Source organism: Cavia porcellus, unplaced genomic scaffold (genome assembly GCF_034190915.1).
Source record: "Cavia porcellus strain 051 isolate PalLab524CR breed Dunkin Hartley unplaced genomic scaffold, mCavPor4.1 scaffold_17, whole genome shotgun sequence".
Classification (NCBI taxonomy): Eukaryota; Metazoa; Chordata; class Mammalia; order Rodentia; family Caviidae; genus Cavia; species Cavia porcellus.
The window spans coordinates 45,148,029-45,278,978 of record NW_026947500.1 but is presented as its reverse complement, the minus strand read 5'-3'; the positions used below and the strand labels follow the sequence as shown (position 1 = coordinate 45,278,978).

The 130,950-nt window shown below is 58.5% G+C and overlaps 11 protein-coding genes, 3 long non-coding RNA genes and 1 pseudogene across 34 annotated transcripts in view; 7 read left to right on the top strand and 8 right to left on the bottom strand.

The window, feature by feature from the left end:
• The window catches only part of Crlf1 (cytokine receptor like factor 1), a 17,903-nt gene extending 5,245 nt beyond the window's left edge, over window positions 1-12,658 (top strand). The window contains exons 1-10 of one of the 5 annotated variants that reach the window (XM_023563055.2): window positions 1-49; window positions 4,112-4,393; window positions 4,597-4,726; window positions 4,855-5,024; window positions 5,939-6,096; window positions 6,213-6,381; window positions 7,821-7,933; window positions 8,293-8,480; window positions 8,584-8,631; window positions 8,944-12,658. The exon at window positions 1-49 is cut by the window's left edge and continues 205 nt beyond it. In XM_023563055.2, the coding sequence (XP_023418823.2) occupies window positions 1-49; window positions 4,112-4,393; window positions 4,597-4,726; window positions 4,855-5,024; window positions 5,939-6,096; window positions 6,213-6,381; window positions 7,821-7,933; window positions 8,293-8,480; window positions 8,584-8,631; window positions 8,944-9,370 (1,734 nt within the window). In that variant the 3' untranslated portion in view covers window positions 9,371-12,658. The remainder of the gene's footprint in view (window positions 50-4,111; window positions 4,394-4,596; window positions 4,727-4,854; window positions 5,025-5,938; window positions 6,097-6,212; window positions 6,382-7,820; window positions 7,934-8,292; window positions 8,481-8,583; window positions 8,632-8,943) is intronic. The other 4 variants (XM_063228007.1, XM_005001613.4, XM_013147519.3 and 1 more) reach the window with 4 other exon arrangements.
• Window positions 3,509-8,264, bottom strand: LOC106026561 (uncharacterized). Its single transcript, XR_001200211.3, has 3 exons — window positions 8,073-8,264; window positions 3,915-4,013; window positions 3,509-3,689 (listed from the first exon to the last, which is right to left on the bottom strand). It is a non-coding gene; the product is annotated as an uncharacterized LOC106026561 (long non-coding RNA).
• Window positions 9,612-11,480, bottom strand: Rex1bd (required for excision 1-B domain containing). Its single transcript, XM_063229063.1, is given in 3 exon segments — window positions 9,612-9,803; window positions 11,156-11,423; window positions 11,425-11,480. Coding segments are annotated over 3 exon segments (516 nt in total).
• Uba52 (ubiquitin A-52 residue ribosomal protein fusion product 1) lies at window positions 12,488-15,304 on the bottom strand. Its single transcript, XM_003465196.5, has 5 exons — window positions 15,137-15,304; window positions 13,924-14,037; window positions 13,586-13,672; window positions 12,747-12,849; window positions 12,488-12,664 (listed from the first exon to the last, which is right to left on the bottom strand). The coding sequence occupies exons 2-5, from the start codon at window positions 14,024-14,026 to the stop codon at window positions 12,571-12,573; spliced, it is 387 nt and encodes a 128-aa protein (XP_003465244.2). The 5' UTR covers window positions 14,027-14,037; window positions 15,137-15,304; the 3' UTR covers window positions 12,488-12,570.
• Window positions 15,305-15,641: 337 nt separating this feature from the next.
• Window positions 15,642-15,733, top strand: LOC111755516 (small nucleolar RNA U13; annotated as a pseudogene).
• A 228-nt stretch (window positions 15,734-15,961) lies between these two features.
• On the bottom strand, window positions 15,962-22,615 carry Kxd1 (KxDL motif containing 1). 3 transcript variants are annotated; one of them, XM_003465098.4, is made up of 5 exons: window positions 22,488-22,615; window positions 19,725-19,849; window positions 18,247-18,399; window positions 17,706-17,752; window positions 15,962-17,191 (listed from the first exon to the last, which is right to left on the bottom strand). In XM_003465098.4, the coding sequence occupies exons 1-5, from the start codon at window positions 22,545-22,547 to the stop codon at window positions 16,962-16,964; spliced, it is 615 nt and encodes a 204-aa protein (XP_003465146.2). In that variant the 5' UTR covers window positions 22,548-22,615; the 3' UTR covers window positions 15,962-16,961. The 3 variants fall into 3 exon arrangements, with proteins under 3 accessions (XP_003465146.2, XP_005001667.1, XP_013002976.1); XM_005001610.4 differs by lacking the exon at window positions 22,488-22,615 and adding an exon at window positions 22,243-22,467; XM_013147522.3 differs by lacking the exon at window positions 22,488-22,615 and adding an exon at window positions 22,036-22,178.
• A 15,134-nt stretch (window positions 22,616-37,749) lies between these two features.
• On the top strand, window positions 37,750-44,813 carry Fkbp8 (FKBP prolyl isomerase 8). Of its 5 annotated transcripts, none has more exons than XM_005001609.4 (9): window positions 37,750-37,862; window positions 38,986-39,298; window positions 42,036-42,205; window positions 42,297-42,385; window positions 42,572-42,789; window positions 42,932-43,104; window positions 43,830-43,907; window positions 44,043-44,174; window positions 44,353-44,813. In XM_005001609.4, the coding sequence occupies exons 2-9, from the start codon at window positions 39,010-39,012 to the stop codon at window positions 44,437-44,439; spliced, it is 1,236 nt and encodes a 411-aa protein (XP_005001666.2). In that variant the 5' UTR covers window positions 37,750-37,862; window positions 38,986-39,009; the 3' UTR covers window positions 44,440-44,813. The 5 variants fall into 5 exon arrangements, with proteins under 5 accessions (XP_005001666.2, XP_013002970.1, XP_063084079.1 ...); XM_013147516.3 differs by having other exon boundaries at window positions 42,569-42,789; XM_013147518.3 differs by lacking the exon at window positions 37,750-37,862 and adding an exon at window positions 37,997-38,116 and having other exon boundaries at window positions 42,569-42,789.
• Window positions 44,357-48,459, bottom strand: LOC134470959 (uncharacterized). Its single transcript, XR_010040248.1, has 2 exons — window positions 48,356-48,459; window positions 44,357-44,922 (listed from the first exon to the last, which is right to left on the bottom strand). It is a non-coding gene; the product is annotated as an uncharacterized LOC134470959 (long non-coding RNA).
• A 250-nt stretch (window positions 48,460-48,709) lies between these two features.
• Ell (elongation factor for RNA polymerase II) lies at window positions 48,710-77,837 on the top strand. Of its 3 annotated transcripts, XM_003465192.5 has the most exons (12): window positions 48,710-48,903; window positions 66,358-66,405; window positions 68,786-68,907; window positions 68,988-69,151; window positions 70,123-70,394; window positions 71,704-71,828; window positions 73,265-73,337; window positions 73,555-74,002; window positions 75,571-75,634; window positions 75,731-75,902; window positions 76,627-76,671; window positions 76,772-76,971. In XM_003465192.5, exons 1-12 carry the CDS (start codon window positions 48,769-48,771, stop codon window positions 76,886-76,888), a joined length of 1,785 nt encoding a protein of 594 aa, XP_003465240.1. In that variant the 5' UTR covers window positions 48,710-48,768; the 3' UTR covers window positions 76,889-76,971. The 3 variants fall into 3 exon arrangements, with proteins under 3 accessions (XP_003465240.1, XP_063084069.1, XP_063084070.1); XM_063227999.1 differs by lacking the exon at window positions 75,571-75,634 and having other exon boundaries at window positions 76,772-77,837; XM_063228000.1 differs by lacking the exons at window positions 75,571-75,634; window positions 75,731-75,902; window positions 76,627-76,671; window positions 76,772-76,971 and adding an exon at window positions 75,124-75,564.
• A 3,160-nt stretch (window positions 77,838-80,997) lies between these two features.
• Isyna1 (inositol-3-phosphate synthase 1) lies at window positions 80,998-84,079 on the top strand. The gene is made up of 11 exons (XM_003465191.5): window positions 80,998-81,147; window positions 81,270-81,398; window positions 81,497-81,658; window positions 81,920-82,052; window positions 82,150-82,343; window positions 82,525-82,674; window positions 82,760-82,975; window positions 83,065-83,229; window positions 83,301-83,414; window positions 83,489-83,706; window positions 83,789-84,079. The coding sequence occupies exons 2-11, from the start codon at window positions 81,279-81,281 to the stop codon at window positions 83,994-83,996; spliced, it is 1,680 nt and encodes a 559-aa protein (XP_003465239.1). The 5' UTR covers window positions 80,998-81,147; window positions 81,270-81,278; the 3' UTR covers window positions 83,997-84,079.
• Window positions 84,080-84,171: 92 nt separating this feature from the next.
• Ssbp4 (single stranded DNA binding protein 4) lies at window positions 84,172-91,428 on the bottom strand. Of its 3 annotated transcripts, none has more exons than XM_003465096.5 (17): window positions 91,204-91,428; window positions 88,073-88,145; window positions 87,939-88,000; window positions 87,772-87,856; window positions 86,637-86,726; window positions 86,174-86,233; window positions 86,028-86,097; window positions 85,872-85,942; window positions 85,716-85,783; window positions 85,429-85,474; window positions 85,280-85,315; window positions 85,147-85,201; window positions 84,991-85,061; window positions 84,832-84,910; window positions 84,718-84,746; window positions 84,533-84,640; window positions 84,172-84,405 (listed from the first exon to the last, which is right to left on the bottom strand). In XM_003465096.5, exons 1-17 carry the CDS (start codon window positions 91,260-91,262, stop codon window positions 84,376-84,378), a joined length of 1,092 nt encoding a protein of 363 aa, XP_003465144.1. In that variant the 5' UTR covers window positions 91,263-91,428; the 3' UTR covers window positions 84,172-84,375. The 3 variants fall into 3 exon arrangements, with proteins under 3 accessions (XP_003465144.1, XP_063084071.1, XP_005001664.1); XM_063228001.1 differs by lacking the exon at window positions 91,204-91,428 and adding an exon at window positions 88,825-90,579 and having other exon boundaries at window positions 84,172-84,430; window positions 84,471-84,640; XM_005001607.4 differs by lacking the exon at window positions 91,204-91,428 and adding an exon at window positions 88,825-90,574.
• A 1,222-nt stretch (window positions 91,429-92,650) lies between these two features.
• On the top strand, window positions 92,651-102,981 carry Lrrc25 (leucine rich repeat containing 25). 4 transcript variants are annotated; one of them, XM_063228002.1, is made up of 5 exons: window positions 93,112-94,270; window positions 95,470-95,771; window positions 98,236-98,323; window positions 98,855-99,666; window positions 101,374-102,981. In XM_063228002.1, exons 2-5 carry the CDS (start codon window positions 95,719-95,721, stop codon window positions 101,498-101,500), a joined length of 1,080 nt encoding a protein of 359 aa, XP_063084072.1. In that variant the 5' UTR covers window positions 93,112-94,270; window positions 95,470-95,718; the 3' UTR covers window positions 101,501-102,981. The 4 variants fall into 4 exon arrangements, with proteins under 4 accessions (XP_063084073.1, XP_063084074.1, XP_063084072.1 ...); XM_063228003.1 differs by lacking the exons at window positions 93,112-94,270; window positions 95,470-95,771 and adding an exon at window positions 92,651-92,789 and having other exon boundaries at window positions 98,236-98,312; XM_063228004.1 differs by lacking the exons at window positions 93,112-94,270; window positions 95,470-95,771 and adding an exon at window positions 92,651-92,789.
• On the bottom strand, window positions 102,921-105,262 carry Gdf15 (growth differentiation factor 15). Its single transcript, XM_003465190.3, has 2 exons — window positions 104,939-105,262; window positions 102,921-103,882 (listed from the first exon to the last, which is right to left on the bottom strand). The coding sequence occupies exons 1-2, from the start codon at window positions 105,204-105,206 to the stop codon at window positions 103,245-103,247; spliced, it is 906 nt and encodes a 301-aa protein (XP_003465238.1). The 5' UTR covers window positions 105,207-105,262; the 3' UTR covers window positions 102,921-103,244.
• Window positions 105,263-105,869: 607 nt separating this feature from the next.
• LOC134470958 (uncharacterized) lies at window positions 105,870-113,596 on the top strand. Its single transcript, XR_010040247.1, has 2 exons — window positions 105,870-107,341; window positions 111,881-113,596. It is a non-coding gene; the product is annotated as an uncharacterized LOC134470958 (long non-coding RNA).
• Window positions 113,297-125,360, bottom strand: Pgpep1 (pyroglutamyl-peptidase I). 4 transcript variants are annotated; one of them, XM_003465186.5, is made up of 5 exons: window positions 125,232-125,360; window positions 123,108-123,160; window positions 118,203-118,319; window positions 116,899-117,131; window positions 113,297-115,746 (listed from the first exon to the last, which is right to left on the bottom strand). In XM_003465186.5, the coding sequence occupies exons 1-5, from the start codon at window positions 125,263-125,265 to the stop codon at window positions 115,554-115,556; spliced, it is 630 nt and encodes a 209-aa protein (XP_003465234.1). In that variant the 5' UTR covers window positions 125,266-125,360; the 3' UTR covers window positions 113,297-115,553. The 4 variants fall into 4 exon arrangements, with proteins under 4 accessions (XP_003465234.1, XP_005001663.1, XP_063084075.1 ...); XM_005001606.4 differs by lacking the exon at window positions 118,203-118,319; XM_063228005.1 differs by lacking the exon at window positions 123,108-123,160 and having other exon boundaries at window positions 125,232-125,342.
• Between the last annotated feature and the right edge of the window lie 5,590 nt (window positions 125,361-130,950).

The window sequence follows — 130,950 nt, the reverse complement described above, 5'->3', positions numbered from 1 at the left end:
CTGCTATTGCTTTGCGTCCTCGGAGCACTGCGAGCCGGATCGGGAGCCCGTGAGTACCCCGCGTCCTGCTCCTCATCCCTCCGCCGCCCAGGGCCGGCGCCTGGGGGTAGCCGGGGGGAGGGGGCGCGGGCGCCACCTGGAAGGTCCGGGAACAAAGGAAGGCGCCCCCGGCGGGGTCTTCGGGGCGCCCTCACCTGCGGGGCGCACATGGCTGTGACCTCTGGCCCAAGCCACTTTCTCGCCAAGGCCTCCTCACCTGGGCCGCCCGAGCCGGGGCACTCAGCCAAGCCCCCAGGAGTGGGGGCGGTGGTCCGGGACCCTTTGCGCGCCTTGGGGTGCCACGGGCGCTGTGAGCGTCCGTGACCACGGATCACCGCTCCTGGGCAGGCTGGGGCGCACGCAGTGGCACGCTGGGTGCGGGCGGGGAGCGTCCCCCTGGGCAAGGGATGAGCCCCAAGGGGAGGGAGGGCGAGAGGGGGCCCCCGGCTCTGGCCGCCTGGCGCGCAGCCCAGGGTCCCTGGGGATGTGCCTCTCGGCGGCCTGCCGCCGCCCTCCCTCCCTGTATGCGCAGGACTCAGCGCACGGGGATCCGCGAAGTCCCCGTCACCACTGGCGTTCAGAGTTGTCCTCATCCAGGCTGCACGGGCTGCGAGCCTCTGGCGTTGAGTCTTTGTGAGTGGGTGGGTGAGAGTGAGAGGCAGCAAGGGCCCAAGCCCGGGCATTGCGGGCCCGGGCTTTCGGTGAGGCCCCCTGGGAACCCGAAGGCTCAAGGCCCCTCCCCGCGGGGCGCCCCTGGCCTCCCGCATTCCGGCTCCCCCAATGCACACCCCCGCCAGGATACGGTCTCCGCATCCAGACCAGCTTAAAGACACACCCAGAGACACACAAAGACACACACTGGCTCAGGTCCCGTCACCCTCGCCCGCAGCCGCTCACACACACTGCATCCCAGATGCGCGTTCGCACACCATCGCGGCGCGTACACATTCCACCCCGGCGCACACACTCGTGGTCTTCCTCGAATTCCACGGGGAGCCAGCAGAGGGGCTCGCGCAGGCTCCGCGGCAGGGGACGTTTGCGGTGAGCTTGAATTGCATTCGGGCAGTGTATGTTCTGGGGTGTCATTCTGGAAAGGGCAGGGCCAGGGCACCCCTGGGGCACAAGTTGCCCTGAGCTGCCTGCACAGGTGAGAGGCTCCCCAGGGCTTCCTGGGGTCCCTACTGACTCTGCCAGGCGTTGGGTGGCTTGGAGCTTTGTTTCCAAGCCACAGAGGAATAGGCCAAAGTAGTGGGTGGGGGCGGGGGTCGTGCATGTGTTTTTTTCCTTTATGGGAGAAGAAATTAAATAAAAAATTCTCACACCTCAACAATATGTTTCTACTTATGGTGTGTCTCAGCACCTGACCGGCCAGCAGGGTCGTAAAGTGTCTGCAGGTACCTGTGGAAAGTGAGGTGGGAACCCCCAGGGGACCCTGGAATTGAGGCTGCCCTCCTGCTAGGCTTCCAGAGAATCTCACACTTTTCCCTTTTAAAACACATGGTGTTCCTTTTTAATAACAGCAGTGGCTCCAGATTGGGAAAGGGAAAGGAAAAAAAAAAAACTTGTAAAGGCCCCAGCTCTCTGGGAGAGGAGGGGCGGTAGGCCGCAGAGGGGAGCAAAGCCCAGCCTAGGGATTCACTTTGGGGTGAATTCTAGGAGCCCCTCCAAACAGGCCAGGCTCCCCTCTGGGCTCAGTGGCTTGTTCCCAGCTGTTGGTCTCCTGCCTGGCTGGGGATGTGTGTGACCCAGTCCCTAGCGCCCGGTCCATGGCTGGCAAGAACCTGGAAAGAGTGGGGAGGGGGCAGGCCTCAGACCGGTGGCCCCGGAATGCTGCAGGGTGTGGGGTCTCCACACAGTGTGCTCCTCTTGCCAACCCTCTGGCAGGCAGCATGCAGTCCTCCCTCCTTGCAGATGCGAAAACCTGGAGTTCAGACTGAAGAGCCGGTGGCCATACCAAAGGTCAGGCCTTTGTCCCCAGAGGAGAAAGAGTCCCTCTGACCTTTCCTGCTAAGCAGAGGGACTGGGGACTGGCCTATCTAGGCCTGCTCGGCCTTGTCCCCTCCAGCTCCCTTGTCCCCATCCAAACCCTGGATGGCAGCTGCAGCTGCTGGCAAACTGGCCAGACTAGGCCAGGCCAGGGGGATGTGGCAGGGGGGCAGTGCCCCCAGCCAAGACTCCCCAGAGAGCTCTTTCTGGCCAGATCTGGCTGGAGGTGGGGGGCAGGAGGGGCATGACCCGCCCTGGGAGGGCTGAGACTGGGCCTGGGGTCCAGCCCAGCCGTGCCTCCCACCCTGCTGGGGGGACCCAGACAGGAAGCGGTGGGTGGGCCGTGGCAGAGGCGCTGGCACGCCCGAGTTCAAGCTAGAGGAATTCCGAATTAGAATTAGCAGGCGGCTGGCTGCCTGGGACCTCTGGGGCGGCCCCCTGGCCCCACACGCACCCCCCCCCCTCGGCTGGCCCACACCACCGGCTCCTTTGCACGGATGCTGAGACCTCCAGTGAGCCTTGGGCCAAGCCCCAAAACGCAACTGCGATCCCAGCCACGCTCAGCCAAGTTTGCCCCGGAGAACCGTCAGGGTTGGCCTGGGACTGAGCCCTTCCTACCTTGGCCATCTGGGGCAATGAGGAGCAGTGCAGGGTGGCTCCTAACATTTAAACTTCGGGGGGCTGGACCCCCATCCTGCTCCTTGTCCCTGTAGTCTCTTCTCACAGCTGCCTGGGCTATTCTTTGTAAACTAAACAGGACCTTCCCCCCTGCTCAGGACCCCTGAAAAACTCCTCTGCAGGCTGGGGGCCCTGCTGTCCGCCCCAAACCTCATTTCCTATATGCCTTTCCACGTACAGTTCTTGCTACCTGAACTGCTGTCTCTCGGATCTTTTCATAGCTCTGTCTCTTGCTTAATTCAGGTCTCAGCTCATTTCCCAGTCTAGCTGAGCTGTCTTTGGCCTCTGCTCAACTCTGCTCCTTTTCTCTATTCTGTTTTCCTTCTGTGCCCTTTGCACGCCTTGGTAATCTGTGAATGGATGAATGGGTGAATGAATGGGCGAATGGTCCTCACAGCCTTTCTTTGGTGAAGGGAAAAGTGCTTCCCGGAGGCTCAGAGGGAAAAGTCACCAAGTCAGGCTTCCTCAGCAAGCTGGGGCATTCGGATTCCAACCAGCTGAATGTACATGTATGTGGACTCTGACGGGGTCCCTAGACAATCCAGTGGCTGATACCAGGGTGCTCGCTTCCCCAACAGCCAAACAGACAGTGATGTCACTGGCCCAGAGAGTGCCCGCCTCCCCATCCTCTGGGGCTCAGTTTCCCCCAGGGTAAAACAGCCGTTTTAGGTCCTAGTCTCCTTGATAGCTGGCAGGAGAGGAGAGCTGCACACTCCCGAGACTCCTGGGCCCTGCACACAAATCCAATTCACAAAGTCCCTTCCAGAGACTGTCACAGTTGCCCCAACAAAAGACAGAGAGGCCCTTCTTTCTTTTTTGCTTTTTGATTATTTTTATTTATTTATTTTTTTTAGATGAGGTCTTGCTATGTAGTTCAGGCTGGCCTCGCCTCGAACTCCCTGTGTAGCCCAGGCTGGTCTCAACTTTCCACAGTGGTCCTCCTGCCTCAGCCTCCAGAGTGCTGGGATGACAGGCGTGCACCACACCTGGCCAGAGAGATAAAATGTTACCAAGAAAACAGCTGAGGGACTTAACGAACACCAAGTCCCTTTGGAGGGGACTGGGGGGCCTATAGCTGGCACAGCCGCCTCTGGGCTGGGTGGCCGTGTAGGGTAGATTATTAGGAGCAGGAACATCTGGGCTTTCCAAGGGTCAGCTTTTCCCCCCCACGGGATAGGCAGGATTTGGCAAGGAGATGCAGGCAGCCTTACCCTGTATTTAGGACTGCAGGGGTAGACTGTGGTGCCCTGTGTCCTCTGTCCAGCAGACCCTGCACTCTTCTCCCATCGAAGCACCCCTGGTGCGAGACCCTGGAGTAGCAAAACAAATGTGTGGAGGTGCTGGGCATGGCAGAGGCTCAGGGGGATCCCACCCGAGGTGTAACGGGGGCTGTCTTCTTTGATCCCAGACTTGGCCGTGATCACACCCCAGGACCCCACACTCCTCATTGGTTCCTCCCTGCAAGCCATGTGCTCAGTGCATGGGGACCTGTCTGGGGCCACCGCCGAAGGTCTCTATTGGACTCTCAACGGCCGTCGGCTGCCTGCCGAGCTCTCACGTGTGCTGAACGCCTCCACCCTGGCCCTGGTCCTGGTCAACCTCAATGGATCCAGGCAGCAGTCCGGGGACAACCTTGTGTGTCATGCCCGCGATGGGAGCATCCTGGCTGGCTCCTGCCTCTACATCGGCTGTAAGTGGCCCAAGGACACGCAGAGCTGAACAGGTCCCGGAGAGCAGCATCCGCCTGGGGTGTGGCTTGACTCGGGGGTGGGTCACTGCTTACTGTCATTAGAATGCTTCCTGCCTTGCACCCTGAGGGCCCCAAGCAGCTTGGCCACATGGGTCAGGGTTGAGACCGTCCAAGTCATGCTCCACCGCCCTCTTTTCCCTCAGTGCCCCCCGAGAAGCCCTTCAACATCAGCTGCTGGTCCAAGAATATGAAGGACCTCACATGCCGCTGGACGCCAGGCGCCCATGGCGAGACCTTCCTGCACACCAACTACTCCCTCAAGTACAAGCTCAGGTGGGCGCTGTCCCCTCCAAGGCCCAGCCTGGGCCTTCTCAGAACTGTACCCCCTAGGCCACCACAGTGAGGTCTGAGGACCAGGAGGGACCTCCCCTTCTATGTCTGGATCCCCTGCCGCCCCACAGGTGGTATGGGCAGGACAACACCTGTGAGGAGTACCACACTGTAGGGCCACACTCCTGCCGCATCCCCAAGGACCTGGCTCTCTTCACACCCTATGAGATCTGGGTGGAGGCCTCCAACCGCCTGGGCTCAGCCCGCTCCGACGTGCTCACGCTGGACATCCTGGATGTGGGTGAGCCCCAGCCCACTGCCCTGTCCTCTCTGTATTCCACCCCCAGCTGTGGCTCCGACTCTAGTTCTGTCCCTTTTGTGGGACAGGGGACAGCTGGGCACCCATATCCCCATCCCAAGCCCCAAAACAGCCAGGATAGCCTGGCTCTGTAGAGAACACCTGGCCTGGCACCTCCCCTGCAGCAGCCAGGTGTGCAGGAGCCGGGCCCAGGGGAGCAGGAGGGGGCGCCCAGGTCAGCAGGCGCCCCAGGAAGCCGAGGCCCAGAGCTGAGAGGTGAGGGCGGGAGGCAGGAAGTGGATGATCCCTGCGCAGAATTGCGCCTAATCTAATTAGGGTGTTTCTCAGCCCCAGGCAGGCCTGTGCCTTAACCCTTTCGGCCCCTTGGCAAGGCCTGTGGGAGAGGCGGGCCCTCCCCAAGGCCCAAGGTGTGTGTAGGGTTCCCCTCTTATGGCATCCTGAGGCTGCATTGTGAAAGTAGTTGAGCCCCTGTCGTGTCTGAGTCCAGGGCAAGTTTTGGTGCAGCGGGAAGGAACAGAGGTGAGGGGTGCAGCAGCTCTGGATGAAAACTGTCACAAGCCAAGCGGAGTTCACTCCATTTTTGTAGAGCTGGGTCTGACCCCAGCCCTCAGCTTCCACTTTCTGCAGCCCCTGGGAAACAGAATTATGTTTCTCCCATCACAGATAATACAGGCGATAACAGCTAACGTTAATTGAGTGCCGCTAGTGGCTGAGTGTTTCTGGAGTACTGTATCATGTAATGCACTGGGCAGGCAGAGAGCTGGAAGAGGACAGGAGGGAGGAGGGGGAGGGGAAACGGAGGTAGGGCCACTTCAGCTACGCGCCTGCACAATCCTAGACTATCATTGACCACCCAAGAGGGGTCCCAAGTGAACAGGCTCTGCTCCACCCCACAGTGACCACGGACCCTCCGCCCGACGTCCACGTGAGCCGTGTTGGGGACCTAGAGGACCAGCTGAGCGTGCGCTGGGTGTCGCCACCAGCTCTCAAGGATTTCCTCTTTCAAGCCAAGTACCAGATCCGCTATCGCGTGGAGGACAGTGTGGACTGGAAGGTGCTCGCCCAGCCCTACTGGTCACTATCTGGCCTTGTCCCACCTACCCATACCCCTCTATCTGGCCCCACCCTCCACTTGCCACGCCCCCACCTGGCCCCGCCCTCGCTGTCCAGGTGGTGGATGATGTTAGCAACCAGACCTCCTGCCGCCTGGCTGGCTTGAAGCCTGGCACAGTCTACTTCGTCCAAGTGCGTTGCAACCCGTTTGGCATCTATGGCTCCAAGAAGGCTGGGATCTGGAGTGAGTGGAGCCACCCTACTGCCGCTTCCACACCACGCAGCGGTGAGCATCTCAATAGGGCCGGGATGGGGCGTCCGGCCACCCAGCTCCACATCCCTGCTTGTTTCTCCCAGAAAGCAGAGGTCTCCAACAGGTGACCTCCGGGGCCATGTGCGACCCCCAGGTTGACTTGGGCTCTTTTTGGGAGGTGGGAGGAGTATGACCTATAGGCAGAGATTCAAAAACATGAAGTGCATGGCATGATGGCACATGCCTGTTATCCCAGCACTGGGGAGGCTGAGGCAGGAGGACCGCTGAGAGTTCAAAGGTCAGCCTAAATTACATAGGAAGACCCTGTCTCAAAAAACAAACAAAAATAGGAGGTTTGTACACAAAAACCCTAGATTTCCTCAAAAAAACGAGTTCTGCAAAAAATGGGACCAAACAGCCCACACTGCTGTTGGCCCCACAGTGGTGGCTGTCCCTCGTGGGACGCTGCCTCACCATCTGCCCCACTGCCACCTGGTCCACTCATCCACTCTACCCACACTCAGCCCCAGAGACCAAGAGAGTTGAGTCTCTGAGGTTGGGCCTCTGCATCCCTTTCTTTCTAGGGATGGGAGGAAGTAGGGGCTGGGTCTGACTGTTAGCCTCTGGGGCCTCCCCACACCTTTGGATTCTCTGTGTTCTCCCCTGTGAAATGGTATGAAACCCATTACTTGGAGTGTGTGGCCTCAGTTTCCCTACCTAGAAAGTGGGGGTGAGAGTCGCACCTGGCCTGGGCTGTTGTGAGGCTTAGGGACAGAATCCCTTCTGCAGATGTTAGGTAAAGATGTCCCCAGCCCCCCTCATGACATCACCCTAGGGCGGTCCCCTTTTCCTTGGCTCTAGGAGGTCACTCTTGGACCCAGACTAAGTTCAGTGACAGTCCAGCCCACCCTGGCGGGTGGGGAAACTGAGGCCCAGAAAGAGTTCCAGAGCCAGGAAAGGGCAGAAGCAGGCTGCAGCCAGCTCCCCAGCCCCCATCGGGGCCCCTGCAGGTTCTGGGGTGGGCGGGAGCAAGCGCCGGGAGGGGCCTGCGCCTTGGCCCCTACTCGTGCCCAGCACCTGCGATTCTTGCACGGGAGCCAGAAGGCGGTCGAGGCCGCTGGGGAGGCTGGGGGAGGCCGGGGGAGGCCGGTGGGGGCGGCGGAGGCCGGGGCCGTGCCAGGGCCTGTCAGCGGGTCCCCGGCTTTATTTATGACGTGAGGCCGATGTCCTTATCCGCCGGCCTGCTTGGAGCTGGCCGTCGCCTGCGCTGGACAGACAGACGGGCGGCCGCCCACCTGGCCTCAGCCACTCCCGGCCGCTGGCGCTGGCCCGCGCGCGTCCTGGGGACTGTCCCGGGGGACGCCTCACACGCTGCCCCCCCCCCCCGCACTCCTCCCTCGTCTCCTACTCCCTCTCCCTCCTTCCTCTTTCTCTTCATTTCCTTCTCTTTCTCTTCTTCCTTCCTCTTCCAGAACTGTGGAGAGAACCCAGGACCCCAAGCATCCCCTCTCCTGCTTGCTTTGCCGGTCCCTGTGTCTCCAGGGCCTCTGGTCCCTCCCGAACACCCTGGGCCGCCTGTTCCCAGGTCTCCGGCCTCCCGCCGCCCCCCAGCCTCCGTGTCGCCTGCATTTCTCCCTTTTTCGTTCTCCGGCCGCCCGCCCTGTCTGTCTCTGTCCCTCTGGCCCTGCTCCCCACCCCACCCCACCCCCCGCTTGCATTCACACCTGGCTCTGGCAGCGGGAATCCGGTTCCTGCAGGGGCCTTGGGGGAGGGGCCGCTCCACCCCGCACCTCCTCCCCGGGGTGCAGCTGGCCTGAGGCAGATGCGGTCCCCGGACGCGGGAGGCGGCGCCGGGCCGAGGGGCGCGGGTCCCGACGCGCCGCCTCCGCGCCTGCCCGCGCGCGCCCCCTGCCGGCCGCGCCCGACACTGCGCTCCGCCCTTAGAGCGCCCGGGCCCGGGTGGCGGGGCGTGCGAGCCGCGGGGCGGTGAGCCGAGCTCGGGCCCGGTGCGGCGCGAGCTCAAGCAGTTCCTGGGCTGGCTTAAGAAGCACGCGTACTGCTCGAACCTCAGCTTCCGCCTCTACGACCAGTGGCGGGCCTGGATGCAGAAGTCGCACAAGACCCGCAACCAGGTAGGGAGGGGGGGACCCGAAGGTGCCGGAAGGGGAGGTGGGGGTGGGAGGATGGAGTTACGCAAGTCTGCAGCCCCCACAACGCTGCTGCCTTCTTTCCAAGCACAGGACGAGGGGATCCTGCCCTCGGGCAGACGGGGTGCGGCGAGAGGTAAGGGGGTCGCGGTAGCAGGTCGAGTTTGGGTGGCAGGAAGAGACACAGATTTCTAGGCGTCTCGACTCTGTGACCTCATTCTCTTTAGTAAACATGGGAACAGCTGCATTCTGGCCCCGGGATAGGGATAAGGGCTTTCCCTGCAGGGGTCGCACAGAAATGACCACCAGAAAGCCTCTCTTCTTAGAAGAGGTAATCAAGGCCCAGAGAGGGGCAGTGTCCACACTAAGGCCACACAGCTGAAAGCAGCCAAGGACAGCCCTATGCCGCCTCTCAGCTCCTGCCTCAGCCTGGCTTCTGTGCCCACAGGTCCTGCCAGATAAGCTGTAGTGACCCGGGCTTCGTGGAGACACAGAGACCAAGTGGGAATGTACCCTCACTTCATGGCATCCAGCACCATCAGCAGGAGACAGGCAGCTCTGAAGTCTTCGACAGCCCCACCCCCGGGAGCACCCCAGCATGGGGGCGGGGATTGGCTGAGCTGCCTGGACCCCCTGCCAGGACTCAGGGTCAAAGGGCCCATTGCTCGCCCAGGTTGGGGTCCCTCAAGACATTTGAAATAAATGAGCTATTTAGGTGCTCTGATGGTGGAGGTGTGGGAAGCCCTGCTGGGGCTGTGGGGCTTGGGGGAGATGGGGAGCATTGGAGAGCACCTTTGGGACTGGAACTCCCCTCCCAAAATTTCAGGTTTCCCTGCAAGTCCTGCAGTGTGGACAGAACTGTGAGTCAGAACTGAGTGTTTCAGGCAAAGTACGGGCCTCCTCAGTTCCCCCTCCCCCCTGACCCCCTCTCCTGAGGCACAGGCCCCCAGGACAGAGGCCATGAGTGCAGACACAGGCTTCTTTATTGTGGGCGGTGCTGGTGGTGCCATGGTGGAGGGGTCCTGGCCCCAGGGGCCACAACATCAGCCAGCTGGCGGTCAGTGCATTTGGTCAGGTCATTTCCCAGCTCCCTTGAGTGTCCCCGGGGAAGCACCATCACTCTGCAGATTCTGCATCAAACCTAAGGTCCTGGAGAACCTCGACAATGGCCTCCATGGTTTTAATTACCCTGGGAGAGCGGATGAGAACTATAAATAAAACCCAGATGGGGTGAATTAGCCACCGCTTCGAGGTTAGCACAGAGGGGTGGTGGGAGCCCTGGGCCCTTCTGTCTGTCTGCTGCCATGGCTGCAGGCAGCATGGGGAAGGTGCAGGGCGCTGTGGCTTGGGGCTTGAGCATCCCGGTGCAGGGTGTGCCAGGTGTGCCAGGTCCCAAGTCCAGCAGAGTAGCTTCGTCCCACCAGCCCACCAAGTTTTTGCACTCAAGTTGTGGAAAAGTGTGTATAGGGATGCCAGGTGAGGACACCCCAAAAACCCAACTAGGCCAGCTTGATGGGCAGCAGCGCTCATTTGAGCTTCAGCTGGTGCATCCGCACAGCATCCTCCTGCATGGCCAGCTCCGTGGGCTGGCCTCCCTCACTGTTACAGAGTCTTGAATCCAGAAAGTGCAGGAAGAGCCATGTGGGACAGGGCTCTGCAGGGCAGGGGCAGGACATGGGGCAGGGCCCACAAGAAGCGTGCCAGTCTGGCCTCCTGTGTGTGTGGACTGGGAAAACCCTGAACTAACAACCAGAGATGGGCAGCAGTTATGGCGTAGGAAGGGTCTGTATGGTCCCAAACTCATCGTGGGACAAGAATTAGGCCCGGGAATCCTAAAGCAAAGTGCACTGTAGGTGTGCTTCAAGTGGAGGTCCCACCCCTGGGCCAAGATTAGCTGAAAGTCAGAGTAGGCTTCAGTTAGGAAGTGACCCATCTAGAGACTGTAGGGGGCATGGCCTGAGAATCCGCTTGAGGCTGACTGGTTCAGGCTGGCCTTGAACTCACTTTGTAGCCCAAGCTGGCCTTGAAGTCGAAGCAGTTCTGGCTCAGCCTCCCAAGGGCTGGGATGATAGGGATGCAACACTATGCCTGCTTTATTGGCAGATTATGAACCAAGCCAAGGCTATAGCTCAGCAGCACAGCACCTACATGGCAAGTGCAAGGTCCTGAGATCGACTCCCGGTCCAAAAAGTGGCAACACTTGAGGAGTGGATCCTCCGGAAGGTGAATTCAGGCTTCTGGGAATATCGTTCAGCGGGGCAGGGATGAAGTGAGGGTTTCCACGGAGCGAGGAACAAGAGTTTGTGATAAAATTGGGGAAGAAGCTGAGGGTACACCCCTGTAATCCTAGCACTGTGGGAGGCTAAGTCAGGAGGATCACAGGTTCAACCTAAACTTGAACAATTTAGTGAGAGCCTATTCCAAGAATTAAAAATGCTGGGGATTGAGCTCAGCGGCATAAGCACCTGCCTTGCAAGCAGGCAGTCGTGAGTTCGATCCCCGGTACCAATTAAAAAAAAAAAGTGCTGGGGATGTACTCAGTGTGATGGCTCTGGGTTCAAAGCCCTGTGATGACCAAAAAAGAAACCATGGGGAAGGTTGTTTTTTTGGTACTGGGGATCGAACTCATGACTTTGCGCTCACGAAGCTGGTGCTTATGCTGTTTCTAAATCCCTGGCCCTTATGGGGAAGGTTTTAAGGAGCAAGGTCAGAGAATGCCCAGGGGCAGGCCGATATACTGGAGGGTGCACCAGGTGTGTCTGCTTCAGCTGTTGTGGGCTGCAGACATGGCTGACAAGCAGCGGCTAGGCACGCGGCCCAGCCAGTTCAGCCTCCAGTGCCAGCACCTCAAGTGAGCCCGTGGCAAAGGCCTGGGTCACCTCATGCACGGAGCTCTAGTAGCGGGCAAAGTCGTGGTGTGGGCCACTGCAAGTACTGGTGGTGCACGCTGCGGCAGGCGAAGGTCCTGAAGCCTTTGCCCCGCATCCAGGGCCCTCACAGATGGGTGGTGATCCCAGGACCCAGGCGGGCCCTGCTAGCTGCTTGCCCTTCCACACTCATGCCTCCAACTGGCAGAAGGCCCCCACGTGCTCAGCCTGCAGCTGCTCGATGGAGGTCCTGCTCAACCAGGGCCATCTGTAGTGCTGTGCACTGCAGTAAAGGCATAGTCCTCTGCGACTCCGGCCCCTGTGGTGATCGTCTGCGCAGCCCGGCCATGCGTAGCTCGCAGCACTGGCTGCGCCCAGCGCCCCCTGCCGGCCGGGAGGTCCCTGTGCCTGGGAAATACAGTAACCCAGGTTTGTCTCCAGGATATATGGTCTGACTCTCCTTTCTGTGCTCCATTCACCCAGGAATAAGGGGTATGGTTTGGAACCAGCGAACATCTTGTAGCTCTGCAGCCCCAGCCAGGTCCCACTTGCCCTATACAGGACCTACTGTGCTTGGTGGTGGCAGGCAGTGACAACTAACCTGCGGACCAGCCTAAGGTGGGGGTAACCAGACTGCAGGCTGGGATGGTATCCTGGGAGGGGAGGCTGCCACCCTGTGGGGTGCATTTCCAGCCCAGCATGACTGGCACACCTGTGATCCTGGTGGGCAGAGAGCTAACCCTGACCCCCCCAAAACCCTGAAGAGGTAAGGGTGCAGCTTGGGCACACTGCCTGCCAAGCAGCAGAATCTCAAGCCTCTGGTTTCACAACCACCTCACCGTCAAAGCCAAGTGTGGCCTCCTCAGCAGGTGACCCACACCAGGACCCTCAGTGCCCAGGCCCAGGGCCCCGTGGGTGAGCCTCAGCCCAGCCAGGCTTTCAGCTCCTGGTTCGGGACAGGCCCTAGGCTGGAATTGGGCCTCCAAGTGACTCATGCTTGGCTGGGGGAAAAATGTTCAGGGCCCAGGGCCAACACCACCTCATAGAGAACCCAAAAAGGTGACAAAGAAAGAGGGCCACTCTGTAGCAGTGCCTGGAATAGAATGGCACACGGACAACAGCTGCTGCTCTAGTCAAGTGAGGGAGACTTTATTCAGGCGCTGAGGCCACGGTGCCTAGCACCTGTTGGAGGAGAGGCCGGCAAGGATCTACTTGACCTTCTTCTTGGGGCGCAAGTTGTTGGTGTGGCCACACTTCTTCTTGCGGCAGTTGACGGCACGGGGATGCAGGCGGGCATAGCACCTAGCAGGGAGAGGGCAGCTGGTGAGTGTACCCTGTGCCTCTTGCCTCTGCCCCTGCTCCCTGCCCCAGCATCCCCACATACTTGCGGCAGATCATCTTGTCACAGTTGTACTTTTGCGCCAGCTGGCGCAGAGACGGCTCGATGATCCCACCTCGCAGGCGCAGCACCAGGTGCAGGGTAGACTCTGGAGGAACAAGTGAGGGGTGGCAGCTCAGACTCAGGGCACAGCCCCCAGTGAGCTCGGGACCCCAAGGTGATGCTCTGGGCAGGCCCAGGCTGCTCACACCTGGCAAAGAACTGATTCTTCTAAATCATGGGATTTTCTTTTTCTTTTTTTTTTTTCCTTTTTATCGGTACTGGGGATCGATCTCACAACTGCCTGCTTGCAAGGCAGGCGCTTATGCCGCTGAGCTAAATCCCCAGCCCCGATCATGGAATTTTTTTTTTTTTTGGTCTTTTTCCTTTTTATCGGTAACGGGGATCAAACTCACGACTGCCTGCTTGCAAGGCAGGCGCTTATGCCACTGAGCTAAATCTCCAGCCCGATCATGGGATTTTCTTCCCTGGAGCTGGGGATGGGGATGGAACTGCCCCTCCGACTGAGCTACACCTCCAAAGCCCATCATCCGTTCTAAACAAAACACCACAACACCTATATTCTCGCCAGTCATTTAAAAACAAAACAGAAGACAAAAAAAAAAAAAAAGTTGTAAAACAAAACAGAAGAGTAACCAATGCCATCTTGGAACAGGGACCAGATGTCTTCCAGTAACAGACGAGCACCTGACAAAGCAGAATTCCTGCCCTGATGCTCATCCTTTTTGTTCTGGGTGCTGTCCAGAGAACCCAGGGCCAACACCCCAGCCTTATCCTCACAGGAACGACCTCTTGGGTACCCCAAGGAGCCCCCAGACCGGTACCTTTCTGAATGTTGTAGTCCGAGAGAGTCCGACCGTCCTCCAGCTGTTTGCCGGCAAATATCAGGCGCTGCTGGTCAGGTGGGATGCCTGCAGGGGGACAAGACAAAGAGCTGAGGGCTGTGGGATTACTGCCAACTGCTCCACAGCTCCTTCCTGCAGGGGGACCAGGACCTCCACTCTCAAGGGCGCCACCAGATTCTCAGCCCTCCTCCAAAGCCACACATGGACGAAGAAGCAAGGCAGGGCTCTAACACTACCCCTGCCTCACATTGCACAGGTTCCCCTGCACCCAGTGGCAGATCAAGGTGGGGACAGAGCGCCGACCTAACCCAACTCACCTTCCTTGTCTTGGATTTTGGCTTTGACATTCTCGATGGTGTCGCTGGGCTCAACCTCAAGGGTGATGGTCTTGCCTGTCAGGGTCTTCACGAATATCTGCATTTCTGCGTTTGCTGGGGGGGGGGGGGGGTTAGCCCTGAGTGGGACACATCTGCCTCCTGCGGCTGATGCCATCCCGACCTCAGGCAGCTCCGAGCTGTCCTTTCCTTCTATCCCTCGGTGCCTCTCACACCCTGTATAACCTAAGTGCTGGCTTCCTCCACCCACTCCCTCTCCCCCGCCCCGTTCTGGATACTGTTGTTTACACGTGCTGGATATGGAAGCCAGGGCCTGTAAGCAAGTGGCTCTGCCCCTGAAGGACACCCAATTCTTTGCAGGTGGAAGCTGGGACAGGTAGATTCTCAAGTCGGAGGTCATGGGGGCAACTTAGCAAAACCCTGTCTCAAAATTTTAAAAACAGAGATAAAGGCCTACAGGTTTATCTCAGGGAGAGATCCCTTAGAATCCCCAGGCTGGCATGCGTCTCTGGTGACCTCATCTGCACAGCCTCCCACGGTCCTGCTTTGGCGGCCACGGGCCCTTAGTATCTGCCTGCATGGGGACCCCGCCTCTTCAAGACACACACCACTCCCTTTTCCACCTCCGCGCTGGAACACCCAACGCTCTGGGTGCCCCTCGCTACGCGCCAACTCCCCAGACCTTGCTTCCTGCCTTCCCCGAAACTAATAAGCAAGGGCGAGGACTAAGGGAGAAGCACATAACAGACCATGGGTTCCATATCCAGCACGCTCAGGACCACGCGGCCTGGAACTTGTTTACACACGGCTCACAAAAATGTGGACGGTGAAGGGAAAGTGACGCCACCCACCCGCACTTGGAAGGCTGGGACAGAATTGAGAGTTAAAAGCCGACGTGGCTACTCAGAAACTCAATACCAGCCTGAGTTACGTACCCAAATTGTTTCACAAACCCGATAGAGGCCCAACTTAAGCAGTGAGGATCTGATGGCCCAAGCCTCGTGGGTCGCGCGGCTCGGAACTGGCGGGCCGCCCCTTCCCCCAGAGGCCGCGCTCCGCACCGCCGACCCAAGGCTGGCTCCGAGACCCCGCTACCCTTCCTGGTGGGCTCAGGTCCGCCTTCTCCGCCTCCCGGGACAATAAATCCTCAGCAACCCCCAACCCGACGCGAAGCAGCGCAACCTCCGACACCTACCCGCTTGGCCGCCTCGTTGAAGAGAAAGAGGGCGGCGGAACCGGAAACCGTCAGTTCACTGCCGAGAGCGCTTGCGCACCCAGCACGCCGCGCGCTGCGTCACAATCCGCGCCGCGAAGCTGGTCCCGCCCCAGGCCCCGCCCCCGACGCCGTCAAGTAGGATACTGGCAAAAGAATCGCCGGGCGTGTAGGCGAGCAAGCAAAACCGCTTCCGGACCCAGGCACCGCCCTCCGAGCCACGTGATGAGGCTGCGCCTCTCCAGGTACTTGGAGCCACGGTCGCCTTGGCGACGGCTGGGTACGCGAACGCTGTAGGGGAATGTTTTCTGCTCAGCAGAGGAATGGTGCAGACGGTGGAGATGCAGGGTTGGATCGGCATAGCCAGGGGCTCGGGGTGTTAGAGACCGATCCATGGGCAACGCAGCTGGGTTGTCTATAAGCCTGGCCGTGCGTCGCCTTCTGCACTCCCCTACGCTGGTACGCGAGGCAAAAGCTTGTGCCTCAGATCCTCAGGTTCATAAGCGTGATGATTGGGTGTTCATGCTCCATGTATGACATGTGCCTCCTTTGAACCTTAGGCACATTACCTATCTGACGGGGGAAAAAAAACAAACAAAAAAAAGCATGTACCTCTTCCACTCCGGGAAGATGCCTTCAGGTTTTCTTTTGTTTGAGACAAGGTCTTGCATGTAGTCCAGGCTGGTCACGAACTCAAGAGATCCTCCTGCCTTGCCTCTTAACCATTGTGACACCTGTCATCCCACCATGCTCAGCGTTTGTGCATGTGTTTCTGACAGTGTACTATTAGGGCCAGTCTCAAACTCCTGGGTTTAAGTGATTTTTTTATTTTCCTTTTTGGTCTTTTTGAGACAGGGTCTCGCTATGCAGTTCAGAGCTGGCCTTGAGCTAACTTTGTAGCCCAGGCAGGTCTCGAACTTGCAAATGATTCTCCTGCCTGTTTCACAAGTGCTGAGATCACAGCCACTGTGCCCAGCCAAGTGATCCTTCATCAGTCTCCCTAGTACAGTGGCAGGGCTACTGACTCGTACCACTCTGCTGGCCAGACACCTTTAACAACATTAATTTTTGACTGCTCCAGGGTATTCATTGGAAGCTGAGAAATCAGGGAACAGAAAGTGGGAGGATTCACGTGGAGGCAAGAGCTGGGTTCCTAAGGCTGTCACCCAGGATCTGTCAAGAGCAGCCCAAACTCGTCCGCACTGCCCAGCAGAGCCTTGCCCACACACACCACCACTGCCCAAGGCTGGGCCTGAGGATGGAAGGCAGCTGAAGCTGCCGTTTGTCCCTTCTTAATGAGAGTCTTTTATTTATAACTTCCCAACAGCATCTGTAAACATCGGGTACAAAAATATTCCATGAAACTTTTCCTCGGTGGCTGAGGAAAGGCCCTGGGTGACACCTGCTGGGCTGCAGGGTCCTCACTTCCGAGCAGGCCAGGTCCAGGGCTGAGGGCGGGTCTGTGTCCAGCCCTGCACCTAGCTCCAAGCTGACAGCTGGAGAGGTGTAGGTAAGCCAGAATTAGCGGCAGGGCACAGGGGTGCCTAGGCAAACTCGGAAGTGACACTGCAGGTCCATTTCTGGGATGTCCTGACCAGGACAGGGGAACCTGGGGACATGTTAAGTACTGTTCAGAGAAGATCTGGGGCCCAGCTCTGAGCCTGTTCCTGCAGCCACCCCGAGATACCGACAAGCCTGGGTATGGCTGGGCCAGGCTCCCTTGAGGTGCTGGGGTCCGAGGGGCACCTTGGGAATTAGACCCCCCTGGACCCAGGACCACACCTGGGGCCGGAGTACACAGAGTGGGCTACTCTCCTGGCATTTCCTTGGGGTCTGTTGGGCTGTGGCCATTGACAGCAGGGGAGCTGGGCTGGACATGGGACAGATCATCAAAGCCAGAGCTGAGGGAGGGCGACATGGTGTCTGGGCTGGTGTCACATGAGCCCGTGCTCTGCTCTGAGGTGGCGATGGTGGTGGTGACACTGGGTGGGATGGGGTCTTCATCTTCATCCTCCAGGAAAAGTGACTCGGGGACATCTGTGGAGGGGACCGGCGGGTAGGGTAGGGCCTTGTTCAGATGCAGGGGACCCTAGCAGTCCCTCCACTGCACCAGGACATGGCCCAGCCTGCTGTACAGAGGACACTGAGGTGCGGGCAGGACAGGACTCCCAGATCAGGCCAGCATGGCCTTGGCTGTCACCAGTCCTGGAACAGAGAGCCATTGGCTGACTTTGCACAAGTGGTAAACAAAGGCTCAGCATGGCGGGGATCCACTGGGCGAGCCAGACAGAAAGGGTTCCGGCTTCCTCTGGCAACATCACTTCCTCTTTGGGTGTCAGGTTCCTCCTCTATGAACGGAGACCCTTGAGGTCCCTGGTAGCCAGATGACTGGGTGACAGCCTCAACCTTTAAGGGCTCTTAGGCACATGCTGGGGCAGGGACAGTCAATGTCCTCCACCATATCTGTGGCTCCCAGGGCAGGCACCCTGGGACCAGGGCTCAGCACCAGCTCAAGGGCACCCCCGGGGCCCAGCAGCGCTGTGACACTTACGGCTGAAGGCCTCTGGGTGCTGCCTGGCCAGTTTCCCTTTCAGCGTCCTGTGGAGACAGAAGGGACACAAGCTACCCTTCAGGGCAGGGGTTGGCAGGGGCCCAGGGCAGCCAGGCAGTAGGAGAGCGCCTGCACCCATGGAGCTGGGCCTTCTCTGTCCCTGTCTCTGTCAGGAGCCCAGTGCCTTTCACCCTGAGTGGCACCAACCACCTTGCTGTCCCACCATGCTCTCCCTATGACGCCCTTGGGTGCCACCTCCTCTACCTTTGGGCACTTGTTTCTCTCCCCACCCTCATACTGGGGCCTGAGCCCTGGGCCTCTGCACTGAGCTGCATTCCTGACCCTCTTTTTTCACTTTGAGACGGGGTCTCGCTGGGCTCCAACTCAAGACCCTCCTGCCTCAGCCTCCTGCGTGCTGGGATCACAGGTGTATACCACCATGCCGGGCTTGATTTTCTGAGACTTCCTGCCCTCTTCTCCCTATCCTTTCTTTGGTGACTTTATTAGTGAAGCACAGACCCGCCGGGGCTGGTAGGTGCACCTGATCCTGCGGAAGATGCTGTCCAGGTCGCGCTTCATCTCCACTAGCGTTCTTGTGTGGTGCGCAAAGCGCTCACTCATCTGCTGCAGGCGGGCGCTGGACAGGTTATTGAAATTCAGCAGCATCTCATTGGTCTTCTCGAAGCGATCCAGCCTGAGGGCCGAGAGACATGAGTAGCCCTGCCCGGCTTCCAGGGTGCTACCGCCCGATCACGTGGGGCCCTGGCCCTCTTGGAGGCTGCTCCCTTACTTTATGCATGTTTACAACAGCCAGGAAACTCCTATTCAAACCTTAAAACCCAACTGAGAAAAAAATACAAAGAAATGCTACTAGAAAGCAGGCCAGGGCCACATGGCTGTAGTCCCAGGGCTCTGGCAAGCTGAAGAAAGAAGGGTGTGAGTTCAAGCCTTGTGTGGGCAATTTGGCTCTCTCTCAAAAGAGATAGGGATGCACCTCTAGGCAAAGACCTGGATTCAACCCCAAGTACTGTAGGGGAAAGAAGTGGGGATTTAGTTCAGTGGCATAAGTGCCTTCGTGGCAAGCGCAAGATTGCGAGTTCAATCCCTGGTACCAAAAAAGAGAAGTGTACTCTTTGTTACGATCTCACTCTTTTACTTTTGAACTCACACCCTTTTACTTTTGAGACAGGGTCTCACCATATAGCACAGGCTGTCCTTGAACTTGCAGCAATTCTCCTGCCTCAGCCTCCCCAGGCTGAGAAGACAGGCAAATACCACTGTGCCTGGCTCACTCTTTCCTATTTTAAATTATTGTTTGGAGTATTTTGTCAGTCACAGAAAAACAATCTTCGCACCTTCCCCTGGGCGCTTCTCCCCATTCCCTGATCTGATCTGCTTCCTTAGACGTGACCAGTCCCAAGGCGCTCCCCCTGGTTAGGTCCTGACCCTTCAGGCCAGGTGGGCTGGGTCTGCTCCTGTCCCCGCCCAGTCTGGGAGGTCCCCGGGGCCAGGTCTGAATCTGCCCTAAAGAGCACAGGGCTGGGGGCATGGCTCAGCGCAGAGCAGCTGTGTGGCATGTACAATGCTGGTTTCCAGCCCAGGTCCCCTAAATAAATGAAGAGTTGCTAGGACTGGGCATAATGGTACAAGCCTGTGATTCCGGCACTTAGGATGCTGAGGCAGGAGGATCTCTGTGAGGCCTGCCTGGGCTACAAAGTAAGCTCAAAGCCAGCCTGAACCGCATGGCGAGACCCTGTCTCCAAAAGACAAACAAATAAATTAATTAATAAAAATACAGAGCCCCTAGGAAGATGCAGCTGCCCCTACAATGCAGTGGGGGCTTGGGCTGCATCCGCCCCAGCCCTTCCCATAATCCTCCCACCCATCCTGCACAGGCAGTGGCTCCCACAATGTGGCTCCGCCCACCGGACCCCGTAGCTTGGCCCACTGTGGCTCCGCCTCTGGACCTAGCAGCTCTGCCACCATCGCTCCACCCACCCTGAACCCCACAAAACTCACATGTTCTTCTGGGCCAGGATAATGGCATTCACGTCGTCGGCATTCACCATGCTCAAGATCCGGCTGCAGAAGAGCCTCGAGGCCGAGTCTGGGGTGTCCATCGCTCTCTCCTCCTCCGCTGCTGCCTGAAATGACAGCGTCCACTCAGCACCAAGGATGATGGAGGACCCCTTCCCAACTCCCCCCCCCACACACACACACACAGTGAGGACGCAATGAGCCATGCCATGAGTCTGAGGCCACCTGGGCTACACCTGAGACCCTGTCTCAGAAAAAAAAAAAATGGGGAGCGGGGAGTGGGGAAAGGCCACAGTCTATTTAATTTATGTCCCCACCCCCCTATCTGTGGAACACCTACCATAGCCAGGACCAAGTTTAAACCTCACACATTGAAACTGTCCTCATGAGATGAAAAACCTGAGGCTCAGAGAAACCTAGGGCCCCAGTTTCAGCCAGCTGTGGTTGTAAACAGGAGCTTGACATTCACCTGGAGCGGGACAGCTGCATGTCACAGCTGTGTTTCACATTCTGCCCTGTCTAAAGGGAAAAAAGATGCTAATATGCATTCATTTCCTCTGTGAAACTGCCTGCTTTGCAAAATGTAGCAACAAACTTTTCCCCAAATAGAAAGCCCAAGAATATTAAATCTGTTTTGTTTTTGTCTATGTAGCCCAGGCTGGCCTTGAACTCAAGGTGATCCTCCCTGCCTCAGCCTCCCCAGTGCTGGGATCACAGTCATATGCATCATGTCCCGCTAAGAATATCTATTTGTGCCCTCAATCTCTTCTAGAAGTGAACTGCACCAGATGTCATGGTGCATGACTGTGATCCAAGCACTGGGGAGTCTGAGGCAGGAGGATCACCTAGAGTTCAAGGCCAGCGTGAACTGCTAGTGAAACCCTATTTTAAAAAGACAAAAATAAATAAGTAAAACAGAGGTGGGCTGCACAAGGAAGTGGAACCCTCCTCCAGCTTTAACCATTTTTACTGAGTGCCTCCTATATGCTGGGCATGGTCACCCCAAATCACATTTCCCTTTTTTTTTTTTTTTTTGGTACCAGGGATCAAACTCATGACCTTGTGCTTATGGCAATGAGCTAAATCGCTGGCCCCCAAATTGCATTTCTAAGAAGCACAATTGTATGTACAGAGGAGACTTAGACCTGGCCACCATGGCCTGCACCCTAGCTATTCAGGAGGCTGAGACAGAGGGATCAAAACTTTTAAGTCTATCTTGGTCACTTAATGAGATCCTGTCTCAAAATTTTAAAGAACAGGGCTGAGCTATAGAGCATGTGACTAGACATCTGCAGGCTGTGGGTTTCATCTCCAACACCATGAAAAAGAAAAAAAAAATTATGAGAGGCCCACAGCTAGGGCCTGGGGAGGTATACAGTTTGAACCTCCTGGGAATCAATTCTGCTTCAAAGAAGGGCTCCTTCCGTCTCTGGCTCCCAGATGTGTTGGCTATGGGGTTTATGGTGACCTCCTTCCCAGACTAATAGTGGCCCACCACACACATGATGGCACTGATCCAGCAGGGGCTCTGGTCTGTGCTCTGAATCCGTGCATGGGAGAAAACCTCAGAGAGGAAGGTTTTGTGACCTTGGGAAGAGTCCCTTCATGACCCTATTGTCTCATTTTAGGAAATGGTGGTAAGAGCTCACCAGACATGGTGGCATACACCTCTAATCCCAGCATCCAGGAGGCTGAGACAGGAGGATTACACTGCCAGGTTGGAATTCAACCTAGGCTATATAATTGAGACCCTGTCTGAACAAAACTAAATGAAACAACTAAACAAACAAAAGACAAAATCAGAAGGACTGAAATCAAATGTGATAAAAAGCAAAGTTCTGGCCACCTTGAGGCCACTTCAAAGGCTGTGGCCAAAGGATCACTACAGAGATCCCGCTTCTTGAAAATAGAAAATTTTAAAAAGCAGCACTTCGAGTAAACTATTTCTCCAACAAGAATGTAAAGTCCCAGGACTGCCAGGCTTGGTGGCACTCGACTGTAATCCCAGCAGTTGGGGGGCTGTGGTGGGGTAGGTGTGAGGCAGGAAGATCTCCGGAGTTCAAGACCAGCCTGGGTCACAAAGTGAGTTTTTAGGGCCAGCCTGAATTGCATAGTGAAACCGTCTCAAAAAGACCAAAAATTAAAATAAAGCCCCAGGACCGCCAAAATATCAGCATTTTAGACAAAAGCCTCACGGTGCCTCCAAGAATATGAGGCAAACACTTGCATTCGATTTTCACTTGATTAAATACTTCATTTAATTCTCAATCACTACGAGGCAGCCACCACCAACCTCCGAGAGAAACTAAAGGCTCACAAGGATGGGTTCAGTTGCCTAAAGTCCAAACTAGGCAAAGACGCCACGGTTAATTTAACTCAAAACGCCCGACGGGGTGGGCCCGAATATACACGTCCCGCCCCCACCGAGCCGAGAAACTGAGGCAAAAGCAGTGAACCGCTCGACTCCAGGTGACAAGGCACAATCAGTACACAGGCGAACCCAACACCGGAGTCCTAGGTCCGAATTCGGATCCAGATCCGGCCGGCGGCATCACCCGTGCATCCACTGCGCAGCCGGGGAAACTGAGGCCTGTGCACAGCAGGAGTGCCCAGATGTGACCAGCGGCGCGCCCCTATATCATGGCGGCCCCGGTGCCGCGCCCGACCCGGTCCGGCTCCCTGGCGGCCCCGGTGCCCCCAACCCCATCCCAAACACGGTCCCGGATTCGGCGGCGGCGGCGGCACCTGCACATCTGGCAGCCCTGCTCGCGCTTCCGGGATGGCGCCCGCGCGCCCTGACGCCATCACGCACCGTGAGGGCGACGGTGCGTGGCGACCACGTACACTCGTGCCTGGCTCGCGTACTCGGAGGCGTGGCCGGAAAGGGTGGGGTCAACATCGCTATCGTTCTCGTGTACGTCATAAGGGATAGCCAATCACAGGGTCCTGTCTACGCCTGCTCAATAGCCCAAATCTGCCCACCAAAGAAACACGGAAGTTGACTAAAAGACCTATAGTAGATGGGAAAACTGAGACCTGGACCCATACCCGCTGCCTCAAGGTTCAGGACATTTAAGTGGTGTGCAGCCGAGCCCGACTGATCAGATTCAGTCAGGCTCATAATCTCTACTCCGTACAGTTAAATTCTTTGTAATTAGTTTGTTTTTTGATACCAAGAATCAGACTCACGACCTTGCGCTCCCCAGGCAGACGCTTATGCCTCTGAGCTAAATTTCCGGCCTTTGTAGATAGTTTGTGTATGTGTTGCTGGGGATCGAACTCAGAGCAAGGCAAGAGCTCTTCCACTGAACTACATCCCGAGCTCTGTAAAGGGTTTTATATTGTGTTGTTTAGGGAATCATGAAGAGGAAAATGTGTGTACATATTTAAGACAGATGTAAAAAGATTTAAAAAAAAAAAAAAACCTGTTTCGCTATGTTGTACGGTTGCCTTGAACGCCAAGGCAGCCTCAAATGTGTGATCCTCTTGCTTCAGCCTCCTGAGTGCTGGAATTAATAGCGTGCAACACCATGCTCAGTTTAGATGTAACTGTGTGTTTTTACTTTTTTTCTTCTTCACATCTTTTATTAGTGCGCATTAGTTATATAAACTATTACATTTTCCCAGATTTGTACTTGCACATATTTATATTTTTTGAGACCTTGCCTCAAAGAAATTTTGTCACTCGCATAGACTCGTAGGGATATCCAGTGAGCCTCTCTCGGTGCCTGGCATATACACTGTTTACTCCTTTACAGCTTCAAGTGGAAGGAGCGATACCTGTCTCTTTAAATTATGCAGATAGCACGTATGGGCGGGTATACAGCAGGATAAACGGTACCCTTTAGATCAGCCAATCAGCACTGTTGGATACTGGAGCGCCCGCCACGAAAGGGTCAATAGTAGGCCGAGCGGATGCTGGGCCGGCCTCTGCGTTCAGGCACCCAAGTGGGGCGAGGATTATTTTGGCCACGCCCAGCCGGAGCCAGTCTTGTCCCTCTGCAGCTGCAGAAGGCTGGAAGGCTGCTCGCGTGTCTGGGTGGCTGCAGGTCTGGGGCGCGGAACGGCTAGTGAGTACTGCCCGGGCCACATGCCCCTGCCTCACACGCTGGCGGCTGAATCGAGCAGAAGCTCGGCGGACGAGGGATGGACGCAGTGGGGGCGCCCGGCTTCTCCTGGCCAATATGGGTCCACACCGCGGCGGCGGGGCCCCCTCCAAAGCTCTGGCTCCCTGCGGGAGCGAGCTGATTGCTCCGTCGCGAGACCCCGCCCCCACTGTCTTTATTCTAAGCCCGGTGCTGGTCTAGTCCGGGCTGCAGAGGGCTCCCGTCGCCCCTTGCCGCCTGCACCCCGGGAGGCGAGGGGGCCCTCGAGTTCTCTCCTCCGGCTCTGCCCTGCAGCCCCCAGAGACTGAGAACTGCTTCTCTTCTCCATGTGAACCCCCTTCAGGCCTGCAGCTGACGCATCTAGGGCTCCCCTGTCCCCCCACTCCATCCCCGGCACCCCCTCCCCCTTTGAGGACGGGCGGGGATCTTCCAGGCAGCCGCTGTAGCAATCCCGTGGTTGGAACCGTGGAAGGAGCTGGCCGTGGAGTCCCCTGCCTAGCAGGGACAGGCCAGGCTTGGAAGGCCGGCAACCTGCACCCTGGATCCCTCTTAGTGCGGGGGCAGCCAGCATCTGCTCCTGGCGGGGAAGATCAGTGGTGGTCCATCAGGGTCTGGCTGGAGGCGCTGGCGGCAGGGCCTAGTGGGCAGCCCGGATATGTGTTTCGCTGCCCAGCGCCTCTTGCCCCCGTACCCTGGGCTCCGGGAGGCAGCACCTTGTTCCCTGGTTACCTGGGCCGCACCAGCGCCCTAAAGCCTCGTGACGGACTGAGGCGGGGGGGGGGTCTTCAGATCCTGCCCCCGCTCAGATCCGCAATGCCCTGGGCCGCCCCAGCCTGCCCCTAGCTCTTTAGCCTCAAATGCTGAGGCGCCAGAGAGGGGCGGTCTAGGACGCAGTAATCAGGAGACTCCTCCATGGGCCCCACTGGCCTCTGGGCCTCAGTGTGCTGCACTGGGAAGTAGGTTGATGGTCACATCCAGCTGTGGTGGAGAGATTGAGAGCAGCCAGGGGACCGTCCTGTCCTGCCCTGTGCTGCCCGACCGTAAAGCTCCCCCCCCCCCCCCGCGCTCGGTCCATTGTCAGCACGAGTTTGGCCACCCCGTCACACGGGTGGCACTGTCCCGGGCACACCCTGACCCACATACCCTCACCCACGCCGGGCTAGCCAGTCCCTGGTCCGCGCGGAGAGTCGGAAGCCAGGGTGCGCAGGAATGTGGCACCCCCAGGTGTGAGGCCACCTTCCCCTGTGTGGGGTTGCCCTTCTGCCTTGTTTTACCCCTCTGTGAAGTGGGCCGAACCCCTGGGGGAGCTCAGAAGGGACTGAGAGGAGGCTGGTCTATAAGGCAGATGTGATGGTTCTAATTATAGCCAGGCATGGTGGTTTACCTGTGTAATCCCAGCACTGTAGGAAGCTGAGACAAAAGGATCACAAATTCAAGCCCAGACTGGCAAGTTGGGCAATTTTGTGAGATCATCTCTAAAAATAGAGGACTGAGGAAGTAGCTCAATATGAGGCTACATATAAAATATAATTTTATATTTCTTCTTCATGAAGAAAGAGACTTGTAAATGTCAAAGTGCTTTATTTTGGTGGGGGCTCTGGACAGGGACTTTTATGGAGAAGGGGAACTGTCCTGTGCACAGATCCTTGGGCAGTTAGAGGTACTGCAGGGCTTAGAATTTCAAGTGGGAAGATCCACAGCTCAGCCCTCACAGGCTTAGTACCTTGGGTGAGCGATTTGCAGCTTAACTACAGGGAAACTGAGGCCCAGCACAGGACTTCAGGACCTGAAAATGCTCAGTGATGAGGCACAGAGTCAGGACTCACACCTGGGGGCAGGCTGAACTGCTAGCCCTGGAGGCAGCCCAGTGGAACCATCTGTGCGTCCCAGTCCTGCAGAGTCTGGGTCCTCCCTGGACCCCACAACTCTGCCAAGTCTCAGCTGATCCTGGCCTTGGGGACCCCAGGAAGGAGCCAGGCCCCAGAGCTGTGCCTGCGGCCAGAGAGCGGGCTGTGCTTCTTCTCGGGTTGATGGGGCACAGGGCGAAGCCCAGCAAATGCCCACAGGTGTGAAACAGGGGCCGAGTGGGGAAACCAGGGCTCCTGCTCTGGGGCCAGACTAGTGGGAGCTGGGGAGGACCAGGGGGTTGGAGAGCCTCCAAAATCTGGGAGGACTGGACAGAGAATCCTCTCCTCACTTTTGAGGCCCTGAGGGAGCCTAGCCTGTTGCTAGGTAACCGGTTGCCCAGGCTACAAACCCACTGCCTTCCTGCCCACACCCTTTTTAAAGGGAGGGAACCTGCCCTGACCCTACCCTTCCTCTGCAGGTCTGCTCCCCAGATGGGCTCTGAGTGGCTGTGTGACTGCACTGAGGGGCTGTCCCTCTCTGGGCCCCAGTGGCACATGTGCAAGGCCCTGACCACTGCAGATCAAAAGTCGCTCATGTGGCACTGCCTGCGCGCCCATGTACATTCTTGCTGCCTTCTGGTACCCAGCGCACCTCCTTTTTTCCAAGTTCTGTGTAACGGCATGTGGTGCCGCTCCCTGTGGGAAACATCAATGGGCAAAGAGAAACAGAAACCTCGACCTCCACATCCCCTTAAGGCGGCCTGGGCCCAGGGACAGTGCCTCTGCCTCTCTGAGCTTCGGTTTCCCCATTGGGAAGTGGGAAAGAAATTGCCATCTAACCAGACCCAGGGAAGCCCGCAACTGTTTGTGCCCATGGGAGGCTGTCCTGGCTCCCGGGGCCAGGAAGTGGGCCAGTGGTTGGCCGAGAGTCAGCACCACAAGCCTTGTTTGACCCACATCCTGGGGAGCTGGTGCCTTCTTCCTCCTCATCGTTCAGGGAACAGAACTGAGGTCTGAAGAGGTGATGTCCCTAACCCAGCGTGGCCTGGACAGAAGGGGCCACAGGCCTTGGCCCAGGCTGCACTCTTCGAGGCAGGAGAGACTCAGACCCAGACCCTGCCTGGCTCTCATGTAGGACAGAAAACATGACAGTGATCTGAACAGCAGGGCTAAACTGGTGCGCAGCAGTGAAGAGCCCAGGGCAAGTGGCCTTCAGGTTTGGTTTGATCCAGCAGCACCACTAAACCCATGGCCGTTCTGAATGTTACAGGATTGAATGCAGCAGGATTCCGAAGCTATGGTCTCCACTTTGTTTCTCACATCTCCTGTCACTACAGTTTCTCACTATGGAAAGACAGAAAATGGAGACAAACTGATGGAGACAGAGGCAGAGAGGTGAGATACAAGGACAGAAAGGGTCTTCTCCCCTCAGTGAGACAAATTTCTCAAGTTTTCTCTGACTGGACCGGTTCAAGGTTCATTTGTCAATCCCTGAGGCCAAAGGGAAATGCAGCAAACGGATTGGCTCACACCTGAGCCAATCCCTAGAGCCACAGAAAAAAAAATTTTTAGTTGATTCTTGTGTGAAGATCCACAATAAAGTGCTTGGCCTTGCTGACAGCCATGGCAACATATAGCTCAATATCAGGAAAGGAAATGTCCTCCTGCCAGGTACGATAGTGAACGCCTGTCGCTCCAGTCCTCAGAGGCTGAAGCAAGAGGATTGCTGTGACTTCAGGCCAGGCTGTAAGACTGTCTCAAAAACCCAATAAATAACTAAACACGCTTTCCTAAGGCTGGGACCTGGTTTAAATTAAGAACTTTTTTTTGAGACAGTGTCTCACTGTGTAGTTCAGGCTGGCCTTGAACTCACAGAGATCCTCCTGCCTCACCCTCCTGAGTAATGGGATCACAGGTGTGCACAACCAAGCCTGGCTAAATTCAGAATTTATCTTTCCTAAGTCTCTTACATGATTTCTTTTTCCTGAGGAAACACTGACCATCTGAAGAGGACAGGTATGTAATTTCTAAGATGTCAATAAGTGTCATGATACCCCAATTCCCTGCACCCTGGAGTAACTTTGCATAAAAAAATATCCAAAGTTGAACTCAGGACACTGCCCACCTTTTCACTTAGAGATGAAACTATATTTGCTTTACAATAAACTCTACCCCAAATTCTGTAGGCTATGTGTTTTGATTTGTTTTGCTTTATGTTAGTTTTTTTACACAGAGTTTTGATATGTAGCCCAAACTGGCCTTGAACACACAGTGATTCTCCTGCCTCAGCCTCCTGAGGGCTGGGATTACAGCCCTGTGCCACTGTGCCTGACTTGAATTTTTTCATTAAGAGCACAAAGAACCAGGCACCAAGGGGTGAGGAGCAGGTGCCACATTGCACCAGGATTGTCCTCACTGGTGACGGTCAGGGTCATGGGGACAGAGCCCAGAGCCAGAGCCCAGAGCTACCCATAACCTGTTTTGTGCTTATTTGGATATAGCATCTCAGTAAATCCCCCAAATTGACCTCCCAACTGAAAACCCTCCTGCCTCAGTCTTCTGGGTACTAGGATCACAGGTGTGCATCACCAAGTCCAGCTGAATCTGCATATTTTAAGCCTTGTGAAATTTTAGATCTGGAACCCAGGGCCTCCTCCCACATACTCAGCAGGCACTCAGCCTCTGAGCTGTACCCCCAGCCCCCTAAATGCTTTAAAATAAATAAAATGCTCAGTAAATGGCCATTTGGCCCTGGAAAGCACAGAGCGCACACCGCACACACCGCAAGGTCACCCTGGCTCCGTATGCACGGCCCCACAGCCCTCTCTGCCTGCAGTGCAAGGAGAAGGAAGGCAACTCCGGTGACCTCCTTGTGTGACCCCTGCCACCCCAAGCCTCTGCCCACCCAAGTGACCCGCCCCGGCCCACCCCGTGCCTCCCAGGCGGAAACCAAAGCCAAGAAGGCGGCCGAGAGCGTGTCCGGCCCAGGCTGCAGGGAGCCCCTGAAATCCAGAGCCGCAAATCCCACCCAGCTCCTTCGGGCCACAGCTGCCAGCCCGCTGCTGCTGCTGTTGCTGCTGCTGCTATGTCAGATGTTAACTCGCGCTGTGCCTCAGTTTCCCCCTCTGTAAAATGCAGTCAGTGGGAACACCTGCTTGTGAAAATTAGATGAGCACCGCTTGTCAGCCTATTGGCTACGGTGGAGTGTGAATGAGTCACACCGTGTGGTTTTCGGCTCAGTACCAGGTGCCGGGAAGCCCTCCACGCGCTGCTTTAATTCTACTATTCTTGAGATTTTTGAACAAGGCAGGACTGGGCTTAGACGCCAGGGGTCTCCTGATGTTCTCGGCCGCCGAGGGGCCTGGATTCCCATCCAGCCTCCATCCCTCACCAGTGAGGTGACCTTGTCCTTGAACATCTGTGCATCCATGTGTGCAAAATCAGAATCTCCAGATTAAGAATCATAGTTTTCTTTTCTTTTCTTTTTTTTTTTTTTTTTTTGTCTTTTTCCTTTTTATCAGAACCGGGGATCGAACTCAGGACTGCCTGCTTGCAAGCCAGGCGCTTATGCCGCTGAGCTAAATCCCCAGCCCCCAGTTTTCTTAAAGTTGCAAGTGACAGAAATCTTTTATTTAGCAGAGTGTAGTGGCACATGCCTGTCTTGCCAGCACTTGGGAGGCTGAGATAGGAGGATTACTGTGAGTTCTAGGATAGCCTGGGCTACACAGTGAACTCAAGGCTTCATGGCTGGCCTGAACCACAAACAGAAACAGAAAAAAAAAAAAAAAGGAAAAAAGAAACCTTTATTTAAATTGACAGATTTATAGGCTTAGTGAACCAAGGAGTATTTAGGGGCCAAGGGAGGTTTCAGGCACAGCTGGATCCAGGTGCTCAACTGGTGTTGGCAGGAAGTTGTGTGTCTCTGCTTGTCTAGTCTGTTTTACTTCCTGAAGACCTTCACTCCTACTTGACCTAAGATGTGTGTGTGCCCATGCATGTGTGTGTGTGTGTGTGTGTGTGTGTGTGTGTTAGCATAGCAGGAGAGTGATCACCACCAGCTTACCTTTCTATCCCAATGACCTCTAGCCTTTGGAGTCAAAGCATCTCTTAGGGGCCAGAGATACAGCTCAGCGGCACAAGTGCCTGCCTGGAAAGTGCAAGGTCCTGAATCTGATTTCTGGTCCAAAAACCAAAAACCCCAGTGTCTCTTTTCCCATAATTCCTCAAAAGTCTTAGGGCAGAATCTCATTGACTGTTCCCAAAATCAGTTACTGCAGCTAGGAATTTGAAATGTTCTGATTGGTCAAACTGGGTCTTATAACCCTCCTGCCTAGCCAGTGCTTCGGTGGGTCCCTGCCCATTTTGTGGAGGACACGTGTGTGCAGATTGGGCAGCTGAGGCCACCCAAGGGACTGGTCACTGGGACCGGATGCGCAGGGAGTTGAGTGAAAGCAGGGGCAGGGCCTCCCTGGGCTTGCTGGCTGTGGAGAGTGGGCTGAGTGGTGCCTGATGTGATGGCATGCAGCTGTCAGGGCCATGCTCGGGAGACTGAAGGGGGGGGTCACTACAAGATCTAGGCCAGCTTGGGCCACATAGCAGGACCCCATCTGGAAGAACCGAGAAAGAAGGAAGGAAAAAAGAAAGAAAGAAAGAAAGAAAGAAAGAAAGAAAGAAAGAAAGAAAAAAAGAAAGAAAAAAGGGGGGGGGGCTGGGGATTTAGCTCAGGGGCATAAGCGCCTGCCTTGCAAGCAGGCAGTTGTGAGTTCGATCCCTGGTACCGATAAAAAGGAAAAAGACCAAAAAAAAAAAAAAAAAAAAGAAGGCTGATGACAATTTCAACAATTTTGCCTCTCCAGACCCATGGGAGAGGATTTGATCTGCATCTTAAGAGAGCCTGGACCCCACTCCACCCCACTCTGCACCCCCTAAGTTCCCTCCCCAGCGTGAGTCCTCAGCATGAGGCCCAGGACACCGGGGCCTGGAGACAGCCCCCCTACCCAAGCTGAAAAGAGGCGGGGTCACAGCTCTCCTGTATTTTCGGCCTCCCTTCACCCGACCCTGGCTGTGGGCCCCTCCTTCCAGCCCACAGTGGCGGTGGGAAGGACAGGCCCAGAGGACAGGGGTGGACCGGGCTGGGTGCATCTTGGAAAGCTCTGAGGGGGTGGGGAGTGGGAAGGCCCACGGGCTGCAGCCCCATTCCTCATTTGGAAGGTCAAAGACTTATCGGGGAAGCGCCCCAGCCCTTAATCTTATTTCTTTAAATTTGAGACATAGTCTCGCTCTTACTGAGACTGGTCTTGAGTCAGTGAGACTCCTGCCTCAGCCTCCAGAGCGCCGAGTTTCCAGGAGGGCACCACATGCCCCGCCCAAGCCCTCCTGTTAATCTCCGTCTAGATGCAGGGAGGGGTCTCCTGGCTCCTCCCTTCCCCACCCCATTCTCTTCAGCTTCAGAGCGGGTGTTCCTGGGATACACCGAGGTCCCGACAGCCCCGCCCCACCCAAGTCTTACATGCCAGGCCTGCAGACCCCTGCCTTGGCGCTGCTTCCTGTGCCCAGTGGGGCCCGCACCCCTGAGGCCCGGCTACCAAGTTCGCCCGGTCTCCACTGCAATTGTCCAACCCGGGCCCCCAGTAAGCCAGTCCAGTCCACACAGACGTATGGTCCTCGCTGTGTCCATCCCCTGCAGCCTCCACCATCAGCTGCGTCCATGCGACCTCCCGACAGCGGCCACCAGGACCCTCAGAGAGGCGAACCCCGCGTGCACCCCTTTTACGCGCCGGGTCACGCCGGAGAAATTCAGCCCAAGTCATCCAAGCGGGTCCCGCTTAGGAGCCCAGCCGCGTCCCCACCCCGCCCCCACGCTGGGGCGCAGCAGCCAGACGGGGCGGTTCCGGTTCAGCACCGGGGCGCGGACAGCTCCAGGCGTGGGGGTTCCGGGCCCACAGCTGCCTCCGGGCGCCGTCCCCCCCCCCCCCCGTCCCCACTCCAGTTCTGCCGCCAGTATCTGGGTGGCTCTGCCCCGTGCCTTCCCCTGAGCTCTCGTCCTGCCCGGGTCCTGGCCGCACCCCCCGTTCACGCCTCCAGCCCATGCACCCCTTCGTTCTCCTGTGTCACCGGAAAGCGGCCCGCGCCCCCTCTCCCAGGATCCCAGGATGCGTTCGGGCTGAGTCCCAACTTCCGCGCTTCGGACTCCTTTGGACACCTTCCTCCCGACTGGTCCTGACCCCAACGCAGCCTGCCCACCTGTCCCCAGCTCTCGGGCTGAGCGCACAGGGTCCCCTCCCTGCCCCGTGCACGAAGGTGGCTCCTGGATGCACCATGCATGTATAGCTGGGAACCAGGGAAGCTGGGGTTCAAAACCTGGCACCCACACGCATGTACAGACGCACCCATGCAATTCCCCTTCTGCCTCCATGCACCAGCAAGACCCTGCAACTCACCTGAACGTTCTGTGCCTCAGTCTCCCCAGCTACAGAAGAGGAACATTAAGGGGACCCACTCCACAAGATCGCAGAAGCTATGACCCCTCAGTAGCATGCTGCTTAATCCTAACCATTGTGATGGCTCTCGCCATTTTTTAGCTTTTTAATCCATTAACTAGTTTGTAAAATTTATTATGTGGAATCAGAGCTTGAGCCCAGGGTTTTTGCTCTGACCTACATCTCCAGGCCCTTTGTCTTTTTGAGACAGGGTCTCACTATGCAGTTCAGGCTGGTCTTCAGCTCACTTTGTAGCCCAGGCTGGCCTCGAACTTGCAATGATCCTCCTGCCTCAGCCTCCCCAGTGCTGGGATGACAGGTGAGAGCCCCTATGTCTGGCTCCTTCTTTCAATATTTTTGGTTGTTTTTGGTACCGGGAATTGAACTCAGGACCTCATACTTGCCAGACAGGTGCTATGCTGCTGAGCTATATTCTAGGCTTTCTTTTTCAATTAAAAATATGTGTATTTTACTTTTTTTACTTTTGGTTTCTTGGGACAGGGTCTCACTATGGAGTTCAGGTTGGCCTCAAACGCACTCTGTAGTCCAGGCTGGCCTCAAACTTGCAGTGATCCTCCTGCCTCAGCCTCCTGAGTGCTGGAATGCTGGCGTGCGCCACAGCGCCTGGCTCTGGTACTACGTTTCCTATGCCTGGCACGGTCCCTGTGGACACCGCACAGCAATACCCACACAGCATGCACACTTTGGCAGGTGCTGCGCGCGGCCGACTGTGCGCTCAGCGCAGGGATGTCGCTGGCCTGGTGTCCTGCCTGCGCCCTTGCTGAAGAACTACGTGCGGTCCTAGGTTCTCCCCCGCTGCGTCCGTCTCTCTTGCAGCGGAGGTACGGCCTAACGCCCAAGCACCTGCGGCTTCTCTCCCCGAGGTCCCAGCAGTTACGGCCGTCACCGCCAGAGGGCGCGGGCTTGGCGCGGGGTCTTCATGGTGAGGTCGGGGCTTGTGGGCTGCAAGGTGGGCCACCCCGAGCTATCCGCCTCTGCGACCCTTTACTCTCTTTACTTCCCTCCAGGGAATGGGTCCACCGTCGCCCTGAGCCTTCGCTGTCCAGCGCCCTCTCCTGGTCCCCTCCTTGTCCCACACCGTTTCCTGCATGCTGGGCTGTGGTCACAGGAGTCCCCTGAGCAGGGCTTGGTGGACGCCCCCAGCAGGGGTACACTCACGCACCACTGTGTTCAGGCAGGCAGGGGACAGCTCTGGCCCGCTGCGGTGTTGTCCTGGGCCACATCTCGTGACGGTCATAAAGGACCCGAAGGTGGCGCTTTGTAGAGAAAAGAGATCATTTGTTCCAAATCCTATAGTCAGGCAGGGCACCGCACTGGATCAGTGGGGACTTGGGCTTGATGGGTTCTACTGGCAGAGACTGGGGAGAGTTGCACGTAGAGAGCGGAAATGGCTTCCCACAGCCGCTTCCGGGTGTCCAAGCCCTTCCTCGGGGACCTGACAGCTGAGGTGGCCAGGACCCTCCTGTTGTCAATTTCCCACGGTGCCGGTGACCACCAGGACACACACACTGTGCGTGCCTTCTTGAAGGACAGGCCTATCTCGAACCGCATGACCAGTCCTTTCTGCTCTGGTCAACCCCTCTTCTCCTCTCCTGTCACTTTTGACCCTGGAACCAGGGCTTAGCATCGGCTTTCCAGTTGGGGTGCCCAGTGAAGAGGCCCTTGAGGCTTGGGGACCTCGGAGAGCCTTGGTCAGGGGGACCTGAGCTGGCCCAGCTCGGACAGGGAGCTGAGGTTCAGTTGCCCAGGACAAGGGTGAGGGCCAGGCCAGGAGGACAGAAGGACAGGACTGTTGACATCTCTGGCTGAGCTCAGGGTGTCACCCACCATCGGCCACTCGGCATGGACAGTGCTGGGTGTCCCTGGCCACAGCATCCAGTGGAAGGAACAGCAGGGCGTGGCTCTGGCACTGAGCTCCCTCCCAGCCCTTTTAATTTTGTTGGGGAGGGAGATTTTTCAATTAGATTTTACTGGTATATTTTATTTTATTTTGTCTTTTTGAGACAGGGTCTTGAGCTCACTTTGTAGCCCAGGCTGGTCTTGAACTCACAAAGATCCTTCTGCCTCAGCTTCCTGAGTACTAGGATGACAGGTGTGTGCTACCACATCCCCTCAGACTCTTGATCCTGCTGTATCTGTTCTCTACACTTGGAGCTGGTGACAGCCACACCCATCTTTCCTGTGTGTCAATTCCCCAGGCCCCTGCTCAGAGTCTGACACTACCACAGGCTGTAGGTGCTTAGGAATCTTGTGTCCTAGCTTGGTGGTGCTGCTGGGGACCTTGGGACCTTGAGGGGTTTCTTAACCCCTCAATGCGTCCCCTCTTCCTTTAGACTCAGAAATAAGAAAGCTGGGCTGGGAGTGGTGGTGCAAGCCAGTCATCCCAGCACTTAGGCTGAGGTAGAGGGATGGCCATGAGTTCAAGGCCAGCCTGGGCCACATAATGAGACCCTGTTTCTTTTCTTTTCTTTTTTTTTTTTTTTTTTTTGTCTTTTTCATTTTTATCGGTACCAGGGATCGAACTCACAACCGCCTGCTTGCAAGGCAGGTGCTTATGTCGCTGAGCTAAATCCCCAGCCCGAGACCCTGTTTCAAAACCAAAAAATAGGGCTGGGGATTTAGCTCAGTGACATAAGCACTTTCCTGGCAAGTGCAAGGTCGTCAGTTTGATTCTGGGTACAAAAAAAATAAAAAGAGCTGGAAGTATACTTTAGTGATGGCATCTGAGTTACATCACCAGGACTGAAAAAGACAGGTGAGGGGAGCTTCAGACCATGGGTACTTGGCAGACAGGGGAAGGAAATCAAGGCCGGAGGAACCCACAGAATGCCTTTGTGACAGGGTTCATGTTGTGGGTAATGAAGACTGCAAGGAACCAGTATATCCGAGTAGGGTTTTGCGTAGGATTAGGACTTTGTTAGGTGGATTCAATCTCTCAGGGCTGGGAGAAAGCCAGGAGTGCAGGAACGATGATGAAAGCACTCAGTGTGGCCTTGACTATGGCAGGAATGGGGAGCGAGGGCTGGGGTGGAGGCTGCCGTGTGGGGCTCGGGGACTCTCCGATCACCCTGGCTCCTTGCACACTGCTGGAGGCAGAAATCCAGGCCTGGAATGGGGCGCAGAAGGACCCGGCTGCCATGAATGCTTTGTGCCCAGCAGGCTGCGGAGAATGGGATTTTTCTTCGTGTTCAGGGCAGAAGGCAGAAAGGCACAGGAACAGGAGGTCTTTCCTGGGCCGGGGATCTCAGGCCCTACGGGTGGCCTTACCTGCCCTCGCTGCGTGGGCCTCAGCACGGATCAGTACCTCAACCTTTTCTAGTTGTTATTTAGAGACAAGGTCTCCCCAAGTTGTCTAAGCTGAGTTCAAATTCTGAACCCTCTAGCCTCAGCCTCCCAGAGTGCAGCTCTGCACATGTCCGGCTTCCTGCCCCTTTTGGATTGGTTCTTTCGGGGCTGGATCCACTCTGGGGTCAGTGCTTATTTGCCTCACTGTAGGTTCAAACTCCATCTCCCTAGCTGGAGGAGAAGCTCCGTGGCAGAGGGACCATCTTTGCCTTCAACACTGTGAGCTTGAACCATTTCATCTCTCTGCAATTCCATGTTCTTAGCGCTTGATAGTGGCAGCTTGTAGTTCAGGCGCTCCAGAGGCTGAGGCAGGAGGATCCCTTGGAGGCCTGCCTAGGGTGCTTATGGCCTGGGTTGTGCCCGAGCAACCCCTCACAAATGCACAGATTTAAACTTTATCACCCTGATCCAAAAGAAAGCAAGAAGAAAGCCAGGCCCAGTCATGTACACCTGTAATCCCAGCACATGCGGAAGCTGAGGCAGGAGGATGTGAATCCAGTCTGGGCAATTCAGAGACTTAGAAAGACCCTGTCTCAACATAAAAATAGAACAAATACCACAGTCAAAAGGCAAAGACAGAGGCTGGGGATTTAGCTCAGCAGCATAAGCACCTGCCTTGCAAGTATGCAGTTGTGAGTTCAATTCCTGGTACTGATAAAAAAACGAAAAAGACAAAAAAAAAAAAAAAAAAAAGGTAAAGAGAGCAGAATACAGCAAACATTCTATATAGTTTCTGAAAGACAAATGTGTACAAAAATACAGAAAGATGGAAGATAAAACTGTGAAGAATGGAAAACTTAAAAAATTAAGAGGGGCTGGGGATTTAGCTCAGCGGCATAAGCACCTGCCTTGCAAGTGGGTGGTCCTCAGTTCGATCCTGGTACCAGTTTAAAAAAAAAAAAAATTAAGTCCATGTGAAAAGGCCAGAGAAAGACAGGCACGTCCTAAGGGCACAGCTCATCTCAGAAGGCTGCATGTGGCCAGTGCTGTGGCCCCCAAATGGCAGAGGATTTGTCTCCCGAGGGAGGCCAACCATCCCTACATGTTGACCTGCTTATTTGTGAGTTCATGAAGGTCTGACACTAGAGTATACATTTTTTCTTTAGTATTTTTTTGAGACAGAGTTTCAACTATATGGTTCAGGCTGGCCTTGAGCTTGTGATTCTCTTGCTTCAGCCTCCCCAGTGTTGGGATGACAGACAGGTGCCACCACACCCGGCCGGCCTTTTTTATTTTGAGACAGGGTGACAGGGTGGTCTGGAACTCAGTGATCGTCCCCCCCTCCCCCGCCTGGCTGCCACTGATGTTATTTTATTTACTCTTTTTATCAAATGCAGGATGGAACCAGATCTTCCATAGGACAGTGGAGGCTCTGTAATCCAGGTGCACCCCAGCCTTCATTCTAGGCAGAGATGTTTATATTTGGTATTGTAGTTTGCTGTTTACTATCCATTAGTTGTTTACTGCCATCCCTCAGGCCACCCTGAAACAAGTGCAGGCGCATGGACAAGGGAGCTCAGGGAGCTCGGAGCAGATAGGCTGAGCGATGTAAGCACCTCCTTGGCAAATGCGAGGTCCTGAGTTAAATCCCCGGTACAAAAAAATAAATAAGTAAAGTAAAACTCGGAGGCGGGGTACGGGAGCAGGAGGGCTGGGAAGAAAGGACCCTGCGCAGGTGAGAAGCGAATACATTGTTTCAAAAGGTGCCCTAGACAGGCCCGGCTGTCGCCTCTTGGCCTGGCACCTTATCATGCTGCGGCCCTGGCAGCTGTTATTGAGCGCCTGCTGTATGCACCAGATAACATTCCCGGAACAGAGAAAGTGGGAGGGAAAAGCTGCCTCGGGCCACATCTTTGGGAAGTTCATAGTGGGTCAAAGGTCGTACAGGAACGGCCAGGTCCCCTATCTGCAGCACGGTCCTCCCATGGGACCCCCAGTGACGAGTGCACTCTGAACAGTACATACCCCCATTTCTCTGATGAACATGATGAGGCGCACCCCGCAGCGGCAGGGACTCTAACTGGCGGTGCAGCGAACTTCGCTTTCCTAACCCAGCTCAGCACCCGCCATCCTCTGGCTTCTAGTGTTCTTTAAGCTTCAGTCCCTTTAAGAAAACCCCGCACAGCGAAGCAGGAAGGGGGAGGTGCCCGCGCACAAGACGGACGTTCGTGAGACCCAATGGGTGTGACCGTCACAGCGATCACGGCCAATAGGCGCGGCGGGGGCGGGGCCTCGCGGCCGAAGCTGGTTCCCGAGACGCGGCGGCCGCGGCTGGGGGCGGGGAGGGGGCGCAGGACCCCAGGCGGGGGTCCCGGAGCCAAGGCACGTGTACCGGGGCGCCGGCGGGGCGCGCGGCCGGGGCGCCCCAGACCTGGGTGGCTCTGGGCTGGCGTGGTGGGGGCGGGGGCGTTGGGCGGGGCGGAGGGCCCGGGGCGCTGCGGCGGGCAGAGGAGCGCAGGCGTTGACCCGGCGGGGGTCGTTAGCCGGGCGGCGCGGGGCCGGGTGCGCCCCCGAGTGCGGGGTCCGGGCCTGTGTTGGTGGCGTCAGACGCGTGCCGGGCGCCGCCGTGGGCCAGGGTGGGGGTCGCCGGGCCCAGGCGGGGGCGGCGGGGTGACGGGATGTGCGGGGCGGCGGCGGGAAAGAGGGTGATCGCGGGGCGCTAGCGGGGTCGGTGGCGACGGCCCGAGTGGGGGCGCGGGGCTGTGGAGCGCGGCGCAGGGGATTGTGGGGGTGGGATCCCGGAAGGAGTCCGAAGGTGAGGCTGGCACAGGAGGAGCGCTGCGGGACCGGGATGCAGGCCGTGGCCCCCTTGAGTTCTGGGTCTGGTTTGTGGAGGAAAGCCGCGGACTGCAGGCCTGGGGCAAGAAAGAGGCCCTGAGCATGGAAGGTTGTGGGCTTAGGTTACCTGGGTGCCTGGGGCTCCTGGGAGGAGATCGCTTTGGGAGGCCAGACACGGAAGGGCCCGTGAGACCCAGCACCCCAGGTAGCCCAGATGCTGTGAAAATGGCTTCCCGGGGCCTCAGGGGCTGCCCCCCCCTCGCAGCCTTTTTTTGTTTTTTTAAGCAGATGAACCGTCAAGATCTGGAACCCGGTTTCAAATCTGCCCCTTTTTTATTTTTTTAATTTATTTTTCTGGCGTGCTCTGTGACCTTGGGCAAATGGTGCTGCCTCTCTGAGTCTGGATTTTCTTTTTTCCATATGGGAAAGGTTCCTCCCCCCCCCAATGTCTGAATGATTAAATAATAATTAGCTCTAATAATAGCTAATGTCAGCTGAGCTTGATGCTTGGGGGTTAATTTCTTTCAACACCCAGGCTCATGGTGAGGCCCATTGTACAGATAAGGAAACCAAGGCCCACTGTTCCAGATTACATCAGCAACACAGGGGATGCCTGCAGAGGGGACTTGAGGGCCACAGGGGATGCTCACCCCCGTCTGTCCCCCAGGGCCAGTTCCCATCCCCCAGCAGCATGGCATCCTGTGCAGAGGAGCCCTCCGAGCCCCCTGCCTTGTCACCTGCTGGGGTTCCCCCGCTTGAGGACTTTGAGGTGCTGGATGGGGTTGAGGATGCGGATGCTGAGGAGGAGGAGGAGGAAGAGGACGATGATGACCTGAGTGAGCTGCCACCACTTGAAGACATGGGGCAGACCCCCACAGAGAAGACTGAGCAGCCAGGGGCACTGGCCCGAGAGTTCCTGGTGTCCTCAGAGCCCGAGCCCGCACAGGACCTGGCCCCAGAAGAGTGGCTGGACATTCTGGGTAAGCTGTGGTGAGGAGAAAGGGGTCCCTGGGGGGTGCTGCAGAGCTGGATGCCCCGGTCCAGGGGTGACCTTGGCCAGACCCTCTGTTCCTTGGATGTGTTTCCCATCTGGGCTGTTTGGATTGAAGTCAGTTACCATCTTGACCACTGACCGGACATCCAGCTCCATTCACATGCACACATGCTCACCCAGAGAGGCTGAGTCACCCACCAGACACAACATAGCCAGCCTGAGATCCCATGCTGTGTCTCCCTTTGGCTGGTTCCCTGCACTTGACTGTTCTGGAGTAGCTGTTTAAGTATAAACTGTCATCAGTGATCACTGTTAGTTTCAGGGATTGAGGCAGTGCTGGGGGACAGACCTAATGCTGTGCTAGGTGAGCCCTCTGCCTCTGAGCTGCACCCCAGCCCCTGGTGTTCTAAATGTGCAGAGAAGAGACTGGGGATTTAGCTCAGTGGCTCAAGCGCTTGCCTGGTAAGCACAAGGTTGTGAGTTCGATCCCGGTACCCCCCCCCCAAAAAAAAAAAAAAAAAAAAAAAAAAGAGAGAGAGAAGGTAAAACTCTCAGGATGTGATGCAGACCTGTGATCCCAGTTCCTGGGGAGGATGAAGCAGGAGGATGAAAAGTGGAAGGTCAGACTGGGCAATCAGCCAAACCCTGCTTAGAAAAGTTAGAAAAAATAAAGTAAAAAAGTTGGAGTAGGGACTGGGGATTTAAGGCACCTGCCTTGCAAGTGTGCAGTCCTGAGTTTGATCCCTAGTACCAAAAAGAAAAAAAAAAAAGTTGTAGTTGTAGCTCAGGGTGAAAGCTCTGAGTTTAACCTCATTATCATACAAAAAGGTACTAACAATGAAAAATGTTGCTCTTAAAATAGCACCAGGTGGGGGCTGGGGATTTAGCTCAGCGGCATAAGCACCTGCCTTTCAAGTATGTGGTTGAGAGTTCGATCCCTGGTATCGATGAAAACGAAAACAGAAAAAAAAAAAAGCACCAGGTGAGCCGGGTGTAGTGGCTCATGCCTGTAATCCCAGCACTTGAGAGGCTGAGGCAGGAGAGGCTGAGGCAGGATGATCCTTGGGAGTTCCAGACCAGTCTGGACTGCAAAGTGAGTTCAAGGCCAGGCTGAACTGCATAGAGAGACCTTGTCTCAAAAAGACAAAAAAATAAATAAATAAAAGCACCAGGTTACGTTTCTAAAGCGCTAATTCTGCACTAGGTTTATGCAGTATCTTGTTTTATTTTTCTAATAACCACAAGGCAGTGCCTACCTTGTGGTACAAAGCACCACAGACTCAGAGAGGCCTGGTACCTGCCCAAGGCCACACAGCCCCCCTGGCTGGTGGGAGACTTAGCAGCTGTTTTCGTGGGCCACATGTGGGCTATGAGGCCATTGTTAGTGTCCAGGGACTTAAGGCCCAAGGACCTGCTGGCTCCCTGGTGGTTCTCAGACTGGATGCTGGCCTTGTCCAAGGTGGGGAACAGTATAAAATGTGGAATATTCCAGAGTCTCCTAGAATGTGCTAGAATGTTCTAGAATAAGGTTGGCTGCCTCCATGGGTGTCTAAGCTTTAAATCAGGGTCAGCTCATTCTTGTGAAACATTTCAGACCAGTGGAATGTGACAGAGCAGGGACATGTTGGGACGTTGGTGACGACAGGCCCTGTCACTCCGTTGAGCTCCCAAGCTCTGTCCTGCTGCAGCCTAGGGAGACCCTTGAGGACGGTGTGGGCTGTCTGCCCTGAGGCCAGTCACCTGCCTGCTCTGTGCATGGTTTCTGTGCATGGTTTCTGGGCAGTCACGTTAGCCCCTGAGGCCATTGTGGGGCCATAACCAGTCCTTCTTGTCCGGTACAGAGGGCACCCGTTTAGTGGCTGTGTGAGGATGGTGTCATCCCTTGTAGATTGCAAGTTGCTGGGACAGCCTGGCTCAGAGCCGTGCTCAGTTCCCAGTAAAATTCAAGGTATCATGCTCTGTGAATCCAGCAAAGGCTGCGTATGCCACGGGTAGGCCATGTGATTACCATATTTCATGCCTGGGTAAACTGAGGCCCAGGGTTGACAGCTGATCTGGAAGAAGTTTTGCTATGTATTTTTTGTGATGTTGGGAACTGAAACCAGAGCTTTCACACAAAGCTACATTCCTGGCCTGTGTTTGTTTTATTTATTTTATCTATTTTTTTGGTACCAGGAATTGAACTCATAACCTCGCACTTGTCAGGCAAGCACTTGCGCTGTTAAGCTAAATCCCTGACCCCATCCCAGCCTATTTTTAATTTTCCTTTTTTTCTTTTCTTTCTTTTTTTTTTTTTTTTTAAAACTCTCTAGGCTGAGCTGGAACTTGTGATGCTCCTGCCTCGGCGTTCCAGAGCATAGGGATCGCAGGTGTGACTACCACACCTGTATTTTAGTTTTCATAAGATAACACCCAGAGTAGCCATGGTTCAGTGCCAGTGTCATCGCCCCAAATCTGCCCCATCTGGCTGGTTGCGGCTCTGTAGTGAATGCTTGCCAAGCGTGCACAAGCCCTGGGTTCATCCCAAGCTCTGCACATGCATGCACATACGTGTGTAGACGAGCCCACACCCAGATGAACATACACAAATCTGCACGAGTCTCCTGTACCATCTGCAGCTGGCATCTGCTGGAAGCTCAGCTTGGGTCCCAAGCCAGGGAGTACCCTGTCCCCCTTTCCCAGCCACCTACTGACTTCGCTGTCCCCACCCTGGACTCTGGCAGGAAATGGTCTGTTGAGGAAGAAGACGCTGGTCCCAGGTCCCCCTGGCTCAAGCCGCCCGACCAAGGGCCAGGTGGTGACAGTGCAGCTGCAGATGTCACTGGAGAATGGCACGCGGGTGCAGGAGGAGCCGGAGCTGACCTTCACCCTGGGCGACTGCGATGTTATCCAGGTGGGGCACAGGGTAGGGGGATGGGCAGTGGTGGGTGGGGTGGTCTCTGAGGACTTGGCACGCCTGACCCTCCCTGCTGGCCCTGGCCCAGGCTTTGGACCTCAGCGTGCCCCTCATGGATGTGGGTGAGACGGCCATGGTCACTGCTGACTCCAAGTACTGCTATGGCCCCCAAGGCAGGTGAGCGCCACATGGGCTCCCGTCCTCTCCCCGAGGTCCCTTCCTCATCCTCTCTGTGCTCCCATGCACAGGAGAGTAAACTGAGGCCTAGGGAAGGAAGCTGCTTGCTGAATCTTGCAGCCCAGGGCACCGGCTGTGGGTCTAGGACCCCTGGCCCTAAGTGGCCCCCCCCCACCCCCCCAGCAGGAGCCCCTACATCCCCCCACACGCAGCGCTGTGTTTGGAGGTAACCCTGAAGACCGCGGTGGATGGGCCTGACCTGGAACTACTCACGGGCCAGGAGCGTGTGGCGCTGGCCAACCGGAAGCGCGAATGTGGCAATGCCCACTACCAGCGTGCGGACTTCGTGCTGGCTGCCAACTCCTACGACCTGGCCATCAAGGCCATCACCTCCAGCGCCAAAGGTGACTGGCGGGCGCCCTGGCCTCCCTTGGGCCTGTAGCTGAGCCAGCATCTCCCAGGCCAGTGGGGAAGGCGGGAGGGTCCTGGGTGGGGTAGGGCAGGCAAGGTGGCATTGGTGACCCTGCTGACCGCTGTGTCCTGCAGTGGACATGACGTTCGAGGAGGAGGAGCAGCTGCTGCAGCTGAAGGTCAAGTGTTTGAACAACCTGGCAGCCTCACAGCTCAAACTGGACCACTACCGTGCCGCCCTGCGCTCCTGCAGCCTGGTGCTGGAGCACCAGCCGGACAACATCAAGGCGCTCTTCCGCAAGGGCAAGGTGGGGTGGCTGCTGCCCCATCTCTTACTAGCCGCGAGACCTTCCCCAGCTGCTTGCCACTTTACGTCCCAGCTAGCCCCGTCCTGTTTGCTTCTGAGCCAGCTCCTGCCCCAGGGCCTTTACATGGCCACACCTCTGTCCAGTTGTGCACTCCTGGATGCCTGGTCCAGTTCCGGGCTTCTGTCTTGTCTCCTTTCTGGGGCTACAGCCCATGGCCTCAAAGACACTGGGAAAGTGCTCACCCTGAGCAGCACCTGCAGTTCTCACAGGCCTTTAATCCTAGCCAAAGACACTGAGGCACAGATACTGTGAGAGGCCCAAGAGGGGCTCCCTCAGCCTCCCCGTATCAGGTGCCTGTGTGTGCAGAGAATCACAGGATTCCAGGGATTGATGAGTCTGGTAGCTGTAGGAGCCGTGGGACACCTGCTGGTTGAATGTGACAGAAACAAACAGGTGGCAGTGGAAAGGAGCGGTCGTTGGTCTGTGCAGCCGCCAGTCTATGGACACCTGGCTGGAGTGACTGGATCTGGGCGCAGTGTTCTGGGAATGTCTTGTGTGCTCAGGCTCCCTCTCGGGCCCTCTGCTCTTGGGGTGACCGAGCCGCTTGTTCCCCACTGCCAGGCCCCCAGGAAGAAGCTGCGGGCTCTTACCTTCCCACCCTGGGCGCCCCACCTCCGGTGGGCCAGGCCCACAGGGTTCCACAGCCACGCACCCTCCCTGCACAGGTGCTGGCGCAGCAAGGCGAGTACAGTGAGGCCATCCCCATCCTGCGGGCAGCACTGAAGCTGGAGCCCTCCAACAAGGTGAGCGTCTGCTCTGCGCCTGCGTGGGCATCACGGCCCTGCCCTGTTGGTGGCTCCTGGGGGCGGGGCACGGTGGGACCCTGGGTGTCCTGCCACCCCAGCTGGGGCTGCATCACTGCCTCAGTTCCCCCACAGACCATCCACGCTGAGCTCTCGAAGCTGGTGAAGAAGCATGCGGCTCAGCGGAGTACAGAGACCGCCTTGTACCGGAAGATGCTGGGCAACCCCAGCCGGCTGCCCACCAAGTGTCCCAGCAAGGGTGCCTGGGTGAGCTGGGGATGTGGGGAGACGTTTGGATAAGGTTTTGATGTACATGTAGGAGTTTGGTAGATGGAAAAAGATGGCCAGGCAATGCTGGTTTGGATTTCATTGGGAAGAGAGTTCTCAGAAACTTGTCTGCATCCTCTCGAGCCTTCTGAGCGTCCCTCTGTCCCTCTGTCCACAGTCTATCCCATGGAAGTGGCTGTTTGGGGCAACTGCTGTTGCTCTGGGGGGTGTGGCACTCTCTGTGGTCATCGCTGCCAGGAACTGATCACCCAGGTGTCCACTACCACCTCAGCATACCATGAACCCCACCCTGTCCTGCATCCCCTAGGCTCCCTGCCTGCTGCCTGCCCTGGCCCAGCTCCTCCTCCAGGCCAGGGCAGCAAGGATGGGATCTCGAGGCCTGGCGAGTGGGATGAGGTCCTGGGAGGGTGGTGAGGTGCGGCCCGGAAGGAGGGAGCCAGTGGGGGGCTCCCCTGCTCCTTTAGACCAGCTCCCTGCCCCCACCCTGTTCACAGGGTCAGCCCTCAGTTTCTCCTCTGCAACTGGGGGGCGGTCCCCCAGTTCCCCCAGCACCTTGCCCTTTCACCCGCCTGTTTCCCCATCCAGCCCCCCACAATGAAATAAAGCCTCCCACCTGCACTGCTGAGCTTCCTTCTTGTTGCCTGGGTCGGCTGGGTTACTCAGCACTGGCACATGGGTTCTGCCTCCCACGTGGCCGAGTGAGCCCTGTACATGGTTTTAACTCCACCTGCAAGAGGGAAGAGAGCCGGGACATTGGGAGGACTGTGAACCTTTAGGTAGGCTTATAGGACATGGCCAGGGGCCAGGGAAGGCCCCCAGGCGTGCCATGTTTTTGAGACCTTGGTGACCATGAGCTGCCTGAGCACTGATGACAGTGCAGGAGCCCTGGGCCTCAGCCACATGGTGGTCCAAGGTGGACCTGGGGTCCCTGAGACCTTTAAGGGAGTTGGGGTATCTCCCTGTCACTACCAGATGGCTGGAGCCAGTCCCCGAGCCTTCCCCGAGACCTTGGGTACAGGGGTACCTCATCCCAGCCGCCTCACCACTCAGGGCTGTGCAACCAGCCTATCTCCAGGCTGGAAGAGAAAGGGTCTTCCTGGTCACCGGGACCCCCCGCCTCCTCTGGTGTGACAGTCCCCAGGCTGTGCAGGGTAGTGCTATCAGCCAGGCCCATTTCTGCCCAGTGCACATCTAGCTTGGTGGCATCTGAGGCAGGCTGTGGCCCCGTTGTCCAGGCTGGCCTTCCCCTCCCTGTCCTGCTTCAGCCCCTGAGGGTGGGCATACTTATATGGGCAAGGTGACCACACCTGCCATCCCAGCAGCCATTCGAGCCTGAGGTGGGAGGACTGAAACTGTGAGCCTAGCATGGGCAACTAACTTAGCGACTTGGCGAGTCCTGGCCTCAAAAAATTAAAAGGGGCTGTGTACGTAGTGCTAAGTGAAGCCTTGGGCTTTGTTCCCCAGCCCCACAAAACCAGAAACAGTGGAGTGACTGGGTGTGTTTAAGATGCACTCACTGTAGTGCAGACTGGCCTCAAACTCACAGCGATCCCCCTGCCTCAGCCTCCCAGGTGCTGGGATGAGGCGTGTGATACTGTACCAGGCAAGGTGGCATGTTACTGCCACTTGAGGTGGAGTCTGCTGGGTTGCCTAGGCTGGCATCAAACTCCTGTTGCCTTGGCCTCTTAAACAGCATCCCCAGCTTGGCACAGGGGTGGTGCTGGTCTGCTGTTTACTTGGCTCAGCTGGTTGGGTGGTGAGAGGTCAGAGCATGGGCTGTGGGCCAGCATCCTAGCCAAGGTCTAGTGCCCCCACCTGGGCAGTGACAGTGGGGGTTATTACCTGCACAGCAGATCAGTAGGATTCGGCTCTGGGCCCAGGAGGCAGTACCAAATGGCCAGTTCCCTTTATGCACTCAGCATACTCTTAAGATGCTAAACTGCTGGAGCTGACCTTAAACTTGTGATCCTCCTGCCTCAGCCTTCCAGAGTGCCAAGATTACAGTGTGCTCTACCACATCTATATATTTTTTTAATTTTATTGTGGGGGAGGACAAGATGGTATGTTTCCCAGGTTGGTTTCAGCCTCCTGAACCCACGGGATCTTCCTGCCTCAGCCTCCTGAATCCAAGGGATCCTCCTACCTCAGCCTCCCAACTAACCGCACTGTAGTTGTGCACCACCATGTGGGCCTGTTTGCTGCTGGGGATGGAATCCAGGGTCTGGGGGTGCTAAGCAGTATCCTGCCACTGAGCAGCAGCCTCACCCTATGCCAAGGCCTTGCTGTTGTCTAATGGTGTGTAACAGCTAATGTTGGACGAGCATGGGTTTCTCTGTTAGGGAAAAATGTTCCTGGTTAGGGCTAGAGCCATGGTGCTTTGCTCAACACTTCAGCCTGTGGCCGGTGGAGTGCCAAACCTGGAACCCAGGGGCCCAAGGGCAGGGCAGAGTACAGGAGGAGTGCACTGGGTCGGGGAGGTCCGAGTTGCAGCCTCACTGCCCCAACCCTGTCTTCCCCAATGTGCATCTCGGTTACCCTGAGAGGATGCCGGGCCCCGAGCTGCATCAGGGCAGCAGCCATACTGACGGCTGCCCTGGTCTAGGTTACACAGATGGGGAGGAGGACCCAGGTTTCCAGCAGCTGGGATGGCAGGGTCCCAGAAGTCCCTGCTCAGTGGCACGGGGAGGCTCAGGCTGACCCCAGCTCTGACTTCCTATGGGCTAGTGACAGAGATATGGGTAAAACCAGGTGGTCCTGTGGGATGTAGTCTAGCCACCTCCCTGATGGTCAGCCTGGTCTGTGACTCTGCAGTTCTGTGCCCGGATTTAGAACCCAAAGGAGAAAAATCTGTTCCCGTGCGCTGGGGTGTGGCCCAGAGGGAGAGAGTTTACTAAACATGCACCAGGCCCTGGCCTCTGTCAACAGCACTGTAAACCACAGAATGCCATGTGCATGAATATTCCCAGGTGCCACTAAGGAGGGTGAGAAAGCAGAGGCAACTCAGATGTCTCTTAATAGGTGAGTGAATAAACAAAATGTGACTCATACATACGTCCACAAGGTGGAATATTGTTCTGTCATGAAAAAGGGAAGAGGAGCCTGGCATGGTGGTACATAACCTGTAATCCTAGCACTTGAGAGGTTGAAGCAGATTATTGTTGGAAGCCAGCCTGAACTACGTATGGTGAGACCTAATTCAAAAAAACCAAGGGAGGATTAAAACCTCCCCACAAAACAAGGTACTGATATATATTATGAGGATAAGGAACCTTGAAGATAAAAATGATATGAGATGAAAGGTGAATCCAAAGATAAAGAGCAGACTATTGGCAGCTAGGTGCTAGGAGATGGGATAGTTGGGCTGGGAGAGGTGCAGTAATGACTTTGTGAATATAGTAAAGGCCATTAAACTGTAGTGTCAGAGGGAAAATGAATAAATAAAACACTCTGGCCTTGTGTGGTGGTGCACGCCTGTAATTCCAGCTCTATGGGAAGCGGAGGTGGGAAGATTGCAAATTGGAGCCCAGCCTGTCCATTTACTGACTTACGGAGACCCTATCTCAAATGGAAAGATAAGCCAGGTGTGGTGCTGCATGCCTGTAATCCCAGCATTCCACAAGCTGAGACAGGAGGGTCACGGGGAGTTCAAGGCCAGCCTCCACTACTTAGCAAAAGGCTATCTCAAAAAGAAAAACAAAAGGCTGGTTATGTACAGCTCAGTGTCAAAGCGCTAGGTTAGTAAGCAGACAAAACCCAAAAACATACAAACAAAACAAAGTTAAAGGCCCCCAGTTCCATCCCCAGCAGCAAAACAACACTACAAAAAAAAAACCCCAGCGAAGCTGTGTTTTGGGAATGGCGCTGTGAGTCCACCATGGGTGAGGCCTGTGGGGACTGGGTTTCGGCCTCCGGGAAGTCTCTGGTCCTAGGAAGTTTCCCGGATCTTCCCACCTTTCCCTCAGCCCCACCGCCGGGAATGCCAGCCTCCCACCTTAAGGGAAGCCACATCGGCCCAACCCAGCGTCCAATGCGCGCCTCCTTTCCGAGGCCACGCCCAGCCGTCAGGCCAACCTCGAGTCCCGCCTACCATGCGCCCTCTCCGTGGCTTTCTACCCAAACCAAAGACAGAAGGCCCCAAAGAGCGCATAAATAACACATACGTCACGGCTCGTTGGGCGGGGTTTCGACACGGTGTCCAGTCAGGCTTATGAATACTATGTGGAGGCGGGGCCTGGAGGGGGTGCGCGTGGGAAGGCGGGGTTACAGCGCGGAAGTGGCTACCTCTAAGGACTGAAGGGGTGGGGCCATCTGTGAATTATGAATATACAGTAGGTGGGGGCGGAGACTGTGGGGCTGTCGGGCACGCCAGGGGCATGATCATCTATCTGTGTGTCATGAATAATGCAGCACGTCGGCGCGCCGTAGGGCAGTGACTGTTGGCTCGGTGGGATCATGGGGCGTGGCCAACCGCACCTCATGAATAATGCAGCGCGTCGGCGAGTGGTGGGGCGTGGCGTGGCGGGCGCGCCGGTGCTAGAGCAGGGAGGGGGGGCGGAGGAGCGATGGTCGCAAGATGGCGGCACTGAAGGAGGCTAGGAGCTACGGGCTATCGTGCGGGCGAGTGAGCGACGGCAGCAAGGTGTCTGTATTCCACGTGAAGCTCACAGACAGCGCCCTGAAGGCCTTCGAGAGCTATCGCGCCAGCCAGGTGAGCGGCGCGAAGTCCTATGCGGCGGGTGCGGATGGCGGGGGCCGTGGGCCGGCCTCTCGCGCCTGGCCGGAGAGCGCGGGGCCAGGGGCCGCTGGGAGGTCGGGGCTCGCGGGCGCGGCGTGAGCGCGGGTCCCGAGCGCGGCGACCTCGGCCCTCATGGAACCGGGGCGACAGGGGCGGGCGCCGACCCTCGGGCGCTGGGGTCCGAGGTTCTTCTAGGGGCTCCGGGCTGTGCTGTCTGGCCTGGTACCTGGGTAGGGTCCGTGCGCACCTGGCGGGGCTGGGCGGGGACAGCGGCGCGCTGGGTCGGTGCCAGTGGGGGCGCCCGGATGGGAAGGTGGGATGGCAGCGTCCGTATTTTGGGAAGCTGCTCTAATGTCCTGGACCCCTCAGGGTGGGGGACTGTTGTTGGGGTACCTGAGGACCCGGAAATCTGGGTGTGCGCCGGATGTGTGCGGCTTTCCTGGAGACCCCTCGGTTTGGGTCCACTGTGGACACTTGGAAGGGGTGGATTGGGCAGAAACTGACAGCTGCCCCCCCCCCCCCGGTCATCTCTGAGGAGAGGCAGCGTTTGACGGGAGCAGTCCGTAACGCTTCCCCAAGGCGCGTGTGTTGGGGGCGTCCCTGGCCGCGATACCTTTCTCAGTCTGGGCGTCCACGGCTGAGCCCAGCTCACACCCTCGGGGCCGCTTTGGCCCATCCCGGGAGCTCTGAGACCTTTCCGTTCTGTTCACCTGGCTGGGGAGAGGGGCGCGGTTGGCGTGGATCCCTTGGGGCCTGACTTTCGGGCACATCTGGCGCCGCAGCTAGAAGACCCGCGTCTTCCCATTTCTGGTTGTGTCATGGAACCGGCCGACTCTGCCCGAGAGGGGGACAGAAGTTGCTTGATGGCCTGCGGTCAGGACCCGAGGGGAAGTGGTTGGGGAGTACTGTGCCACCTTTCCTGGAAAGTGGGGCTCCGTGATCGGAAGGCAGCTCAGGCAGGCCCTTTGCGTGCCTGCGTGCGAGCGTGCGCTGGCCGTGGGGGGGCCTCGGGTGGGTGAGCAGAGTAACTCGGAAGGAATGCAGCTTTCTTCCTGCCCTGGACTTGTTCAGCACCATTAGCTCAGCCGGGAATTGCTCCTGATTTGTGTTCCCTGGAGTAGCTGGAGCCCACCCCTCCAGCGTCTGCCCTTTGCCTTGCGCAGCTTCCTCTTCCTCCCACTGGCTCAGCGCTCCCCTTGGTAGAACGGGGAATTTCTTCTTTTTTGGAAGAACTAGTTCTCACCTTGTCAGAGATTCCCCACACTGAGGCTAAGGCGCCCCTGCAGGTGAGGAGGAGCAGGCGACAGTGATGTTGGGGGGGGGGGGCGTGTGTGTGTGTGTGTGTGTGTGTGTGTGTGTGTGTGTTTGTGTGGCGGTGACCAAGCTGAGCTTCTCTTCCTGGTGGAAGTCCAGGCTGGAGTTGTTTCCCCTGGGCCATGGTGACTTATCCTGCTGGAAGGCGGCTTCCCAGAAACAGGGCAAGTAAGCACGCCTATGGCATCAGTGAGGTTAACTTGGTACCTGGCCATTTGCTGGGCTCCTGCAAGGGGACCAGGACCCCCCATCCTTCACCGCCCCCTCCCCGCCAGCCAGGAAAGCCTGCCCGTGGCCACCTTGTGCCATCACGCTGCTATTTTTAATTTCGAGTGTGGGTTACATCCCCCTGCTAAGCTGGCTCTTCCTCGAATAAGGCGGAATGTGGCAGCAGACTGGTTGAGCATGTCCATTCCAGACCCCAGCCATGGACAACAGTGATCCTTTACCCACCCAGGACGGGCCCCCTGGGAGGGCAACTCCAGCTGTTGTTCCCGGAGCCAAGGCTACTTGAAGCCCTCGGGTGACCGGGAAGTGTATTGGTTGTTTACAAAACCTCGTGTTCCCAATTCTGTCAGCCAGCAGGCAGTTTTCCTTTTCTGTTTCTCAGCACTGTGGATGGGGTACTTATTTGTTTACTTTTGGTACTAGGTATTGAACTCAGGTGCCCTCTGTCACAGTGCCACATCCCCAGCCCTTTTGAAACAATTTGGGACCATCTTGCTATGTTACCCAGATGAGACCAAAACTTGCCATCCTCCTGTCTCAGCCTCACAAGGTGCGGGTTTACAGGCATGCACTGCTGTGCTTGGCTTATTGTAGCATTTTAATTGCAAAAGCGCTTTCGTGAATTCCAGTGAGGACAGGTGTTGAAAGGAGCTCGCCCTGCTATGGCATTTTGTCTGCGGCTCCTGGGAGCTGTGGTGGCTTCTGTCCAGGCAGGGCCGGTTTAGGGTGGAGTCCTGCGTGCATGGTGCCTGTGCATGTGGTGCCCTGCCAGGTTGGGGCGTGGAGGGAGGAAGGAGGGCAAGCATATCTTCCCAGGACCGTGTCACTCACCTGTTTGGGGAAGTGTCCCCTGACCACCTGAGGAAGTAACCCAGCCAGAGCACCTGACTGCACAGCCTGGGCTGTTTCCTGTTGGGGCTTGGATGGCTTGGGTGATCTGTGATGGTCAATACTAGAAAGGAAATGGGGGAGTGAGGTGGGAGGGCAGGTGTCCCATGGGTGTTGCTGGGAGATGATACCTGTGGTCTCCATGCACAGGTTGGGTGACACAGGTCAAGGGAATGGCCCTGTAAAGGGAAGGGGGACTGAGGGTGCTGTCCAGGTGCTAGGTGCCTGCTGGCTGAGATTGCTGCGGCACCCGGAGCTGTAACCAGGTTGCTGCCTGCTACTTGGCAGGCGACACTGTGTGGTGGCAGAGCTGCCTCTCTCTTAGCCCAGGTCCTGCCTGGCACAGCTCTTCCTGGGCAGGTGCCTGCTGGGGCCTCTCCTGCGAGCACTTCTGTGGTGCAAGGCCCCAGACAGTGCAGTACGTGTATGGGAGGCTGGCTCCCAGTCTCACTTTACCAGGGGGCAGACGAGGCTCTGTGACAGCGTCACCACCCTTGTGGTCCTGAACTGTATCCTATCCTGTGTTCCCCGGTGGCAGAGGTGCTGCATGGCAGGCACAGCTCTAAGGTGCACTGCAGGCCTGAGAAGCAGCGTGATGCTACTGGCTCCAAACACTGTGACAGCACAGCTTCTTCCAGTCACCAGCAGCATCTGCTGTGCCCTGCTCCTGAGAGAGCCAGGGGTGGCAGTTGAGCAGGCAGGTGCGAGTGTTGCCAGGGGACCTCTGCTGGGGCAGTGACAGCCAGGCCCAGCCAGGGTGTGGCAGTCTGTGCCTGGCTTCGGCTTGCCCATCTTAGAGGGCGTGGGGGCCTTCCAGAGGGCTGGAGATGCAGGGTAGGCCAGGTTAGAGCTGGGGCTCTCCAGGAGGTGGGCAGGGCCAGCGTGAGCCTGGGCACCATTGACCCTTGACTGTGCCCCTGGACCTGCCGGGCCACTGTACGTGTGTGTAAACAGAGGCGCGGGAGAGCTGGCCCTCTGTTGACTCACGGCAGGCCAGAGTTCATCACCCTGTGAGCAGTTCGGACGTCACACCAGGATTGTGACACTGCCACCACTGGCAGGCCTGCAAGGAGGACCAGCCGCTTGACAAACAAGTCTGAGTGCAGCTAGACATGCGGTTGAGCATTGTGCCTGCCAGGGCCTCCCTGCCGTGGGCTTGGGGGCTGCTCCCGCCATTTCTATCTTTGCTACCTACAGTGGCAAATTTTTCCCTGGATCTCCTTGGCCGGGGAGTCTCATGGCTTGGACTCATGGAATCTCGTTTCCAGTTGGCAGCAGAGGGACACTTGGAACCATACCTGGTACCTCTGATCCACAGGTGTGCAGGTGGGCGTCATGTTAGTTGTTGAAGCTTGCATCAAGATGGGCTGTCTGGGGACACCTCGTGGGGGCAGTGAGGGCAGGGATCTGGGTCCATGGGACATGGCCTGTACAGAGCCGCTGCTGCTACTGATAGCCTCCTGGGTCCCAGGGACACCTCTGTGCCTTCCCACAGCCCTGGAGTCCAGGGATGTTCACAGGGGTACCAGAGCTGTGTAAAAGAAGCCATGTATGAGCAAGGCACTCTCCTGCCTCTGCGGCGTAAGCAGGACAGCAGTGCTGCGAGCCTGCTGAGCAGACGCCTCTCCGCTCCTGCCTCTGGGCAGAGGCAGAGGCAGTTCCCTTCTCCGTGGCTGTCCTCCTGCATGATGACGTGCTCATGTGATTCGGTCTCCTTTCTCTTTCCTGTGCTAGATAAGCTCTGTTTCTTTTTTGCTTTTCCTTTTTCTGTTTTTTAGAGCAGTGTCTCCCTCTACAGTGCAGGCTGACCTTGAACTCACTATGTAGCCCAGGCTGGCCTTGAACTCACAGTGATTCTGCTACCTCCGCCTCCCGAGTGCTGGGATGACAGGCGAGCACTGCCATGCCCGGCTAAGCCCTGTTTCTTGCTTTCCTCATTAACTGTTTGTTTTTTTAAATACTGGAGCTGGAACCCAGAGTCTTTACATTCCACTGTGTCCCCAACCCCTTTTTTTTTTTTTTTTTGTCTTTTTCCTTTTTATCGGTACCAGGGATCGAACTCACGACTGCCTGCTTTCAAGGCAGGCGCTTATGCCGCTGAGCTAAACCCCCAGCCCCCCAACCCCTTTTTTTTAATCACAAGCAGGATGTTGCCAGGCTGCCCAGGCCAACTTCCCATACCACCCTCCCGCCTCAGCCTCCCGAGTGCTGGGTTTGCAGCTTCCTTTTTATCCGCTGTCTCCAGGAGGTACTTCTGCTGAGCTCTGGGTCCAGGGTGGAGGTGTCAGTGGAGTGTGTGCGGCTGCAGTGACACCAGCCTTGAAGGGTCATTCCAGAGTGCTGCCTTTGTCCCTGAGCTGGCATCCTATATGTGCTGCATAGGATTTCAGCAGACGGAACCGCTCTGAGGACCAGAGCCTCTGTCCTTGAGCTGTTCCTTTGGTTGGGTAGTCAGGTGCCAAGTGTCCCCATGGGTGGCCAGCCCAGTGGCACTTTGTGGACCGAGGTGCTCTGAGGCCCAAGCTAGATGGAGAGGCTACACTTATAAGCAGCACACGGGTCAGCATCACTCCGGATTGTGCTTGGCTGCCATAGCCCGGTCTCCATTCGTGGTCTGCAGTGTGGCTCTGTCTCCGGGCACAGAGGCTGGGCTCACACCTGCCAGCAGTTCTGTCTTCAGTGGGTGTGACATGGCCCCACAGTGTCTCAGAGTCCCCTCTGCATGGTGGGGTGCAAGTACAGGGCCCACAGAGCCTGGCGCCTGGTTGGATGGGGATCAGTGACACAGGAGTGTGTGGTCACCGTGGCAGACTCTGGCGCTGTGGCACTCAGTGGCTTCAGAAGGGTTGCCTGTACCCAGGTGAGGGATGGGGCGTGGTGGGCCTGGGGCAGTGCTGCACTGTGTGACAGCCAGTGGCTAAGTGACAGCCACCTGCCATGGAAGCCCGGAAGTGGGACCTGGCTTCTGTTGGGACTCAGTGGTCTTGGGGCGTTGAGTCAGAGTGAGCCTTGGTGGTCCCCAGACACAGGGCACAAGGGCTGGGCCTCTCTTCCCACAGCCTGGCAGGTGGAATGCCAGGGGCACAGGGGCCAAGGCTGGGGCCAACATGCAGACAGAAACATATATGTGAGTCTTGCCATGCATGACTGGCACCACAGGTGACTTGTGAGCCCCAGGGTGAGGCTCAGCCTTGAGCATTAGCCTGTTCGTGTGAAGCCCTGGCTTCATCCCAAGCGCTGCAGAAGAGACAGTGAAATCTGAGAGCTCGGCAAGGTGGACAGTGCAGGGCTGCTGTGCGCCCTTGGCACCCTGCCCTTGGACCTCCAGCCTTTGCTGGGTATCAGGAAGGATGGGGCTCTGGGTGCCCCGGCCATCCAGCACTGCAGCTGTGTGTGCCAGGGTCCTGATCGTGCAGGACCTCTACCCTGTGCCTGGGGACCCCAACGGACGGTTCTCTGTTCCTGGAGGTCCCTTTTTCCTTTTCCTCTTTCTAGTGAACAGTGTCCCTTGAGGCCCACTCAGCTTACAACTGGGGACTAGTTGTTCCCTGTGTAGGGCACAGGGCCGCTGGGCAGTGGGCAGTCTGCCTCTGCCACCAGGGCTACAGTGTCCTAGTCTGCATCTCGGGGCAGCCCTGTTGTCTGTCCACTTGGCCCACCCGAACCACAGCTGCCCGCCTGCTTGTCACCCTGTGAGCCAGGCAGATCTGGGGACTGATGCCAACCACACGGGGGCCACAGCAGGCTCATTGTGTGCTGTGAGGGCTGCATGTGTCTTTGTGAGCAGAGTGTTACCCAGACGCGGCTGCACCCAAGGACATGTCCTCTCATGGGGAAGGCGGCCGGATGCTGGCCTAACACGTCTGGCTCAGGTGACAGGAAGTTGTGGCCTGCTATGGCACCACTATCCTGAGGCCCTGTGCAGCCATGGGGTCCAGGGCCAGAGACCTCAGAGGTCGCTTTGTGCCATCGCTCTCACTTGCAGGGGACACCTGGCAGGTGACATGTTCCTGAGGCTGGTGGGCAGCAGAGACAGAAGCAGGCCTCAGCCAAGGGTGTCCCTGCGGGACCTGCTGCCTCTTGCCCGAAGGTCCGTGCGTCTCATGAGCTTCTCAGGGATGGTGACCAGGCTGGTGTACCTCCCAGTGAGACCAGATGTTTTTATGTGATCTCTCTGTGACCTTTGGAATTGGAAGCAATGCACAGTCACACACAGGCCGGATGGAATGAGTGGTGACCAGTCCCTGGTGACCAGTGACAGGCCTCTCGGGTCAGTGGTGGCTGCAGTGTGAAGCAGCCTGGGTAGAGGCTGGCGGCTGGACCTGGTCGGATTCACAGGGCCCCTGTCCCTGGCTCACTAAGTTGGTGGCTTGGCATCCTCCAAGGCAGTTTAGAGAGAGCAGGCTCGCTTGGTCACATGAGCATTTCCCAGCTGTGCACTTGCGACTGGCAAGAACTCAAGGTGGCAGACCTGTCCTTCCATGCCGACTCCCCAGGATGCAGGGCCCAGGAGGCCAGGTGCAGCCCGATAGCAGGTAGCAGTGTTCCCTCCTTAGGAGCTGCACACAGGGGTTTGGGACAGGTGTGGCTGTCGATGACACCCTGTTGGTGCCCAGTGGCTTCCTGGGGTCTCTAGGGAGCAGTGGAACCCAGTGTTTGTCTCCCTCTGTGGTCAGCCCTCCTCAGGGAGTGTGACTGTCAGGCCCTGCAGGCCAGGCAGTAGGGGTCTTGGGGCTGCTTGCTGAGGGCCCAGAGGTCCAGGCCAGCAGAGCCTTTTCCAGGTGTTCCCGTCACCCTGCCTGCTTGTTCCAGGGAAGTGTGCTCAGTTCCGGGTAACCTCTGGCAAGCAGGCAAGCTGGACAGCCAGACCTCACGCTGGTGCTGAGATGTGGCCACTTGTTCCCTGCCCATCACCCGGACCGCATGTGCCAAGCCCACAAACCTAGAAGTGTGGCTGCATCTGCAGGTGTCTTACTTTCTCATCCCTGGAAGGAGGAAATGGTTTATCCGCTCAGTTTGAGGAGCTTTCTCTCAGTAGTGAGTGGCTGGCTCTAAGACAAGTGGCCTGTCAGAAGGGAAGCAGAGATAGCAAGGGAGGAGGAGGACCGGCACGTTCTGGGCCACACCCCAGTGACCGCCTCCTCCACTGGGCTCCACCTCCCAGTGGCACAGTTGGCTGTTAATGTGTCCGGGCACAGCCCCTAGTGAATGTCACAGCCCCAGATCTAGCCACTCCCATAAGCCCTGCCAATGAGCTTGAGGCCTTGGGGCATATCTGTATATAAACTATGAGCAGAAGGGCTCCAGAGTGGTGCCTGGCCTGGCTTGGACTCAGGAGATCCCTCCACCCATGTGTTACCCCCTTGGGATCTTGGAGAAGGGCTCTACTGTGTGTGAGCCCAGAAGTGCAGTGGGTTCCCAGGGTGCAGGGCAAGGCCTTGGCTGATGAATGTGGCATGGCGGGGGCAGCCCCTGGGTGGCGCGCAGCTTGCACACCTGCTCCTCCTTTGGCCTTTGTTGTCCCTTCCAGCTGCCCGACTTTTGTGCAGGAAATCACAGAGGGAGGTCTGGCTACCTTGGGGCGATGGTGTGGCCCGAGTGTGGCCCATGGTTAGTGTGGGTGTGGCGGATGGGTCTCTGCAGCATCGGCAGCAGGGCACAGGCTGGGCAGTGCTTCAGAGCAGTGCTGAATGCTCTGCAGACCTGGTGCCACCTGCTGCCATCCTGTGGCCAGCCATGCAGGGGCTGGAGGAGTGTCTGGTGTCTGTGCAGGGCCCAGGGGCGGTGCAGGGTGACTGCCATCCTACCCGGCTCATGTTGACTTTGCAACTTTGGTGCTGAGCAGATGGACTTTCCTTGTACTCCTGCTTTGTGGCGCCATCCTGAAATGGGGTGCTCAGGCCTGAGCTCATCCCTATACCCGTTCCCCACTCCTCACCCCTTCCTGCACACTTGTGCTTGGGGTTCAGGGAGCTGTGTCCCAAAGCAGCTAGGGGCATGGTGCATGCCTCCTTTTCCCTGCCCCTGCCAAAGGAGTCCTGCAGGCTGACCCTGGCCCCCTGCTCCTCGCTGGCAGGGTTTAAACTTAAAATCTTTATGCAGTGCTTCACCTCTTGCGCCCCCTCATGGATTTTGAAACAGAGTCTTGGTAAGTCCCTGAACTGCTAGAGTCCGGCTTGAATTTGCGCTCCTCCTGCTTCAACCCCAGAACACTGGGATGACAGGTGTGGGTCCCCAGACTCAGTGTATCTGGCTCATTCACACCCAGTCATGGCGAGGAGCCCGCTGTACCAGGGTGGCACTCCAGGCAGGACAGGGAAGCCAGACATGTGTGGACAATGCCATGCCTCATGGGCATGGGACCGCACTGGCCCTGGGATCCTTTGTTAGTCTGATTTTTTTTTTTTATGGAAGAAAACATAAAGCAATGCTTTCTAAAATAGCAGGAGAATAGGAACAGCTGATACATGGAGCACTGTGGTCTGTGGAGGAGTTGCTCAGAGTGCAAGACACGGGTGTCAGATTCCCCAGACACCCGTTCAGCTCTCTGTCTGTGAGCTGAGGGGAGCAGTGTGCCTGTGGGATATGTGATTTCCCTTTTCATCCCTTCCTCTCCCCTGCTTCTGAGCTCCTGTTTCCTTTTGAACAGTTTCTCTCCATTACTACCTGCCGTACGTTTTGGATCCTGTTTACTCTTTCAGTTTCTCCTACCAGGGAGACATATACAGTGTTTATATGGTCTTTTGTTTGATGCTTACGTGTGTGTCTTACTTCATTCATGAGTACGGTCTCTAGTCTAAGTCTCCAGTTTATCGTTCATGGCTGTGTAGTACTCCTGCTGTAGTAGTAGGCTTTTGCTGTGCAGTTTGAGCCGGCCTTGAACTCACTTTGTAGCCCAGGGTGGTCTAAAAATCACAATTCTTCTGCCTCAGCCTCCTAGGATGACAGCCATGTGCCACTGTGCCCAGTGTATACCACATCTCTTTTATCCATTCCTTGGTTGATGGGCGTTTGGTTTGTTTCCGAGATCCAGCGATCACAGTGCGGAAGACTGAACCCAGGGCCTTCATACCGAGCTCCATCCCAGCCCTTTGTTATTCTTCATTCTGAGACAGGGTCTCACTAAGTTTGCCAGGCTGGGCTCAGATTTGTGATCCTCCTGTATCAGCCTCCTGAGGGCTGGGATCACATGTGTACCCCCATGCCTGGCTCCTTTTGGCTTCCTCACCCACTGAGGTCCCTGTCCTGGATCCGCCTCTGCCTAGCAGATGACTCGTGTTGCTGTGGATCCTGTGGATCGGCAGGCTGCAGCTCCTCTGTGGAGGAGATAAGCCTGTGGTTCCCATGGGAGTGGTGGCGAACCTGTGACAGGCATGCCGCCCTGGGCAGGGAAGGCTTTCCTTGGGTGGAGGGGTGCAAGGCCCAGTGTCTCTATACAGGGCGACAGCTAGGAGTGAGCCTTTGCCACACTATCCCTCCATGGGGCAATGGGGGTCCCCAGGGGCCCTTGGTGGCCTTGGCTTAGTCTCCTGTGCTCTGCAAACTTGTCCTCGCTCTCAGACTGAGTGGTTCTGTCTGCCCAGCACCCATGGGGCCCATGCCCCCCATGAGGCTCCCAGCCCTTGCCATCCTGCAATCTCATCAGCTGAGTGCCAGAGAGCACTTCCTGGTGGGCGTGGGCCTCCAGCACCTCAGCCCAGTACTTGGTCTTACCTCCTCTGAGTTCTCTTCTGCCTTCCTGTCCCATCAACACATGTGGGTGGAGCCAGGGCCTCTGCTGCAGCCACTCCCACTCCCTGTGCACACCAGCCCTGGCACTTCTTCTAGAAGCTGGGCTCCCTTCTGATAGCTGAAATCAGCCATCAGTTCTACCTCCCAACTGGGCTGCTCCGGCAGGTGCTGGGAACCTAGAGGGTGGCTCTGTGTGAACACAATGGCCCCAGGGTCACCAGTCTCACAGGCTCCATACTCTGAGTAACAGCATCCCCTGCAGGGCTGCCAGGAGAGGATCTGTCCTGGCCAGCATTTGCTTCCACTCGTGGCTCAGCTGTGGGGAATGGCATGGCAGCCAGAAATGGTCCCACCCCCCCCACCCTGCTGGTGCCAGCGCAGCTCTTCCCCATGGAGTCTCCTGTACCAAGCTGGCACGGCTGGCCTATGACCCATGCCCAGGTGGCTGGGGAAGCCCCAGCCCTGCTGGGAGAAGGCCTGGAAGGGCTCAGGTCCACTTGGCAGGAAGCAGCTGCAGCTGGGACCCTGCCCTGGGATGGAGGGGTTGTGTAGCTGCCCTTGTGGGGCACAGATCAAGGGGCCACCTCCCCGGGACCAGCGACTTGCCTCCCTTCGTCCTGGGCCTCCCTTCGTCACCATTGAGAGTGGGGTGAGCTAGCAGGTGTTGGCTTCTCTTAGGTACTGCTTGCCCCAGGTACATGATTGCTTTTTGTGGTTTTTCCTTGACATTTTGTTTTGGTTTTGGTTTTCTGAGACAAAGTGTTGCTATGTGGCCCAGGCTGGCCTTGAACTTGCATCGATCCTCCTGCCTCAGCCTCCTGAGGAGGAGCTACCAGCATTTGTAGGGCTCCCCAGCTCGGAACGTGCAGGCAGGTGCCAGGGCTGGAGGGAGGGCATCTCTTCCCCGATGCCCCTCCAGTCTGGAGGGAAGAACCATGGTGAGTGAGCCGGCGGGCAGCAGGTGGCATTTTCTTCCTTTGAAGAATTATTTCAGTGTAGCTTAAATTTCACAGGAGCACCCCATAGGTTCCCCCAGGCCCTTGTACCACAGCCACTCCACAGTCAGCACTTCGGTGCGTTTGTCACCCTAGGCTGGTCCACACCAGGCCTTGGCTCTGGTTCTGGTAAGACACCTCCAGGGTGGCTGCCAGCCCCCCCCCCCCGCCTTCTGTGGGTGTGGGGCACAGGGCCCAGGTGGTGACACTTTGGGTGCTATATGTGCCAGCACACGATTGTCTTCCTGTTGGGCGGCCAGGTGGCAGCAGTCCTTCAGCATTGCATGTTCCCCTTGGGGCTGTGTGGCTATGGTGCACCTCATCTGGGGCCCTGGGGCTGCTCTCTCTCTGGCCCGGCCTCCCTCACCGGGCTCTGTGTGTGCTGGTGTGTGCTTCTCTCTGCTGCCCTATGTCACTGTCCCCTCTCCCGCCCAGGGACTGTAAAGGGCCGCCCTGCGTGGGCACCTGTGGATGGAGCTGCAGTGCAGGTGCTTTACCCTGTCTGCTCTGTGTCCCAGCCTGGCCATGGGGACTGCTGTGTAGCCTTCCTGTGGGCAAGGCCAGGTGCTCAGGACAGATCCCCCTGAAGGGGACTGGGGTGCAGGGCATGGGGATGGGGTCATCAGAGCCCACCGGACATAAATGCCATCATTCAGGCATAGAGGCCATTGTTCGTTGGGGTGGTGTCCATGTGCCTGTGACATGTGGTGCCTGGGAAGTGCCTGGTACTTACTTTGTGCCCTAGGAGAAATCCAAAGGTGGCAGAACAAGCTGCCAACGCAGCTGACCGGAGTGCAGAATCCTGGCTCTGCGGAACTTCCACTGGGCAGGTGACCAAGTCATGGCCTGGGACGTGGGAGTAGTGACATGGTGTCTCCACTGGGGCAAGTGCAGCCCTGACAGGCTGTGACTGGGCACCAGGCCCCACTCCCTATGCCAGAAAATGGCCTCGCTGTCACAAGCACCTGCCCTACCTCTTCCCGGCATCCCAACCGCAGGACTTTTTGCCAGCCTCTCGGCCCCCTTCAGAGTGGCTGCCAGCCATCACCCTGGGCCTTCTGTGGGTCTTGGAGCCCAGGTGGTGACACTTGGGGTGCTGTATGTGTCAGCAGACGGTCATCTTCCCTGGGGGCAGCCAGGTGGCAGAGCCAGGCATTGGGCAGGGCAGCCACTCCTGGAAACACAGGCTGTGCCTGGCAGGGCGTCCCACGGTCTCGGGGTGATAGCAGTGTGGTGGAGCCCGCACAGTTCCACTCCTCCACGACAGCCCCACTATCCCCTACAGGACCGGACACTCCAAGGGCCTCCCTGGAGTGGTGCAGTCATTGGCCATGTCAGGTTCTGTTTCTTCAAGAGAATTAAGCTGGTTGTGGTGTCTCATGCCTGTATCTCTGCTGCTTAGGAGGCAGAGGCAGGACGATCTGCAAGTTCAAAGCTAGTCTGGGCAGCTTAGTGAGACTCATTCTAAGATTCAGAAAAGCAGAAAGGGCTGATGATGTCACTCTGTGGGAATAGCACCCCACAGGGGTTTTACTGTGTAAAAAAACCCCAACAAAACCATGACCCCAGACCCTGAGCACTGGGCTGTCCTGTCTAGGTCCAGGCGGTTGTGTGTGGGCCGGTGGGCTGTTCCTCCTCTGCACTCACTCCCCAGCGTCCCGCAGGGCCAGGAAAAGGGGTGAAGCCAGGGTTGCTGCTGAGAAACTTGGCAGTGGGTGCCAGGGTCACCAGCCTCTGTGTCCTTATCTGAGACTGGGCACTTGTGAAAGGCGGGGTCATAATAGTCAGTGTAGGGGTACACAGTAGGAAGAACCCCAACAGCCACAGTGTGGACACAGAGGTGGAGGCTGGCTAGCCCTGGGATTATAGGGTCTTTTTTTCCCAATCAGATTGCTCTTTCTTTCTTTTTTTCTTTCTTTCTTTCCTTCCTTCCTTCCTTCCTTCCTTCCTTCCTTCCTCTTTCCTCTTTCCTCTAAGGCAGGATCTCACTTTGTAACCCAGGCTGGCCTTGAGCTGCTCACTGTGTATCCCAGGCTGGACTCAAAGTTGTGATGATTCCCCCTGCCTCAGCCTCCTGAGTGCTGGAGTTACAGATGTGTGCTGTAATGCCCAGTTGAGGGTTTAATTTTCTTTTCTTTTTCTTTTTTTTTATCAGTACTGGGGATCGAACTCACGACCACCTGCTTACAAGGCAGGTGCTTATGCCGCTGAGCTAAATCACCAGCCTCTAATTTTCTTTTTTTCTCCCTCTTTTCCTCCTTTCATTCTTTGCTTGTGTTTTATGGTTTCCAGCCACTCCGGATGGAAGGCAGGGTTAATGAATGTAGGGAGCACTGTGTCACCAGGCTATAGCCGCAGCCCTCTGTATATTTTTATTTAGATGGAACAGGGCATGTTAAGGGTGGCATGGCCACAGGCTAGCTTTCCAGTTTTTAGCATCTTGCTAAGTTGCTAGGCTCGAACTTGCAGTTCTCCTGCCTCAGCCTCCTGAGTTGCTGGGATGGTAGCATCGAAAGTTCAGACTTTCCCTGTGAGTCCTGTGTAGCTCAGTTAGTGCAAACACCCGCAGTGCTGGCTGCTTTGCCCATGTGGCTGCACCTGTCACACGGGTGGGCAGGGGGGCTGTCTGGGGACACTTGTCTCTGTACAACAAGCAGGCGGCACCCTGCAGTAGCCAGGTGACTGTTGCCCGGCTTCCTGGAGAGGAAGCTCCTCAGGCTCAAAGTGGCCGTCTTGGGCCCATCCTGGTGAATGTGTGTGTGGCAACATGGGGAGGGGCCAGGCCTTTTGTACCCCAGGGCTGTCCTGGCCAGGAGGGCACAGCAGGGCCCCAAAGTCCAGCTCCAGCTGGCGGCTGTCCGCTTTTTTTGAAGTGTTCCAGTGACAGTGCCAGGCACTCTTCTTTGCACTGGCACTCCCAGCAGACAGGCTCAGGACAGACCAGGGTTTTTCCTCACTGGCACGGCCCTGGCCTGGCCTCTCCAGAGTGGCAATCACATTGGCCATGCACCTCTGCGACCCTCTGGGTTGGGTGGGTAAGACCCCGTCCTTCCATCCAAGTACTAACCAGGCTCGACCCTGCTTAGCTTCTGAGATCAGACGAGATTGGGCGAGTTCAGGGTGGTATGGCTGTAGACAAGACCCTGTCCTTTCCTCTTCCTCCTCCTCCACCCGACAGGGGTGGGGCTTCTGCATGTGGACCCCTGTGCTCAGCTCTGACGGTGGCTTCCTCGGCACCCTCTGTCCTGGGGGAGTGGAGGTGACTTGGGACCTATGCCTGAGTCCTGTCCCCAAGGTGGCCCTGTGGACACGACCAGCGTCCCTGTCCGATCCCCTGGGCCGAATGCAGCTGGCAGGAATCCTGCCAGCCCCACTTCTCCCAACCTGTGGCCCCAGGGGGTTTCGCAAGCCACTTCCTGTTGCTTCACCTCGGAAGCCTCTTGGCTTCGGGGAGAGCACCAGGGATTTCTGGGCCATCGGTGGGGTTCTGCTTTCCCGATAGCCAGCAGGCGACAGCACCCAGCCTCTCCCCTCCTTCCCTGGACATCACTGCCCTCCACTCTGGTCCTAGCAGTGGACCACCCTAGGGTTCCTGCATGTGCTCATCACCCCAGTGACCTTGGGGTCTCTGCAGGGCTTAGCCTCTGTGTGGGGTTGTCTTAGCCTGGGCATGAGCTAGTGTTACCATCTGGCAGTGAGGACAGGCCACTGGGAGTACCCTCTTTCCCTGCCCCCAGGGAGTGCCCAGGGTACCAAGTCCCCATCTCCAGAGACATCCCTGGGGAAGCATCCTGCATCTCCTAGCCTGGGCCGCCCCAGTGCTGCCACAGTGACAGGGACCATGATGCTTCACAGGTCCTGCTGCTTGGTGAGGCAATAGTGCCCAAACATTGTCGCAACCTGGCCTGGGCACCCTTGTCCTCTCCTCCTGGAAGCCCAGGGGTGTCGGTGGGGCTCCACAGCCCTGTCTGGCGCTTTGTGTGGAGAGGAGCCGAGAGCAGCCCTCCCGGGGCGCCTAACTGGCCACTGGGGGCCGGGCCACAGGGCTGCTGGGTCAGCGCTCAGGGTCCCTGGCAACTTTCCTGTCCCCTCCCCCAGGGCCTTGGAGGTGGCCCAGCCTGCCGCCCTCCTCCAGCTCCATTTGTGCTTGGCAGGAAAGGGAAACTTCCCAGGAGCCAGCGGCAGAGGGTGCTCGAGGTTGTTTCCTTCTCCTGGGCACCTCTGCCTGGGACGCCCCATCTAGTCGGAAGCTGGAAGGCAGGAGCTGAAGCTGATCATACAGGTGGCGCACACCTGTGATCCCAGCATCCCAGAGGCCAAGGCAGGAGGATCCAAGTGTGAGCCCACTCTTGGCAACTCAGGGCATTGCTGAAACCTTGTCTTGAAAAATGACAATGGCTGGGATGTGGCCCTGGGTTCAGTCCCGGTGCACCTGCCCCCACCACAGAGCCCACTGTGTGCCAGGCACTGCGTCTGGTCCAGGGCTACCGCAGCAGACGTGTCCGTGACCCCCAGGTTACCTGGGCTGTGGGCCAGTGCAGCCCTTGTGGATGAGAGTGGGACTCCCAGAGGGCCCCCCACGATTCAGGGCCCACCTGAAAGAGGGATTTCACCCCAGGAGGTCCTCAGTGACAGAGTTGGCAGGAGGTGGCAGGCGTGGTACAAAGTGTCACTTGCTGTTTATTCAGAACAGCGAAGTCTTTATCCAAAGATGGGACCTGTTCCTAGCAATCCGCAACAAATGCCAGGTGCTGGGGTCACTGTCTGATGACACACAAGTCATTTTTTCGAGTTCTCCTCCTGAAAGCCTGCTTTTTTTTTTGGTACCAGGGATTGAACTTACAACCATGTGCCTTCAAGGCAGTTGCTTGTCCCACTGAGCTAAATCCCCATCCCAAAAGCCTGCTTTTGCTAACTTTGCTGTAGTGGCTTGATTGTGGGTATTTTGCTGAGCACGAGTGGGCTGCACACTGGCATCGGTGACAGGTGGGTGTGTGTCCTCGGGGTGCCTGCTTGGGCCAGTGATGGCGAAGATGACCAAGGGCCACCTCATACACGTGTGCCCTGGCAGGGGCCAGCCACAGGGCATCACTGAGTGTGGGTGTCCACCATGGCCTGCAGGGATGCGGTGCACATCTGCCTCTCCTCCTCCTCCTGGGGATGTCCTTAGGGAGTGAATGCAGGATGAGGCTGCTTTTGGGAGGAGACAGGACCCAGTGCTGCCACCAGGCCGGGAAGGGTGTGGGAGGTGCCCTGCTCTGCTGCTGCAGCCCCTGCATGCTTCCTGGCTCTGTCCAATATCGGAGTCACACCTGCTAATGATGTTGCGACAGTGGTCATGGTGCCACTTTGGCAGCCCCAGCCCCATGCCAGTGCCTCATGTAGCAGGAGTTCTTTCCAGGGCTGAATGTGCTCTGGGCCCTGAGTCAGTTATAGCCTCGGAGTGACAGCAGGCAGCAAGGCTGTGTCTTATCCTCTCCTTGGCCCCAAGAGGACCTGGTGTCACCAACCAGTTTCACCTGTTAAAATGGCTAAGAAGTGGCACACACTTATGACCTTGGCCCTCGGGAGGCTGAGGCAGGAGGATCTCAGGTTCAAGTCTGGGCAACTTAGTGCCTTAGCAAGCCTGTCTCTGAACCAAAAATAAAACAGGGCTGAGGGCTGAGGGTGTAGCTCCGTGCAGAGGCCCTGTGGTCTGTTGCAGCACTTGGATAAAGGTAGTCCAGGATGGGACCATGTGCCCACCTGCTCTGTGTGTCCCAGAGTCCTGCTGGGCAGTTTCCATAAACGCTACGCCCCCACCTGGACCCCATGTGCCTGCCCAGACACTCTCGGACCCTGTGGGCTTGGCTGCCTGGCCCCTGATGTGAGAGGGCTTCTGGGGACCAGAGGGGCTGTGTGGGGCCTCAGGACGCCAGTGTAACCGGGTTTCCTCCTGCCCTCCTTCCTCTGCCATGGGTGTAATAGCCTAGCGATAGCCTCACAGACATATCACAGACTCCTGGCCTGCTGTCCTGGCCCTCTGCCAGGTCCTTTATCAGGGTTGCCTGGCTTGAGGCTCTGATTTTGGCCCCAGCTCTGTGTCTGTCAGAGGAATTCTTATTGGTGCTTCAAAACCCTGCTCCAGTGGCCCATCCTGAAACGTTAGGGCACATGCACATTTTCTTGTTTCTCCTGGAGTCAGTGTCCCTATCTTGCTCCTCGAGTTACTGGGAAGTTTGCCTGGGAAGTGTGCTCAGTCTTGACGTTTTCCCATTTTGTTTTCTTATAGGATTCTGTGTCGCTGAGACCGACAATCCGATTTCAAGGAAGCCAAGGGGTAAGTTGCTTTTGTCTCTGCCCTGTCAGGGATGTGGGATCCATACTGTGGTGGCTGGGCTCATCCTGTCTTCTTCTGCATGGGTGGGCTGGGGCCAAAACCAGGGCCACGCAGAGCCAGGCTGTCACCCAGTGCTCAGCAGGCAGCTGGGCTGCAAGGCGCAGCCCATGAGACCCTGCCTCAGAAGGAGAGAAGAGACCCTGTGCAGACTTCAGCCTAGGACACGCCCTGGGGTCTGAAGCAGGGTCCGCATCTCCTGGCATGAGGCTTGGCGCCCCCTGGTGGCCCCAGCCAGCGTGCACTCACCAAGGCCCCGGCACTTGTCGGGGCGGGGAGCAGTCCCAGCAGGCGCACCCAGGTGCCGCCCCAACCCCACTCCGCCCACAGCTCCCCACCTACCCTGTGCAGTGCCGCGCTCGGGCGTGCCTCGGTTTCCTTCCCTGACTGTGAGTTAGGGCTGTGACGCTGGCAGAACCCAGGGCCAGAGCTGGGGCTCCACCTCCCTCGCCTGAGGCCTGGTGTAGGGGTGGGGGGCGCCAGGTGCTGGTGGGTTGGTGCCAGGCTGTCCCACTCCTGCCTGTGTGTCTGCAGTGCACAGGGGTCAAGGCCATCATGCTCTCTGTCCCCTCCTGCTGCCTTCCCATTGCTTAAGCGCTGTCCTTTCCTGGGTTCATTCTGTTTCTCTCCTCTTCCTACATGCTCTCCATCTCGTGACCCCTAACCGTTTGGAAAAGGTCTCCCTGCTTCCTGCTACCTGTCTCTTATTTTACTCTTTCTTTATATTTTGGGTTTCTCATAGAAGGGGAGCCTTATGCTATCCAACCTTGCATGTGATTTCTTTCACTTAGTGTTGTAATCTCACAGTGCCTCCATCTACCCACGAATGTCCTAGCTTACCATTCTTTACAGCAGAGTAGTACTCCACTGTGTGTAATGCCTTGTTTTCTTATCCATTTCTCCGCTGATGGTCAGGTGGACCACTTGCAGGATATAGCTGTTAGGGGTGGCATTGCTCTGGAGGAGATCCTAACAGAGAGAGCAGCAGGGTCAGTGGATCCCCAGCCCCAGTGTTCTGAGGACTCCACAATCTATTGGCGGGGGCTCCTTGCCCCTCAGGCTAGTAGCACTTGTCATTCTGTGCCAGCCACCAGGGTCAGACATCTCCTCGTGGGCGTGTCAGCCCACGTGTTCATCATGTGCCCATTCGGGGATTGGGTCTATTTGGGAGAATCTGTTTTTCCCTTTTTTGTGGGGCCCTGACCTCTGTAGTTCCTTGTGTCCCCTGGATACACACTCTGCCCATCGTATGGCCATCAATTCCTTGCCTGCCTGGCCTCCTGCACTGGGGAAGTCCCCATCTTGCTGTGAGCCCTGTGTGGGGCCCCATGCTATTTTGGCTTTGGGGTCCTGGCTCCCTGCTGCTTCAGCTCAGAGCACCATGGCTGCAAATCTGGGCTGGTCTGCTGAGCCTTGGCAGCCATGGCCCCGTGCTGTGGCCCTAGCCATCCCCTCCTGCAGCGAGGGTGACGTCAGATGCCCCCTGCAAGTTCACAGCCTCTCTTTGTGCAGTCCCACGGCCCTGCCATCCGCTCGGGAAAGAAAGCGGGTCTCCTCCCTGCCCTGTGCCTCCTGACCTTGGTGCTTTTGTCACACATTACACACTCAGCATTACCTCCTGGGGCTGCAGGGCCAGGCTGCTAACATTGAAGACCTAAAGTGTGATCTTGTGGTGCCCTGCTTCTGCTATGACCTCCGCCCAGCCACTGGCCACTGAGCCAATGGGGAGCAGCACAGATGCAGCCCCCATCCCTCTTGCTGCAGCCTGGCACCCCTGCATAGACTCCGAGCAGAACAGAGACTGAAAACCAGGGCAAGCAGGGGGACCCTGTGCTGCATATCCTCCGGGCGGGGTTGGCGTGTGGCAGTGCCAGGGTTGTACCCCACCCCTGGAGCTGCCCACAGGCCAGGGCCTCTGAGCTGAGGAGGCTAAGGCTCAATGTCTGTGTGTGTGCCAGAGCTGCCTGTGTTGCCCACCCGCTGGAGGGGTGGGAAGGGCCCTGGTGGAAGTGTGCCACTCTTCCGTGCTGCACCACCTGCCCACCTGAGCTGCCATGGCTATCTATGCCTCTAGCCTCTGGCTGAACCCTGAGCAGGCACTGTCAAGGCTGTAGTGTCACACACTGCTTGTGAGCCCACAGGGCCGCTGCCTGCCTTGCTGGTGGCGCATGACCATGAGAAGACACTCATGTGTTCCCAGTACCTAGGCCCTGGCCTGGGACACTGGAGTCCCCACTCGTTGGGGTGGGACGATGTTTCTGGGTGGTGGTGGCACCAGGGCAGCAGCCTCAGTGACACCCCCCCCACTGTCCTTTGCCTGCAGCACATCTGTGTCCCCCAGCCTGACTGCCCCAAGGAGCTCCGCACCTTCGCCTTCTATCTCTCCAACATCGGCCGTGACAGCCCACAGGGCAGCTTCGACTGCATCCAACAGTATGTGTCCAGGTGAGGCCCTGTCCCTGCCTAGCCCCGCTGCCCTGCCCAGCCCCTTGGAGGTCTGAGCCCATCCTGCCCTTGTCCTGCAGCCGTGGTGACGTCCATCTGGACTGCCTGGGCAGCATCCAGGACAAGGTCACGGTGTGCGCCACTGACGACTCCTACCAGAAGGCCCGCGAGAGCATGGCCCAGGCGGAGGAGGAGACACGCAGCCGTGGTGCCATCGTCATCAAGCCTGGAGGCCGCTACCTGGGTAAGCCGGGGCTGGAGTGTGGGGATCAGATCTGAGGACAGCCAGGGTGCATTCGCATAGACCGCAGAGATAAGGACCTTGGGAGCAGGAAGGAGGCTGACAGGGTGGGGAAGACGTCCTAGGGGAGGAGGCACTGGGCTCAGCAGTGAGGGCAGGGTGGGGTGGCTTCCAGCTGGAGCGCCCCAAACTTGCAGCTCTCAGCAGCACTGTGGGTGGGACCCCCACACACATGCACTTGTATATGCACAGGAATGCACACATGCATGGGCACATGCACAGGCAAGTGCACACACATGGGCACAGGCACACGTATACACTTGCAGAGGCCCCTTCCCTCAGGACTCAGCTTTGGCAGCTTTGGCGGTCACTCTACAGCCAGGGTGCCCAGTCATCTGTGTTTTCTGGTCTCTGTGCCCTTCAGTGAGGGGGCAGCAGATGAGGCAACAGCCCAGGGTGAAGAGGAGAGTCTACGCATGAGGATGACACCAAGAGACTCTGTGCTTTGGCCAGAAGCTGATTAGATGCTGTTTTGTTGCAGCTGCTAGGCCTAGGCTGCATTTGGAGGTGCTGTGTGCCCTAGTGGGAGAGCTTCCCCTTCAGATGGAAACCAGCCCAGCCCCGGGGCAACTGTTGGTGACTCCTACACGTAGGAAGGCTGAGGCAGGAAGATTTCAAATTCGAGGCCAGTGAGGGTAACATAGCAAGATCCTATCTCAAAAGTAAAAAGAAAAAAGAAAAATCTGGGAAGTGCTTTACTGAGTGCAGAGATCCTGGGTTCCACCTGCAGAACTAGAAAAACAAAAACAAAACCAGAGGCCCAGTAGAAAGGTGTAGAGCTCAGCCCCACAGCCAGGCCCTGCAGCAGCCCCTGTGCTACCCCGTCAGCCGTGGGACTGGAGCCTGAGCCTGTTCCCAGCCTGAGCATGAGGGCGCCGGCCCTGCTGTCCCTCACACTGCTGCTCTTGTTGCAGGAAAGAAGGTCCAGTTTCGCAAACCAGCCCCGGGGGCAGTAGACCCCGTGCCCTCCCGGAAGCGGGCAACCCCCATCAACCTGGCCAGTGCCATCAGGAAGAGTAGCTCGGGCGGCCCAGGGCCCAGCACGGTGGCCCAGCGGCCCTTCCGGGACCGTGTGCTGCACCTGCTGGCACTGAGGCCCTACCGCAAGGCTGAGCTGCTACTGCGGTTGCAGAGGGATGGGCTGGCACAGGCAGACAAGGATGCACTGGACGGGCTGCTGCAGCAGGTGGGTGCCACCGTGGCTGGAGCATGGGTAGGGCCTGGTGGGAGCAGGGTACCGCCAGTCGGGTCCTGTGTGGAAAAACACCTGCATTCTCCTGTACTTGCCTGCACCCCAGGATACAGCAGCCCTGTGCCTGTGACACCTCCTGGCTGACAGTCAGGACCTGGGGGAAGGACTGTGCCCAGGGGTCTGGGGAGGGTCTTGGCTATCCACTGCCTCTCGAATGCAGGGCATGAAGGGACCTGCCCACCATACATTGTCAGGCTCCTCACACCTGTGGCCAGTGCCCCACTAAGTTGGTGCTCAGGAGGACCTTGGTGTGGCTGCACCCCCAGCCCAGGCTCCCTGCAGACCCAAGGGCGGCGCTGTGAACGTGTGGGCTATGGGATCCCCATCTCCGCACCCTAAGAGCTCAGGATAGGGTGGCAACAAGGGCCCCTGCTACATCTGCAGAGAAGCTGGAGGCACCTGTCTTGGACCAATGCTGGCCCTGGGGTCCCATGAAGCTGGTGCCCCCACATGAGGCTTTGCCAGGCCCCTGGGTCCTCACATTCTCCCCGCACCCAGGAAGGGCCTGGAAGCATCTAGAAAGTGGTGGAACGGGTGACAAGTGCGTGGGACCTGGAGTCCTTAGCATCCCGGTGTCAGGAAGGCAGAGCTCTTTGACCTTGCAGGGAGCCTACAGGAGGCAGAGCACCAAGGGCAGTGATAGGCTCCTTGTCCATGGGTGCAGTGTCCCCACTGCGCTCCTCTCTGGGGACCACTTTGCCCACTGAGCGCCAGTGACAGCAGGACAGGGCTGTGTCTTGCCAGGCTGGGCATTTCCAGTCTCTGTGGGCCACCAAAGCCTTGGGACCAGCAGTGATAGTGCATCCCTCTGAGGCCTCTCACCTTTGGAGGGAGCCTAAGATGGTGTGGAGGCTGCGCGTTGAGGCCCAGAGCCCAGTGGTGTGTGCCCAGGGCGGGGACCACAGGCACAACCAGAAGGGTAAGGGATCCAGGGTGCTGGGACCCACCAGCCCCACAGTCATGGAAGGTCCCAGAAGCACCTTGCAGGAGCTGCGAACACCCACATGGCAGGGGATGAACCTGTCAATCATGAGGCGTCACCCTCAGACAGGTGTGCCTGGGTCCCTAAGCGTGCAGCTGATGCACAGGAAGAGTGGCTGCCTCAGGGTGTTCTGGAGATCAGGACAGCGGCCCAGCCTGGGGATGGGCTCGGTTTGTGGAGCAGGAGGGGTTTGGGGTGCTTGTTGCCCCGCTCATCCCTCTGAGGGTGAGAGGGTGATGTGGTGACACCGCTGTCTTGCAGATGGCCAATGTGAGTGCCAAGGATGGGACATGCACTCTGCGGGACTGCATGTACAAGGATGTGCAGCGGGACTGGCCTGGTTACTCGGAGGGGGACCAGCAGCTGCTGAAGCGTGTACTCGTGCGGTGAGGCCTGTGCCCTTGGGACTTTGGTTCCCTCTGGCTAGGGCAGCCAGTGCTCCCTGCGGGGCTCCTGCTCCTGTGTGGTCCCTTGCAGGACCCAGGCCAGACAGTGCTGAACATAGCCCTTGAAGCTCTTCCATGCAGTGACTGGGGGACAGGGTGCGGTGTCACTGGGTCCTGGGTGCCAGGAGGCAGGCGGGGGACACAGTTGTGATGAGACCCGTGGTTTGTGCATCTCCACCCACACAGCCGTGTGGCCTGGGTGCTGGGCCTGGTCACTGAGCCCGTGCTACATCACGTGGGTTACAGGACCTGAAGCCTGTGCTGCCTCCCAGTGATGGGCAGGAGCTTCCCCACCATCTCCTGGAGGCCATGTCCTCCTGAGGAGCCACAAGTGCACTCCTGCCCCATGGGGTCACCTGTGCCCCAACTGCCATGCTCAGCTTACGTTCTTGTCCAAGGAAGCCCACGGAAGAGCTCATGGTGAGCAGGGCTTGGCCTCCGAGCATTTCTGCCGTCACAGGCAAGGCCGGGGCGGGTCAGGAGCTTGTCCACCCTGTGGTCCAGGCTCTATCCCTTCAGTGGGTTCCTTGGGGCTCCTAGGTCCTATGTCCACATCCTTTCCTGTCAGGCCTCAACCCCTGTGCCCATGCCCTGCTTCTCACTGGAACTGAACATTGAACCCTGGATTGTCACCCTAAGTTATGTTTCCAACCCCTTATTTATTTGGAGACAGGGTCTCATTACACAGTTCAGGCAGGCACTCTAGACTCCGGGCCAGTCTTGAACTTGTGGAGGTCCTCTTGTCTCAGTCTCCTGAGTGCTGGGATGACAGGCATGTGCCACCACATCCAGGTTTTTCTCATTTTGAGATGAAGCCTTCCTGAGTTGCCCAGGCTGCCACTGGGCTCCTGGCCCCAGTCTCACTCTCCTACAGCGTCTAGTTCTTGTTTCCTGGTGGTGGTGACATTTCTGAGGATGGTCTAAGCTGCAGTGTGGGTCACACTAGTTTCTGTGCACAGCGGCCTCCAGCTTGGCCTGTGCTGGTGGCCTCTGCTGTGTTGTCCCTGGCGCCACATGGTAGCCAGGTCCTGGCTGGCTCCAACCCGAGAGAACACAGATTGCTTGGGCACAGGACAGGGCCGTGTCACAGCAGGGTGGCCTGGTCCCCAGGGGCACAGGCTGGAAATAGGGAAGCCTTGTGGCTCCTGATTGAGGCCCAGACCCTGTGCATCCATCTTCTTGCTACAGGGTTCCCAAGAAGCCCATGCAGGGGGCTGTGGTCCACAGCCCCTCCCTATAGAACCACTATGGGTCCCCTGTGACATCATCGCATCCACAGCCTTCCTGGTGGGACCCAGGCCTGTGAAGCCAGGGGTGTTGTCCCTGTGGGAGGCTCCAGGGCACAGCAGGCCCTGACCACCCACTTCCTTCTGCAGGAAACCATGCCAACCACAGAGTGTGGAGCCCGTGGCCTGCGCTGAGCTGGGGCGCCCAGCCTCCCCTACCCAGGTATGCTCTTCGGGGGGTTATTGTCCCTGGGCAGGAGCCCTGAAGCTCTGACCACTGGGGCTCAGAAGTATGCCGTGAGTGAGTGAGTGACATGCCGCTGACCCCTCTCTGGCCCCTGGCGCCCCCGTGTGGCCAGCACAGGTTCCGTGGGAACCTGAGCCTGGCTTGCCTGCTGCCTGCGGCTCCAGGCTCTACTCAGATCCCTGTTCCTCTGCAGAAGCGGCCGCAGCCCTCAGACTTCATCGATCCCCTGATCCACAAGAAGCCCAGGGTCTCACACTTCGCCCAGAGGGCCCAGCCCCCACCCAACGGGAAGCTCAGCACAACCAACGGCCGGGAGGTCCCACTGCCCAATGCCCCGCTGCCCCCGAGGCTGGAGCCCCCACATGCCCATGACCCCCTGGCTGGTGGTAGCAGCAATCCAGGCCACAGTGGAGAGGACTACACACATGGGGAGCCCGCCTCCGCCCCCACTGAGCCCCACAGCCTCCCTGCACCCACGAACTGTGCCCGGCCTGACGAGCCCCATGGTGGCCCTGTGCACAGCAAGCCCAGGAAGAAGTCCAAGAAGCACAGGGACAAGGACAGGAGGGCAGAGGACAGGCCCCATGCCCCACTGCCCCAACCCGAGCTTGATGCCCATGAAGAGCCACCCAGTGCCCCAGGTAGGTACCAGGCAGCCTAGAGGGAGTGAGGCACAGGCATCTTCCCCCAGCCCCCACCTGAGGGTTGTAAGGCCTCGGCACCAGGAGGGGAGCCAGTGTGTGGCGGAAGGAAGGCATGGCAGGTTTGGAGGACCAGGCATCGCAGCAGCATGCTGCGGAGGAAGGGTCAGGGAGGCCAAAGCAGGAGGGCAAGAGCGGGGCACTACCTGGGCGCCTTGGAGAGGCCAAAGCCAGCTCAGCTTAAAGGGCTGAGAATGCAGTGCAGGGTGTATAGCCCTGGACCAGCTCCCCATAGGCAGGGGGCCACCCTCCCATCTAATGCTAGCTGCCCAGAGCCCTGACACCATGCGCCCAGCACTGGAGCTCTGGCCTTGTCCTCCTGCCCACTGCATATCGGGCTCCAGAGGGGGCTCCTGGCTGGCCTGGCCAGATTGCCGGGCACTAAGACTGCTGGGGCTGGGGTCAGGAGAACTAGGAGCAGGGGCTGCCAGCCCTGGGCATCAGGGAGGTGACAGGGCTGCCGGCAGCCTGGGGCAGGGCACTGGCTGGCTCTGCCCACAATACACGTGTGGGAGAGGAGGGCGGGGGGCCACAGCGATGCCTGCTGCACAGTGACTGACCCCCTGGGTCCCCACACTGACCCAGACAGGAGCCAGACAGCAGGAGGATGCTGGGCATAGGCGTGAATGGGGAGGCCCCAGAGCAAGGGCTCAGCCAGTGCCCAGGCCATGTGCAGGGCAGAGGCTACTATAGCCAAGCAGGCCAACCCACAGCCTCGGTTTCCTTGTTTGTCTAGCTGTGAAAACTTCAAGGGCTGGTGAGGTGCTCGAGACAGCCCAGCTCGTGGAGTCCCAGGCATAGGGAGCCTGGTAACCAGGCAGGGTCCACGAGACTGTGACTATAGCCCTAGTAGCTCAGAGTCCTGAGTGGCTGGGGAGTGGCATCAGAGCTCTAGGACACTCACGCAGGGTTCACACTCCAGGCAGTTCCGAGAAGGTATCTCTTCTCGCCATGTGCCCCAGGCGGCTTAGGCGTGGGCTCCCCCTGCCTTACCCACCCAGTGCCAGGGGCACAGGTGCGTGTCCCCACCACTGCCTGTTCTCGGATCTCTTCCCTCACAGGGCACTCCTTCCTCCCGTCCATCTGGAGGTGCACGGAGGCGCACAGCTGTGATCCGGGCACTGTGGGAGGCTGAGACAGAAGGATCAGAGCCCAGCCAGGACAGCTGAGACCCTGACTCAGAATAAAAAACAGAAGGGCTGGGGCATAGCTCGGTGCAGAGGGCTCTGGGTTTCATCTCCAGGACCACTGGCGGGAATAGTGCCTCCAGGCAGGGTCAGGGGCCAGGGCAGCCAGGTCTCTGTTCTCCTCCTGGTACCCAGAGGCTGGGGCTGGGTAGGGTGAAGTCAAGTATGGACAGCCGTGCAGCAGGGGCCGTGGGTGGAAATCTGGCCAGGCTGGGCAGCAGGGTCCCTGTGCCTTTTTGCTGGGCGTTCACACGCCTCCGGGCCAGGTGGCAACAGCCAGCAGGAGCCCCTAGTGGACTCGGTCTGCCATGCCTCTTGCAGGCCTGAATGGAGCCTGCGGCACCAGCGTGCCCACGTCCACATCGGAGACGCCCGACTACCTGCTGTGAGTCTGGAGCCCCCACCCCCATGGTTGCCTGCACCCCAGCTGCTGTGGCTGCCCAGCCTGACCCTATCCCACTCCACCCCTGCCTCCCTGCAGCAAGTACGTGGCCATCTCCTCCTCTGAGCAGCGCCAGCGCTATAAGAATGACTTCAACTCGGAGTACAGCGAGTACCGTGACCTGCACGCACGCATCGAACAGATCACACGGCGTTTCACACAGCTGGATGCACAGCTGCGGCAGTTGGCGCAGGGCTCCGAGGAGTACGAGGTGTGTACCGCACACTCTGGGGCAGGGCTGGAACCCAGTGCAAGGCTGGCCGGGCCCACAGCCAGCCCGAGGCTGAGGCAGGAAAGTGACCACAAAGGTGTCTGTGAGCAAAGCTCTGGCTCCCTCCCTACTGCACAAGCCAGGGACAGGAGGGAGGGATGGGCGGGTGGCAACCCCTGAGGCTTCCGAGGGTGCTTCGGGGTGGAAGCTGCACAGGCTGAGGTGGGGCACAGGCTTAGGACAGGAAGCCCCCAGAGAACACCGGCCCAGTGCCAGTGAACTAGCAGAGTTCCTGCAGGGCCGGGCCAGGGCGGTAACTCAGGCAGTGGAGGCCAAAGTTCAGGGCAGTGGCCTGAGGAGGCCTAGAGTCTGCTTAGCAAGTCAGTCCTCACCCTGGGTGCCTCCTGTTTCTTTTGCCTGCCCCCTCCTGAGGGCTAGGCTCCCACCTGCAGAGCCCAGCCCAAGGTCATGGGGTCAGCATCCACCAGGCCCTGGGATCTCTGGTGGAACAGAGGTCTAGAGCCCTGGGCACCCCAGCAGTTCCCTGGAGCACCGAATGGCCAACTGGCGCTGTCCTGGTGTCCTGGGAGAGCAGATGGGCTCAAGCTAACAAGGACAGCTGCCTGGTCCTCACCCCTGGGGTCTCAGACCAAGCCGTGGTCGGCCCTACTGTGTGGGCACCACTTCCTGCAGCAGGTGCCACCCATTCTCTCCTCCCCCGCAGACTACCCGCGGCCAGATCCTGCAGGAGTACCGCAAGATCAAAAAGGTGAGGTTAAAGCCGGCTGGGTGGGGCTCGGCCCACGGCCCAGGGGTGGGGGGGCCACCATCCGGCACCCTGCCCTGCCCATACCACCCTGCACCCCCAGACCAACACCAACTACAGCCGGGAGAAGCAGCGCTGCGAGTACCTGCACAGTAAGCTGGCGCATATCAAGCGGCTCATCGCTGAGTACGACCAGAGCCAGCTACAGGCCCGGCCCTAGCGCAGCCCGGCAGTGGGCAGGGCGGAGCAGAGAGGCGGGCCGGGCCAGGCCCCTGGGAGCAATAAATGGGACGCTGCGCATGAGCTGGGCTTCCGAGGCCATGGCCCTCGCTGTCCGCCGCCCGCTGCCTTTCCTAGTTTTCTATGGCTACGATGAAGAGACTCATCTATTTTTGTACAAGAGAGAGCAGTTTTTCTAAACCTGTGCCTCCCCTCGGATGCCAGGCCAGGAGCCACGTGTCCTATGCAGTATTAGCGCTGTCACCCGCAGCCCTCACCCCTCTGGTGCAGGCCCTGGACTGGCTGGCTGTCGGCCACTGCCCCTGGGGTGACCGGACTGAGCCCTAGGTTGCTCCTCTGCAGCTGCTCCTTCTCCCCCTGGGGACCCTCCTGCAGGAGCCAGGGTCACCTCAGCCTAGCTGCCTCTGGGGTTGCACTCAGGGAGGGGCTGAGGGCCCAGGGATGCCCCTGTTGCTGCTTCCTCACTGTGCCTATGGCCCTAGCCGTCGCTGAGACCCATGGGGCTGGGAAGCTGCCCGGCTGTCAGTGGCTGTTCTGTTTCCCCAGGGCGGGGGCGGGCGGCCTGGAGTGAGCTGTGTCTCGGCCTCCGCACCTGCTGTCTACTGCGCCCACGCAGGTCCCTCATCCCTGCAGGGGCAGGACGTCAGGGGAGGGCGCTGCCTCCTCAGGCAGCCCCAGCCACTGATTAAATCCGGTCTAACTTATTGATGCTGTCTAGTTTCCTTTCACGGTGTACTGTGGAGAAACCACTTTGAGCCATGGACTTGGTGTTTACAAAGAATTTTTCACTTTTGCCAAATGTTACATCGGAGGTGTCTGCATCTGCAGTTTCCTAATATTTTCTTAAGAGACCCAGGGTCATTTTTGTACACTAAGCAGGTGAACGCTGATTTTTTCATCCTACAATAAATTTCACTGAATAAATCCCACTGCCCAGCAGCCGGCCTCCCTGTGTGCATAGCAGCAGGTCCTGGGTGGCCCTGGCCGGGATCCTGGGGCCAGGGGGCAGGGGCAGATGATTTGGGGGTATACGCTGGGCCTCATCCTGCCCTAGATCCCCCAGCTACCCTGGAAGCTGAGGTGGGAGGACGCTGGAGCCTAGGAGCCCAGAGCCAGTACGCAGCAGGCCAGGCTGGCCCTAGGAGGGAGGGTGCTGAGGCCAGGGTCTGGTCGCCCTCCGCCCTTGCAGGCCAAGGCCAGGTGGGGGCGGGTGTTTGTTCTGCAGAGGAAACAGAAAGACCCCCGCAGAGCGGGGCAGCTGGCCACGGCCTTGGCCCAGCTTCTGAGGCAGTGCAGGAATCCCAGGGGCGTGGGCAGGCGCTGTGTACCGGCTCGGGGACAGCCTGGCTCCCGCCTGCCCAGCCTCCCGCAGGGCACCCTGCCCCCGCCCAGCAGGCCCATGACTGACAGTGCGTGGTGGTCACAGGACACCAGGCCCTTCTTGGGTGGAGGGGCACTGCCTCATGCATAGAGGGTTCCCAAGAGCTTCCCCCAGTGACTGCCTTTGTGCTGGCCTTGGGACAGGACCGAAGATGCCTGGGGTGGGGGGCAGAAGCTGCACAGGCCAGCTCTGGAGGGCAGGTTAACCCTGCGGGGTCAGAGTCCTGGGCCAGAAGGTCTCCCAGGTGCAACACAGCTACGTGTGGAGCTGGGGGGACTGTGGCCTGGGGTAGGACAGCAGGGGGACAGGCATGATGCGAAGACAGACACCATGTCTCCTCCCCGCTGGACTTCCACTGTGCTCTCAGCAAAAGCTACCTCAGGATGCTGGCAGAGCCCTGTAAGCTGAGCACTCTTGGGAGGCAGGAGGGTCCCAAGTATGAGCCCAGCCCAGGCAATTTAGCAACTTGGTGAGTTACTACTGTGAGTTTTACCAGCCCGTGGCAAGGCTCCAAACAACAAAAGACAAAGGGCCCCGGTTCCCCAACAACCACCTACCCACCCGCCTGCCATGTCCTCTCCCACCAGCAGGTCCACAGCCCCATACCTTCCCTCAGGCACTGCCAGGGAGGACAGCAGCCAGTCCAAAGGCCACCCCTCTCCCTGCAGCCTGGTGCCTGCCAGATGCCTCCAGTACCTACCTCCTGCCTGTACCCCCCAACACGGGTGGGGTCCTGGGCCTCTGATCACCACATCTGTCTCCTACACACCCCCTCTCTGACTGCTGGATAGGACTGCCTGATGACGCCGTCCTGTCCTGGAGCCATCACTTTCTGGGTTCAGCTGCCCATACTTCTGAACACTGGGGTTCCCATGACTTTAGGTGTGACAACTTAGGGGAGCAGCTTGAAGAACCAAGGGAATCACTAAAGCCAAAGAGGCCCAAAGGTGACTCAGGAGCTGCTATGTCTCGGAGCAGCCAGCCCCCCCAGCACCCACATCTGTGTGCGCCCTGCCATGGGGCCCACTGATGATCCTGTAGTGCTGCAGGGTGGGGTGCCTCACCTCCCACCTCGGGAGGGACATAGACCATGCTCCTGTGACAAAGACCAGGAATACAGTGTGGCTCAGTGTCAAGTGCCTGTCTAGTGTGCATTGGCCCCGGCTCCGGCCCATTTGCATCCCCTGAGCATGACAAATGCATGGAACCTGAGCCTCATGTGACCGGAAACCTTCACAGGTGGAGCCCTAGGGACCCAGGGAATACTTTCTGCTTCGGTTTCCCAAAGTACGTACCAGGCGTCAGGTCAGACAGCAGGGAGGCTGAGGCAGGAGCACCCCAAGTTTTAGCGCTGCCTGAAGTCCGTGACTTACAAGACCCTGTCTGAAAATACAAAATAAACAGAGCTGGGCCACAGCTCAGTGCAAAGGCCCTGGATTCAGTCCCCAGTACTAAAAAAAAAAAAAAAAAAAAATCAAAATTTTAAAAAAGACAAAAATGTTCACGTCTTAATGGAAGTGAACTAGGGAGGGCCCCACAGCAGCCTGTCTGTCCAGATTCCCCCATGCCCTGGTGGTGCATTCCTTGCTCCCAGGGATGACACAGGACCCCTTCTTATCTGCTGTCCGGAAGCTGAGGGCTGGAACTCCCTGCAGTGGGGTGTTTGTTCTCTGACTGCCTTGCCTTGGGAAACTGGCCTGGTTTCGATGCCTCACTTGGGGACTTGGGGCAAGCAGGCAGAAGGCAGGCAGGGTCAGTCGGTGTTCCTGTCTCCAGCTGCCCAGTCTGCAGTGCCCTGAGCCGGTTCTGGGGTTCAGGTCCAGCAGTACCAGTAACAGACTCCCAGAAGCCAGGGCAAAGATGATGTATTGCAGCAGGACAGTCTCGGGTCCCAGCCCTGAGGGTCTGCTGTCCCCAAACAGACCATGTAAGCTCCCTCCCAAGGCTTTTCTTTCCAAGCTCCAGGTGGCTCTGCAGTTTTTTTTTTTGGCAAACTCCTCTTCATGTCTCAAAACCCAATGTACTAGCCATTTCTGAGACTCCTACCCTGCTGTCCAGTACTGCCCAGGGTTTCCTCCAGTGGGAGGTGCCCCATCCTCTTTCCTAACGCTTCACACTGGAGCCGGGGTCTCTAGGAGCCAGGCCCTAGCAGCCTTCCCAGCAAGCATTCCCAGCCCTCCACCTTTTGGGTAGACTCCAGCGCTGGAAACTTTCCGTCCAGCAGCTGAGAAGGCCGCTTGTTTTGGAAAGTTCTTGGGGCACCGCCCCCGCCTGCCCGCTGGGTTCCCACGCTCTCTTATCACCCAGCGTGAGCCGGCTCCTGGCCTCCTTCCTCCTAGCTCTGCCCACGCCCTCCTAAGGGGGGAAACCGAGGCACATGCCTGTGAGCCTTGCCGGGACAGTCCAGTCCATGCTGAGCTGGGCTGGAGGCCCGTGGGGTGCCAAGGCACGGGAATCCTGAGTGTGTACCCTGCTTATAATGGGGGTTCTCTCTGGTTCTGCAGTCTAGTTTCAGCTGGCCTCAGTTTCACCTGCATGATCAGACTTTGGGACACTCCCCTCCCCCAGTAGCATCTCCTGGCTAAGTCCTGGGGCTCTGTCTGGCTTTGTAGGACGGGGACTGGTAGTCGTGGCCCCTTGGGGTGCTATGCGAGTGCTTGGTGCGCCGAGCCCATGCTGCTCTAGGCCTGAAAGGACCCAGAGGCCACCATGACCCCGGGTGGTCGGGCTTCGAACCCGCGCCCCGCCCACCGCGCGGGAGGGGGCGTGGTGGGGCGTGGCCACGGCTCTTTTCTTCCCAGCCCCGGGCTGCGGAGCCCCGCGCCGTCTGCCGCCGCCGTCTGAGCGAGTCCGCGCCGGTGAGTGTAGCCTCGGGTCCGGCAGGCCAGGGCGGGAATGGGACCGGGGCCAGGGCCAGGGCCGGTGCCGAGCGGGCTTGGGTTGGCGCCGATCCCCGCTGACGCCGCCGCCCGGCCCCCAGCTTTCCGCGATGAAGGCCGCCTCCGCGTTCGTGGTCGAGAGCCCAGACGTGGTCTACACGCCCGAGGCCATCGAGGCGCAGTACGACTACCGGACCACGCGCGTCGCCCGCGAGGGTGGCGTCCTAAAGGTGGCGCGAAGGGAGCTCGGGCTGAGCGGGCGCCGGCTGGGCGGGCAGGGTCCCTAGTGCCTCCGGCCTCCCGCCGAGCTCACGGCGCCACCCCCCAGGTGCAGCCCACGTCCACGCGCTTCACTTTCCGGACGGCCCGGCAGGTGCCCCGGCTCGGGGTCATGCTCGTCGGCTGGGGCGGGAACAACGGCTCCACGCTCACGGCCGCTGTGCTGGCCAACCGCCTGCGCCTGTCGTGGCCCACGCGCGCCGGCCGCAAGGTGGGGACTGCGGGCTTCTGCGGGCGGGTGGGGCTCTGGGAGCCGCGCGGCCAGCGGGGGGTGGGGGGCTCCGCGGGGAAGGCGGGGTTTCTGCGAGGCTCCGTGGGGGACGCCCCCGGGGCGTGGTCTAAGGCACCGTCGGGGCGGGGCTACCACCCTGACTGAGCCCGGAACTGCGCTCCCGGCGGCGGGGCGGGGCCCAGTGTCCGCCGGGCTCCGCCCCCGCCACGCCCACTCATAGTGGCGCTCTGCTGCCCCCAGGAGGCCAACTACTATGGCTCGCTCACCCAGGCGGGCACCGTGAGCCTGGGCCTGGACGCCGAGGGCCAGGAGGTGTTCGTGCCTTTCAGCGCGCTGCTGCCCATGGTGCAGCCCGACGATCTGGTGTTCGATGGTGGGCCGAGCGGCAGGCTGCGTGGTGGGGTTTGGAGGCGGTGTTGCAGCAGAGCCAGAGCCTGAGCTTGAGTGGCACGTCCCCCCCCTCCCCCTAGGATGGGACATCTCCTCATTGAACCTGGCAGAGGCCATGCGGCGCGCACAGGTCCTGGACTGCGGCCTGCAGGAGCAGCTGTGGCCGCACATGGAGACTCTGCGCCCGCGGCCTTCGGTTTACATCCCCGAGTTTATCGCTGCTAACCAGAGTGCACGCGCTGACAATCTCATCCCAGGCACACGCGCACAGCAGGTGCCCTCCAGGGCCTGGGGTCCCCGACATCCTGTCCCATCCCATTCTTTGCTCCCACTCTCAGCTGTCTGTGCCCATCCTTTCATCCAGTGTGTACCTCTTTGTGCTTGGGGAGCGGGTAACCCTGATCTCTGCCACCTGGGGACCTTCACCCTCCCCCCACCTGCGACTGTCCCTACAGTTGGAGCAGATCCGCAAGGACATCCAGGACTTCCGCTCCCAGGAGGGGCTGGACAAGGTCATCGTGCTGTGGACAGCCAACACGGAGCGCTTCTGCGATGTGGTCCCAGGCCTCAACGACACCGCGGAGAACCTGCTGCACACCATCCAGGTGGCTGCTGGGTGGGGTGAGGCAGAGCGGGGCGGGGCTGCAGCTCCCCCCTCACACACTGACACTGGCCCTGCCCTGCCCACAGCTTGGAAAGGAGGTTTCCCCATCCACCCTTTTTGCTGTGGCCAGCATTCTGGAGGGCTGTGCCTTCCTCAACGGGTCCCCGCAGAACACGCTGGTGCCCGGAGCACTTGAATTGGCCGAGCAGCACCGCGTGTTCGTGGGCGGCGATGACTTCAAGTCGGGCCAGACGAAGGTGAAGTCAGTGCTCGTGGACTTCCTCATCGGCTCCGGCCTCAAGGTGCGTGAATGAGGCCCACATCGTGGGAGTGGGGCACCATGCCACCAGGGGAATCCAGCCGTGCAACACCACCCTTTCTGGGACCACAGACCATGGCCATCGTTAGCTACAACCACCTGGGCAACAACGACGGCCAGAACCTGTCGGCACCACAGCAGTTTCGCTCCAAGGAGGTGTCCAAAAGCAGCGTTGTGGACGACATGGTGCAGAGCAACCCGGTGCTGTACTCACCTGGCGAGGAGCCTGACCACTGCGTATGTGCAGGGTGCCTGAGGGGTGGGGGCAGGGCACCGTGTGGCCCTCTACGACGTGGCCCTGTCCCTAGGTGGTCATCAAGTACGTGCCCTACGTGGGTGACAGCAAGCGCGCCCTGGACGAGTACACTTCAGAGCTGATGCTTGGTGGAACCAACACACTGGTGCTGCACAACACGTGTGAGGTGCGCCTCGGGGTGGGGTCGTGGGTGGGGCTGTGTCTTGGGTGGGACTGGGCCCCTGACCCGCCCCTCTCCAGGACTCGCTGCTGGCGGCACCCATCATGCTGGACCTCGTGCTGCTCACTGAGCTGTGCCAGCGCATCAGCTTCTACACAGACATCGACCCCGAGCCACAGCACTTCCACTCGGTGCTGTCCCTGCTCAGCTTCTTGTTCAAGGCGCCGCTCGTGCCGCCTGGCAGCCCAGTGGTGAACGCACTCTTCCGCCAGCGCAGCTGCATCGAGAACATCCTCAGGTGTGTGTACAGGCGGCAGGGTACTGGGCTGGACCAGGCCAAGCTGGGGCTTTAAGCTGAGCCCTCGGGTCCTCGTCCCCAGGGCCTGTGTGGGGCTCCCACCGCAGAACCACATGCTCCTGGAGTACAAGATGGAGCGCCCGGGTCCCAGCAGCAAGCGTGCCATGCCTATGGGCGCCACCGCTGGCCTGCTGCGCTGCAAGAAAGGAACGGTGCCCGCGGCTGCCAATGGCTGCACTGGCGACACCAATGGGCACCCACAGGGCTCACCCCAAATGCCCATGGTCTGAGCTGCAATGCTAGGCCCGGCTTCCTGCCCCAAAGGACCCAACCCTCCCCGTCCCCAAATACAATAAAACCAGTGTCCCATCCACTGAGCCTCTCTGACTGTGGGTCTTGGTGTCTGCCTCCTACGCTGGTGTACCTGGGATGGCGCCAAGCCAACATTAGGAGTTGGAGACCAGATACCAAAAACCAAAACGAGTTGTTTATTGAAGGGCCCAGGGTGATTGTGGGGGCAGGGAAAGAACATCTCTGAGGTCCTTGTAATTTATAAAATGAGAAAGTCCTTTGTGCCAGGCTCCCAGCTGTCCCCACTCCGTGGGCCAGATGTCCAGGTGCCAGAGCTGTGACCCGGGCCAGCAGGCCAAGGCTGCTGCCCAGCCCGCATCATACACTCATGGTCATCCCTGGGGAGTACTGCGGAGAGAGGTGCTTGGGCAGGCTCAGCTCTGTCCTCAGCTGGGCACCCCCCAGGGGTGGAGACAGCAGGAGGGAGGAGGACCACGAGAGCGGGAGGGGGTTGGGACTCGACGCAGTCGCTTACGCTTTCGCCTGGGAAGGGGTGCAGGAAGGTCCCAGCAGCTGCCATCTCACCATCGTCCCGAGGGGTCCCTGGGGCAGTGCTCAGGCCGGCCACGGTGCCAGGGGAGCTCTGTGGGCGGCCGCCGTGAACACTTATGGCACCCCAAGCCCCACCCAGCACCCAAGAACCTGGGGCACAGTCCTTACCTTCGGCAACCCGTCCATGTCGCCTGAGCCTGTGGGACAGACACTGTGGCTCAATGCGTGCCCGCGTGCCCACCGTGCCCTCATGCCCTGCGGCCACCAGGGGACGCCACTCACCCAGGGATCCGTTCACCGGGTGAGGCTCCATCGTGCTCACGGTGGCCATGGGGCCCTCAGCACCAGGCCCCAGCGGGAACTAGGGGTACAGGATGGGTGGGTGACACTGTGTCCCCACCGTGGGCCAGGGTCCCACACCTCGCCCGTGCCCCTACTCACATTAGCCCTGCCAGTGCTCGGCCCAAGGGGGTTCATAAGGGTGAACATTCCCTCGCTGGACGTGGTAGAGTCTGGAGAACAGTGCCGTCAGCAGGTGCAGGGTAATGTAGGGCGCAAGCTCCCAGCACCTGCCCGCCCACTCACCACAGGCCCTACCTCCAGGACTGGGCATGATAGGTGTCCCAGGGGGCCCACCACCTCCTGGGGGGCCCTGTGGGTGGAGAAGAGAGGGATGAGTGACCAGCCAGCTCCCTGCATCCCTGCCCAGCACCTCCACCACACCACTCACCGTGTAGCTAACTGGGGACGAGGAGGAGTAGGGGATCTGGGGACAGGGATGGCTGTTAGTGGATGGCCAGGGGACGCTGGCCCATTACCTAGCCCTGCCACCCACTCACCCCCACCCCACCCGATCCCACCCGCCTCATCCAAGCTCACCGAGTTGCCACTGGGGCTGGCCCAAGGGCCTCGAACTCCTGGAGCCCTGGAAGGCAAGGGCACAGCTGGAACAGGGGCAGGGCAGGGTGAGGGTGACGTGCACAGCTCCCCATACCCCAGGTCGGCCAAGGCAGGGCTGAGCTGGCTGGGGCAGATTCCAGCAGGCCCAAGTTCCCCCCCATCACTCCCGTGTCCTAGCTGCCCTAATCTACTGCCCTCAGAACTCAGGTGCCCCAGCCAGAGGCCAGGGGCTGGGGGCACAGGCTGCGGCCCACTCCAGGCCTTACATGTTCATGGTGGTAAGTCCCGGGCCAGCCAAGGTGTTGGGTGGGGGCCGCAGGCCACCTCCATAACCCTGTGGAGGTGAATGCCACAAGATGGGGCCCATGGCTGGGGTGGTTCACGAGACCGCCCATCCACCTTGCCCCCACTGGTGTCCTTACCTGGGGCCCCACAGCGGCCATACCACGGGGCGGCGGCACCCTTTGCATTGGGCCACTCATGCTGGAATGCCCTGGGGGGCAGAGGGAGGGGCTCAGTGGCTGCGCCCCAAGAAGCACATGGTCAGGGGACCCTGATGGGGCGGGCACCCTACTCACCCTGCATGCGTGCAGAGGGGTCCATGGTCCCCGGGAGCAGGGGCTGGGAGCCCGGAAGCCCCACAGGAGGCTGTGAGAGGGGCCAGCACTGAGTTTGGGGCACCCCAACCCCAGCCCAGCTCCTGCCCCTGCCCCTCACTTCTCACCTGAGTTGGCATCCTCAGGGTGGGCCGGGGGCCCCCTGGGAACCGCGGGGACATGAAAGGCTGGAAGAGGGGGGCAGGCATCAGTACCTGCACACACCCTTCAGCCCCCACCCCAAGGTGACCCCGTTCTGTTCTGCCACACTAGGATCTCTACCTGGATGCCCCCCACTGGCACAAGCAGCTGGGTGGTGGGTACACTGTCCCGTCCCTGCAGTGTAGGCATGTTAAGGGGGGGCGGGCAGGGTTGGTGCTAGGCTGTGCCTGGAAGACACAGGGCCGGGCAGGCGGGAGCTCACTGGAAGCCCTTTCCTGTGGCTCAAGAGAGCCCCTAATGGGAAGGCCACAGAGGCAGGAGGAGGCCACCTTACCCCCACAGCCCCGGCAAGCCCAAGCATCACCCCGACTCTGGCCCCAGCTGAATGAGCCCAGCCCTCATGCCCAGGCCCCCCAAGCCTGGTCATACCTGGAAAAAGCCAGGTGCCATGGGGCCTGCGGCCATTGCATCACCAGGGGTCATGGTCCCCATCACTGGACTGGGGGTAGCAGCAGCACTCTGCAAAGGTGGGGGGCACAGTGAGGCCAGGGCTACAGGCTTCCTGCCTGCTGTTTCCCAGGGCCTCTGCTGCAGGTGGCCTCAGTGCGGCGCGCTGCCTGCCAGTCAGGCCTCTGACCCCGCATCACCTAGTCAGAATAGGGGACCATGACCCAGCTGGCGAAGGCCTGTGCCAACCGGTGTCACTTGCCGGGCCCCTGCAGCCCTCCCCAGCCCCGTGTCCTGGCTTGTTGGTGGGCCCCAAACCCCAAAACAAAGCCCCACTTCGTCAAATGAAGAAACCGGGGTGCTAAACACAGGCTGCGCAGGAAACACAAAGGCAGGGGCAGGCAGATGCCAGCTCTGTTGCTGGGTACCCAGGCCCAATGCGCCTGCCTGTGGGACCTGCAGGGATGAGCCCCGCTGGCCGAACCCATGGCAGGGCAGGAGGCCCCGTTTTCCATACACAGTGGGTAGCCAGTCGCTTCTCTGTTGGGAGGCCGGGCTCTCGGTAGGCCTCGGGTACCGGGGAGGGGGTGGGGGTGGACTGGAACCCGTAGCCCTCTGACCCTAGGTTCAGAGCAGTTAATCTGGCCTGGCGGCCCGCGCCACTCCCTCCACGTCAATCATCCCCGAGCAGCGCCAGGGCCCGGCCCCGTTGTCATGACTACGGGCTGGGCGCCTCAGCGTTTCCTGGAGACGCCAAGGTCCGCCTGGGAGCCTCGAGCCTGGGAGGGGCGGACAGAGCCCCTGCTACGAAGCGGGCCGAAGGGGCCTCCCGGCGCGGGGACGCGCAGCTCGCTCCCGAGACCCGGGCGCCCCCGCCTCCACCCCACCACGGCGTCCGCGCTTCCCCTGTCCCAGACGCCCTGCGCTACCATAGCAACCCCGGAACTGTCGCATGCGCAAGAACGCGGGGGCGCCCAGGAGGCCGCCAGACCCGAGGCGCAGGGGCGGAAGGGGCCAGGGAGGCGCAGAATGGGGGCGCGGGCGGTGGTGCGTCTGCGCACCCCGCGCACACTCCAGGGCCGGGAGCCCCCAGGGGGTGTTGGGACCCGGCACTCACGTGGTCCTGGAAGGCCTTGGCCTCGCCTGTGTGCTCACAGGCTTCCCTGCGGTCCGGCGCGGCGCAGTACAAGTCCCAGAACACGCTGCGGGGTGGGGGTGGGGGGCAGAGAGTCCGGTTGCTCCGCCTCGCGCCTTGTCCCCCGCCCCCCAGCGGCCCGCACGCACCACCACCAGGAGTGCAGGAAGCCCGGGGGCTCCCCGAGCGTGATGTTCTTCTCCCACCGGATCTGCGGGGAGAGGGCACAGTGAGGCCCTGCCCGTCCCCGCCGTTCCGCCCGCCCTCGGCCAGGGACCCTTACCTCAGACAGGAAGGTCTGGGCGGACTTCTGGGCGCCCACGTGCAGCAGGTATTCGTACACATACAATGCCAGCCTGCGGGGCGGGGTGGCGGGTCAGGGTCCCCAGCGGTGGGGCCAGCCCAGCCTTGCCTGCTCCTCAAGCCCACTGTGGTCTTGGTGCTGTAATGACTTTTTTCAGCCTGGCCAGCTCCTACACATCCATCAACACTCAACTTCTGTGCCCCTTTTTGCCCAGTTTGACACTCCCTGTGGACCAATCCTGATCCTGTCTTACAAACATTATACCCGAGTGGCCTCAACCTGTGAGGGAGGCCTGCTCAGGGCACAACACTGGACTTCCCTTCCCTATGGTCCGTAAACCACAGCCTCGTCTTTGCAGTCACCGTGTGAACCACAGGGATTCCAGGAACAGAGCACAGAACTGGAGCAGGGTCACCCGTGGCCACAGGACCCCTCCTCCATATCCCTGTTCGCCCCTACTCCTCCACAACCCAGAGAACAAAGGCTCGGCCTCCCTGCCCAGTCAGTGCAGCCCAGTGCCGCCCTGAGCCCCAGCAGCCGCCTTCCTGCCAGGGGCAGAAGGCTGCCCAGCCCACCTGAGCTGCACCGCCCGCCCCCAGGGGGCTCCAGGCTGCAGAGGCTCAGCTGCCTGCTCCCCACTCGGCAGCTTGACCCCTAACCCACTCCCCACACCCCCAAGTCCACTGAGCCCTCGCCTTTCCAGTGGTGGCACAAGATGTGGGGACACCCACCTCAGCTCTGCCCCTGCCCTGGGCCTGTCCCTCCAGGACATTCCCAGCCACGGGCTCAGTTCCATCGCAGCTGGAGGGGTAGAGGCCACGGGTAGTGGGGAAGCCAGGGGTTCCCAGCTTAGCCTGCACCTTTCGCCAGGAGGCAGGAAGCAAGCCTATGGCCTCGGGAGAACAGCAGCTGTTCGCAGGCACAGTACCCCGGGCGGCCCCAACAGAGCTGACCCTAGCTCACCACCCATGGCTCTGACAGTGCGCTGTCCCAGCTCCCCGGGCTTTTCTGCACAGGCACCCCCACGTGCTGCTGCAGAACGGATCACTCTGCTCACCCTTGTAGCCACCTAACCCCTCCCTGGCTCTCCCAGGGCCGGAACTATCCTGTAGGCCCCAGCCTTCCTGTGCCAAGCCCGGGAGCCACTCTGCCAGTGGAATCCCCAGCCCTTGCCCTGTCATCCCAGGGGCCCTGTAGCCCCGACCCCAACTCCCCCCAGCCCAGGGGGTTCCTTTCTCAGACTCCAACCCGCTGGGCACCTCCAAATCAAGCCCAGTGACACTGGCTGGGATGCAGACCTCAGGCAAGGGGGTGGTGCGACCCCCTCCACTGCTCAGTTGCCCACTCAGACCCCAGCCTCCTCCTCCCTCCACTGGGCTCTGCAGTCACCTCAAGGACCCACCAGGTGCCAGAGAGCCTGGGGGAACAGGGGACTAACAGGGAGCTGCAAGGCCTCTCCATGTCTGCAGTCTCCAAGCAAGGAGGATGCCAGGGCACAGGCAAGGATTGGGCTACATAACCCTCTTCACCCCACTTCCCAGAAGAGGAAACCGAGGCCCGGAGACAGGAAGCGGCTCGGCCAGCAGCTGGTATTTCCTGCGTCAGGGGCCTCAGTACAAGAGCCTGGCCTGTGTCTCTCCTGGCCCCAGCAGCTTAGAAGCAGGCTGCCAACACCTCGCAGGGGGAGACTGGGCCAGGATCACCAACAAACAGGCTGCCCCCCAACTCCAAGTTGCTCGCTCTCCCAGCCCTGGCGGGACATGGCCATCCTCCATCCTCTGACCTCTCTACCTACCCAAAGCCACAGCTGCAGGGACCCACATGTGGCATCTCTGTGTGTGCTGTGCCCTGCTTCCTGGTGCATCCCTCACCATCTGGGTCTTTTGGGATGTGTGACCAGGGCTGACCAACTACAGGGACAGTGGCCTTGGCCTCCCTCATGCCACACATGTGCCCTCCTCCAAGCTGCACCCCAGGCAGCCTAGCAGAGATCTGGGGAAACACAGAACAACTCCGGCTCCCAGCTCATGATTGGTTGCCTCCAGACTCAGGAGCTGACATGGACAGGGAGGGGACATGCTGGTAGGAGTGGGGTGACCAGGCCAGACACCCCCAGATTGGCACCAGCTCTGGGGCCTATTTCAAAACATTCTTTTTTTAAACATTTTTTTGTTTTTTTCCTTTTTACCGGTACCAGGGATCGAACTCACGACTGCCTGCTTGCAAGGCAGGTGCTTATGCTGTTGAGCTAAATCCCCAGCCCCTTCAAAACATTCTTGAGCTGTAGAGCACTGGAGAACGGAACCCAACTTCGTGACCCTATAGAGGGGGACAGCCGCTTCTCCCCAGAGCATGGGTAGAGGGGACAGTGGGACTCCAGTGTCACCTGTCTTTCCACAGACCTCTGCCTGCTGACCCAGCGGCCTCTGGGCTATAGGGGCCACGTCCACATGGCAGGGCACCCCACAGTGGCTCCAACTGTAAGACCCTGCGAATCAGTCCGTCCCGTCGTCGCCGCCCCCCCCCCCCCCCCCCCCCCGCTTCCTGCACGCTGGCAGCACCCGGGGCATTCTCGATGTGGTCAGTCAGGGCTCTAGGCACCTCCAGCTGCTCCCCACATCTCCCTCCTTGGAAGGAAAGCAGGTCAGGCAGGGGCGCTCCTTGGACCACAGCCATGAAGCAAGGATACAGCAGTGCAGTACTTAAGGTGCACAGCCTGATTTTGGGGGATACTCAGCTGTGTCCCCACCCTGAACCCCGGGGAAAAAAAACACTTCCTCCTTCCACAAGGTCTTGGGACCCACCATCCGCCACCCAGAGCCCAAAACAAGAGAGGGCCCGGCCAGCATCAAGGGGGTCATAACGGCGCCCCAAGACTGCAAACCGCGAAGCCTCCCCGGGGGGCGCTCGTGGACACCACACCGATGCTGGGATCGGGGACAGAAGTGGCACAGGCGCTCCCGGGGTCCCGGTGCCATGGCAGGGATTTCCGGACGGCCAGGGTCGCCGCCCGAGAAACTTCCGTGAAGGCCAAGAAGCGACGCCGCCCGCCTCCCCCGTTCCCCCCCGGAAGGAGACTCCCCGCGCGCCCCCAGCCCGCGCCCACTCACTTCTCGCGTGCCTGGCCATCGGAGGGCACAGCCGAGCCCTTGCCCCCCTTGGCGTACATGCTGCTCCGCGCCGTGCCGCCGCCCACACCTGTCAGGGGCCGCCGGGGGCCGGGCTCGCCCCGGCCATCGCCACCTCGCGCCCCGACCTTACCGCCCCACGCCCCAGCCGGGCGCCACGGGCATCGTGTGCGCGGGCAACTGCTCCACGCGGCGGCGGCAGCCCCGGCCCGCGCGCTGCTCGCTCCCCGCCCTCCCTCGGCGCGGGCTGTTCCGGGAAGCGCGCGACCCTCCGCCCGCCGCGCGAACCCCAGCCTCCCCGCCGCCCGCTGGCGCCGCTCTTAAAGGGGCGATGGCGGGCCCGCGGGTGGGGCCTCCACTGGGTGCCCGGGCCGGGCGCGCACGCGCAATGCCCACTGCGGGGGGCAAGGGCGGGGCTAAGCCGGGATGCCACAGAAACAGCCGTCCGAGTCACTGTTAGCCCGGGACTGAGGCACACTGTCGCAGCCAAGCTCCTACATACAGAACTCGAAAAATCCAGGCACTCACACTGGTGTCACCCCGCAGGGCCGCCCCCACTCGGCGCTGTGAGAACTCGCACGCATTGCTGCGTCACAGCTCAGTGACCTCGAGCAGAACAGTCAGAACCCCTCGCGTCCAGCCATGAGCCAGAGGCTGCAGCGGTGGTGGGGGCCCCTGGCACCCCAGGCCGAGGTTGCAGCCCCGGGAGTCCACACCCGCCGGGGTTTCCCTGAGTCCTACAAAGCTATAAACCGGGACTCCCACCTTTAAAGGTCCTCTCGCGGGAACTAGGGGCGCCCGGTTACTCCTGTTGGGCCCAGGAGACGGGGACAGGGCCCCGCGGAGCCGGATTCCTGGAGTGGGGCACGGGTGGGGGGGCGCTGGATGTGAGCAGTGCCACCAGCGCGCTAGCGAGCATGTTGCAAACACGCGGTTCCTGTGTAAAAGCGCTTGTGCGTCGTTGGGGGCGGGGTGGCTGGTCCCCATGTGAGCGGTCACTGTCCCCCGAGCCACTGCACCTGGCCCAGCCGCAGATGTGTGTCCACGGGTTCGTTGTGGGCACGAACGAGCAAGAGAGTGAGAGCGCCTCACGGGGTGCACGGCCAACACCAGGACCGCCCGCGCAGCGTCGCTCCCGCAGTCCCCGGAGCCCTGGGCCGCCCCCATCCGCGCGACGCCCCCCACTCCCCGCCAGGCGGGCGGGAAGCCGGGGCCGCAGGGCGCGGGCGGCGAAGCGGAAGGGAGAGGCAGGGCCGGCCGGGCGCCGCCTCTCGGGGCCGCTGGGGGGCGCAGCCTCCCGCTTCCTGTCCGCCCGCCCCTCCCCCGCTTCCTCTCGGGGGGCCTAGGGCCAGGGGCCGCCGCCTCCCAGGCGCGCCTCTGCCGCCCCTTCCAGCGCCCGCTCCCCGCAGGGACAGCGGACAGCGGGCGCCCGCCCCCACCCCTCACTCCCAAGTTCCCGGGGCTCGCGGATCCCGTCCTCGGCGCGTCCCAAGCGGATTCCCAGCGAGTCCCCAGCTCTGTCCTTAGGACCACGCGCGTCTCCCGCACTGCCGGAGCGCCTGCCGCGCGTGAGGCTCCGGGGACCGGGTTGGGTCTGCTGGGGAGGCGGCCGCGCTGGGCGGGGGGAGGGTGGGCAGACAACAGCGAGGGCGGTGGGGTCCCCGAGGAGGCGCCCGCGGCCCCGCTGCTCGGACGGTGGAGGCTCTGCGGGCTGGAGCGGCGGCGCGGTTGTCATGGCAACTGGGAAGGCTTTTCCCCAACGCCGCCTGCGTGTCGCGTCCCCCTCGGGGCCCCACGTGGTGTACCAGAGTGGAGCTCCGCTCACGTCCAATCCGGGTGCACGGGGGTGGGGGACGCCCACTCGAAGCAGGGGGTGGGGGAATGTTTTCAGTGGGGGGTGGATCTGGAAGTAGAAGCAGTGAGAGCAGTCGTGGCTCCCCCAAAGGCCCTGGGGCAGGCACAGGTGAAGGCGTGGAGGACCCTGGAGGTGTCAGGTGTGCAGGCCGGCAGAGCTGGTGTTCCTCAACGCCCCAAAGCACGGTACTGCGACAGATTGGAACGCCTCAGAAAGGAGAGCTGTCATCCCAGCCTTCGGGAGGCTGATGCAGGAAGATCGCAGTCAATTCCAGCCTGGGTGACAGTGAGACCCTGCCTCAGAAAGAGCGAAATTGCTCTCTCCTGTCTCTCTTGTTTTCCTTTTTTTTTTTTTTTTTTTTTTTTTTTGGTACCAGGGATCAGGCACTTAGGCCACTGAACTAAGTCTTTGGCCCTCCTGTCTCTCTTAAAATTGTCACAGGAAAAATAATTCCTTTTCTCCAAATCGGGTCATAAAAACTGGAGCCCTGCACCCTGAAAACAAGCTAGGGCACCTCCAAAGATGAGATGAGGTTTTGCTCTGTGGTGAGCTCTGACCTCAAGCACTCGAGGCCCTGGAGCCCAGCCTCAGCAAAGCCCAAAAGGCCTGCTTTTGCTGCGGGCTGACTGGAAGATGGACTCTCAGGGAGGGTCCCGCCAGGCCCAGGGGTCCTGCCTAGAAGCCGGGCGTGGACGCGCACGCTTGTCATCCCAGCGCTTGCGTGGCTGAGGCAAGAGGATAGCAGGTTCAAGCTCAGCCTGGGCAACTCACCCAGACCTGTCTGTGCCCAGCCCTCCACCCCCTTGGCAGAGATTCCTGGGGTCGCCTGGAGCTGGCAGCCTACGGTCCATCCGTGGGACCTGCCTCTCTCTCGCTGGCCTCCGCCACCTCCCTCCTCGTGTCTCCTTCTTTGGCCCCCTCCTGCAGCGTTTCCGCAGCTGGCTTTGTCACAGCGGATTGTCACTGTGCCAGCCTTCATCCAGGTCCGCCCCAGGACGCCACAGGGCTTGGCCAGCCGGAAGATCGGCCCCTCTGGGGAGGTGCAGGCAGGCACCCCTCCTCCTGACTCCGGGGGTCCTGGGGAACCTGCGAAGGGGGCTGCTGGTCTCTGCTGTCCCAGCCCAGCTGTGTGTGGGCGGTAGCCGCAGCCAGGAGCCGAGCCCCGCTGTCCTCTTGGAAGCTGTAATCACCAGGGTAATTCTCTAAAAGCAGCACGAGAATGAAAACCCAAGCCCGGGGGCGGGGGCAGCGGGAGGGCACCCCGCACCCCAGATCTGGCGCACCCCAGATCTGGCCGCGCCAGAGGTCGCGTGCCTAGCCAGGGACTCCGCACTGGGGAGGAGCCTCGGAGAGGTGGGGCCAGGACGCTACCCACACCTGCGTGTCCGCCCGCGCTGCCGTGGCCCGTGACTCAAGTCGCGCACTCAGCCCTTGGCCCACGCACCCATCTAGAGGACCGGCACTGGGAACCTCGCGTCCCCCTCTGGTCACCTAGGGCCCTTCCTGCAGCCTTACAGGGAGGCAGCGTCTGGGACAGGACACCCTTTCTGACCCACGAGCCACACTGCGTCACTGCTACCTCCTCTGGTAGCCGGTGGCCCCTGTGAGAGTCCTTCTGAGGGAGGGAAGGCTTCCCGGGGTGACCTCCAGGAGAGCGGCCTCATTCCAAAACTCAAACCTTTGATCCTCCTGCCTCGGCCTCCTGAGTAGCCAGACCATTCGTTAACTTCGCGGAGTGTTGTTCCCTTCTGTGTCCCTCGCCCCTAAAACACGTCGGGGCCTACAGTAGGCACTCAATAAATGCCCCTCCTACCTGCGCTGGACTGGGGCGTGGCCACGAGGGCACGGGGCGATCTGGACCTGCAGTTCCACGTGTGGCCACGGGGGGACGGCAGAGACACAAAGTTCCAGTTCCGGGTCCCAGCACGTCCCTCCAGTTCGCCCTAGAAGTCACCCTGACACCCCGAGCCCTTGAGTCTGCTGTTTCAGGCAGACATCTGTGAGCCAGGTATGGTGGGGCATGGCGGAGGCGGAGGCTGAGGCTGAGGCTGAGGCTGAGGCAGGAGGATCGCCCAGAGTTTGAGGCCAACCTGGGCTCCACAGACTAGCTCAAGAAAAAAAATAGGGGCAGGGATTTAGCTCAGCGGCATAAGCACCTGCCTTGCAAGCAGGCGGTCGTGAGTTCGATCCCTGGTACCAATAAAAACGAAAAAGACCAAAATAAATAAATAAAAGGATTATTTCATTCATCTAAAACCAAATCCTCTTGCAAACCTCTATCATCTTATCTTTCAGGGTTTTTTTCCTTTTTCTATTCTGCTACTGAAGATTGAATTTAAGGACTCTGCCCCAAGCTCCTTTCTTGCACTTTTTTATTTTTTATCTTGAGACAGGATCTCATTAAGTCACCAAGTTGCCTGGTCCAGACTGGAAATTTCAGTCCTCCTGCTTCGGCCTCCTGAGTGGTGTTTAATCTAGAGAAGTCCTCTTTGGCTGACTTCAAAACTGCAAACCACCCCATTCTACCCTCTTGGTCCCCTCCAATCAGCTCTTCCTCCATAACAGTTATTTCGATCCCCGGCACCCCCCACCCAAAAAAAAAGTTCTCAAACAGTTATTTCCGAACTCCTGAGTCCTTCAGCATGAGATTCTACTCACACCTCGTGCCTCAGCCATCGGCGTGCCTGGATCACAGGTGTGTGCCACCACGCCCTGCATCAAACACATTTTTTTTTTTTGTCTTTTTGACACAAGGTCTCCTTACACACTCCGTGCTAGCCTTGAATTCACTATGTAGCCCAGGCTGGCTGCAGACTCATGGCGACCCTCCTGCTTCAGCCTTCCAAGTGCTGGAGCTACAGATGTGTACCACCACACCGTGCCACCTCGTAGTCTTAACCAAAAGTAAAGACCAGCAAATAAAGCTACATCCTGTCACCCTGGTAGACACAGTGGAGGACTGTGGCTGTCATTGGCTCCGCCCCTTCCCCAGGCAGCCTCAATGTCTCAGAATAAAACAGGAAAAACGGCTGAAGTTGGGGCTCAGGGTGGCCCAGCTGCGCCCTGGGTTGATAGGCAGTGCAGTCACTGGCTGTGACCCATCCATCCACCTTTGCTGGCCCCAAGAGTTCAAGGGCGTCCAGGAGGCCTTCGGGGGAGGCAAAGCATGCTCATGGGGTGCCCAGGTGGGAGCAGCGGTCCTCGAGAGAGATGTGGTTGGGCTGCCCCCCAGGGAGCCCTGCGGCCTGAGAAGGGGCAGCTCTGACCTCAGCTGAGACCTCACCTGCTCAGCCACCCGTGGCTGCCCCAAACCACAACCTGTTCCTGTGCCTGCCCTCCGGGGCCCTTGGTGGCTTCTAACATTTTGTTCTCACCAATTTAAACACAGTTCTAGCCGGGTATGGTGGTGCACACCTGTCATCTCAGCTCTCAGGAAGCTGAGGCAGGAGGATCTCTGTGAGTTCCAGGGCACCCTGGGCCACAGGCTGAGAATCTGTGTCAAAAACCAAAGAAACAAAACATCAGGACTGTAGTCTCCTAAGCTGTGACCGTCACATTCTGCTGTGGGATGTGGCTCAACAGCAAGGCTTGGGGCCCCCCCAGCACCTCTCGTCCCTCCAAATATCCTGCACCTGCATCATTGCTACCATCCACAGCATGGACACACAGCCTCCCGGGGCTCTGAGTCCTGGCCCTGTGTCCCCGTTCCCTCCACAGAGGTAGAGGTCAGGCCCAGAGCAGGTCGGGTGCTGGCCAGGCTCACACAGCACAGGGGCCAAGTGGAGTGGCATGGCTGGTTGACTGAATGCCTGTCAGTCTGACCCTGCTCCAGCTGAGCCTAACCTGAGGCCAGGGCTTTGGGTGTGGGACGACTGTGGCTCACAGGAAGGGATCATGCACTCTAAAGGAGAGAGGCTGGGAACCCCAGGAAGATCCCCATCTGCCTCTGCTCTGCCTCGGTATCTTTCTGGGGAGACCTCTGTCTTTTTGCCAGGGTGTCATCTGGGTCTCTCAGGCTCCCAGGGTCACAGGGCCCCTGCCTGTGACTCAGCTGTGGCCCAGGCTCAAGCTGGATTGCAAAGCCTGCCACGGGGGGGCGGGGGGGACATGCTTGTCATCCCGTGCTCTTGAGGCCGAGGCAGGAGGATGACAAATTCAAGCCCAACTTGCATAAGTTTTTTTGCTTGTTTTCATGTTTTACAATGAGGTTTTGGGCTGGGGATGTAGCTCAGCTCAGCTCAGCAGCGCCTGCCTGTGTTCCATTCCCCACGCCAAAAAAATAAAAATAAAACAAGTTTCACTATGGAGCCCGTGCTGGCCTGGAACTCAAAGCAATTTTCTTGCTTCAGCCTCCCAGTATGGGGATGCCAGGCACCCGGAACCTGGAGAGGCGCTCGGCAGAGAGCGCCTGAGCCTCGAGGCAGGAGTTGAGTCCCCCAAGGCCCTGATCCTCCCTCTGGACTTAGGGACTGGAGGTGCAGAGGAGGAAATGGAAGGGGAGATACCACCTCTGGACAGGAGGAGCCTGAGCTTTGCTCTGGTTCCTAGACCTGGGCACTGAGGCTCTGAGTGGCAGAACCCCAAGTCAGGAGCCAGGCTGGATGGGAACCTGGCCTCCTGTCAGCTCTGGGATGGAGCTGAGTCCTTAGCCCACTGGGGGAGCCAGTGCCCATCCCCTCCCCAGCCCACTCTTCCTCTTAACTCCCACCTAGCCACTCCTCCCCTAACCCTGCCACTCTAGCCAGGAGTTGGCAAACTCCTACTCAGATGTTGAAGCCCCAACCCTAATGCTCCTTTCCCTTCCTCCTCCTCATCCTCCAGGAAGTCTTCTGGGGCACTTTTCCTCCCTCTCACACTGTCCTGACTAGGCTGGGGGTGTCTGTGTCTAGCTCTATCTCCTCCTGAGTCTGGGCGCTCCTTGAGCATCTGGCCAGGGCTCAGGCCTTTTTTTGGAGCTCAGCATGGGTCTTTGTTGAATGACTGAGCTCACTAGCAGCAGTGTCAGTCAGTTGATGAGCAAATGAAGGACCTAAGGTCTCAGAGTTTCAGTAAGAGGGAAGTGGACCCTGGGCCACCCCCTTCTTCCCCAGAGATGGGAGGGGGTGGGCCTCTATGTCTTCTTTCTTCCCCTCCGCTCATAACCAGTTCCTCTTCCTCAGGGTGCTGCAAGTGACTGCAGAGCCTGGGGCCTTGAAACCACTACCACTGTGGCCTGCTGCTGCAGCCGGGCGTCAAGGTGAGCTGCAGGTCAGACCTTGGCACGACACTGAGGTGGAGGCATGGACAGGAGAGGGGTGCTGGGGCCAAGACACAGACCTGGGGCTGGGTGGCAGCAGGGCTGGGGCGCCCCGTGTCCCCATCCTGAGGCCAGTGACAGAGCCAGCCAGACCGACAAGTCAGGCTGGGGGCTGCCACCCTCTCAGCAGTGGCCTGAGCTGGTTTGAGCTGGTTTTGAGACCAGGTCTCGATGTGCAGCCCAGGCTGGCCTCAGGCTCCCGGGGACCCTCCTGCTTCAGCCTCCCCAGTGCTGGGTTGACAGGCGTGTGCCATGGCCTGGCCTGGGCTATTAAAAGAGAAATAATAGGGGGCTGGGGATTTAGCTCAGCGGCATAAGCACCTGCCTTGCAAGCAGGTGGTTGTGAGTTCGATCCCCGGTTCTGATGAAAAAGAAAAAAACGACAAAAAAAAAAAAAAAAGAGAGAGAGAGAAAAATAATAAACATGGCTTGGGTGCACACCAAAGGGCTGAGGTTGTCTCTGTGTCGCTGTCTCTGCCTAGGCCACCTGCATGGCGCCCCAGCTAGCCTGGGCACTGCTCCTGTGGCCGCTGCTGCTGCTCCTGCTGCTGCTGCCGAGACTGGGCAGCCCAGAGCTGGCCTGCGATGCCTTCCCTGGAGCCTTTGACTGGAGCCGAGAGTTCAACGACAGCTGCCTGAACCTGAGCGGCCGCGCACTGCGCCTGGACCCAGAGCAGCCCCTACGGGCCAGGCAGCTGCAGCTGTTGGACCTGTCAGGCACCAGCCTTCGGGAGCTGCCGCCCCGCTTCCTGGAACCCCTGCCACGGCTGCAGGTGCTCGAGCTGCGGGGCAACCCGCTTGACCGTGTGGACGAGGCGCTGGCCACGCGCTGTGACTTGGACCTCAGGGCCGACTGCACCTGCGTGCTGGGCCCCTGGTTCCAGGCCCGGAGCAACAACTGCTTGGGCCAGGAGCCCCTGCAGTGCCTGCACCCAGCCTCGGGGGCCTGGCAGAATCTCTCCACTTTCCTGAACTCCGGCTGCCCCACTGGTCCAGGCCCGGCCACCATGGCAGGAGCAGTGGTCGGCGGCATCCTCCTGCTGGCGCTCCTGATGGCCGGGGCCATGCTGGCCTGGAGACGCTGCTGGCGCCCAGCGACTGGCACCCTGGACCCTGGCAAGGCCTCGGGACCTCCGGAGGGCACTGGGCCCGCTCTGGGTGCCCAACCTCGGTACAGCAGTCGCAGCTTGGGCCACAGAGGTCCCACGGTCATGCCACCCCGCACCCCGGCACCCGACTATGAGAACATATTCGTGGGACAGGCGGAGGGCCGGCACCAGTGGCCGGATCACGGGTGAGTGACAGAGACCTCAGAGAGGTCGGCAGCGGTGGTTAAATCGCTGCCGCACCGGCTGGGCTGGGTGATGTGCACCTGTAGCCCTTGCTATTTGGGAGGCTGAGGCAGGAGGATGTCTCCAGCGTAGGAGCTCAAGGGTGGCCACATAGTTTAGCAACACTTTAGCTCAAAAACTAAACAGAAACAGCAGCCGAAAAAATCAAATATGGTGGCGCATAGCCGTCATCCTAGCACTAGGGAGGCTGAAGCACGAGGATTGCTGTGAGTTCAAGGCCAGCCGGAGCTGCATGGTGAGACTGTGTCTCAAAAAGCAAAGCAAACAGGAGACACGACCAGCTCTGCCCCACGCAGGCTTTGTGATTTGGGGTGAGGTACTTCAGTCTCTGGGCCTCAGTCTCCATACAGGGCAGTTACAGCTGCGCTGTGCTCTGTCAGTGCAGGGAAAGCGCACAGTGAGCATTCTGGCTTGGGGCCAGCACTCACCCGTGACCCGCAAACCCAGTTTCTGGGTCTGTGAGGGAAAGGAGGAGGATGGGGCTCTGGGTGGCCTCAGTGGCCAGGGCTGGGGTCTATGTGACCCAGGGCTGTCCCAGAAGCTCAGGGAGGGGGCGCTCCCAGATCCCTGCCATGTACGACGCATGTAGGACCCGAAGGAGGTCTCTGGGTCCCCCCACCCTGCCCCAGCTTGGCTCCTGGCAGGCTGCTTGTATGCGAGGCTTCTAGGACAGGGCCAGGGACAAGGGACAGGTGGGGGTGCCGGGGGAACTGGCTGTGGTGGGGAAGTGGCCAATATGCAAAGTAGATGCAAATCAGGCTGAAAGCGGAAGTGGTCTTGGGTAGGAAGCTGGGAGCCCTGGTGACTCTAGCAGCTGTGGCCTGATATTGGTCTCTGTCACCCTGTCACCAGCACTTCCGGTCCAGCCTCCACATGTGCCTGACCTCCAAAATACCAGTTTAGAATCGAGTATGTCCATCCTGTCCTACGGGTGACAGTTGCAGAAATGATCTGCCCAAGGGTGGTGTGAAGGAGAAGAAAAATCACAGTTCCCAGCCCTGCCCGACCCTGGCTGACCACTTATGCAGGCCGAGTAGTTTATACTAAGATGTGAAAGACAGCCAGGTGTGGCAGCGCATGCCTGTCGACCCTGTACCTGGGAGGCTGAGGCAGAAGGATAGCAGGTCTGAGCTCATCCTCGGCCACTTTGTGATGCACTGAGCCCCTGCCTCAGAATACAGCCGTAGAGAAAGGGGTTTCCTAGGGAGACTTGGTTCCGGGCACTGAGTGCACTGGTGATTGGAAGGCGGGCGTGGCTGCCGTCCTGTCCTGGTTTTAAGGAAGCACAGCTACACCCCTCCCCCTCTGCTCAGTGGTTTCCATGCTGACTCAGCAGCTCTGCATGGACTCAGTGCTCCCTACTTCCCCAGGGGAAACCCGGCCAGGCTGGGGCTCAGTTTCCCCTGTTTTCAAGACAGGGTCTCACTGTGTCATCTAGGCCGGCCTTGAACTCACTGTGTAGCCCCGTCTGGCCTCAAATTCACAGTGATCCTCCTGCCTCAGCCTCCCGAGTGCTGGGATGACAGGTGTGCACCTCTGTATCCAGCTTTTTCAGCCTGTAGACACTGACTGGGTGAATTGGCCACCTAGAGCCTTCTGCGAATCCCCTAATTCCTGACTGCCACACACTGCTGATCTGTTGCCCACAGGCCTCACCTTTCTGAGGACAGCGACTTCTATATGAACTACGGGGGCCCCAGCCTGGATGCACAGCCCCTCTACGGTAACCTGCAGGCCCACGTGCAAGAGGATGAGTATGAGATCTCCCAGGACTGAGTCCGCCAGGCCCTGCTGGAACTCAGACACATCTGTCCCCCAGCCCTGGCCTCAGTTTCTCCGAGCACAGGACAGAGCCAGCCCATCCTGGTCGTCCCAGCATGGCCATCTCAGCTGCCGGAGGGGGAAAGGGGTCGGCAGGGCAGTGTGTACCCCTGTGCCCTCCTCTGGTGGTGCCAGGTGGCACTGAATAAATGCTTGGGATGGCCAAGGCCACCAGGAGAGCCCATCACCTCCAAGGCCAAGGTGTGACGTGGCCTCCAGGCAGCCACCCCAGATATCTCCTCAGACGGGCAGCCTCTCCCAGAGCAGTGTCTCTCCCTCCTGCTTCTCCCTCCACCGCACCTGCCCCAGGACTTTTGTACAAGCTCCCTTCTCCTACCTTCCCCCTTCCTTCCCAGGGACAGAAGCCAGGGCCTCACACCCACTAGGCAAGCACTCATTGCCCAGCTAAAGTCTGGCTCTCCTGTCTCAGCCTCCCAGGTAGCTGGAATCACAGGTGTGTGCCCTCCTGCTCCATGTATTTCAAGAGTTTTTTCAAGGCCATGCCTCAGCTGGCTTCTCTGTCATTTGGTCCCTGTCCAGCTCCTGTCATGCCCCACTCTGGGGAACACAGCTGGCCACAGACAGCCCTGCTCCTGGGACATTCAGCCTGAGTTGCAGGAGAGATGGGACAGAGGTCCTCTGTGGAGATGACCCAAGGCTGCTGTGTAAGAGGGCAATCTACAGCGGGTTTTGAGGGATGCATAGATGGCTGAGATTTAGAGGAAAAGGCACACTGAAAGGGGCAGGCAGTTAAAAGCTACAGGGGCAGGCAGTTAAAAGCCACAGGGCCAGCACAGGACTGAGGACAGCAGGGACCGATGTATCAAGGTGCTGCTGGCTTCAGACTGACTGTGGCACAGAGTTTCATTTAGAGCCTTCTTAGGCCATAGTATTCACAGCACCACCCTCAGGCACAGCACCTGCCCCAGGACCTTTGCACACACTGCCACTTCAACCTGTCACACCTGTGCCTTAGCCGTCCCATGAGTGTCCTTCAGGACCCCCTCACATATCACCTCCAGCCCCTGACCCTCTGTGCTCTTCCAGAAAGAGCCATCAGCTCGTGTGCCCGCTCGGTCCTCCGAGTAGCTGCATACCCCTCAGGATTTCTGCCTCGTGTGTCTAGGTTCACAGTGGGTTCCCTCGCTCGTAGGATGCTCAGCCCCCCTCCCACAGTACATCAGGGGACCCGGGGCCTGCTCTTTGAGTGTGAAAAGACCCGAGGCTGCATTCACACAGAACTAGCCCTCCAGGTTGCCTGGTGTTTAGAAAGGCAACTTGAAAGTGGAGACAGCGGGGTTGAGGCAGAACCAGATCCAGCTGGAGGCGCCCAGAAGTTCAGAGAAGAGAGAGAGACCCCCAGTTCCACGCTGGATTCCCTTTGTGCGTCGTTTTTATTAATAGTTTTAAATAAATACATACCCCATTGAATCAGCCTCGTGGCTCTCAGGTTTAAATAAATACATACCCCATTGAATCAGCCTCGTGGCTCTCAGGCATGTAACCCCAATAAATTAACAATAAATATGAACTTATAAATAGTTATCTGGGAAGGAGGAGGAGTGAGGGGAGGAGCCGAGGCGCTGGGCCACGGCCCTCGGTAGGTGGAGACGTCAGCTACCACACCCACATGCGCAGATGCATAAAGGCATCCAACCAGCATGAGGATCCCCCGTGGTGACCGCTGTAGCCAGCCTGCTCATGCGCAGTGGCAGCCTTTGGCGATGAGGTCGTCGTAGGTGTGTAGCGCGATGCCGCCGTCTGTCTTGTGCATGAGGACGACCAGGTCATAGCTGGAGGGAACGCAGCACGGCGCGGGCACCGAGTCTGGCTTCAGGCCATGCAGCCGCGCTTTGACCTGCGCGTGCGTGTTGGCGGAGCGGTACAGGCTGGGGCACTCGCCCATGCATATGCCCACGTGCAGCTCCCGCGGCGACAGCACCCAGTCGGTCCAACCCAAGTCTTGCAGCGACGCGCGTACCGTGTGCAGGCGGCAGCAGCGCCCTGGCCCCAGCGGGCAGTCGTCCCTGGTGCGCATGCGCGTGCTGCGGCGCCCCCTGGCGGAACGGGTTCGCAGGTGCAGCTCCAGCCGGGGCGGCGCGGAGCTCAGCTCCCGCCACCTGTCAGACGGCGGCCACAGGTGCAGAAGCAGTGCAGGTGCGCGGGGGTCAAGGAGGCGCAACTGGCGCTGCAGAGGCCGCGTCACGTCCCAGGGCTCGCGCGTCTCCGGGGACAGGCGGAGTAGGGCGTGCTGCACGCGGGAGGCCCTGGGGACGCCCGGGGGCAGGGACGCCCTGGGGATGCGCAGGTGCAGGCTGCCGTCGTGTCCGCGCCGCACTGTGGGAGAGAGGGGGGCCGCTGTCACCGTGCCGCTGTGCCTTTACCACCCTCGGGCCGCATCGCACCCCGGGACCTTTGCACACCCGCCCCTGTCCGCCCAGAGCGTCTCCCTCGTCCCGCGTGCTTACTGCAACCCACGCCCCGCGGTCACAAGGCCTTCCCACCGTGTCGCCTCCCAGATGGCCTTCGTGACCCTAGTGAGATCGGCCTGACCCCGGCCTGGTCACCTTAAGCCCGCACACAGATGCTTAATAAATAAGTGAAGCAGCCAGGGGTTTAGCTCACGCACAAGTACCTGCCTGGCAAGCAGGAGATCGTGAGTTCGATCCCCGGAACTAATAAATAAATAGCTGACTGTGTGCGGGACTCAGACCCCGGCTCAGCGTCCTCTGTTAATTAAAAAGTGGGGGAGTGTCCAGGGACAAAGCTCAGTGGCACAGTGTCTGCCAGGCAAGTACAAGGTCGTGAGTTCGATTCCCAACACCAAAAAAAAAAAAAAAAAAAAAAAATTGGGGTTGAGTAGGGTTTGTTTTGTTTGAGACCAGTTCAAGCTACGTCCCCCCGCCTGGCCACAACTCTGGCCTGCAGCGACCCTCCTGCCTCGTCCTCCCCGGAGCGTGGGCGGCGTGCGCGCTGTGGGTGGGGGCGGGCCCGGGGCTCCAGCCCTCAGGACGCCAGGTGTCGCAGAGCCCCGGCCCGCCCCCAGCACCTGTGGCGCGCGCTTGCTTGAGGCACGATTGCGTCAGACGGGGGACCTCTCCGGGCCCGCCCCTGCGCCTCCTCAGCGCGGGGCCGGGGTCCCCGAGTTATCGCAGGGTCCTCGAGGGCCCAGACGCACCCCGACGTCCCAGGGGCACCCTCGGAGGAGCCCGACCCCCCAGCTGCGGCACGAGACGGGTCGGGTCGCAGCATCCCGTGTCCGAGCCGGGTCCCTACACAGAGGGATCCGGGCGCCCCAGGAGGTGCCGCTGCACCCGGCCCCGTGGGGAAACTGAGGCTGAGGGCGTGAGGAGAGGAGGCCTGGGGACCCGCGGGGCCCGAGAGGGTGCCTACCATCCGGGGTGAGAGTGTGGACCACGGGCGCGGGGCTGCGCTCGGCGGGCAGGGCGTCCGCGCTCCGGTTGGCGCGCAGGCGGGCCAGCAGGTCCTCGAAGCGCCTCCGCAGCTCCCGGGCTGGGTGCGCGGCTGGGTCCGGGTCCCGGTCCGGGTCCAGGTCGGGGTCCGGCTCTGCGGGAAGCTTCTCTGCCGGGCCCGAGGCGCCCCCCGGTGGCGGCCGCGATACCGCCGCCAGCAGCAGCAGCGTGAAACCGAGGGCAGGCATGGCTGTGGCCACCGTGCTCCTGCCGCGCTTTTATGGATCCGGACTTCGCCCGCCCCGCCCCGCGGACTTGGCGACTTCGGGCCAGGAGGCGGGACCCGGGGCGCAACCGGGGGCGGAGGGGCCGACATCAGAGGCCACCCAGGGCGGCATCCCTTGGAAGTTGACTTTGTCCCTGAAAACAGGATGGGACCAAATAGGTGGACCCCTGCCCCCCAGGACACTTCTCTGCTCTCTGGTCAGGACCAAAGACTGAGAAGTTGAAAGAGCACAGAAAGTGAGTGGGGGAAAAGGCAAGAACGAACAGGAAGGGACAAGTTTGGGCAAGCCATGGGTAAAGGCCAGGACCAGGTACTTAGTAGATGTTTAATAGGTCAGTGGGCATTGTAGTGACTAAGCCTCCTCTTCAGGAACTCCTACTCATGCTTCAAAACCCTACTCTGAAACTCCTTCTGACATTGCACTTGCAGGTTGAGCAGCGGCTGTCACTTCCCATCCCTTTACCTGGCCCAGAGATCACCTCCCAGCACTAACAATGCCTGCCTGCCTCTTCTTCCCCAAGCCTGGAGGCGCCTTTGGAACAGAATAGAAAGTAATTGGGGGGCTGGGGATTTAGCTCAGTGGCATAAGCACCTGCCTTGCAAGCAGGCAGTCGTGAGTTCAATCCCCGCTACCGATAAAAAGGAAAAAGACAAAAAACAAAAAACAAAACAAAAAAAAAAGAAAGTATTTGGATTGCACAGAGGGGTGCAGGGGTAACACCGACACAGCGCCCCACACGTGCTGCAGCAGGAGCACTTGCTCTCCCTAGGTCGACACAGACCCTGGTTCTGATCCCAGCGCCGACCCCACGGGCTGTATGATCCAGGTAAGTGTCTCATCCTCCCTGTGCCGTAGATCAAGAGCCGCGATGTGAATCGGTTGATAGGATCCTCTAGTTGCCACCAGGGACACAGAGTGACAATAGTCACTGCTTTGTTTGCTTTCTGGGATGCCAGATACAGGGTCTAAGCTCTTCAGGCCTCAGCCCTCCCCCCCCCCCAGGCCCCTGCAGCGCCTTAGGGGAAGGGTGCCCCTGGAGGCCTCAGCGGGAACCACACCAGCCAGGCACTGGACGGCTGTGGCTCAGGCCCACCTGCCCAGGCCCAGCCTGGCAGGTCCCCCACTGGGGGGGGGCAGGAATGGGCACCTTTCTGCTCCTCCCTGTCGTGCAGAAAGTGGGGACACAGTTGTGATCTCAGCTACCCCAAAGGCTGAGGCAGGACAATCGCCAAATTCCAGGCGAGCCTGGGCAGCTTAGCAGGCCCCCTGGCCCCAGGTGCTAGGTGTTGAAGGGCTGGGGAGGTGGTCCTGTGGTGAGCGCCTGGGGTTTGGTCCCCAGGGCCCTGTGAACAGAAGCATACTGAAGAAGGCAAGAAACCAAAGACAGAAAAGGGACCCAAAGAACCCTCGTCCTGCACCAGGGCCTCACCCCAGCTCTGACCCCACCTCCTCCTATGTCAACCCAGCCTCTGGCCAAGCGAGCTCCCAGCAGGAAACCCAGTCCAGCCCTGGTGTGCGTTCAGTAGGTGCTCAGTAAACGCACAGCTCACAGCCTCTCAAAGGTCAGGGGACCCAGGCTCAGCAGGGAAACGGGTGTGGGGCGCACGGAGGCCTGGGTGCCTCTGCAATGCCACCCTATCAGGGCTGCACACAGTGTGGCGATGTGTTTTTTCCCCCCCTTTTCTTTCTTTCTCTTTTGTAGTTCCCAACCCTGGACCTAGGACACTGAGGTGCACCCCCAGCCTTTTTAATTTAATTTTATTTTTTTAAAGTTTTGTAACAGGATCTCACTAAATCACTAAATTGCCCAGGCTGGGCTCAAATTTGAGATCCTCCTGCCTCAGCCTCCTCAGAAACTGTGATCACAGGCATGCGCCACAATGCCCAACTGCTTTCTTTTTTTGGTGCTGTGTAGTAGTTCCACAGCTCTGCTTCCAGCAGGGTTCTCTGTCCCTTTAAGAGGAGAAGCAGTCACTGTTTAAATTTATGCCTGGAATTCCCCCGGCCTGCATCGCGTGTCTCACGTGTCTCGGGGTCTCATGGAGGTTTCCACCTCGCCGCACCTGGAATGGTGATGAGCTCACCGGCAGAGGGCGGTGAGTAAGCTTGGGCAGGTGGCCAGGGGTGACCTCAGTGCTCCCCACAGCCGAACTGGAGCAGAGGTGTCGAGGTGACCGTGGTCCTGCGGTTGGCAGGGCGCCCCACACCCCATGCCTTCTGGGATGCGGAGGGGACTGCTCTGTGCAAACAGGGCACTGGCCCAACACTGGAGCAGTGAGGGCCCTTTGTTGTCATTTCCCGGTACTGGGACTGAACCCAGGGCCCTTGCACGCAATCCCAGCCCCAGCCTTCTTTAAAATCTTGAGACGAGCCGGGCAGGGTGGTGAGCACCTGTCCTCAGGAGGCTGAGGCAGGAGGATCTTCATGAATTGAAGGTCAGCCTGGGTTACACAGCAAGACCTTGTCTCAAAAAGACAAAAGGAAAAAAAAGTTTTGTTTTTTTTTTTTGACACCAAGTTGCCCGGTCTGGGCTGCAACTGGTGATCCTCCTGCCTCGGCCTTCTGAGGGCTGACCTGTGAGTATTAGCTAAGATACAGGGCGCATTTCCTGGGGTGCAGACTGGAGAGGAGCCTAGGGAGACACAGTCTTCCTGTGGTCCCAGGACATGGACCCACGGCCACCACCTCACAGGTGACAGATGGAGGTGGGGACGTGACCAGGTTACAGGGCCACAAGCAGGGAAGGGGACAAGATGGACCCTGCCAGGCCTTGGAGCGCCCAGGGTCCGCTTCCTGTGGCTTGCACTGGGAGCCGTGAGCTCGGATCCTCCAGGCCGCCTCTTCCTGGCTGCACCCCAGATGCACAGGTCGCAGGCCTGGCAGTGGCTTCCGCTCTGAGCTCACCGGCAGGGCCCCACCTGGCTCATGCGGTCATTTATTGACATAGTTTTATTGTGTACAAAGCAAAGGCCCAGTTTCCCCCTGAGGGGGGGGGTGCAGAACCCACCCTCAAGACTTAAGACCTGGCTCCCCACAGAGCCGCCTGTCTCAGCCTCCCACTATGCCGCAGGTGGGTCGCCAGGGCCAGCTCCGCCCTGGACCCTGGCCCTGGCACCGGAGTCGATGTGTGGGTCCCCGTGGGCACAGAGCGAGAGGGAAAGTGCTGAATCATGAGGTCACCCTGGTCACCTGGTCACTCTGGTCGCCTTGGCGCATAGCCTGGAGGCTGCCGTAGCTTTTTCTGGCCCGACCGTTCCATGCCAGGACAGGCCAGGTAGGCACAGGGAAAGCCATGAACACTACCACTGAGCAGTGATGGCCCCAAAACAGCTGCTTGCTTTTTAGGTTTTTGGGGGTTATTTTTGTTTTTGTTTCTGAGACACTGTCTCACTGTGTAGCCCAGGCTGGCCTCAAACCGAAAGGGATCCTCCTGTCTCAGCCTCCTGAGTGTTGGGACTGACCAGCGTGCATACTAGGACCAGCCAACAGATTTTCATGGAAGTTGGTTCTAATACATTCGGGGTCACCGCGAGGAAATGCTGGGAGAAGCAAGGGGTGCAGAGCGGAGGCCAACTCCGGCTCACTGGTGTGCAGGGGCCCCGCTGTTCCTGTTAGGGGCTGAGCACAGAGGGTGGCTTCCTCCAGGCCCGCAGGGCCCCGCCCCATGACCTCACTTCCGCCCTAGGGCCCGCCCCTCTGGGGGCCCCACTGCTTCCTATAGCCCCACGCTGGGGACCAAACAGTGCTACTTGGGGGGCCTATAGGGATACTGAAGATCAGCAGGGTGGCCAGCAGCATTGCCTGAAAACAGCAGCTGAGCTTGACGCACGCCTGCTACCCCTGCATGCAGGAGACTGAGGCAGGAGGATCGCCATGGGTTCAGGGCAGCTTGGGCTACCCAGGAGTTCAAGGCCATCGTGAACTGCATAGTGAGATCCTGTTTAAATAAATAAATACACAAATAAGTTGTTTAAAAAAGGACAAGAGTGAGGAAAGCCCAAGGAAAAAACCCAGCACTCTGGAAGGCTGAGACAGGAGGGTCTCAGGCAATTCAGTGAGACCATTTCAAAATAAACAATCAAAAGGGCTGGGAATGGGGCTGGGGATTTAGCTCAGCGGCATAAGCGCCTGCCTTACAAGCAGGTGAGTTCGATCCCTGGTACCGATAAAAAGGAAAAAGACAAAAAAAAGAAGAAAAAAATTGAGAAACACTGTAGGGATATGCTGAAACCCAGCAGCACGGTCAGTGCCCCCCAGAAAACATAACCTGCCACCTGGTGGGAAGAGAAGGAAGGGCCGGGAGGGAGGCATGCAGAGGCCGCAGGCGGTGAGCAGGAACAGGACCCTGGAATCACTGCTCCACCGAGCACAGAACAAACCTGGCTGGCCCTCAGCTCCGGAGGCGCAGGAACGGGAGAGGTGACAGCCAGCAAACGCCAGAAATAAAAGTGGGTGAACCAAGTGTGGCCGTGCATGTCCCTAGTTCCAGCTGCTAGGCAGGCTGAAGCAGGATGGTCACAGGTTCAAGGCTTGGGCAATTTAGAAGGACTTGGCCTCAAATTAAAAACATAAACTGGGTGTGGTGATGCACACTTATCATCCCAACACTGGGGAGGCCAAGGCAGAAGGAGCTGTAAGTTCAAGGACAAGCCTGGACCACCGAGGGAAACCTGTCCCAAAACCAACTCCCCCCAAAAAACACAAAGGAACGGAAATTTAAAAATGCAGGGCCTGGATTTAGCTCAACGGCATAAGTGCCTGCCTTGCAAGTGTGTGATCGTGAGTTCCATCCCTGGTACTAAAAAAATAAGATAATAAATAAATAATGCAAACAGCAGTCTCTGTGATCTGCTGCTTAAGACTCTTTTCTAAACAGTTTTGCTCGCTGGTCCAGCCCTACCTTTTCCATGGCTATATAGTACTCTTTGGTGTGACCATATGCTAACGTGTCTCTGAGCTCCAGCTCCCCACAAAGATGCATGCAGGTTTCCTCTGAGCCTCCCATCTAGAGTGAAACAGCCAGGCCACGGGCCTGTCCTGGTTCAACTACATAAAAGTTTTCAAATCACTCTTTGCCAAGGAGACCCTCATTCCCAGCCCAGTCCTGAGTAATGGACCCTGGGGGGAGGTCTCCAGGGTTGAGGGTGGGGTTTCAGGTGGGTTTCATCCTGTGACAATTTAGACTGGGATTTCTGTACCTTTGTTGTTTAGTTTTTTGAGACAGGGTCTCACTATGCAGTCCAGGCTGGCCTTAAACTCCTGGCAATCTTCCTGCCTCAGCTTCCTGAGTGCTGGGAAGACAGGTCTGTGCTACAACCAGCTTCTGTCAGTCTTTACCCTCACGCCCTGTGATCTGCTAAGCCTCAGCCTCCTGCCAAGTGGCAGCTGCACCCGGGGACAAGTGGACAGTTGGTTACAAGCGCAGGGACCTGGCTTGTCCAGTGCTGAGCTCCGAGCCGCCTCGAGCCGCCTCACTTCATACTGACACTGTGGACACACAGAGCCTCTGTGGGCTTGGCTCATGTACCCCGCTGTGCCCCTCTGCTCATTGAGACTTCAGTCCAGGGTGGGGACATATCGCTCTGAGAGCAGGACTCTAAGCTGCTAAGTCCCTAAGGGGCCTGGGCTGGCTTTGAGTTCAGGAACCTTCTGCTTCGACCTCCTGCCTTGCAGGGCCTCAGCAGGGGAGGGAGAGGTGAGCTGAGCGGGGTGCAACCTCTTCCCCTTCCCCTAGGGCCTCGGCCTGCAGGGCGGCCTGGGGGAGGGGGACACGGCAGACCGCGGTGACTCAGCAGGCCCCACCTGGCCACTGGAAGCGGACAGCTCAGCCCTGGGACCAGCTGTGTGGCTTCCTGGCCGCAGGGACCCCAGGGCCACCTGAGCCCCGCAGGAAACCAGTCAGCTGAGGCCCGCGTGCACCCCAAGCTCTCTGCCCAGGCCTCCGCCCCCGTGCACCGTGACTGTAACTGAGGCCTGGGCCTGGCTCCCAGTGGCGCTGCAGGCCCCAGAGGCATGGGGCCCCGAGTCCCAAATGGAGATCCCGAAAGGACACTCAGGAAGGCAGCCTGGAGCCTTTACCCCTCCCTCATTCCCTGCCTCCCTGCCACACACACACACACACACACACACACACACACACACACACACGCCATCCTGGACTTGTCTGGATAAGTCTGAGACCCGCTTCATGAAAGCTTGAGGCACAATACAAAAAAAAAAGCAAGCCTGGGTCACTAGTGCCAGCCTGAGGCCTGAAGGTCAGTGTCACAGAGGGTCTGCAATCCACTGATTTGCTCTCTTCACTATTAGCCAGGCTTATCAAACTTGATTAGCCAGGTTTCCAAGATGACTTTGGTGTCTCCTTCCCAGCCTGGGGTTTTGAAGCATGGGTAAGTTTTCCAGGTTTAGTTGCAGGGCTGGGGATGGCCCTTCCTGGGAGAGCACATGGGGAAAGTGAGTCTGGGTGGGGTCAACAGAAAGGAAGGATAAGGGTTCCTGTGCCCAGTGGGATCAGAGAGGAACCAAGGAGGCTGTTATGGACCCTAGAGTCTGGACCTGCTTCTCAGAGTGAGGGTGGGAGCTCCCAGTCATGGCGAGGAAATTATTTTCTTTTTTTTTTTTTTTTTTTTTTTAAGACAGAGTCTATGTAGTCCAGGCTGCCCTTGAACCCTCAGAGAGCTTCCTGCCTCAGTGCTGGGTCAGGAGACCCAGGCAACCCACAGGCTCTCATGGCCTTCGAAAAAACAGTCGGGTGATGTTGGGCGCACGGGCACCGTGGGGGCTGAAGAGATACCTGGGTGTCTAGGGGGCTCCAAGGAGAGGAGAGAATGAGTTTGTGGACTGAAGTTCTCTGGAGAAGCCACATGGACAGGAAAGGCCCCACTGACACTGACCTTAGCCTCCTCATGCAGGGCTAAACCTCCATGACTGGTGTGTCAGCTGCCTGGAATGTGTCACCAGCTCCACACACTTTTGCCCCTCTGCGGCACGGGAGAATGCCCCCCAGATAACATCTGAGCCCCAGGAGCGGGAAGCGGCCTGGGCCAGCTGTGTGTGGGCCACCTCCCTGCGGCTCACCTACCCCCTACAACTTCCTGTGTCCACTGCTACAGCGGGGGCAGTGTCCGCAGGCAAAATAAACTGCTGGCCTGTGTCCTTGGAGGAGTTTCCTTTCTTCCTTGGTACCGGGATGGAACCCAAGGCCTTCACACGGAGCCACATCCCCATCCTTTTTGAGACAGTGTCTCGCTATGTCATTAAGTTGCCCAGGCTGGGTTCCAACTTGAGACCCTCCTGCTTCAGCCTCCCAGAGCGCTGTGCTCAAAGGCGTGCACCGCTGGGCATGGCCTCAGGGTCCTTGTGTCATGGGGACAAAGTACCAATCAAACAAGACTGTGAGGAAGGGAAACCGAGGCTGGTGGAAGTGAGGAGAGCCCTCGGGTCTTTTGGGCTGCTCAGGGCTCCAAAGGGCCCGTCAAGGTGTTGCCACCACATGGTGAGACACAGGGCAGAGAGGAAGGGTCTTCCTGGCCCCTGAGGGTGCAGCCAACACCCTATGGAGCCCCGCCTCAGCCTCCCCTTGGCACTGGCTGCAGTTCCCGTGGCTCTTGCCCCCGACACTGCTGAGTCTGAGGCAGGGGAGCCGCAGGTTCAGGGTTGGCCTGAGCCACTCAGGAAGACCCTGTTTCAAATTAAAACCTAAGTAAACACAGAGCCAGACAACAGATGATAAAGAGACAGTGCGTCCTAAGGGAGGGGACCCTAGGGTCCAGGGTTCACTGCCCCTGTCCAGGACAGGCCTGGCCCCTTCCGGCCCTCCCTAGTTGTCCTGGGGATGGGGATTGATGGCACTGCCGTGACATGCTGGCTGCATCACCTCAGAGCCTGGTTCAAACCACGGTGCAGGCTCCACTTGCTGTGTGACTCGGGCAGGTGCCTCGCTGTGTTTTGCCACAGAGCGAAGGGCGCAGGTGCAACGGGGTCTGCTTGTCACTGCCACCAGCTGAGGACAGAGGCCAGGACAGCCTCGGGCCACACACAGGACACACAGATGGGGACATCAAGCTTTATTTGCTTTCCAGGACGCCAGGTGTGGGGTCTCCAGGAGCCCAGGGGTCCCTGACTCGGGGGGCCAGGAAGAAGCTACAGGGGGGCCTCTCTGGGGACTGAAATCAGTCGCCATGGGCAGCAGGGGTTTCCTAGAGACTTCAGTGGGGGCAAAAACCTGAGATATCGGGGCCCAGATCATGTGGGTTCTTGGAGTGGGTGGGAGGGGGAATGGCAGTGGGCAGAGCCCAGCGCAAGGCCAGCTGGGGGAAGGGGGCCCTCAGGATGAGGAAAGATGTTCCGGTCACCCCAGCTAATGGGGAAGCTGAGGCAGGAGGATATGGACCGCCAGGCTACCCTGGGCTACACGGTGAGATCCCAGCTTTAATAAAACCTTAAAAAGGGGCTGGGGCAGGGCTTACTGTCAAGTGCTCATGGGCATATGTGAGGCTATGCCCCCCAGGTCCCCAAAACCAAGGATAAGACAGAGACAGGTCCCCTCCCCCCAGGGAGAAAGACAAAGCCCTTTGCCACTGTCCCCTTGGGTTTCAGGCCACAGGCTGGGGACCAGAGAACAAGGCCCGGTCCCCAACGACCTGGAGGACTCCCGGGTTCAGACACTCACAGGCAGGGGAGGTCAGAGGTCACCTGGCGAGACAGCAGCGCCCCCTGCTCCTGGCTGCTGTCACCCTGTGTGCTGTGGGGGGCTCGAGCCTGGCTTCTGGCATGAACTTCTCACTCTCAAAGGCAGCCAGAGCCCACTATCCAGCACCCCGGAGGCTGAGGCAGGAGGACTGCAAGTTCAAGCCCAGCCTGGCCAACTGAGTGACTCTGGGGGACACTGGCTCTGCTCCACACTGAGCAACCCACTGAGTCCTGACCCCATCCTCAGGGATGGGACTGTCCCTGCTTAGCCCAGTGGTGCCCAGCTCCTGCTCCTCCTGCCAGTGGCCCCTCATTCCTCCTGCAAGCCACTGCTCAAAGGTCCTCTGTGCACCACTGCTGTCCTCCTGTCCCCAGGGACTGGCACAGAATGCCACCGTCCCGTCCCCTCATCTCTCTCCAGCATGGATCCCTGCTCTCCCACGAGCAACACTTGGAACTGCCTCCTGCCTTCCCGCTGCCAGCCCTAGACACGTTCCTGGGCTACCAGGACCACGCCCTGGTGGAGACACCCTCAGCCACAAAGGGGCTTCCCACAGGTCCACCATGGGGAACCTATGGGCCACGCCCCAGGGAGCCGGACTGAGGGGCACCACTGCCCTTGCAGCAGAGCCGAGGTGGCCCCAACACACCACACTGGTCTCCGGCCACCTCCAGGGCACTCTGACAGCTCCCCACTCCAGCTGGAATCAAGACTGGGCTGCACTGTGCTATTCCAGGCGATATTACCCTCACTCTGGGCCTGCTGGGCTCAAAGTCTGCAGGGAGCAGGACGATCACATGCTCCCACTGTCTCCAGAGCCATCGGCCAGGGGCTGCCCCCAAACAAGCCCGGGCATGCCGGGCTCCGCTGTGGCCAGTGACAAGTCACAGGTGGACAGGAGCTGCTTTTTGGAGGGTCCCTGAGCCCAGCGGCCTGTGCCTGCTATTGGGCCTCAAAGGACCCAGTCCCATGGCCAGGCCCAGGCTGCCACTCAGAGCAAGGTGGGAGGAGGGCCCTTGTTCTTGGTCCCAAATCTAAGATGTCAGGTCTGGGGTTCGGTTTGGGGCCAAGGGCAAAGAGGCTGCACCTCAGGAGAAAGACACTAATGTTGGCCAAAGCCAAGGTTTCAGCCCAAGGGAATATAAGTCACCCACTGTGTCCCCCAGCAGCACTACCGCTTTGGGGTGCAGCGGGCAGGGAAGAGAAAAAAGCAGTAAGAGCCGGGCTGGTGGTGCACACCTGTGGCCCCAGCACTTGGGAGACTGAGGCAGGACAGTCACTGTGAATCTGAGGCCAGCCTGGGCTACCTACTGAGACCCTGCCTCAAAACAAAACAGAGCAAAAAAAGGAGAGGAAGGGAAATCCAGTCAACCCAAAAGCTGCCTGCCCGAGGCTGCCCCTTTTAAGAGGTCTATTTAAGGGACCAGGCTCCTGATGGGACGTTCAGATTGGACCAGCTGGTCTACCCGCCGCCAACCTGGCAAAGGGACCACAGTGGCCCCCCTGGCCCTGGCCCCTGAGTCCTGGGCTCCTTCCAAGCAGGGCGCTGCCAAGCAGGAGGGAGAGGAGGCGGAGTGCAGAGCCCCAGGAGAGTGGATCCTCGCTCTGGACAGTGCTCAGGGTTCATGGCAGCAGCTGATCTTGCCTTCTGACTGCTCCAGCAAGTCCAGCATCTCTTCGATGATGACCCGCAGCGCCCTGCCCAGCTGGTCCGCGTTGTAGGGCTTGCCCAATGGCGGCACATGAACGAAGGCTGAGCGGCCGTGGCTCTGGTACAGGGAGGTATAGTAGGTGAAGTCACAGAGGTACCTGGGCCACAGGACAGGGCAGGAGAGAGCACAGGAACGCAGTCAGACTCACTGTGTAGTGTGCCTCACAGCTGGAATCCTAAATGTCCTCCAAAACCCACACTCCTGCAGGGGGCGCTATTGGGAAGTAGTGGAACCTTTAAGAGGCGGGGCCTAGTGGGAGGAAGGTAGGTCATTGGGGGGGCATGGCCTCAGAGAGCAGCCCCGCCCTCCTGATGCTCCTGCTGAGGTGCTCTGCCTTGAGCAGGTTCAAAAGCAGGGGAGCCAGGTATGGTGGCCCAGGCCTGTAATCCCAGCACTCAGGAGGCTGAGGCAAGAGGATTGTTGCGAGTTGGAGACCAACCTGGGCTACAAAGTGAGCTCAAGGCCAGCTTGAACTGCATAATGAGACCCTGTCTCAAAAAGACCAAAAAAAAAAAAAAAAAAAAAAGCATGAGGGAAACTAATCATGACCTGAGGCCCTGGAGACATGTGCCAAAGTCCGTCTTTTTTGTTCTGTTTTGTTTTGGGACAGGGTCTTGATTTGTAGTGCAGACTGCCCTTGAAATGTATAGCCCAGCCTAACCAGGCAACCCTTCTGCCTCAGCCTCCAGAATACTAGTGTAACAGGTGTGTACCACCATGCCAGCAGTTGTTGTACAACACAGTACACGCCTGGAATCCCAGCTGCTTGGGAGGCTCAGGAAAGAGGAGCATGAGTTGGAGGCCAGTAGGTCTCAACAGCTTAGCAAGACCCAGTCTGGAAACAAAGGAAAAAAGATGGGTGTGGGTCCGTCCAGGAAGGGTGAGATGGGTCTGAGCCCCAGCCCCACCACACACACACACACACACAACACACACATGAGAACAGAGGACAAGAAGGGCAGCCTGAGTGCAGGACAGGTGTACTTTTCGCGGTTGTAAACTTAGTTACACTTTTGCCCTGAAACTTCCCCTGAAAGCTCCTTCTTCCTGTGGAAGTAAGGGCAATCTGGCTGCAGCCTTGGTCACCCCCTGGACTGATTCCACTGGCTGAGTGGGTGGTGTCCCTTTCCTCCTGTTCCCTTCCATGTGCATCCTGCCCAAGGCTGCATGCTTGGGCGAGGAGGAGAAGGGTGTGGGAGTAGCTGTGCTCCCCGGCTCATGCCCACCCCACAGGGCCCGCCACGCCTACCTGCCGGCATCCTGCGAGATGGTCACCGACACGTCCAGCCCCAGGGTGGTGACCCTCTTGCAGACGGCGTCCATGTCAATAATGGAGTCAATGCTCTCCGGCCCATCCTCCACACAGCACTGGGAGCCGGGGCAGAAGCGGCAGTTGTCCAGGCCCTTGTAGCCCTTGTTGTGCCCGCATTTCTCCAGTGTGACTGCGGTCGCCATGCCCGACACCCCGACATGCACCACCAGCTGCAGACCAAAACCCAACAGGGAGGGCTTAGCAGGGGCTGGCCGGGCCAAGCATTTGGGATCTTCACCCAGCTTTGCCTGGGGCTAGTGTCTGACCTCCAGCTGCTGGAGCAGACCCTGCGGCCCACCAGCCAAAAGGTCTGTAAAACAGACAAAGGTCTGAAGGGAGGGGCTTTGTTTGCAATTACAGTGCAACACCAGACACAGTTCAGCCACTCACACTCACAGGCAAGGTCTGGGTTAAGGAAATGAGCAGCTATGTAGCTGTTAAAATATCCAAGGTGGCATTAGAGGGAATGAGCTTCAGGGCAATCACAGGTGAATGAAATAAGAACGCTGAGTTTTTATAAAATTATTATGGTAAAGACTCAGTGCTGCAAATCCTCCTGGAAATTCCCCCTCTTACTCCATCCATTCACCCGTCTTTCCTGAAACAGTTCTGGGAGCTGCCGTGACGGAATGATCTGCTGACCTCTCTTGGCCTGGATCCTGTCCTCATGCAACACGTGACCAGAACACACTTTATTTTCTAAGCATAGGATTACAGCAGAGGGAAAGCGCGGCTCCAGACCTGAGCCATTCTGCATGGCTAGCGACCCCAGCCAGGGGTAGACACCGGCTCCCAGGAACCAAGGCCGGGGGCTGCGGTGCGGCTCAGAGGCACAGTGTTGGTCTAGCGCAGGTGGGGGCCTTGGGCTCCACTTGACACCAGGAAAGGAGGGAGGCCCGCGCAGCAGTGGAGGCGCACACCTATGTTCCCAGCGCTCCGGAGGCTGAGCCAGGAAGATCTCTCCAAGTTCAACACCATCTTGGGCTACATAGTGAGTTCAAGGCCAGTCTGACCTACATAGTCAGACCTTGTCTCAAAAACAAAGCAAAACAATTTTTTAAAAGAGAGAGAAAGAGAAGAAAAACAGCTGGGCATAGCCATGCACACTTATAATCCCAGATTTGAGAGGCTGAGGCAGGAGGATCTCAAATTCAAGTCCAGCCTAGGCAACTGAGTGCCGCAGAAAAGGCTGCCTCACAAGTGGGTCAGCCGGGCCGGGGCCGCCCACTGGAAGGCCTCACCTGCGGGCTGTGCTTCTCCCATAGTGCAGGGATGAGCTGCTGCACCGTCCTGTACTCCACCGGGATCTCGTACACGTGCAGGTCCACACTATCACCCAGTCCCAGCTTCTCTAGCTCCTGGGGGGAGGGGGAGGCACAGGGTATCAGGCACCACCTCCTGACCTGGCCCAGAGGACCCTGCTGCCCACTGTCCGCCCCAAGGCTTCCTGTGCCCCCTTCTCCAAAGACGCCCAGCGCAGTCCCTGCAGCCTGCAGGGTGCACGCCCTGCCTGCCTGACCCTGGGAGGAACACTGAATGGCTCCGAGCCTCAGCTTCCTTGTCTGTAGGAAACAATGAAAAACTAAGCATCTGGGAGAGGCAGTAAAGGTTGCAAGAACTGAGGCACTGGCCAGCCCTGAACTCACTCACAGAGACCCTCCTGCCTCAGCCTACCGAGTGCTGGGATGACAGGTGTGCACCACCAATGCAGGCTTGCGAAGAATTTCTGTTTAGGCACGGGGTGTGGTTCACACCTGTACCCAGCTCATTGGAAGCTTCCACCACAGGAGGATTAAGGAGGTCCCTGAGCTCGGTAATTACTGTGCGGCTCTGAGCCCAGCACCTGGCAGGCTGAGGCAGGAGAATCTTCATGTGTGAGAGGCAGCCTGAGCTGCAAAGTAAGGCCTTGTCCCAGGATGGACTAGGAGGACTGAGGCCAGGCATGGCAACAGGCCTCCAAAATCCAGGGCAGAGGCAGGAGGCTCGAGTTCAAACTCAGCCTGGGCGGCTCCCTGAATTCGTGAGACAGTGCAGAAAGGGCCAGTGTGCCCCCCTGAGGTTCCAGCTCCTGTGCTGGGGAACAAATCAGCCACAAGGAGGCCATTCCCACCTGTGTGACTGAAAGCTGCTGGTTGGCAGGTCCCCACGTGGAAGGCCCCGCCTACGCTTCCCGTCTCTTATGCCAGGGCCCTCGCCTTGGCCAGGGGACTTTGCTGGCACCAGATGGAGCCTCCAGAGCATGGGCCATGGCCATGCGCCGAAATAAGCTGTGTTGTCCCAGGCAGCAGAAGCCGGGCTAAAACAAAGGTCACTGAGTTCTTTTCTCTCCTAAAGACAAATCATGCTGGGCCTGATGGTGCACGCCTGTCACCTCAGCTCTCAGGAGGCTGAGGCAGGATGGTTGTTGAAAATTCAAGGCCAGCCTTGGCTATGTGGTTATGTTCAAGGCCAGCCCAAACTGCCTAGTGAGACCCTGTCTCAAAATAAACAAAGAACAGCAAAAAACCCCAAACAAGACAAAGCAAAGGCCACATAGCCCACTGGCAAAGAACAAAGAACAAACTATGGGAGAAGAAGCCAGGCATGGCGGTAGATGCGTGTAGTCCCTGCTACTTGGGAGGCTGAGGCAGGTGACAGCCTGAGCCAGTGAGTTTAAGGCGAGTCTGAGTGACCTAGTGAGGTCCCTTCCTGGGGGGCAGAGAATAGGGCTGGGGGTGCAGCTCAGTGGTAAAGCCTGGTATAGGTGAGAGCCTAGATGCCACCCCCAGCATGAGACGGATATGGAGGAGGAAAAGGAGAGGAGGAAGAAAGGAGAAAAAAGGAGAAAAACTATAAATTTTGGACTTTACCAAATCTGAAAGAACTGAAAACAAGGTATTTCCGGGTTGCCGGGGTCAGAAGGAGGGACTAGGCGAGCGAGCCGGCTGAGTCACCGAGAATGAAGAACTGAGAACCCAGTCAAGGATTACACAACCGGGCTGGTGGATAGCTCCTTTTTTTCTTTTTTGGTACTGGGGATTGAACTCACAACTTTGTGTTTGCCAAGTAGGCACAGGTCACTGAGCTAAACCCCCAGCCCATGGAAGTTTCTCATTTTGTTTCACTTTTTTTTGTCTTATACCAGGGATCAAACTCACGACTGCGCGCTTGCAAGGCAGGCACTTGTGCTGCTGAGCTAAATCCTCAGCCCCTTGTCTCCATTTTTGAGACAAGGGCTTGCTATGCAGTTTGGGTACTCCTGAACTCACTATGTAGCCCAGGCTGGCCTCCCTCTCACGGCAATCCTCCTGTCTCAGTCTCCTGAGTGATGGGATGACAGGCTCAGGCTGGACAATTTAACCAGACCCTGTCTCAAAATAGAAAATAAAAAGAGCTGCATAACCAGCCACTCTGGAAGGCTGACGCAGGACGGTGGGGAGTTTGAGCCCAGACTGGGAGATTTAGTGACCTAGTGAGCTCCTGTCTCAAAATTAAAAAATAAAAACAAGACTAGGGTTTCAGCTCAGTGCAGGGGCCCTGGCTTCAATTCCCAGTGTAGAGGAAATAAAAATAAGATAAAATGAAATCAAAAGGGCCAGGCCTGCAGCTCAGCGGAAAGCACCCCTGGGTTCCTTTCCTTGGGGCAAAGCAAAGCAAGAGAAAGAGGGGCCACCTTCGCTGGGGCCGGAGCCGCACTGGACGAGAGGCGCAGGTGTTGTGAGTTACAGAAGCGGCCTGCTTATGTATGTTTTCCGGATAGGATCTCGCTATGCAGCCCAGGCTGGCCTCAAACTCACCACAATCCCCCTGCCTCAGCCTCCTGAGTGCTGGGATGACAGGCGTGCACCACTGTGCCCAGTTTTGCTTCCATCTTTTTAAAGGGTAGGGACAGCCAGAAAGCCCTCGTGGTGTGGGTGTCACTGGGCTCTGTATTCGGACTGTGCGTGAGAGGGGCGCTGCGTCCCCAGAGTCCTGCTCCTCCAGCTGCACTGTGCATACAGCCTGCAGACCCGCGCCCTGCGCGGCTGACTGATCCCTCAACCCCACGACAAAGGCTCTCTTTGTTCACTTGTGGCATCCTTAGAAGTTCTGTCTAGACGGGATGTGTGGTAACTGTCCTTGTGTGTCACTGCGCTCCATGACATGCTCGGGTGGGACCACTGCAGAAGGCTGAGCCCAGGGTCCATGGCCTGCACCTACCTGGGCCCAGCCACCCCCCGGACCCAGGGCAACAGCACACAGGGGAACAGGGTGCTGAGAGAAACAGAAGGGGACTCCTGCGCTGTCACCTCACAGTCCCCCACCCCCATGAGGGTATGAGTTCTGCCCTCGTGGAATAGAGAAGGGGAAATTAGGAAAGAGACAGAGAGAGAAGTGGTGAGAGAAGCAAAGATAAAACCTTGCACAGAGCCAGACGTGGGGGTGCACGCCTGTCATCCCGGCTACTGAGGAGGCTGAGGCAGGAGGATGGCAAGGTGGAGCCTGGCTTTGTAACCTAGGGACTTAGTTGAGACTCCATCTCAAAGTAAAAAATAAAAAGCACGGGGGTGGGGGGAGCTCAGTATGAGGGTCTCAAAGAAAAAGGCCAGAGAGAACTCAGCTCCCAGCTCCAGCCCTGCGGGAAACAAGGGGCGCAGAAGGCAACCGCCCCCCAGGGAGGAGGGCTCCTTCACGCATGCGCAGCTGGGCTCCCATAGGGCAGAAAGTGCCCTTGGCTGGGCCCTGGATGGAGGGGACAGACACATACTGTTACTGCTTCTGAAAGACACCCCTTGGGTATTCCCAGGTGTATCTTCCTGAAGGACAGAGGTGGAGGCTGAGGCAGGAGGATCATCATGAGGTGAGACCAGCCTGCGCAACACGGTGAGCTCAAGGCCAGCCTGAACTGCACAGTGAGACCTTGTCTCAAAAATCAATACCAACCCCCCAAATTTCCTGGCTCATACAAACAAGAGTGCATAGTGTGTGTCTTTGGACTCTAGAGAGTTTTGTTTTGAAAAGGAACCAATCAGATGGGCCAGTTGAGCATGTCTGTACCTGGGACCTAGCTGGGACCCCTCCTGTGTGAGCCACTCCAGAAGGGAGCAGGGATAGGGGCCCTGAGGGCCAGGCGAGGCCGGGGGTAGGGGGACAAACAGCTGCCAGCCTGGCCACCTACTGGTCCCAAGGCCGAGGGTTTCCACAGATTGTTTAATTGATTTTTCTCCCATTTGCATGCAGGCGCAGTGTCTGGGGCCCAGGAATGCAGACGCGGCTTTGTGTCCCTGAGCCCCGTGAAGGCTCCTGTCTGAGGCGTCACAAAGCCGACCCGGGAGGCTGTAGACACACTGCTGCTTTTTGTCTGTGGCTCGGCTGGGCAGAGACACGGGACACTGTGGTCCCATCTGCAGGGTCCCTGCCAGGCCCTCCAAGCTGCTGCTCCCCACCTAAGGCAAGCGTTTGCAACCCCGGTGGAGGTTGCAGCGTTTGCAGGGTGAGGAGGCAGGGAGGGAGGGTCGGATAATGGGGTTCCCTTGCTAGGGACTCCCAATGAAGGCTGGAGGCTGAGCGTGGACTGGGGCCACTTTAAATCAGCTGGCCAATGGGCCAGACTAATAGAGTCTGACTGTGGCCTTGGCCAAGGCAAGTTTCATGAAAGGAGAAACCTTTCTGTGTCGCTGTGCATTGTTCCCCAAGGTCACCCCCCAATCCCACCCTGTGCCTATCCAGTAAGAAACTTCGAAGGTCCCACAGGCTGGGGACACCCAGAAAGCCGCCCCTCCCCTCTCTGTCAGTATGCAGGGGTGGCTGGGAGGTGACTACGGGGGTCACTGTGCCCCCTCCTACACAGGTCAAAGACACCTCACTGTAAGAACAACCTGTTACTGGCTGGGGTGCTGATGGGACTCCTGTCATCTCAGGAGGCTGAGGCAGGAGGATTGCCCCAAGTCCAAATCCAGCCTGGTTACATAGTGAGATCCTGCCTCAACCCCCTGCTCCCCAAAATACCCCATAATCACCACGCAGGGGTGGCCAGGGCCCCCAAACACAAAACTCAACAGACACACTTAGCGCCGGCTACAATCTGATTCATGCAGTCTTCAGAATTTCAAAGGTGACTTTCTTGGGTGCCAGGCACAGCTGGCAGGAGCTCCCCGTTCCAGGCCAACTCCCTGTGTCTGAGTTACCTGGACTGCGATCCAGCTGGCATTCACGGTATGCTCCCCAAAAGGGCCGAACCCTGTAAATGCAGCAAAGTGACATGTCATCCACCAAGGGCCTGACACTGTTCCTGGGTGGAGAAGCAGGCGCAGAGCTCCAGGTTCGGGTGGCACTAGAGGTAAGTCCTGGATCTGGTCACACCCAGGGCCTCCCAAACTCCCAAGCTACTTTTTTTGGGAGGGATACCAGGAATCAACTGAAGACCTTGTGCTTGCCAGTCAGATGTTTGTGCCCCTGAGCTGTGTCTCTGCCCACCAAGCTCCTTTTAGATAAGGCCCTGAATCCTTTGCTGCCCTCAGGGTGCCAGCTTCCTTTTGTACCCCCGTGTCAAAGCTGGCCCCTTCCTTTCTCAATGTCTTCTTTTGTTTTGTTTTCTTTGATGGTTTTAGTTTAGGAGAAAAGGTCTCCGTATGTAGTCCGGGCTGCTCTCAAACCGAGTCTGGCCTGTCTGCCCAGTCTTCCCTGAAATTTATAGCAATCCTCCTGCCTCAGCCTCCAGTGTTGGGATGACAGGTGTGCACCACCACACGTGGCTTCTTCATTCCTCAATTTCTTATGCTCACCTCGACACAATCTATAATTTTTCTTTCTTTTTTAGATACTGGGGATAGAATTCAGGGCTCTCACACTTAACTACATTCCAGGCCCTTTTTACTTTTTATTTTGAGACAAAGTCTCACTAAGTCATCAAATTGCCCTAAATAGGTTTGAATTTACAATCCTCCTGCCTCAGCCTCCCAAAATGGGAGGATTATAGGGGAGCATCACGGAGCCAGGCAACCTTCCCTATAATTATGTTATCACTGTCTTGGTAGGGTCTGTCCCCTCAGTTCCCTACTCTGGACACATGGGCATGGTGAATCACCTCAGAGTAAGAAGGCCTTTCCCAACTCAGACAGTCGCCCGATGTGCTGAGTGGCCTGTGTGCACTGTGGTGCTGTTTCCTGGCATAATGTTCAGAGACCCAGAGAAGTGACGCCAGGTACTCAAGGTCACACAGCAAGAAGCTGGAAGAGTCACCAGCCCTCCTGGTGCAAGTGGTTACTCAGGTTAAAATATAAACCTCTCAACGGGCAGAGCCTCATGCTTGTCATCCCCGATACTCAGAAGGCTGAGTCAAGAGGATGTCACCTCTGAGGCCAGCCTGGGCAACTTAGAAAAGTGACCTTGTCTAACAATAAAAAATAAAACGCACTGAAGCCAGGTATGGTGGCACACACCTGAAATCCCTGCACTTGGGAGGCTGAAGCAAGAGAATTGCTTGTGAAGTCAGGCCAGCCTGGGCCACATAATCAGCTCAAGACCAGCCTGAACTGCCCTGTGAGATCTTGTCTCAAAAAAAGACAATAATAATAACAACAACAACAACCCATAATAAAATAGTACAAATAAGAAACCCGCGCTGGGCTGCAGTTTAGTGGTGAGAGCTTGTCGAGGCACTGGATTCCGCCCGCACGCTCGCGACATAAATAAATAAACCCACCCACAGCTCCGCAAGGGGCCGCAGGTCTGGGCCCCGGACCCGGCGGCTGTCAGAGTCAGGGAAGCAGGGCTGCAGCCGGAGCCTCGCTCCGGGAAGGCGGAGGCAGTGTCACCGCGCTCCGGCCCGCACACCTGGCCTGGCCCCGCGCTCCAGCCCGCCGGGCGCAGGCACCTGTTGGGCCGCTCCTCGGGCCGGAAGCGTGCGTGACACCGCGGCCTGCTGAAGTTGGCCAAGTCCCGGCGGCGCGGCCGGGGCCCCGGGGCTCGCGCGCAGACCCCGCCGGGAGCGGAGCCCGCGGGCCGGGGTCGCAGGCGGCTCCTGGCCAGCGTCGCGCCGCGATCTGGCTTTGTCCCCGGGGGCAGGGCCCGGCCGGGTGCGCAGGGGCGGCCCCGTTAGGTGGCGCCCGCTGTCTCAGTCCCCGTCCCCGCCGGGCAGGAGGCGTGCGGGGCCACCGCGGGCACCGGGCCGAGACAATCTCCGGCCGGGGCCGAGCTGCGCTCCGCAGGCGACAACTCCGCGACCTGCGATCGCCTCCAGCCCCAGCCCCGCCAACCCCGCAGCCACCCAGACGCCAGGCCCCGCCCCGCCTCAGGCCCGCGCCGCGTACCGGTCACCACCACCGCCTTCCGGGGCTGCTCCATAACGGGACCGCGGAGTCTCCGGCCCGCGGCGAAGGCACTGGCGCGTCCGCTGCAGCTACCGGGCTCGGCGCTCCCCCACGCCCGCCCCGCCCCTCCCTTCCCCGCCCCGCCCCCGCTCCACGTGACGCCAGAGGACCCGCCCCCAAACCCGCAGGCCCCACCCACCCCGTGTCTGTTCGCTCCCAGCCCCGCCCCTCCTCGGGCCCAAAGCCACGGAGGTCTGCGCGCACAAACCCCGCCCCGGCCGCGCCTACCCCAGACCCCGCCCCTGCCCAACGCTCAGTGGGCCTGTGAGCGCAGCAGCCCTGCCTCCCCGTCCCGCCCCTACCTCGCCTGGTATTACCTTGCACGCGCTCGGCCCCCAGGCCCCGCCCCAGCACGTCCGAGGTCCCGTCCCCGGGTGCGTGTGCGCCCCGCTCCTCCACCCCTCCCAGGCCCCACCCCTGCCCCGCCCCGCCCCTCAGCGTGCGCGCCTCCGCCCTTCTTGACCTCAGTTTCCCTCCTTGTAGGGATTAGAAAGTTCTGGAGTAAGGCCATTTTCACCCACGGGGCAAGGGCTGACGCCCAGCCAGGCACGCATGCTGCCTTTGTTCACCTGCTGTGCCCCAATTTGGCCGAGGGCTTGATGGAACATGCCTGTCATCCCAGCACTTGAGAGGCTGAGGCAGGAGGATCCTCGTGAGTTTGAGGCCAGCCTGGGCTACATAAGCAAGTTCAAGGCCAGGCTGCACGGCAAAATGAGACCCTGCCTCAAAGAAAAAAAAAAAAAAAGAATAAAACCATCTAACCACTGCTGCCTGGGGAACCTCAGGCATGGGCACAAAGGTTATTTGCCTAAAGCCACTGGCTAGAGCCTGGAAGGGTCACAAAAACTGCCTCCAGGCCAGGAAGTGAGGGAGAACGCTGGCCTGGAGGGGTGACCTGGCCACCCACACATCCCAGCCTTGTGCACGTCCTCCACAGGTGGCCCTAGGACCTTTGCACGGCTTCAACCTCACCCGGAACTGCCTGCAGGGACCCACAGACCTGCCGTCCCTCACATCAGGCTGAGCTCCAGCAGCTGGTGTGGTTGCATCCTTGTCTCTCCCAACGGTCATTACACAGAGGGATGTCAGCTGCCTACTCTGCTGTTGGTGACAGCCCCGGGCTGGCACACATTAGGTCCTGTCTTTGGGCCTCTGATGCCAGGTCCTCCCAAACAGCCAGAGCACAGAACTGAGCTCTTGGCCAGGTCCAGAGCCAGGCCTGGCCTTAGTCCTTTAGTGAGGCCTTGGCCTGGTGCCCAGAGGCCAGCTTGGGGGTTTTCTGCATCAGCCCCAAGCTGCCCAGGACCTAAATAACTGCAAGTGGTGACCTCAACCCTGAACCAGCCAGGACCTCAGCCACCCAGAAAACTCTGCCAGGCTTTGGGCACTGCACCCCAGCTGACAGGAGAATCGGACAGGCCAGACCACGCCCAGCTTTCTACAAAGGCCTGCAGCTGGCCCTCTTGGATGTCAGACACACTGGGGAATGTCCAGGAACAAAATGTGAGCTGCAAGCCAGGTTCAGTGGCACATGCCTGTCATCCCCGCACTCAGGAGGCTGAGGCAGGAGGATCACCTTGAGTTGGAGGCCAGCATGGACTACAGAGTGAGTTCAAGGCCAGCCTGAACTGCATAGTGAGGCCCTGTCCCCCCTATATAAATAAATAAATAAATAAGCAAAAAGAAAAAGATAGAAAAAGGGCTTTAGCTTAGTGCTATACTGCTGTGTGCAAGATCCATTCTCCGTAACGGGGGAAAAAAAAGTATTTCAGGAAGAAAATACCAGAAATTTAAAAGCACCTTTTGTATTGTGGTTCTCAGAGTTTATTCACGCTATAGTGCATGTCAGTGTCTTGTTCCTGTTTCTGGCTGAGTAGTATTCCACCATGTAGGAGACCAACACACCATTTATCTGTTCATCCCTTGATGTGCACTAGATCTGCTTCCACCTTCTGGCTCTTGCAAATGATGCCACTGTGCACAGGGGCACGTAAGTGGCTTTTCCTGACTTTGCTCCCCATTCTTTCAGTCACTAGAGTTTTATAACTCTTTATTGTAATATCACTGGAGATTGACTCAGAATTCCAAAACTACCAACATTGCCCCTGAATTTCACCCAGGGAGATGGTTCATGAAAACAACGTGGAGATCAGGAAATTGTTCTGAACGTGGGAAACACCTCTTTCCTAGAGTTATTTGTTTATTTGTTTGTTCCTTTGTTTGGAGACAAGGTCTCCTATGAAGCCCAGGCTGGCCTCAAACTTGTAACAGTCCTCCTGCCTTGTCCTCCAAGTTGCCTCGATTCTGGGACACCAGGTGGGCACTACCATGCCTGGCAGTTTGTGTTCTTTTATTTCTAAGCTCTGAGAGCAGGCCAGCCCTGGCTAGGGCTCTCAAGCCACAAGTGTACTGGTCCCGGGGTCTTGGACCCTGAAATCTGCTGGCTGGGCATCAGCAGGGCCAGGTGGCGGCTGGGTTCCCTGAGCAGAAAAGGACACGGTTGTTCTTAGATTCTGACCCTCAGCAACTTCTTATTAAATAACTTTTTGAAAAGCCGGCTGTAGGGGCACACCCCTGTCATTCTAGCACTCGGGAGGCTGAGGTGTGAGGATTGCTGTGAGTTTGAGGCCTGTCTGGGCTACAAAGCCAGACCTTGTGTCCAAAAAGACAACAAAAGGGTACTACAGTACCCAGGTTCAAAGGGCAGGAAAAGGTGAGGATTCTTACATAGTCAGGTACAGCTTGGATCCAGCTGCGGTGGAGGCAGCCAGACCTCCAGGCCAATTGTGCAATGCAGTGAACCCCTGCTGGACAGGCCTGGGTCCCTGGCCCTGACTCTGGGGAGAGAAAGCAGTTGAACAGCCCTGTCACCTCTGCTTCTCTATGTCAGGGGCCAGGGCGCTGGGAACAGCACCTAGGTGTGGCAAGGCCCTGCCGCTCAGGATAAGACAGGGGTGATTAGATATGGGGGTGCTGCAGAGGGAAGCGCATGCAGCAGGGCAGTCCCAGCTCCCTGAGCGAGCAGGTGAAGCAATAAAAACCAGTTTTCCGGGACTGGGGATGGAGCTCAGCAGGGTATTAAGTCACTCAATTGTCCAGGCTGGACTTGAACTTGCAAACCTCTGGACTCAGCCTCCCTGGCTTTCAAGATCTTGTTTTGACATCCCTGAGGAAAGAGGTCTTCTCCTCCCAGCCCCCAGCGCCCCTCCCAAGGCCGAGTCAGCAGCCTTCTCAGGCCAGGCTCCTGCACCGCGCTTGGGGCCTGGGGTGGGGGTTGAAGGAAGCCTCAGTCCCCGCCCATATGGAAAGCGAACGAAAACTGCAGTGATGGGGAGAGACCACCAGGGGGCACCCCAGCCATGGTTTCCAGCCGCACAGGCATTGCCTTTTGAGCTGAAGGTTGGGGAGGTGGGGGGCTTCCCACATAGAAAAAGTCTAGAAAAATCATCAGAGCTGACCTGGCCTGCGGTTTCTTTGTGCTCCTGCCATCGCGGCGATCTGAGACCACACATGAGCCCAGATTCTTGTCAACTCTTGCCCGGAAGCCACGATGACATGGGTGGAGTCCTCACAGGACTGGGTTCCCCTCTTGTCCCCAGGTCACCTGCTTCTTGATCCCCAGGCGGGCCCCCTTCCCCAGCCTTGTCTCAGGGCTCCATGCCCCAGCAGCTCTCTAAGTCTACATCCCAGTTTGGGTTTGGGGGGACAAGGCAGTCCTACCCCAGGACTGGGGTTTAGGGATTGGGTACCCCAGAACTTCCACTTGGTCTCACACAATTTATGTCCTTTTTGTTTTTTATATTCGGTTCTGGGAGCCAGGCATGGTGGGACACACCAGAGTTGGGAGGCCGAGGCAGGAGGATCATCACCAGACTGAACTACACAGCCAGATCCTAGCTTAAAAACAACTTTGGTGCTGGAGGTGGAATCCTGAGGCCTTCACACTAAGCTGCTTCCCCAGCCCTCTTCATTTTTATTTTTGAGACAGGGCTCACTAAATTGCACAGGTTGGGCTCCAACTTGCAGTCCTCCTGCCTCAGTCTCCCAGAGTCCCAGGATTACAGCATGTCTGACTATGGCTGATTTTTAAAAATTTTGATTGAAAACTCAATACAAACTGGTTTAAACAAGGATGAGAACTTTGTGATTCAAGAAACAGGAGAGGCTAGGCCTGGTGGCACATACCTGTGATCCCAGTACTCAGGAGGCTGAGGCAGGAGGATCATCATCAGTTCAAGGCCAGCCTGGGTTACATAGTGAGACCCTGTCTCAAAAAAGGACAACAAAGAACACATGTCAGGGGGACCAGGCTTCTGCCCAGCAAGGTGTCCCCTCTTTCCTTCTGAGTGCCACTTTATTCTGCAAACATCAGGAAGGACAATGGTCAGCCAGGGCTCAAAACTTCATGGTTCTTGTGGGTTTGGGATTTGAGGGATGAGGACAGATGCCCAGGCTAGCGGGGAGGATGGCAGAACCCTCCATCTCCTGGGTCCTGCAGGAGTTTGGGTGCTGACCCTGCGCCAAGAGGCAGACAGGTCGGAAGGCCTAGCCTTCTTATGCCCAGTACAAGGGAATCTTGCTGAGAAATCAGCATCAATAGTTCCCCAATCATGGCATGAGCAATGTATGTACCATTGTGGTTCCTGAAGAAAAAAAAATTCCCCAGGCTTCCTGGTGTGGCGGTATGTGCCTGCAACTGCACCATTCAGAAGGTCAAGGCAGAAGGATTACCAGTTCAAGACCAGCTTGGGCTGCATAGTGAATTCAAGGCCAGCCTAAACTACCTATCAAGACCTTGCCTTCAAAAAACAAGAGAGAGGGGGCTGGGGATTTAGCTCAGTGGCATAAGCACCTGCCTTGCAAGCAGGCCGTTGTGAGTTCGATCCCCTGTACCGATTAAAAAAAAAAAAAAAAAAAAAAGAGAGAGAGAGAAAAATAGAATTCCCCAGTCCGAGCTAGGGGTGGTGTATGCCTGTTGTAATCCCAGTATTTGGGAGGCTGAAGGTAGGAGGACTGAGTTGAAGGCCAGCCTGGCTAATTTAGCAGCCTGGAGAGACCCTGTCTCAGAATGCGGGTAGAGGGGCTGAGCTGCAGAGACAAACACGAAGTCATGGGAAGATCTAGAAGCCAAGGGTCAGTGACGATTATGACAGTCACCAGATCGGCCCTCAAGACCCCCAGAAGCAACCAACATTGTGGATACCTTCATTTCAGAATCCAGCTACCCGAACTGTGATGAAGGCTGGTTTCACTTTCCTTTCTTTCTTTTCCATAACGACAACGGAAGCCTTCACATTGAGAGCTACATCACCAGCCCTCTAAGGATCTATTTATTTATTTGTCCTTATCTCGCTAATATGCCAACTTGCGCAGACTGGGCTAGAACTTGCCATCCTCCTGCCTCAGCCTCCTAGTGCTAGGACTGTGTGGAACCTTCAGTCCCGGTTCTGGTTTCGCTTTTCGAAGTTTATCACCCACTGTCAATTGCAGTGCAAAAATATTAAGTAGACAATTCCAGATACAGCTCCTGATCTCTGAACTGCGCCCCACTCGTAGCGCCAGAGATCGCGCTTGCCACTTCGTTCTGCCCTGGCCGCCACCCTGGTCAGCGGATGGACCTTCACCGACCCCACTTCCCACATTTATTTTGCTTAATAGA

Excerpts from the sequence above, each read along its gene's own strand:
- Ssbp4 (XM_063228001.1), bottom strand. The coding sequence starts at position 88,889 with ATGGAACTGAGCCCGTGGCTGGGAATGTCCTGGAGGGACAGGCCCAGG. Across the intron at positions 87,857-87,938 it reads TTCCTGCACTCCTGGTGGTG|CGTGTTCTGGGACTTGTACT; the intron begins GTGCGTGCGGGC and ends CCCACCCCGCAG. Across the intron at positions 86,234-86,636 it reads TGGCACCTGGCTTTTTCCAG|CCTTTCATGTCCCCGCGGTT; the intron begins GTATGACCAGGC and ends CCCCTCTTCCAG.
- Lrrc25 (XM_063228002.1), top strand. The coding sequence starts at position 95,719 with ATGAGATTCTACTCACACCTCGTGCCTCAGCCATCGGCGTGCCTGGAT. Across the intron at positions 95,772-98,235 it reads TCGGCGTGCCTGGATCACAG|GGTGCTGCAAGTGACTGCAG; the intron begins GTGTGTGCCACC and ends CCTCTTCCTCAG. Across the intron at positions 98,324-98,854 it reads GGCGTCAAGGTGAGCTGCAG|GCCACCTGCATGGCGCCCCA; the intron begins GTCAGACCTTGG and ends GTCTCTGCCTAG.
- Kxd1 (XM_003465098.4), bottom strand. The coding sequence starts at position 22,547 with ATGGCGTCAGGGCGCGCGGGCGCCATCCCGGAAGCGCGAGCAGGGCTG. Across the intron at positions 19,850-22,487 it reads CAGGGCTGCCAGATGTGCAG|GCAGCAGCGGAGGAGGAGAG; the intron begins GTGCCGCCGCCG and ends CTGTCATTTCAG. Across the intron at positions 17,753-18,246 it reads AGCATCTTCCGCAGGATCAG|GACGCTGAAAGGGAAACTGG; the intron begins GTGCACCTACCA and ends CTGTCTCCACAG.
- Pgpep1 (XM_003465186.5), bottom strand. The coding sequence starts at position 125,265 with ATGGAGCAGCCCCGGAAGGCGGTGGTGGTGACCG. Across the intron at positions 117,132-118,202 it reads GGGAGAAGCACAGCCCGCAG|CTGGTGGTGCATGTCGGGGT; the intron begins GTGAGGCCTTCC and ends TTTGGTCTGCAG. Across the intron at positions 115,747-116,898 it reads ATCTCGCAGGATGCCGGCAG|GTACCTCTGTGACTTCACCT; the intron begins GTAGGCGTGGCG and ends CCTGTGGCCCAG.
- Uba52 (XM_003465196.5), bottom strand. The coding sequence starts at position 14,026 with ATGCAGATATTCGTGAAGACCCTGACAGGCAAGACCATCACCCTTGAG. Across the intron at positions 13,673-13,923 it reads CAAAATCCAAGACAAGGAAG|GCATCCCACCTGACCAGCAG; the intron begins GTGAGTTGGGTT and ends GTCCCCCTGCAG. Across the intron at positions 12,850-13,585 it reads GGACTACAACATTCAGAAAG|AGTCTACCCTGCACCTGGTG; the intron begins GTACCGGTCTGG and ends TTGTTCCTCCAG.
- Gdf15 (XM_003465190.3), bottom strand. The coding sequence starts at position 105,206 with ATGCCTGCCCTCGGTTTCACGCTGCTGCTGCTGGCGGCGGTATCGCGG. Across the intron at positions 103,883-104,938 it reads CCACACTCTCACCCCGGATG|TGCGGCGCGGACACGACGGC; the intron begins GTAGGCACCCTC and ends TCTCTCCCACAG.
- Isyna1 (XM_003465191.5), top strand. The coding sequence starts at position 81,279 with ATGAAGGCCGCCTCCGCGTTCGTGGTCGAGAGCCCAGACGTGGTCTAC. Across the intron at positions 82,053-82,149 it reads CGACGATCTGGTGTTCGATG|GATGGGACATCTCCTCATTG; the intron begins GTGGGCCGAGCG and ends CCCTCCCCCTAG. Across the intron at positions 83,230-83,300 it reads GCGAGGAGCCTGACCACTGC|GTGGTCATCAAGTACGTGCC; the intron begins GTATGTGCAGGG and ends CCCTGTCCCTAG.
- Ell (XM_063227999.1), top strand. The coding sequence starts at position 48,769 with ATGGCGGCACTGAAGGAGGCTAGGAGCTACGGGCTATCGTGCGGGCGA. Across the intron at positions 66,406-68,785 it reads GATTTCAAGGAAGCCAAGGG|CACATCTGTGTCCCCCAGCC; the intron begins GTAAGTTGCTTT and ends CTTTGCCTGCAG. Across the intron at positions 69,152-70,122 it reads GCCTGGAGGCCGCTACCTGG|GAAAGAAGGTCCAGTTTCGC; the intron begins GTAAGCCGGGGC and ends CTCTTGTTGCAG.
- Fkbp8 (XM_013147516.3), top strand. The coding sequence starts at position 39,010 with ATGGCATCCTGTGCAGAGGAGCCCTCCGAGCCCCCTGCCTTGTCACCT. Across the intron at positions 39,299-42,035 it reads AGAGTGGCTGGACATTCTGG|GAAATGGTCTGTTGAGGAAG; the intron begins GTAAGCTGTGGT and ends GGACTCTGGCAG. Across the intron at positions 43,105-43,829 it reads CGCTCTTCCGCAAGGGCAAG|GTGCTGGCGCAGCAAGGCGA; the intron begins GTGGGGTGGCTG and ends CTCCCTGCACAG.